The sequence below is a fragment of the Acomys minous genome (genome assembly GCF_964271855.1).
Source record: "Acomys minous genome assembly, chromosome: 14".
Lineage (NCBI taxonomy): Eukaryota > Metazoa > Chordata > Mammalia > Rodentia > Muridae > Acomys > Acomys minous.
Window position 1 is genome coordinate 41026256 of NC_140496.1, and position 142766 is coordinate 41169021.

General features: G+C 47.7%; 1 protein-coding gene and 2 long non-coding RNA genes across 9 annotated transcripts; 1 reads left to right on the forward strand and 2 right to left on the reverse strand.

Moving 5' to 3' along the window:
* Positions 1 to 3849: 3849 nt before the first annotated feature.
* ABCC12 (ATP binding cassette subfamily C member 12) lies at positions 3850 to 69880 on the forward strand. 3 transcript variants are annotated; one of them, XM_084757002.1, is made up of 31 exons: positions 3850 to 3937; positions 9064 to 9227; positions 11051 to 11206; positions 14135 to 14282; positions 14564 to 14800; positions 16582 to 16755; positions 17209 to 17356; positions 21161 to 21309; positions 23779 to 23886; positions 25725 to 26003; positions 29617 to 29688; positions 32035 to 32159; positions 34509 to 34581; positions 36006 to 36209; positions 39591 to 39725; positions 39835 to 39910; positions 40001 to 40069; positions 43066 to 43155; positions 44171 to 44274; positions 46808 to 47005; positions 47697 to 47923; positions 50296 to 50433; positions 57024 to 57083; positions 57171 to 57210; positions 62238 to 62327; positions 64470 to 64659; positions 65105 to 65264; positions 66486 to 66564; positions 67500 to 67613; positions 68878 to 69042; positions 69163 to 69880. In XM_084757002.1, the coding sequence occupies exons 1-31, from the start codon at positions 3893 to 3895 to the stop codon at positions 69247 to 69249; spliced, it is 4104 nt and encodes a 1367-aa protein (XP_084613128.1). In that variant the 5' UTR covers positions 3850 to 3892; the 3' UTR covers positions 69250 to 69880. The 3 variants fall into 3 exon arrangements, with proteins under 3 accessions (XP_084613128.1, XP_084613129.1, XP_084613130.1); XM_084757003.1 differs by lacking the exons at positions 3850 to 3937; positions 9064 to 9227; positions 11051 to 11206; ... (12 more) ...; positions 39835 to 39910; positions 40001 to 40069 and having other exon boundaries at positions 43082 to 43160; positions 57024 to 57210; XM_084757004.1 differs by lacking the exons at positions 3850 to 3937; positions 9064 to 9227; positions 11051 to 11206; ... (17 more) ...; positions 47697 to 47923; positions 50296 to 50433 and adding an exon at positions 53419 to 53582 and having other exon boundaries at positions 57024 to 57210.
* Positions 14811 to 25503, reverse strand: LOC311583426. The gene is made up of 3 exons (XR_014774507.1): positions 25056 to 25503; positions 16239 to 16379; positions 14811 to 15704 (listed from the first exon to the last, which is right to left on the reverse strand). It is a non-coding gene; the product is annotated as an uncharacterized lncRNA (long non-coding RNA).
* On the reverse strand, positions 50274 to 85874 carry LOC311583425. Of its 5 annotated transcripts, none has more exons than XR_014774502.1 (8): positions 85706 to 85874; positions 85334 to 85560; positions 80652 to 80781; positions 77499 to 77611; positions 62604 to 62649; positions 62222 to 62306; positions 53819 to 53907; positions 50274 to 50403 (listed from the first exon to the last, which is right to left on the reverse strand). It is a non-coding gene; the product is annotated as an uncharacterized lncRNA (long non-coding RNA). The 5 variants fall into 5 exon arrangements; XR_014774503.1 differs by having other exon boundaries at positions 80652 to 80794; XR_014774504.1 differs by having other exon boundaries at positions 62222 to 62309; positions 80652 to 80794.
* Between the last annotated feature and the right edge of the window lie 56892 nt (positions 85875 to 142766).

Here is a 142766-nt window from a genome sequence, read left to right on the forward strand (position 1 = left end):
GCTGCTTCCCCTCTACCTACACATGGTAAAACTAACTGCGGGCGTTAGACACAGTAAGAGAATAACCATAATAAATTACAATAATAAAATGGAACAATTCATACACTGTAATAAAACGGCCAGCATCACAGCTCTTGCATTTTGAGTCATGATTAAGCAAAATAAGGACCACTGGAACGGAAGCCCTGTGATTCTGTTGACAATTGATCTGATAACCGAACCAGTTACTAAGTGACTGACAGGGCGATGTGTAGAGAGTCAGGGTGGCCCAAGCTCTGTCACACTCCTCTGAATGAGTTCCAATTCAATAAAGCTCGAAATGTTTGCTTCAAGAGTCTTCCATCCAATACTTTCAGTTGACTGTAGGTGACAGAATCCCAGGAAAGACAAACCACCATAGCAAAGGGTATCCTATAGGCCGGGTATGCTCAGCAGAAGTCTCGTGTGATGTCCAACCAGTGCCTTGAAGCTACCCAAGGTTTGCTGTTCCTGAGGTCAAAGGCTCTGGTCCTTCTGAACCCACTCGTGGTCATGTTGGTGTCCTTCTAAGACTTTGTGATTGGTCAGCTGCTCTGGGCAAGGGACAGAAGCCACCAAGGAATTAGCCAAGCCCTGTGCCCCCAGGTTAATGTAGGACTCTATACTGAGGAATTCTGTGCACAAGAGTGAGCTGCTAGCTATAGTTTCAGCCTTAGTATTTGTTTAGGGAAATGGGAAAAGGAGAGAACTCAGTGGGCCCCTTGATTTCCGTTAAATGAATAACTGAACAAATGAGATTTTCTGTTTTGAAGGTTGGTTTCTTACTTGCTTAGGCCCCTACAGTTGTCTCTTCAGCAGGAACACGGGTGGGGGGGGGGCAGAAATGGACAGGGCCCAGAGTGGGCCAGTCAGGAGCTGTAGGCATTTACCTCAGCTGTGAGGACCTGTGCAGGAGCCAGCTGTGGGAGGCCTCCAAACTTCAGATTCATCACCCACTGGGATGAAGCGAGGCCACCAGCAGGCTCCGTGAGCTCTCCAGCTCAAGGCAGGAGCCTGGCATCCTACAGATCAGACCTGGGATGGGGCAGTGCCCTTTAATGTGGGCCTGAGGGAATGTTGGCTCCCTCAGAGTTCCCTCCCCAGGTGTGGTGGGAGTGGCAGTTGAATGGGGCAGTTGGAGAGGAGGGCTCTCAGCACACAGGACAAGGGACACTAACCCTGAGCTCCACAGAGGAGGAAGGTAGGTAAGAAGGGGCCACAGGCCATGGCTTCTGGCCACTCTTCCTCTTCCTCTCATCCCAGGAACTTGCTCTCTCTCTGCCCAGGTAAAGCTCATCTCTGTTGTAATCAGTAGGCCCTCTTTAGGTCAGGCTGCAAGCGGTGACGTGTATGGCCTTGTCTGCTCCTGGAAGAGGAAGGAAGCTCTGGCTTGGGGTTCCCAGAGAGGAAGGAGGCTTGGGGCAGTTCTAGGTTTGCAGCCTTGTGGTACGTGAAAGAAAAATAGAAACAAGACAGGATTTGAACACCTGTGATATACACAGAAGCCTACACCGAGTAAGTTAGGTCTTTCAGTCACGTGCGTGCCCAATGTCTTAGGGTTTCACTGCTGTGAAGAGACCACCCAGGACCATGGCAACTCTTATAAAGGAAAACACTTCACTGGGGTTGGCTTACAGTGTCAGAGGTTTAGTTTATTATTGTCATGGTAGCATGACATGGCAGCATCCAGGCAGGCATGGTGCTGGAGAAGGAGGTGAGAGTTCTACATCTTGGTCCATACGTAGGCAGCAGAAGGGGACTGTGTGCCCCACTGAGTATAGTTTGAACATAGGAGAACTCAAATCCCGCCCCCACAGTGACACACTTCCTCCAACAAGGCCACACCTCCTAATAGTGCTAACTTCCTATAGGCCAAGCATTCAAATGCATGAGTCTATGGGAGCCATACCTATTCAAACCACTACACACAGGCACACATGTGTGCTTACAGAGTGCTGTTCACAATTTAACTAAAATATTATTTTTTTTTGAAAAAAAAAAAACGGTTTTGAATTCACAGAGCATTACTGTGTGGTTCTCATTGGTTTAAAATGGGAGTTCTTATCTTTCTTGAGTCATGGTAGACCATCCCTGTACTAAATGGGTGACCTCATTCGGAGACACCACCAGAAGATACCATTTTAGGCCCTTTAGTGGTGAGAGGACTTGAACAGCCTTCCCTTGGGTCTGGCCTTCTGCCCCCCCCAGCCCCCAGCTCTGATGCCAGCTCCTTATCCCTCACGATTAATGTTTTGGGGCTGGCTGATCATAGGGTTCTGGGGACAGACACTATGGCTGAGCAGTAGAAGCAAGGGGCCAAAACCCGAGGAAATCTGCCTAAAGCTTCTCCTCTGAACTGCAGGTAGCTCAAGTCTTGAAGGAAGTGTGTATGTGTTTGTGTGTGTAGGATATGAGGCATCAGATACTTTATATTAATAATGGATTTACTGGGCTGAGATGTAGTTCAGTACCATGGATGAAGCCTTGGATTCGATCCCTGGTACCAGAAGATGAGGAGGGTGGGGGAGGGGAGAGGCATGGAGGGAGAAAGGGAGAGAGGGAGATGAAGATGGAGGGAGGAGAGAGAGAATTTATGGGGAGATGGAGACCATAGCATCTCATCTGGAAGAGTTTTCTGGTGAAAGATGCAGCTGCAAAGATTGTTGGAGCCCTGGGAAAGGGCGGCCATTGTAGACATTAAGCAACATTAGACGTCTCATCTGCAATGTGTCCTTGCAAGTGTTCTGCGTTAGAGAGGCCGGGTGGAGGGTAGGAGAGCACAGGAGTAGCCATAGAAGAAGTCTCTTATAAAGCTCCCCTCTGGACAGCTTTTCTCCTCCCACTTTTAACAGAGCCAGGGACCGAGGAAAACAAATCTACTATGACGCGAACAATAGTGCTCATGTGACTGAAAAAAAAAAAAGTTAAGCGACCTAGAACCTCAGGGCCTGCGGTCAGCAATGGTGCTGCAGGCTGTGGCTCAGAGGAGCATGGGTACCTGCTTCTTGCGTGTCTGATTATTGCCATGATGCTGTTGAGATTTTTTTTTGGCAAAGCAAGAAGTCTTAAAACAAAACAAGAGCACTGTCTGCTCTTCCAAAGGTCCTGAGTTCAATTCCCAGCAACCACACGGTGGCTCGCAACCATCTATAATGCGATCTGGTGCCCTCTTCTGGCATGCAGGCACACATGGGGGCAGAGTGCTGTATAAATAATAAATAAATAAAATCTTAAAACAAAAACCAAAACAAAACACCCAAAACAATCGCAGTACTCTTAATACATGTTTTCTACAAACTGAAAAAAAAAAAAGCTATGCAGACCATATAAAATAGACTTTCTAAATTGTATATGTCTGTGCTCTTTGCTCTAAGGAGAGCCCTCTCTGCTTCTGCCTGCCCAGTATGTTGAAGTTAGGTTGGGAACTCCCAGCTGGAAGCAGCAAGGGGCCCCACGGATGTTCCACAATCTTCTGCCAGTCCTCAGGTACTCCAACATGAGTGAATAGCTGCAGGGTCCCTAACCTAGCAAGCCACCTACTCCCCCAGTTCTATCAGCTGCTCCTGCTTCTCCAGGACTGCTGGCAAGCAGATTCCTCACTCTAGGCAGCGGCTTGCTTCTGGCAAAGGATCCTGCGCCAGACGGGAGAAGGGGGGGGGGGGGGGGAAGAGACGTTAGCCAGAGCACACTTCCTGATTTAAAGAGTCTCACTTCCCCTACCCCCCTGGGCCTGCCAATTTTAGTAAAATACGCTCCAGCTGCAGAGCTGCCTCCAGGCTGTCTTAGGAACCCAGAGCTCGGCCGCGCCAAAGAAATGGCCTTGCAGCACCGATTTCCTATATATGACCTTCTGTGTTGGGCATCGCTCTTGAGAATGTTTGACCCCTCAGACAAGCTGCTGACCAGGATGCTTCCCCAGGTAAAAGGTGAAGAAGAAACCGGAAGTCACGCGTAAGGCAGGACCAGGCTCGTCAGAACGGAGGAGCCAGAAGCTGAGCATGGATAGGAGAGGACTAGAGGTTGAGTGTGAGGTGAAAACAGAACAAAACAAATTGTCTTCAACTGGCAGGGCCACGTGTGTGGTTGGCCTGGTCCCTGAGACTCTGGGGGGGGGGGCGGGGAGGAGTTCACAGGGAGGTGGCAATCAATTTCACAGAAGGAAAACAATGCATCCCCACCCCCCACCCAGGATTATTTCTTCTTAAAGCGTTTAACTTTTCACTTTTAAATGATTTCAAATTCACAGGAAGGTGACAAGAATAACGATAAGGAATTTCAGCTAGACAGCAGACAAAATAACAAGCCGCCAGGATGGCTTTAATATTTTCTGCATGCATTATTTATTAGCGCTGTCTGTGACCTCTGCACGCCCCCCACCCCCCATGCCTGTGCTCTGTGCCAAAAACGGCAGGGTGTGTGTCCCCATGCTTGGCTTTTACTGTTATTATTGACACATTTGAAAGTCTCACATAATTTTCTACATTCCCTCTGAATGCTTATTTCTCAAAAATATGGATTCTTATACAACTGGAATTATCAAAAATGATAAGTATCTTCAATCATTCAACAATCAATCAGGACATTGGACTTGACCCTAACATTACTGAACAATCGATACCCCATATTCAAACTTCTTCGGTTGTCCCATTCATGTCTTTTTTTTTTTTTTCTTGCTCAGCATGCCCTACAGGACTCTGTTCTGCTTTTAGCTGCCCTGTCTTTGGTTTCCTCTAAGCAGGAGCCTTTCTTTGCTTCCTTTATCTTTTCTGATGCTAAGTGCTCTCAAGAGCTGAAGCTAATTTTGTCAAGGGCTCCTGTGGGTGTGCCCGGGCTTCCCTTTCGATATGATTATGTATTCCCTACATAAACACAATGTGAGAGCTATCTTGAGTGATGGCTGGTGTCTGTTGCCAAGCTGGCTGAAGCCTGTTTTCTTGGCCAGGGGGAGATTCTTACGTAAGAGGCTCTTTGCTGTGCCCCGTCTCTTCTGGGTTCTTTCAGTTCCTAGATTCTGTAATTCTCTATCTTGAAATGATTGGCGCTGGCTTTCAGGACTCCTGAGCTTTTTTTTTTTTGTCCTATTTACCTAACAATAAGTTCTCCTCCCTCTGATCAGGCCGCAGTGAGCAGTGAAAACATAGGGCGTGGTGAACGGCCTGCAGCCAGGGAGAAGGTATGGAGGGAGCTAGCTGGCCAGGCCCAGAGCTTGTCTTCGCTCTATGGTCACAGCTGGATCACATTTCGTTGAGGAGACCCGGAGTGAGAGGTTGCAGTGAACGCAGAAAACCCAGGAGAGGCCTACAGAGGAGGAGCTCTGGGTAGACAAGACTGTGAAAGCCGGGCGTGGTGGCGCACGCCTATAATCCGAGCACTTGGGAGGCAGAGGCAGGCGGATCGCTGTGAGTTCGAGGCCAGCCTGGTCTACAAAGTGAGGCCAGGACAGCCAAGGCTACACAGAGAAACCCTGTCTCGAAAAACAACAACAACAACAACAACAACAACAACAAGACTGTGAAGGGCTTTCTGATAAGCACAAGGGAAGCCTTGTGGGAATGCTTTTCATGGCCATTTGCTCAAGGAACCTGACACTGTCAATTGTCTACAGAGTGGGAGCAAGCCTCAAGCCTTTAGCATCGGTCAGCTTGCTAACTTGCTTGCTCAGACTGTCCCGTTTTCCTTTGTCTTTGTTTCTCTCTGTGTGCTAGTCAATAGATTGATAGGTGGGCCTAGTTTAGTTGCCTTTAGCTTTAAGTGGTAATGCGCCGTGTTTGTAGTATGCAGTTTGTCAAGCCATTTTTTTTTAAATCTGCGCATGTTGAATATGGCAAACAGCTGCTACAAACATTCTTGGAGAGGCCAGGAAGGTTTTCTTTTCTTTTCGTGAGATTCCATCCTCTGTGGGTAGTTTGCTTGTGTGTGTTTTATATTGCATTTCGGCATTGACACCAAGAGGCATGAGAGAAGAAAGGTTAATAGAGTCAGGAGAGAATTTGAGAGGAGAGTAAAAGAGAGCTTGCCAAATTTAGGATACTCTGTATACAACTGCTTAATTAGTGAGACTGTGTCATTTGCCATATGCATGCCTGGTTATTGGCTATGTTGATAAGATAATCTTGAACTTGCCCAGATAATGCCAACTTGACTTATAAATTATTGGCACAATTTACATCCTAACAAGCATAGATGTTCTTTACCTATGCCAAGACCTACAATTTTAGGCATTATAATATTGCCTATTTGAAGCCTCTGACACAGCTATTATTGTGCAACTTACAGACTGAGCAGGTTTCCCCGTGTGTTTTAAAAAAGAGTTTGCTGTTGTTGTTTTCTTGTTTTGAGACAGGCTCTTCCTATGTAGCACAGACTGACCTCAAACTCACTCGTGATTTGTCCTCTCAGTGGAGGGACTGCAGCTGCGTGCCACCACAGCCGGCCTCGTGTGTCTGTCAATCACATAGCCCCATCGTTGGTTTGCCTTCCTGAGTATTTATTCATTAAAGGTCCATTGAAATCTTTTTATAAATTGCATGTACCAATTCTTTACAGTTAAAGGCTCGTGTTTACATCGGCACATTGCTTCTCTTTTTCTTAACTTTTATCACATGATGACTTCTGATTGACAAGTTTGTGATTTCAGCATAGTGGTCATAGTGAGACTTTAATTTTAAATTTGCTTTAAGAAACACTTCCCTCTCTGAAGGCCACTAATGTTTTTCTCTATATTTATGTCTTACTATTGGAGCTTTTCTTTCTAGCCACCTTGCCTATGTATTTATTTATCTCAGTGGTACTTTGGACTGACTCTAAGTCATGCTGGGTACAAGCTCTAGCACTGAGTGGCATCTCCTTTGTTGATGTTGTTCCTTTTATTCTGAGGTAGGGTTGTGCTAAGTTAGGCAGGACTTGAATCTGTGATCCTTCTGCTCCAGCCTTCAGAACAGCTGAGATTACAGGGACTGACCACCAAAACTAGCTATACCTTCATATTAAAGTGTGCCTGATAGAGGCAGAATATCACAGGATCTTGTTTTACTACGGTCTGAAAATCTCTGTTTTTAAGAATTGAAACTCTTAGTTCATGCTTATCTAATATAATTACTGATATAACTTGTTTAAATCTATTGACTTGCTTTTTGTATCCGTTTATCATTTATAATTGTTTTGTTTTGTTTTTTAATATCTCCATTCCAAATTGCCAGCTTTTAAGGTGTTTGTGTTATAGTCAACTTATTTACTGTTTAGTATCTCTCTTTCTGGTTTCTTAGCTTCACCATCATCCTTACATTGGAGTCTTTTTCTAGAGCTTATGCTATCCTGTGATTTGCAGTGCAACGGTGCCATTTTGTGCTCATTTCTTCTTTCTTCAAGGAGAGCATTTCTGTTTTAGACTTCTCAGATACCTGCCACTATCGATCCTAACTGACACGTATGCACCAGACAGATAGCGTACATACAGGGTCGGGGTGAGGCGTTAAAGTACGGCTGTCAACGAGAAGCCACGAAGCCCACGGTCTGTTTAGTTAGAAAATTTCTCAGCAAATGAAAGCTGCGGTTTGAGCCCTTGCATCTGAGCAAGAATTGGTCAAGTGAAGGAGGGACCAGATTGCTTCAGGTGTGCACACAGCAACCCGGCAGCAGGAGGAGGGATTGGAATTTTGCTCAGGGGACATTTTTTTTTCTGGCTGGAATGGAGTGAGAAAGTGAGGGGGCAGGGCTCATATTAGCAAAAGGTTTAGCATCTTTGGAAAGTTCTGATTTCTGACTGAATTAAGATTCTGGAGCTGTGTCTGTGGTGGTATTCCGCTCGTTAATATTCATTAGCCGAATGAAGAGGTTTTGGGCAGACCTACCACACAAAAGCACGTGCCTCTCCCATCTGATTTCGTGTTGGTTTCTACTTGGAAAGATTTTTTCCTGTTTCAATAAAAGAGTTTTTGTTTTCAGTTTTTTTTTTTTTAAGAGAAGAAAAGGGCATATCATTTCAGAGGCATGCCTCTTGTAATATAGGACAAATTAAAATTTCCAAAGTTCCTGGGTCTGGGAAACTGTGCCACTCATTCTCAGAGTAAGGAAGTTGTTCCCTTTTCCTAGCCTCAGCTTCCTCTTTGAGGTAGCACAGAGTTTATCTGAGGGACACCTCCGGCTTGGGCCCTCCCATGGTTTATCAGTCATTCATGGGTCACTAACACCCTCATGAGAATTGCTTTCTAAACATGAGACCTTCCAAGGAGAACTCACAGGAAACTGAGCCCTGTGTATATGCAACAGTATGGACATGGCCTCTGCTGCTTAAGAGGGACAGAAACCAGGTCAACACAGGTTGGCAATAAAGGGGCATGTATTTCTTATATCTGGGGAGAGAGGGTTGTTGTGGGAACTTCAGGACAAGCACAGAGCTAGGGCTCAGAAAAAGGCTAGACCTTAAAGTATGAAGAGCCTGCTGTGGGGTCCCCACAAATGGGATGGCTGCTCTGTAGGCCGGGCAGACACAGAACACGTCCTCTCCACCTGGGTTATGGGGTTTTACTGGAGACTTTGGCCCCAGAATCAATGGGAACACAGACTTGTCCTGATGTGGCTCCTGAGGCGTGGGTGGCCTTGTTGAAGCTCTTATTGCCTACTGGGTATCCAGGTGGAGGGGACACGGATGCATATGCTCCTGGAAGGATCTGAACAAATAAAGTTGTAGATATTTGACGGAATTCTTCCACACCCAGAAATCAAACTTAGTTTTCCTGAGGCTGTCTTGCTGGGTTGAGAACCAGTCTCGCCCATGGGTTGATCTTCAGTGAAATCTCCCAGGAGGATTTGTGGCTCCTAGCCAACTCAGGAACAGAAGAGGAATGAGATATGATTACTCAAAGGGGAGGGGTGTCTCATAATATAGGTTAAGGGATGTTGGTGACGTCTGGCCATAGTCCTTCTGAGTTGCCGATACTAAAACAGGGTCTGAGGGCTCAAAGCGAGTGAAGGGGACTGGTGGCTACAGCAGCTTTTGGCTCTGCTCCTAGTGTCCTCCTTTTTCAGTGAGCCACCTTCATCTAGGTTTTGCAGAGTGAAAGTGTCCCGAAGCTCCAGAACAGCATCAGGATGGTGGGTGAAGGCCCGTACCTTATCTCAGACCTGGACCAGAGAGGCCATCGGAGATCCTTTACCGAGAGATATGACCCCAGCCTGAAAACCATGATCCCAGTGCGACCCAGTGCAAGGTGAGCCAGGAGGAGGAGGACTGAGGTGGGCCGGGCAGGGCTCCCAGGGATGGTTCACAGTCTGCTCTCCATATGGCACCCCATATGTCTGTCCTTTTACCCACCCATCCACTCCTTTATGGACCACTAGCTTCTCGGCTCCTCACATGGTAGGTGAGACAACAGCTCATGTTACAGAAGACTTTCCTGTGCTTGGGCTGCTCATGACAATGATAAATGTTTTATTTAGTTTTTTTTGTTTGTTTGGTTTTGGCTGTTGGTTTTGTTTTGAGACAGAGTCTGGCGTTGTAGGCCAGGGTGGCCCAGAACTCAAGTTCTTCCTGCCTCAGTCACCCAGGTGCTACGATGACAGGTGTGTCATCACATCCAGCTTCTTTATCCTTCACAATCACTCGAGAGGTTCTGTCACCATCTTTAGCTGATGGTGAGGCACTTGGGGAGAGGTCTAGTCACTGGCCTGCAGTTCAGCAGGCAGCCTTTGTTTGTTTGTTTGTTTTTTTAAAAACAAACCTCTTCAGCATATATGAGCTGAGAGTAATGACTTTTTTTTTTTTTTTAAATGGGTAACACAGGAAATAAAGCAACCTAGGCTTTGGGTGGTTCATCTGGTCTTGACCGGTTTACTCAGGCATCTGCTGTGCCTGGTGCATGTGCTTCAGAGGGTTGGCCAACAGTTGACTGGGACAACAGCGACAACTGGGCCATGTGCTCCTTGGGCCCGCAGCAGGCTTCCAGGAGACTGGGTGGTGGCACCCAGGCCACTTTGTGACTCATACTCACGCTGGCACACTACTTCCGCTGCACGCTGTCCACCAGAGTTAGCTGCAGAGCACCCCAGATTCTGGGTGAAGGACACAGACTCCACCTTTTGCTGGCGTGAGCTGCAAGACCGCACCCAAGGGGCCGGGATTCAGAGCTAGAGAGCGGGTCACTTTTAGACTCCAGGATAGTGTTTCAGACAGCCTGGCTCCCAAGCACCTATGCTCAGCAGTTCAGTATATTTATTATTTTATATATCATTGACCACGACACCAGAAAAATGCTCTTTTCTGAGTAACAAGAGAACCAAGTGGCATCTCTGGGGCTTATAGCATATCTCAAATTTTATTTTATTTTATTTTTATTTTTGACACTTTCTCTGTCTCAGTCTCTCTCACACACACTCATCTTGGCCATATCCAGTCTACTTTCCATAGTTTTCAGTTTTTAAGATGTAATTCCCAAGCCCTCGCTACCAACATGACATCCCTGAACGTGAAGCTGGAGAGGTGTACGGATGTTCCTCACTCCTGGGCATTCCCACCACCACGATGGTAAATCAATGTGAGGGACTCCTGAGGGGACAGAAACTATGATGCAAACACTCCCTTCACCAGTATGTTTGTTAAAAATTGGGACAATCAGTGTGAACCCCATGTAGGCTAACACACAAACTCATGCAACACTCTGTGTTTTTTGAAATATAGTATTTTTTGAAATACAGTATTTTTTTTAAATAAAAGGACTTTTAAAATTATAACCAGAAATAGCAAAATAATTAGGACATGCTAAGTTTTGGATAGGATAATATGGTTAGATGTGTGTTGCTCAGTTTTGAATATTGGCTGTGTTTAACAGCTGACTGACCTGTGTATTTTCTGAACACTCACCATCTGCCTTCCTGAGCTGGGGTAAGCTGGATCAAGAGCTACCCAAAGGGCTAATGAACGCAAGTCTGAGGTTCCGCACGTGGCTGCAACTATAACTGCGATTGCAGACTCAAGCCAGGGGGTCAGGGCAGTGGGCCCCAACATCTGGGAACCCGAGAATATAATTTGCGGTAGGTTGGCGCCCAACCCGGTGGACGACGCGGGGCTGCTGAACTTTGCCACGTTTTCCTGGCTCACGCCTGTGATGATTCAAAGTTACAAGCACACGCTGACTGTGGACACCCTGCCCCCGCTATCGCCTTATGACTCCTCTGACATCAACGCCAAGAGGTACCGGGGTCACCAAGGGGGCGGCGTTGTAAGCACGGGGTCCCGAGAGTCCTTTCGCTTGCTTCAGCTTCCCCTGTGGGCGGGTCTCTGAGGGGAGGTGATGACTGCATAGAAAGGACATAGGGGGCTAGAGTGTGAGGCTAGGGGTGGCAGTAGCAGCACTGTGCATAGGTGGTTGGGGTCTTGTTTTACCCTATGCTGTTTGGGCCTCACCTGTGCTGCCGCATGAAGCCCTAGGCATACATTATTATTATTATTTTTTAAATATAAAAATGTACCATTGGCTCCAACTGATTGACTGAGTTTTGCAATGTTTAAGCAGTAGAACTATTTCCCACTATGCTTCTGTTCCTCGACAAGAGAGAGAGGTAGATGCCATTAATGCGTTGGTGACGCTATCCCGAGGCAACAACCATAAGCTGTGCCATTGTTTGCAGAAAAATGCCTCATCTGCTTTCCCACTCACAGGCCATGGTTTTGTTGTCATTGTTGTTGTCGTTGTCGTTGTTATTGTTGTGAGACAGGCTCTTACTGTGTAGTCTTGGCTGGCCTAGGACTCACTGTGTAGACCAGGCTGGCCATGCTTTTATGTTGAAGTTAAAACACAGAGCATGGGGCTACAGAGATGGCTCAGTGGTTAAGAACCCTGGGTGCTCTCCCAGAGGTCCAGAGTTCAATTCCCAGCACCCACACGGTGGCTCACAAGTGTCTAGAACTGTATGGGATCTGATTCTCTCTTCCGGTGTGCAGTTCTACCTGCAAACTGAACATTCATATACACAAAATAGATGAATCATTCTTTAAAAATTTTGAACACACCGTGTAACAGACACCTTGTTCTTTTCAGTTGAAAAAAATTTTTTTTCAAGACAGGGTTTCTCTGTGTAGCCTTGGCTGCCCTGGAATTCATCATGTAGACCAGGCTGTCCTTGAACTCACAGAGATCTGCCTGGCTCTGTCTCCTTATTACTGGCATTAAAGGCTTGCGCCACCACTGCCCAGCTTCAGTTGAGGATGCATAGACTTGTTCACTTCTGCAGGAAGATATCACTTCCTTCAGCCTTTGCTTTAGTGCTTTGCCTGCACATGTGTACGAGCGTCAGGCTTGTGCTTGCTGCTGGGCGAGGTCAGAAGAGGGTGTCCAGTCCCCTGGAAATGGAGTCACAAACGGTTGTGAGCTGCCCCATGGTCACTGAGGATCAAACCCGAGTCCTCTGCAGGAGAAACAAGTTACCTTAAATGCAACCATCTCTCCAGTCCCAAACTTTATTCTTTCTAACGATTGCACTGAAATGGATTCTAAGGACCTGTAATGTCTTGACTGAGGGAAGGTCCTCAAAGCTGCCGCCTTTCTTTGACCTCGAGGTTAACGCCCTAACTTGGGCCACATGGTCCAAAGTATGACACGTCCTGGAATACACGCTGGAGAGGCCGAGTGCAAGCTATGGTCTTGCAGTTACTTCCGGCGAAAGAATCGCCCTGCCTCTTATCCCTGCCCTGAAGAAACCTCAGCTATTGTTAATTTGCCTTCAGTCTTGAGAAGGTTTCCAGGGAGCTTTGAGGGGTTAGACCAGGATCTTGCTAGTGTTTCCCATTGGGATTTTATTTTAAAAATTGGTTCCGTCCCAACATCTGTTTAGGCTTTCTTCTCTCCTGCTGCCTTTGTTCCCATATGAGTTAAGTCACTCAGGCCAGGAGATTAAGCACACAATAAACGCTGGCTGTTCAATGGCGTACCCAGCCCCACCCGCATCTGCCTGCTGGAATGACTCCCACAGGCCCAGCATCAGCAGCACCTTGGATGCCGCACAAGTTCCTGCATCCAGAGTGCAGGGTGTCTCGGTTGGGCTTGGATGAATGTAGGATTCGCTTTTCCTTTGCTTGTGTGTTGACTCCATAGCCTCACACACACTCGAGGGAAGGGGTTAAAGTCACATTCTTGACCCTCAGCCGGAACCTCATGACGCTCTTTTCAGTTTTCCTAGGTCTCTGCTAACTCTATTCTCACAGCTGCTAAGGCTGGGGACCTGGGCCCTAGCCTTGGTCTCCGTTTTTCTTTCCTCCCTCATCTAACCCTTCAACAAGTCCTGTTGTCACCCGCCTGGCTGCCTGTCCTTGAATCTCCTCTTAACTTGCCAGCACTGTGCCTCTGGCCTGATGCCTCTTAGTCCCGTGTGGTCCTTTGCTTTTGCCTTGACTGCCCACAACCAACCACGCTCACAGCCACCAAGTAATCTTTCAGTTATGCAAATTATCTCATGACATTGACCTAACGACCTGCAGTTGTTCTCCCTGCACTTAGAACATGGCACCGTCACAGCGCCTTCCCGGGGTCCTTGAAGCCCCCTGAGAGTCTGCTCAGCTTTACCCCCCACACCCTTTGCTTCGTGGGCCATACACCTGCTTTGCTGGACTCCCTTTCAAATCTTTGCAATGGACGACCTTTTCTGGTTTCCTTGAGGTGAAATCTTGCTATACAGCCTCATCCGGTTTAAAACTTGAAATTCTCCTGCCTCAGGACTTGGATTATAGGCATGTACCACCAGACCTTGGTAAAAGGACAGGCCGTTTTCCCCAAGGAGGACTTTTAACTCTGCATTGTTCCTGTCTGCTTATGATTATGGATAGTGTAGCCAGAGGCCGAGGAGGCAAGAACTTGGGACGTGCCTAGCGCAGACATTATCAACAGCTCTGGCTGGGGACCACCCAGTTTCCCTCCTCCCCTCCTCCTCCCATCCCCACCCCTACCCCCCCACCCCCACCCCCGCGGAAGAAGAAAGAGAATGAACGTTGCCTGCCCAAACGCTCCACTTACCCGGACAAGGGCAGTGCCATGCACCTTTGCAAGAGTTTGCCCACCAAAACAGCTCCAGATGACAGATGACACGGACTGTCTGTCCTTTTCCCCTTCCCTCTCTTTCATTGCAGATTTCAGATCCTTTGGGATGAAGAAATCAAAAGGATGGGGCCTGAGCGGGCCTCTCTGGGCCGCGTGGTCTGGAAATTCCAGAGGACCCGTGTTCTGATGGATGTTGTAGCCAACATCCTGTGCATCATCATGGCAGCCTTAGGGCCGGTGAGTGGGGCTGGCTCTTCCCAAGCGTCTCCTGGGTCCCCAGCTGGGCAAACTATGTCGCTAGGCACTTTGTCTACGAGCTTGTGGTTTTTACTGCGTTGTCCTTATCTCTGCGTTCCTTGGGGGCGAGCTTCCGTAAAGCCAATCCTTGTCAAGCACAGCCACCACGGCTGACGTTAACAAAATGGTCTGCCTGGAAAGTCAGCTTGGTGTTACTGGAGGCCTCCTGTGCGGCGCTCCGCCCAGCGGCCCTCCCTCCTTTCTGCCGCACTATTTTACAGACCGTTCTCATTCACCAAATCCTCCAGCACATCACCAGCATCTCCGGCGGACACGTCGGGATTGGCATCTGCCTGTGTCTTGCGCTTTTTGCTACCGAGTTTACCAAAGTCCTCTTTTGGGCCCTTGCCTGGGCCATAAATTACCGCACAGCGATCCGGTTGAAGGTGGCCCTCTCCACGCTAGTTTTCGAAAACCTGCTGTCCTTCAAGACACTGACTCACATCTCTGCAGGCGAGGTAGGCGGGCCTGGAAGGAGGGTACCCTTAAAAAGCTGGTCCCCGTTTCTGTGAGTGTGTGGTGGTGGGCTGCGCTTCCTAGATGGAGTGCCCGCCTCCTCGTTTGTTCATATCCTGCCCATCAATGCTTGGCTCCCTGTTCAGTGAGGTGATGGAGTCTCAAAAACAGGAAGTCAGGCAGAAGAGGGTTCACATCGGAGCTGCAGAATTTGAAAAGCTGGCACAGGGGCCGAGCGTGGTATAATTCGATCCCTTTGATTACCAGTGAGGACAATAAAACAGTATAGAGCACGTTGTAGGTGTTTGGTAAAAATGACAGAAAAACAGAGTGTAGTACATGCCTGTAATCCCAGTGCTCATGAGACGGAGGAAGAAACATTGGGAAAATTGAGGCTAGCCTGGGCTACATAGTGAGAACTTGTTCCCTTCTGGAAAAACAATTCCCGTTCTCTAAGATTCCGGTAGAATGCAACCACGTGCTTTGCATTTCAGAGTTGACATTTTCTTAAACCCTTAATCTTTAGTAATAAAATCTTTGCTGCTTATTCAAACAGACAGACAAAACCTCCCTAGCCAAGGAAATCCCACACGGTATTTGGTGAAAGGACTTGTTTCTCTTTCCCAGTTGCTCCTTCAACTGTATTCAAATCACATTATGTCAATTATGAATAGATTGTGTGTGGCGTGAAACAAAGGCTGGCGACAGAGCACAGTTAGTAGAGGGCTTGCCTGGCCTGCACAGAGCCCTGGGTTCCATCCCCAGCACCCCAGGAACCAGCTGTGGCGGTTCACGCCTGCAGTTCCAGCAGTTAGGGTGCAGAGGCAGGAGGATCAGAAATTCCAGGTCATCCTTTGGCCTCACTTGGGATCTGAGGTCAGCCCGGCATACACAAGACACTGTTCTCTTAAAAAATAAATAAATAGCAAAGTTAAAGAATTTACCTCAGTTTATCTAAAAGGAGTTTGGAAGCTGGCAATTCAGCGTTTGGGGGAGGGTGGCTTCGAGAGCCTTCCATTCCTTCATCATCTCCCTAGCACGCACGTCTCCTCATGACTCAGGATGGTCTCAGGAAAGTCAGTAAGAAGGAGAGAAAACCAGAAATAATGTGTTTTCCTAGAGTTGGGCTCAGCTCTGTTTAGATGTTTTCCCCAGACCTCGTTCTGTACTTTGGCTTACATGTCACTTTCAATCACGGAGACACGGCCACATTCTTTGTACAAAAGAGGCTGATAGCTCTCCTCCCCCTCCTCCCCCTCCCTCCTCCCCCTCCTCCGGCCCCTCCTCCCCTTCTTTCCCTCTTCTTCCTCTTCCTCCTCCTCCCCTTCCTCCTCTTCCTCTTCCTCCTCCTTTTCTACCTCTTCTCTTCCTCCTCCTCCTGCTCCTCTTCTGTCAGCTCTCTTCCTTTCCTTCTTTCATGATTCGGGGACAGGATCTCACAGTGGCACCCAAGCTGGTCCGGAACTCAAGATCTTCAGGTTGCATCCTCCCAGGTGCTGGGGTCACAGGCGTGTCCCGCCATGCCCATCAGAGGAGTAGTCTCCTGGCTGGGTATGTTGCTGCCTTGATTAAGACAGAACGCTGCAAATAAAGACACAAACCGTGTCTCAGCATGCTTCCAAAACACACCAATTGTCTTTGTGGCTCTCATCTCTGGAATCTTCAGTTCTAAGACACTAGCCCTGCTACGTCATGCCAGAGATCCCTTGATGTGCCCCACCTCCTGCCAACCAGAAAGCTTTGAGAAGGCTCCCAAACCTGAACCTGTGTGCTTTCTTTCCAGGTGCTCAATATACTATCAAGCGATAGCTATTCCTTGTTTGAGGCTGCCTTGTTTTGTCCCTTGCCAGCCACCATCCCGATCCTAATGGTCGTTTGTGCGGTGTACGCCTTTTTCATTCTGGGGTCCACAGCTCTTGTCGGGATATGTGTGTATATTATATTCATCCCTGTCCAGGTAAGCCAGGGGCTGTGCAGTGGCAAATGGTGGACGTTGCAATTGGCACACGCACGTTCTCTGGACTGAGTGGAGGCCTTCATTCCTGGGGCTTGCACCTAAAAGCCCTTACCTCTCTTTATGAACACAGCTGTTCTATCATCAGTTGACTCAGGGCCATTTTCTAAGGACACGAATTTGAGCACCCTAGGGGAGGAGGGATGCTTGTGCAGTCTGCCAAAGTTCCTACTTCGCTGCCCTGCATCTTGGCACGTCATCCTATCACCTGACAGATTCCCAGTGGTTTCCTCCGGGCCAAGTCAGCTGCCACAGTGCAGAGGAAGGACCCAGGACCTCAGCCAAGTTCCCTTAGAGCTTTGCTTGGCACTTAGGTTCCCATCCCTGGGTTTTTAGGCCAAGCGCAATTCAGTAATTATCCCTGAACGTAGTCGCCTGCTTGTAACTCGATTTCAGATATTTATGGCCAAACTCAATTCAGCTTTTCGAAGATCAGCAATTTCAGTGACAGACAAGCGAGTCCAGACAATGAATGAGTTTCTGACCTGCATCAAGCTGATTAAAATGTACGCCTGGGAGAAATCTTTTATAAACACCATTCACGGTAAGACGAGCAGCCGCTTTGCTAAGCACTTACGTGGGTAGAATGTGCTCTTTTAAAGGGCTCTTCAAGTTCTGCTGGGCCAGGCATAGCGGCAGGGGCAGGGTGGGGTGCTGAGTGGGGGCCTCCTAAGGTGTTCTGTAGGTCAAAAATATTTTCCAAGGATTGTAGAGATTTTGTAATAGACCGAGGCATATGTTCTAATGAACCTGAGGGTGAGCAGCATATGGTTTCTCCCTTTCTGGGGCACAGGGAGCCTGGCGCTGGCCAGTTACCCTTTACAAAAATAATCCACAAACATATTGGAGCTGTAAAAAAGCTGTGTCAGACTGTTTCCTTGACTTAGAAGATGCTTGCGTGTGTTTGTGTGTGTGTGTGTGTGTGTGTGTGTGTGTGTGTGTGTGTGTGTACACTCACTCCTTCACTGATGAGCCTCCAGCAGCTCAGTAAGACTTCTTTAAGAATATGGCAATAGGCCTGGAGAGATGCCTCAGAGGTTAAAAGCACCGTCTGTTTCCCCAAAGGTCCTGAGTTCAAATCCCAGCAACCACATGGTGGCTCACAACCATCTACAATGAGATCTGGTGCCCTCTTTTGGTGTGCAGGCTCACATGCAGGCAGAATACTGTATAAAAAAAATTAGTAAATAAATCTTTAAAAAAAAGAAGACTATAGAAATATTTTCTTCACACTCAGAACTTAATTCAACATCATTTTATTTCATTATGACTCCATGGGACTTAATTCAACATAACCCAATTCACTGTAGCTCAAGTCAGTTTGGTTCAACGACGGTTGATCAGATTCCTACTGTTTGCAGATTGTGGGAGCCACACAAGTGGCTCGGAAAGGGTTTCCAATGTAAAGGTTAGGGAGGACAGTCGGTCTAAGCTCAGAAGCAGCCCTGTGTTTGTTGGCTCCAGACATCAAGAACCCGTCTACTTCTCTCTCCGTTGCACTGTGACTCTGGCCGAAGCCCGTCTTCTCTCAGAGACGATGCCAGAGCAGGAGCAGGCAGCCTCTCGCCCTGGCCGCCCCCGGCAGCCACCCATCTTTCCCACCTCTCTCCCCCGCAGAAGCCCAAAGTACCCCTCTCCCCTGCCAGAAATCCCTCAGTGGTTTCTTGACTCACCTAGATTATTCAGATTTAGATCTTTCTAGTGAAACCCAAACTCCCTCATTTGGCTCAGTAGCTCTGGCCTCTGGTGACCTCATTTTTCTGTAACCCTTGGCGGCTGTTCTCCAGCGTGAGGCTCTACTTCGCTCCTCTCGAGAGCGTCATCATCCCAGGCTTCTTCGTGCTCCAGGCACCCTGTACTGCCCTTTCCTCTGTTCCATGTTCATTTCGGACTTTGTGTTGACCTTGGGTCTCCTCCCAGTTACTGACTTCCGGGGGCCACCTGGACGGGAGCTCCAAATGTGTTCACACCCCACCAGTGGCTCCTTATCACTTAGCTCTGATTTTTTTTTCTTTCTGATCACCCAACACAATTTGAAATTATCTTACTCAGTTTTTATTATTATTGTTGGAGGCTTGTTTGTTTGGTTGTTGTTGTAATGGTGTTTTAGGCTAGCCTCACACTATCTGTGGAGCCCATGTTGGCCTCCAAGCCAAGATCCTTTCGTCTCAGCCTCCCAAGTGAAGTGGTGGATTGAAGGCATGTATTTCTACTTTTCCTTATTGCCTATCTTCCTCACTGGGAGAGGGCTGGGACCCTGCTTACCCTGTGTCCTCAGCTCCAGGCACAGCATCTGTCATATATTAAACACCGAACTATACTCCTGAATGAGTGGACATATGCCTGACATTTCTGTAAGATAAAGTTGTGAGAGTGCCACAGAGGACCTGAGAGAAGCCCAGGGGTGAGGGCTTAAGGGGAAAACTCCCTGGTAGAAGCGAAGGTATGGACGCTACTATGGGTTCTTGAGGTGGAAGGCACATGGATCTGACACTTAAAGTGACAACAAGTCCTGCATAGCATGTCCTGTTCTGTTCAGAGGGCACTGTACTGACTTCTTGTCACAGGAGTTAGAAGAATGTGGTACCTAGTGAGGTAAGAACACTGCACTGCCACATTGCTGATGTAAAAATGCCTTTGCATAAGAGGCTGGGGTTAGGTTTATGCCTATAAACATCCAGGGGAGCAGTGCAGAGTTCTGGGCATTTTGCAGACTTACGAAGAGGAGGCGTTCTCTTAAGGTTTTGTTTCTGTTCCTGGGATACATGGCAGGGGCCCCACTTTGCCTGTCTCTAGGCTACCATATGTGCCCGTGGCTCTGCGATGTTTACAGATGTTCCTTTCAATGTCTTCCCTGTGTCTAGAGTTAGGGAGCTAGCATACAAAAGTTCAACCACGGAGTCTGGGCAGTTGAAGGTCCAGTCACGTGCGGCTCCCTGCGCCAGGTGGGCCTTTCTGTTTTGTTATGCTCCACACTCTTGCTCTGGTCTTCCCTGTGCTTGCTCCTGTCATGGACAGTCTTTGTCTGACCCCTTTCGGCATCTGGTTTAGGACTCTAAAATATTAGAGTATCCAGGGTGGGAGAGACCCTGGAGACCACCAACTTGGAGGAGTGCTGAGATCTTAGTGCCGTTGGCTTTGTTTCCTTGGGGTTTTGATGTTTTTCACCTTTCCCTCATTTGGTGGGTGGGGGCAGGATCAGGCAGAAGTAGTTCATATCTTTTCATTTGTATTAATTAGTAACTACTTTATTGCTGTGAGCAGAGATCCTGACCGAGGCAACTCTTGGGAGACATAGTTTAGTTAGGAAACTTGCTTACAGTTTCGAAAGGCTAGTCCATGATTGCTGTGGCAGGGGGCGTGGTGGTGGCAGGCAGGTGTGGTGCTGGCACAGTAGCTGAGGGTTTACATCCTGGTCTTCAGGCAGCGGGGGGGGGGGGGGGGGGAGGCAAGACTGGGCCTTGAAACCTTAAAGCCCGCCCCCAGTAACACCCCTTCTCCAATAAGGACACATCTGCTCCAACAAGGCCACGCCTCCTAGTCCTTCTCAAACAGTCCCACTAACTAGGGACCAAGCATTCAAACTTATGAGCCTGTGGGGGCCAGTCTCATTCACACCAGCACATCTTCCTTTCTCTTTGTGTGTGTGTGTGTGTGTGTGTGTGTGTGTGTGTGTGTGTGGTGTGCAGTAGGTATACATGCTTGTATATGTACGGGTGCATGAGTGCGGAGGCCTGAAGCTCACATTTGGCGGTGCCTTCCTTGACCACTCTTCACCATGTCCATTGAGGTAGGCTCTCTCACTGAACCTGGAACTTGCTGGTTCTGGCTGGTCTAGCTAAACCAGCTTGCTTGCCCCCAGAGATTTCCTGCTCTGCCTTCTGAGTGCTGGGATTACAGTCAGTGACCCTTCCTGCCCAGCTTTTATGTGGGTCTTAGGGGCCAAACTCTGGTAGTTTACACTTGTGTAGAAAACATTTTACCTGCTGAGACTTTTTCCCCCAGCCTGGGAGTAAAACATTTTTCTTTCTTTCTTTCTTTCTTTCTTTCTTTCTTTCTTTCTTTCTTTCTTTTTTTAAAATATTTTTAAAAATTATTATGTATATAACACTCTGCCTGCATGTACACCTGCAGGCCAGAAGAGGGCATCAGATTACACTATATATAGATGGTTGTGAACCACCATGTGGTTGCTGGGGATTGAACTCATGACCTCTGGAAGAGCAGTCAGTGCTCTTAACCGCTGAGCCATCTCTCCAGCCCATGAGTAATATATTTCTTAATGCTAAGATTTGGCATGCAAAATAAGATACTGCCCCCCCTCCCATCACTGCCTTCTCCTTTGCAGATATAAGAAAGAGAGAGAGAAAATTACTGGAGAAGGCTGGATATGTCCAAAGTGGAAACTCAGCCCTGGCTCCTATTGTGTCCACCATAGCCATTGTGTCAACTTTCACCTGCCACATCTTCCTGAAACGCAAGCTCACTGCCCCTGTGGTAAGACCTAGCTCTGCATCAGGGCACTTTTGCACCCTCTCCTTGGCAAGCCCCAGGTGAGAAGCCCCTTTCTGTCTTTGTTGAGCCTAGCATCAGAATCCTCAGCTGCAATATGCCAAATGATGCTAGGATAGTTCATTGGATTAATTAATTAAATGTAGTTTTCAGTGCTAGGTGTTTTGAGCCCAGGGCCTTGGCACATTCTAGATAGGTGCTGGACCACTGAGTTATATCTCACACTCTGAGCTGACTTGTGTGTGAGTGCTCGGGCTGGCAATGAGCTCAGGAGAACCTGCCCAGATTCTTACTCCATCCATGCAGGGTAGGAGCACAAGTTTGTGGCGGGAGGGGGTGCTGGGGTGGGGGAGGGGAGAGGGACAAGGAAACTTAGAGAGTGTCTGGCTGCTTGGCTGTTTTTCCTTCTGTGTGCTACAAACAGGGGATCTTTAGACTGTTCTCTGGTAGGGAGAATTCAAGGGATTAGGCCTGGGGTCGGAGTCAGGGTTCCTCCGAGCTCGAGAGCTGGGTCTGTCCTGTTTAAGTCCTGACTCTTCCTACTTCCCATGTATGACTTGGGACAGGCCGTTGGCCGTTCCTGGCTGTTCATTCATTATTAGTACACAGCCTGGGTAGTAAGTAGTTCCTGTCAGTGTAGCTGGGAGGAGAGGAGATGGGTGAATAGTTTTGCATAAAGTCTGGGAAATCGTGTGTGTGTGTGTGTCTGTGTGTGTGTGTGTGTCTCTGTGTGTGTGTGTGTGTGTGTGTATGTGTGTGTGTTGGGCTTACCTGCTCTACGTTACCTGCCCTCCCCAGGTCACGTGGGTGTGGGCTGGAGCCTCTGAGGGGAAGTGGGATGAAGGCAGAGCATCAGGGCTTTTGACAAGCGAACGGAACATCCAAAGATAAAAGAAATGCTGAGCTAGAGGGAAAATAGCTCTAGGATTTAAATGAAGAAAAACACAGCTAAGATAGTAAAACAAAGTGTCTGCAGGACACGTGGCTGGAGGAAAGCCAGCAAAAAGCGAGGAGAAGTCTGTGTGCCGTGGGTGTGGGATGGCAGAGGAAGGGAGGGATCAGGAACAGCTAAGTCCACAGAGGAAACCCAGCACCCAGAGCAGGCGCGTCAGGGTTGGGTGGGCATCCTGGAGAGAAGAGGAGCTTCAGCTTGGCCATCTTCTGCCAATTCCACTAACACTCACATCATTTGTATATATGAGAGGGATGACTTCATTTTCAGGCTCTTTGTGCTACTTTACTCTCACTGTAAAGCTTTAGACCTAGTCACAAAGCCAAAGCCAGACTGAGTGGTCACAGTGTCCTGGCTGAGCAGAACACTGCCAAATTATTGTGAGTGCTTTTGATATTCCCCAAACTCTCTCTCTCTCTCTCTCTCTCTCTCTCTCTCTCTCTCTCTCTCTCTCTCTCTCTCTCTCATGTGTGTGTGTGTATTTGTGTGTCAGTGTGTACACACACATACATAATTTTCTCCTCTAGTTCTATTATATCAAAGAAAGGAAATTGAAACCTAATGATGTTGATTTTTCTGACACGACAGTTTAGAAGAAAGCAAGACCTAAAATAGGTCTCCAGATTCAGAATTTTCTCATTCCATTCCTCTGCTAGGGCCATGGCATCCTGCGGTTGGCTTCCAGGTCCACCAGGTAGCCTGTGTACTGTCTGCCGGTATCTGGTTGTTTTATTTGTTTGCGCCAAGGTGGCACTTTTGCGTTTGGAGAGTTAGGACCAGATGTGATTGGGAGCATTCCTTGTTATCCTCTTAGCGATGTACGGTTAGCTCAAACCTGGGCCGTGTCCACAGGGCCTGTTCAGCATCAGACAGCATCACTTGGGATTTGCTGAAGGAAGCTGTGCTATTAATTTCTTATGTGGGGTAGAAATAGGCTGATAGTGAGAAGATGGTGGCTGAGAGATGAAATCATGCACCCCAGGGTGCTGGCAGATAAAGAAAGCTTGTCTTTGCTGAGGCTATCCCATATCCAGAGATACTGTATAGGGCTCAGTGAGAAGACCCCTACAGCTCTGGAGGAAGATGCTGTGGTGCTAGAGGGTCAGATGCCTCTGAGTGACCTAGAGCAGAAAGTGAGTTAGGTGAATCTGCACAGGGCTTGGAAGAGCAGTCTTGATCTGAATAAAGACACTGCATGGATGGACATGTATGAAGCTGTTCAGTTGAGGCGGAAAGTCTCCCTTCTGGATGGCAAGCAAGGGTATATGGTTTCCCGTCACTTCTGTGAAAATTCCCAAAGCAAACTAGAGTGCAAAGCCACTGCCCCCCACTTGGCCAACCCATGGTTTCTGAGCCATGAAATGAAAAAGCACTCCTCTGTGAATCCCCAGCCGTGCCGCTGTTTCTTCTGTTAGTAAGTATAACACCCCCACGGATAGAGCAGCCTGGAGCTAACGGGACCCGCAGTTCCTAAACCCTCGATCCTTTCTTTCCTTCTTCAGGCGTTTAGTGTGATCGCCATGTTTAATGTAATGAAGTTTTCGATCGCAATCTTGCCTTTCTCCGTCAAAGCAGTGGCCGAAGCCTGTGTCTCTCTAAGGAGAATGAAGGTATAGCTAACGCTGGGTGAGTAGGGAAGAGATCTCATTTCTTGCGGGGTGAACGATGCTTGGGAATAGGGATGGTGTTCAGGTCAACCGGGCAGGGGTGGGGTGAGAGGGTGGGGCTGGGTCATGTCTGTGGCTGTGCAGAGGTTTTTCAGGAGATGTTCTCGAAGGAAAACAAGAGAGCGTCTCTGTCCTCAGAGGGAGCGCTCCTAACCCCCGCAGCGCATGCAAGGCAGGATTCTAATTTTCTCCAGCAGTACAACTGGCCCTGCACTGACTTGGCCCCTGGTTTGTCCTGTCACGAGTGTGGTGACCAGCACCACCTCGGAGTTGTCATTTACCCACACAGTTTATCCAGAAAAGCCAATGGGAGGCAGGTAGGAAACGAAAAAGAGAAAGGAGACTCCTTGTCTTAGCAGCTCTCCTTCTGGCATTGAGTCACACGCCCTAGTGAGTTGTGTCTATGGTTAAGATGTCAGTGAGCTGCAAGAATGGGGTTTTATGGGTTTGAGGTTAGGACAGGAAATGGAGAAGGGTTCCCCCCCCGCCCCCCCCCCCCCCCGCCGCCACCCATCACCAGGGAATGGCAGCTCAGTTATCTGTGAACTCTGGGGTCACTTCAAGCATCCCGGGTTCCTGCACCCATTTTATTGCTTCCAAGTAGTCTAGGGCCCCAATGGAGACTCCAGCCACCGTCCCCTCAGTGAGGAGAGGCACTCTTGTAACACCGCACTGGAAAACGCACTGTTGCCACTTATAGGTACACAAACCAGCAGTCCCCCATTGGCTCTGTCTGTCCTTGCACTGGAAAACAAGTATGAGCGTTTTGGATTCAAGAGAGTCCTCAACCTCCTCACTGTTCCATCACCTTCACTGAGACCTTCATCATTTGTCCTCTGAGCTTAGAGTGACTAATAGACCAGTCCTCCTTTCCCAAAGCTGTCCTCCTGAAGTAACCACTACACTCAATCCCCAAAGGGCTGTTGAGTGATTGGCATGCCCACCAACACTGTGCACTCTGGTCTCTTCTGGCACTGCACGTGAGCCCTTACCGCTGTCTCCTTACTCTCTGCATCTTTCTTTCCCAGCCTATTTCTTTCTGCCTTTGAGCTCTGTGGTCCAGCAATCCTTGATGGCCCATGTCATGCCACACCTCACCCACTAGACCACACCTTGCATGCTCTCTTGTCTGCCATGTTGTGGCCTTGACTCACATTTTCTTGCTCTTTCATCCCACTCTTCTTTGCCTGTGCGGTACCTGTACAGACATGTACCTCCAGGAAGGGGAATCATTTGTCCCTTCTCTGGCCATTAGAGCGCTGTGTGCTTGTCACACTTCACTGCACTGACCTGTGCACTGCCTCCTCACAGACACACTTTTAAAGGTCAGGAGCTATGCCTTATTTCTACTATTTACCCCCATAGTCTGACACATGCACCATTTAGTAACTTGTAAATGTTCTGTTGACCTGAGGGGCCAAGAGGACAAAGAGACTGAGCAAGGGGACCCTGGTTTCACACATATCTGTCATACAGTGAAGGCCATCCCCTACGGGCAGAGGCTCGCTGTCTTGGAGATAACGATGAAATGCAGCTGGCTCAGCATTCTCCAATGTGGGTGACCCACATAGGCCTGAGGGTTAAAAGACGCCAATCCCAGATAGTTTGAATCAGTGGAGTATTTCTGTTGCATCACTCCTTGGGGGAATAACTTCTGGTCAGTCCTGGATGTCTTAGGTAGAAATGCCAAGATTCTAATTTGGGGTCATTAGAAGCTATATTGGGAGGATTCTTGCCAATGGATGACATCCGCCCACTTACTGTTATCTCTTTAATCTTAGAAAATTCTCATAGCTAAAAGTCCCCCATCCTACATCACCCAACCAGAAGACCCAGATACTATCTTGCTTTTAGCAAATGCCACCCTGACCTGGGAACACGAAGTCAACAGGAAAAGTGACCCACCGAAGGCGCAAGACCAGAGAAGGCACATTTTCAGGAAACAGCGGCCAGAGCTATACAGTGAGCGAAGTCTGTCAGCTCAGAGAGCTCCTAGCCCAGAGAGGCAAAGTGGCAGCTCCAAGTCAGTTCTACACAACATCAGCTTTGTGGTAAGAAAGGTGAGTGTGGCGATCAGCTTTGTATTATGATAAGGAAATATTGGAGGTGATTAATCTCTAAAGAGCTAAGGTGTGGGAGTCTGAGGAGAGGGCTCATTGTCGAAGTGCTTGCCATGCAAAGCTTAGGGCTTGAGTTTAGAGCCTCAGGACCTCCATACACAGACAGGTACAGCCATGCATACCTGTAATTCCAATACTGGGGAGGCAGAGACGTAAGATCCTTGGGGCTTGCTCAATATAGCCAAACCAGGCTCGGTGAGAGACTCTATATTAAAAAAAAAATGACGAATGATTGAAGAAAAATTCTACTCTGGCTTTTTCAGGGCTGGGAGCACTAGAGGGAGAGAGAAAGGGAGATGGGGAGAGGGAGAGAGGGATGGAGAGGAAATTGAGATTATTTTGACTCAGTTTTGGATATTACAGCTCAAGGTCAGACCGTGGGCCTCTGGCAAAGGCTGTCCATCATGGCTTGGGGTGGGTGGGTGGGTAGTGAGACAAAGGCATGCCCACAATGACCCAAACATTCCAGTAGCATATCTGCTCCTAAAAGTCAACGTTACCTGGCAACATAAGAACTGGATGCCCTTTTGAGAGGGATTCAGCTCCCAAACTGCCTCCACCCTGCCCCCTGGTATTTTGTAGCTATGGCTTGCTCTTAACCTCTGAGCCATCTCTCCAGCCCCGGCTATGGCTTTCTCTAGCTGGAAGTGATGGTGGGATGTCTCTGATCAGGTCCTCTGGCGTCCCTGTCCAACTTCATGATAACGTGCCTGAATGTTTCAGCACCTTCCCCAAGCTTACAGAAGATGGTTTCCATTACTACTGATTTTTGATGCCTCCTTTAGAACCACTGTATCTTTGTTTTGCTTTGTTTTTGAGATGGGATTTTACTAGGTAACCTAAGCTGGCCTTGACCTAGTCACAGGTCACCACACCGGCTGCTCTAGTTACAATTTTGTTTTCGGAAAGTGCCACATGCTCCCTGGAAATGGTATCCAATGTGTCCTGTGGGCCGAGCGACACCGAGCTCAAGTCTCTTTTGTGTCCCTGCTCAGTGAAGTCACTTCTTGACGCTCTCCCCTCCCCCTGGGACTGCACCCTAATTTCTTCAGACAGGCTTAGGAAACTGATATCATATAAGGAAACTGCCTTTTTTTGCCCTCTAATTGGTTTGCTCCATACTATCTTCAGAATATGGTAATGTCTGGATTTGTGCGTCAAAGGCACAGGCAGCCTTTTGTGAGCTAGTTCCCTGTCCAGGCCCAAGCCACTTAGCAGCTCCTTATGGGTTAAGGCACATGGCCTTATCTCCCGAAGAGCCTGTCTCTTTGCCTGCTGCCTGGGTTTTTATAATAGCATCCACTTCACAAGGCGCTTGTGAGAGCAGAGAGAGCGCATAGGAAATGCTTAGCTCGTGGTAAGCTTCAACCGCCGTTAGCAACCGTTGTCCTCTTTCCCCTTTAATGATCACGGCTAGCTTGAGTGTTGCCCTTAAAAGTTCTGAATTCAGGCCATCCAAGCTTAGCCCCGTGATTCCATTAGACGCTGTCCTCCAGGATGAGATCAGGGCATGCCGTTCAGCGTTATGCCCTTAGCCCCAAGCCTATGCCCAGTGCAAGGCTCTTAATGGTTCTTGATAAGTGAGCAAATACTGAACCACCCAGAAGATGCAGGGATTAAAAAAAAAAAGATTTATTTATTATGTATACAGTGTTTTTCCTGCATGTGAACCAGATCTCATTATAGATGGTTGTGAGCCACCATGTGGTTGCTGGGAATTGAACTCAGGACCTCTGGAAGAGCAGTCAGTGCTCTTAACCACTGAGCCATCTCTCTAGCCCAAGATGCAGGGATTTATTCTGAAAAAAAAAAAAATGGTCCTAGGAGTCTCTTACCTGGCTCCAAGGAATGGCTAGGACTCCAGGGTAGCTTACAGGGAACCTTTATGGAGCAGATGGGTCCTGGCTCCGTAACTGACCTCACCATCTTGAAGTGCTATTGTGATTTGAAGGGTCAGCTCTGCCCACATACTCGCGGCTTCGTCGGCGCTGTGGGATCCATAGGGCAGTGACTCCTTCCGTCCTGATCGTGGTTTTTTCCCAGTGCCTAACATGGTATGTGGCATGCTACAAAGACCAGTCAAAGTAGATATTGATGACAGACAGCCACCCTCATGCTAGGTACGGCAGGTGATAAGCTTATCTACTCTAGCTTGGGGTGGGAAAGGAGCCATATTTGGGCCCATACTGAATGCATCTTTGTTCTAAAGGGTTGCACTGGGAATTATTTGAAAACGCTCTGGAATGTTCCACGTGTAACTTCTGCTCAAACACAGAAGCAGACAAGCTTTTGGTTGCCCATGTACCTCTAGGGTTACCCCAGAGGCCTCTGTGACCCCTGCCTTGCCTCTTTCAGGTCTTATTCAATGTCACTTGTGACAAGTGCTGTCCATGGGCCCATGGGGCTGGGACCTTCAAGTGTACTCATCCGTCTTGCGCAGAGTGCTAGACTTTGATAGCAGCCCGCAGGTAGTGGAGGGGTGTCAAGGTATCATACACATCTGCGCTCACGCTGTCAGAAGTCGCTTGAGTTTCCCTGGCAGCCCGGAGCTTCGTTTGGCTTTGGTGACCTAACAGAGCATGCTTTATGGGTGCTGTTCTTTACCCGGACCATCCTCCTCGCTCCTGGTGCTGCCTGTGCCTCACCTTGAACAAGCTGCTTTCGTTCAGATTCCCACTCAGCACGTGTCTCAGGGCCAGCACAAGCAAATGCACCCACTTTCTGAGTAGCTTACCCATGTACCTCCACTTCCACCCTCTCCTCGCCCTTTCCACACATTTGACAAATATTTCAGTTGCTCCCCGTCTGGCCATCTCCAACTAAAACACAAGCGATGTGTGTGTGTGTGTGTGTGTGTGTGTGTGTGTGTGTGTGTGTGTAGCAACACAGGGTCTGTCTGTTGTGCTCATCTCTGTGTGACTGGGATTGCACTGGGATCTAGAATGTGCCTCCACGTGACCCTGGAGTCAGGGTGAGGTGACTGCTGGCGCTCAGAACAATGCCTGATACATCGCAAGTACTCCTCAGTGACAACTTGATGGCTGAGTTGACACACGCACGGCTTTAAAGTCATTCTGTGGAGATAGCGGAATGACTCGGTGTTCTAAATTGAGGTTTTATGATGACAGATATCATTAAAGTATGTCTTCTAAAATCACACAGCTCTCTAGATTTCAAGTAGGCTCCGTGTCCCTTTGGGTCATATTTTCCTTCACCTGCCGTCAGGCTCACTTCCTAGTCTCTGGGCACAGGACAACTGTCTCTTAAGCTTGCTCAAGGCTATTTGACATGAATCTGTGAGCAGGACTTCCAGGTTTCCAAAGGCCCTCTGGGTACTCTGCTGGCTGCATGGAGGGAGGGTGCCTGATTAAAACTCACCTCTCTGCATCCTTTCAAGCTGTGTGTACTAGCCTTGGGGGGCCCGAGGCTGCAGCTGCCACCTTGTAGAGGTGACAGTAGCTTCTTGGTCCTGCCTGGCCTGGTCAGCATAGCGTCCAAGTGCCCCCCTGAGAATGTGGAGGGAGTAACTGTCTTGTCTCTACTTCTCTGACAGGGGAAAGTCTTGGGAATATGCGGGAATGTTGGAAGTGGAAAAAGCTCCCTCATTTCAGCTCTCCTAGGACAGGTAAGCGTGTGGTGGGAGCTGGGAGGACACATGGACGGGACAGTGGCAGGGTTTCCTTGCTGTAGACTTTGGGGGGGCTTTAGCAGCCTGTAGAAGAGTGATCAGCTTTGGCTGCCCATAGCTAGTGCGAAGCTCGTTGATGATTCCCTTGGGTTGAGGCATTTGGCAGCTCCACGCCTGGCTAGACTCGGTTCAAGATTCTCACACATCTTAGGTTTATCTCCCGAGGACAGGTAACAGTGGTTGCTTCCTTGGCTGCAGCTCCATGTTAGTCTAAAGAAGCGACAGATGATTAAATCTGTGGCTTCTCCCATGGCTGCCTTGGGTTTATAAAGTCCAACAAAGCCGCTTGGTGGAGAAGGAAGGGAGTGGGACTCATGGCATCTTCTGATGAATTTTTGATTGTTTGTTTCCTAAACCCCAACACCTGCCTGAAAGCCTCAGGGAGAAGGTGACCGAATGAATGCACAGAGGCGGCTGCTCTGAACACCTTGTATAGGAAGAGGGCGGTTCCTAGGTCTTGTCCCATCTCTGCCATGGCTACCTGTGAGACCCGAAGTAGGTGCTAAGGCTGCTCACTATGTCCACAGGTGGCCTTCGTGTCGCCACATTTCACAAGCTTCACCCTAAATGAATAAAATGCGTTTGAGGAGTTGGGGACCTAGCTCCTCCTCCTGCTGTTCCTAAAGGGAAGATTGGTTGAGCTGGGGTTGCCCCTTCGGCCCCCCCCCCCCCGTTGTTGAAAGAATTTGAGGGAACCTCTGAAGGAATAAAGATACAAGCCTCAGCAGGGCCCACTAGAACGGACGGGGTCAAGAGTCTTGTAAGCGCCAATGAGATCTACTTCTTTGGCCTCCCTTGACTCTCTGCGGCAGGGAGAGTGGCTGCTTCTCTCCTTCCTGGTGGGGAGGTAGGACCTGGGTTGTGTGGGCTCTGGGACCTAAGTATGTACACTTCTGTGAGGACCCAGGAGTCAGTGGCACATTGGGAAGCGGCCCCAGTCTCCACCTATCAGCACAACGTCTCTCAACAAAGCAAGAGACGACCCAGCCTATGCTCAGACTTCCTGGCACTGGGGAAGCTCACTTGTTCACAGCCAGTTCCTTTTTGCGCTGTGTTGATCTAAAATGGATGGAAGCTTGCCTCTCTTTAACTTCTGATTTATTCCTCGGGAACCTCTCAGAGAAACTAGAACCCATCTTCCATGAAACAGGAAGGGAAACGTCTCCATGACTAGGGGAGGGGTCGAGTGGCACAGGGGCTAAGCCAGTGGCTTCTAGATTGTGGGGGTTCACCCACTTTGTCCCAGTCACATGTTCACCATTTTGCCTCGGACAAAGAAACTGATTTAACTGGAACTTGTTCTATTCATCTACGAAATGGCAAGGGCAAGAGAAGGGGGTGTGCCCAGTAGTCAGGCCTGAGTCCTCAAGGCCCATCACAGCGACAGCTGGCTCAGCACAGTGCCTGGAAGCCACCTACTATTTCTAGAACCGCCCTTGTTAATATTATCATCTCTTTTCCAAGTCTAACTCGAGGGCCCTTCCACCATTCCCAAAGGTTTAAAAATAGTAGGGCATCATGGGACACTTTCCCTGCACAGCCACACTGCCACCATCCCGCGATCATCAGCCCTACAAATCCCCTCTCTTGATAATGTTGGATCCTCATGTCACCACTACCATCTACCATTATTGACCAGAAACACACATTGTGTGGCATCAGCTTAAATGCCTGTAGAGACTCAGTGCCACAAACTCTAATTGGATTGCTCAACGCTATCACAGTCCCAAAGTTCCATGTGAAAGTAGAATTTCCACTCTTTGTGGTAAAAAAAAAAAAGGAGTTCTGTCCTCATAAAGCCTGAATTCTTGCATGGTTATAATCATGTGACTGAGTCACGGCTACTTCTTTAAAGTGGGGTTATACCAGGGCCTCCACCCCAGGGGCCTAGGGTTACTCTGCTCCCAGGGACTGACTAAGGAGATATGGACCCATTTGGCACACCTAGTGGAAGGGGGCCTCTTGTTGTTCACCCATTCTTCAGGCACCTTGCTGTAGTTGACTGCGGGGGGGCAGTGGGGGGGGCGTGAGGCAAGTGTAGCCTGTACCCTCCAGTTCTCAGCAGGACTCACTACTACGTGTTCCCTAAATGTCCTGCCTCGCCCTTGAGCAAGTGTCCCACCTAGAGACCCTCAACTGCACGTGTGGGCTTACAGGGTGTGTACAAGACATCTGTCGACCCCTTGTCCCCATGTGGACTAAGGCTCAGGCAGTAAGAGGGTGGCATTTGGGAGAGGCCCTGGAGTGTGGCTTCTAATGGTCCTCTGGTTATTTTTGTTCCAGATGCAGCTGCAGAAGGGGGTCGTGGCGGTCAATGGACCTTTGGCTTACGTTTCTCAGCAAGCATGGATCTTCCACGGCAACGTGAGGGAGAACATACTATTTGGAGAGAAGTACGACCCCCAAAGGTATTACTAGCTTGGGGCACACCCAGCTCGTCCGTTGCCAGTTGGTCCACCCTGTTCCAGCTCGGGTGCCGCCGGGAATCGTTACTAAGCAGGAAGATTTCTTTAATGAGTTTTGATGAAACATTCATGGGTCCGCCCAGGGGCTGGCATTTCTTTTTCTGACCCAGGAGTCCAGTCGAGGCACGTTCTGTAGACATGTGACCACATGGCATGCTGAGAAGAGGGCGTGGTCGTCGTCAACCGCTTTCTTCCCAGGGCAGAGTGCCATCTGCTCTGAGGTTCCCTGTAACAGGGCACATGTCGTCCTGACTGGTGAAAAATGAGTCTTGCCATTTTTGATGTAGGCTACATAATTAAAACTTTGCTTGAGACCACGAGCAGAAGGCACGCAATTAGTCAGTCCTGACACTATGAATTCGTGTGGCCACTGTCAGGATATATTGTTGTTAGTGTCCTCAAATGATCTAAGCTAACTCCCGGTTGTAAATCTTCGCTATGTGTTGGGTCATTATCTTCAAGCTCTGGAAAGCCATGACGTCTTGTTAGGTGAGTCCCATCACTGCTCCTTTAGGGAGACCCAGGTGTTATGTCCCCTTTCACTGATGAAGTAGCTGAAACTCAGAGGGATGAGCTAGCTGCCCACAAGGCTTGAGTCTGAGAGCTGTTGCCCTGGTCTCGAGCATCACTTGTTTCCACTGGGGCTGTCTAACAGCAGGGTCACCCCAAACCAGTTGCAGTTTAGACTTCTTTTGTTATCTGACCCCACAGACTCTGTATCCTATGGGCTGGTGTTGACCAGCAAATATATTCCTAGCAGGAAGTCTGTGGCCTTCCCTCTTCTTTCCCTGGCTGTGATGTCCTTAGCAGAAGGCTTACGTGTGACAGGAAGTTCTGATTGGTGGTGGGAGGAGTCCTTGGCATGAGCCAAACTGCTTTGCTCAGCATCTCGTGGCCACAGCCCCCTTTTGCCTACGTCTACGCCATCCCTGCCCGGAGTGACTTTTCTTTTCCACAGAAGCAGGCTGGAAGGACAGCTACTTAATTTACCCATAAGGAGGTGAGGGTAGCAAATATTAACCAAGTGCATGCCATCTGCAGGGCACCATGAGGAACGCGGATATTGCTCCCAGTGTGCTTGCACTAGTTACTTTAGCACCGTGTGACAGATTGACTGACGGAAGCAATGTAACGGAGGAATGACTGGCTTTGGCTCAGGGTTTCAGAGAGTTTCGGTCCACCATGGCAAGGAAGGCCTTGTGGAACAGCTCTGTTCGTGGCTGTGGGAATATACGGCAAAGGCTGTTATGAGTTAATACTGTAGCTACCAACCCATCCTTAGTGGCATGCAGCTTGCCAAGTGGAGCAAAAGTGTCCGGCTCAGTGTTGGGGTACAGTAGCTGCTTGGATGGGCCACAGATGAGAGTGCCATTAGGAAAATCAGCTGTTCAGACCAGTGGCCAGATTCTGAGGCTATGTACGGGTCACTGTGGTGCCTCGGGGACAGTTCTGTCCACTGTGACTATGTCTGGGGTTGAGATACAGAGGAAGTGGAGACAGTGGAATGTCAGCTTCTCTCTTCCTATGCCCACCAGATTGTGTGGTGCCAGAGTCCCCATGGAATGGGCTTCCACGTGGGGGGGGTGGCAGGGGGAGGCGGGGGCAGGTGAAGTTGTGCCCAGTAAGACAAGGGATTTGCCCGGCAGCTTGGCTGGGCAGAGCTAGCTAAGTCCTCACAAGTCTGAACTCCAAGGCTTGAGAATGGTAAAATCAAGGAACAAAACATCCCAGAAACCCCAGAGCTAGGGTCCGTTTCCCACTTCCCTCTTTCCCCTGCAGTGACATTGTCGGGGCCTGTCTTATTTTCTCTAGGACTGTCAGGATGATGGACCGACAGAGTAGCTTATGGCGCAGGAGTTTAGCAGAGGTCGCGGTACACATTTGTAATCATGTAGCTGTCCATCACATACAGCCTCTCAACACACTCGTGGCCTTCGTTCAGCCCTGTGTCCCCCTAGACACCATCTTCAATAGCTTCAGCCCGCATCTCAATTCCCTTCCCTGACTCAGAGCAACAAGAGCAGTTGACACCCCCAGGATTTCGTAGTCACTGGTGGTTTTTTTTTTCCCCCTGCATGACAGGAAAAAGGGGAGGGACTAACTCTGAGTCAAGGACTGACACCAGAGGTCAAGGAGACATTGCCTTTGGGACGAGGCAACATGCCTGGGAGCCTTGAGCTTGGCAGCAGCAAGATCCTTGCTTTGTCCCAGCAACGACAATGCTTCCTTCGGGAACAGCCTGGGCAGCAGTGCCATTTACTGGTCTTACTATTCTGACCTCTATGCCCACAGGTACCAACACACAGTTCACGTCTGTGGTCTCCAGAAGGACTTGAACAGCCTGCCTTACGGAGACCTGACTGAGGTGAGCAGAGCTGAGCCCCATTTCCCCAGCTTGACCCTCGATCTACACCCATGTGTTTCAGAGGCAGAAAGTCCCAAGGAAATTCGGGCAGAATCCAGCTTTCGGCTATCATATATTCTTCTTTGGGGTCCCCCAAGTGGAGGTGGGCCCAAGCCTGTTTGCGTTTGACTCATGGTTGCTTCCACAGCCCGCTCCCAACCGTTTCATCCTCTCAAGAAGGGTTACTGAACAACCGTTCCCTAACCTCAAGACCCAGTTCTACCCTCCAAACAGTGCTCCAGAGTACTCTATCTGGTTGGGAGTCCCAGGGCTTCTCTGTGTTCCCTGGCTCCGTGCAGTTCAGGAATGTTGAGTCACCTTCAGACCTGGCCCCTGGGCTGCTTGTCTAAAGTGCTGGCTTGGCCCTGGGTTGAGCTCAATGACCCAGAACCGTTGTGCCGCCCTCCTCTCTCTCTCCCCAGCACACCATGCCTCTTGGCTAAGCTTTCCCACCGTGCCAGCTCAGAGAAACAGGTCCTTTAGTTCCTTACTCTGCCTATTAGGAGCGGCTGGCCTGTCTGAATGCACAGGTGGCTCTGGCTTTTTCCCTTCCAACTTGTATCTCTGCACCCCGGCCAGCCAGCCAAGGTGTCCAGCCACCTCCTAGACTTTTAGGAGCTAGCCCAGCTCCACCGAGGAAGACTTTGGAGTCCCACGGTCAGCAGCACTTTGTCACCAAGTGCTGCAATTAATGCTTCGTGGTTAGCACTCGGCCAGTGTGTCAAGGAGGACTGTTTTTGCTTCTCTGGTGGCCCCTGCTAAACTGAGAGCCTGATTCACATGCCATGTCTCTTGCTCAGCTCCCAGATTCCAGCACCCGGCTCATGGTAGCTGGGCGCCTGAGTACAGCGGGAGTCACTCTGTGCTTAGGAGGATGGGATTCTCAGCGAACCATAACCTAGGCGTTTGCATCTTTCAGCGAATGTTTACTGAGCATCTAATCCTTGCCTCAAATCTGGGTCTTTGGGATTTGATGGTGAGCAAGAGGGCAGGTGCCTTGTCTTCATGGTACACACACAGTTGTATACAAGGAAGTGAACAGAGGGGTCCCTGATACACCTCCCAGGCACTTCCCCTGCCTTCTCATTTTCTATTCTTCCAAAGTTCCCTGCTACAAACAAACCAACCCCCAACCAACCAACCAACCAAAAATAACCTTTGTGCTATCAGTCAATATATCCTGTGCTTTGGTGAAGTGAGGAAGATGGAGTTCTCCCAGTCAGCACTCTAGTGTGAGTGATGGAGGAGCTCGTATGCAGCGAGAACCAGCCTGTGTGTGTCCTCCCAAGTCCTGAGGAGCATTAGGAAGGAAGCTCCTGGTATGCAGAAACTATGGGATAGCGGGTGGACTTAATGATGGGCAGTGCCCTTATCCCTGCCTGCAGATTGGGGAGCGTGGTGTCAACCTCTCCGGGGGACAGAGGCAGAGGATCAGCCTGGCCCGTGCCGTGTACGCCAACCGTCAACTGTACCTGCTGGACGACCCACTCTCGGCTGTGGACGCCCACGTGGGGAAGCACGTCTTTGAGGAGTGCATCAAGAAAACACTCAAGGGGAAGACTGTTGTCCTGGTTACCCACCAGTTGCAGGTGACGGGGACATAGGCATGATCTGTGAGGTCTTAGGATGAGTGCAGCACCTGATGTTCAGAGAGAACTCCTATTCTGCCTAAATCCGCCTTCCCCACTCGAAGCTGGCTTTACCTGGACAGGGGTATTACCTGGATGGCTTCCTGGTATTGCTACCCGCTTCTCCCTGTGTATGGCTTCCATTGGCTTGGTCTTTGGGGTCAGTGGGGACACGGCATCCCCCTCTTCCCTGCCCCACCACAGAAGATTCTCCAGGATCAGTTGGCTCTGAGATCTGGGCCATCGGTGCCAAGGAAATGGGGAGCCAGGCAATGACAATTCAGGTTGTACCCTTCTCCAATGGGGACTTGATGGGCCTAAGGCCAAGGGCTCCTTGTCTGAGGATCGTGGAAGCTCTGCTCTCTTTCCTCACCCAGAAAGTAATGGACACCTGTGATGAGGGGTCCAGTCTCCCCAGTCTTAGCCCAATCCAGGAAAGGCTCTGGAAACCAGGACTAGTGGTCAGCGCTGAGGCTTCCAGGCCCTTCTGCCATCTTAGCTCCTGTTCCCAATTGAGGAATAGTTTCCTTCTGGCTTAGAAGGATGAATCTGGCTGAAGAAAGGGGTGGGCTTATGCTAAAACCGGAGAGTTTGGCTGCATGGTCACAGACTTTGTTGCTTCTGTCCCTCATACAGGTTATAACTACTTGGTGACAATCTAGGACCCTTTCTCTACCCAGGATAATCCAAGGTTCCCCTCTCATGCTGTCTCTCTCAAGATATACTGTGGTGTGTGTGTGTGTGTGTGTGTGTGTGTGTGTGTGTGTGTGTGTGTGGTGTGTGTATATATATGTGTGTGTTTGTGTGCACGTGTGTATATGTGTGAGTATGTGTATGTGTGTGTACACACACTTCAATGCAGAAAGCATCCCACAGGCATTGGGAAGTGGCCCATTGGGACAGCGGTGCAGAAAGCCCTGTCTCCTTGTCTAGCTGCCTGATCTTGAGGCAGGAGGCAGATCTCATTGCTTTTCGGTGACAGGGAAGTTGAGCTGGAGAAGATGGCAGGGTTGACGCAGCAAGTAAGGTCGCCATAGCTATAGAACTGCACAGCCAGCATGCCGGGAACCTTCTGGCTGAGGCCCGGAGGACCACTCCAAAGAGAGAAGGCCTTTCCAACGACTCAGGAATCCCGGCTTCCCCTGGGCCTCCCAAGAATAAGCTTGAAGCACTCAAATTTTTTGCACGTGTGGGTGTCTGGTTTCTTCATCAGGTGTATCAGCGCTCCAGAAGTAATGACTCAGGCTAGTTGGACAGAAACTCCTAGGCCCTCTGCAGACCAGGGCTGAGGTAGAGGAGAAGACTGTCTGGGTTCAGTCTGGAATCCCATGTTTTGCCTAGAAATGGTCTGTGGCCTAGCCAGAGTCCCAAGGGCGGTGACCGTAGCTCTGGCCTGTGAGAGCCTGGCAAGAGCCTTCCCTGGGCAGGTTGTCTTCCTGAAGGGTCCTGGGTCCTAGAGAATGATGCCTTGGTCCTGACAGGTGTGAGACCTATCCCTCCAGGATGCCTCATGCAGGATAAATCCTAAGCCACACTCCAGGCCCATCTTTGGTCCTCACTAGTCAGTAGTATGACCTTAGGGCAAGCTGGTGCTTTCCCAGGTTTTTCAGCAGTATACTTTCCCAAGGTCATTTTGCTCCTTGGGAAAATGAAGAAAGCCACCAGGTGGCACCATAATCTTGATGCACTTTTCATCCCGTCCTTTGTGGGGGAGGGGAGGACTCAGCCTCAAATTGCAGCCAGGGGCTTTCCAGAACATTGCTTAGCTGCTTTGACCCCAGATGCTTTGCAGTGGATGGTCCAGTCACTCTTCTGTTTACTCACGGAAACAAAGCAAAGCCGGCATTCAGCTGCTGGATCGACCCAGGGCTCAGTTTCCTAAGTGTTTGCAGAGCGAGGCTACACAAAGCTGCCCTGGTGTCACTGGGGTGAACCAAGACCTTTGCTGGCCAGAGGGGTCTTTTACTTGGGCCCTTTCATGTCTCGGCTGTGGACCCACACACTGGCAGAAACGCCTGTAGATGGAAGTGAGCCCCCTGTGCTTTCCCTCCTCATGTGGAAAAAGAATGGCTTAACCGAGCTGCCAGCTTTCTTGAGCTGGCAGCTGCAGGAGGCCGAGAGGTAAGATGTGAGATCAGGCTGAGAAACATTAGAGGATGACGCGTGAGGTCCACGTTTGCCTTTTGGAGGGAAAGGTTCTGTCGGAAGGTGTCTCCACTGTGCACTAAGAGCCAGGCTCCTGCTAGGGCTACCTGGGAGAATCCCAGCAAAGGTCCCTCTGGCCAGCAAGCCCCCCCAGTGACACCCAGTAGCTTTGTGTAGCCTCATGGCAAACACTTGCAAAGCTGAGCCCTTGGCTGCTGGCCTCATTTTGTCATGGATAGGGGAGACAAAGGGGATAGAACTACCCAAGCTGCTAGAACTGTGCCAGGCTGAAGCATTTGGGCCCCACCTACCCCATCGGGTGGACAACCATCAGTGGCAGCCACTGCTTTCAGGATTCAAATCAAGTTTAGCCAAGTGGGATTTGGCCTTGAACAGAGTGGAAGTGCAACACGGGGACTCTGGCTTTTTTTAGGTAGAGCTGTTCCCAGTCTTAGGGCATCTCGCCTGCCTGTAGGAGGGGACCATCTGCCCTTTGATGGGTGGACCTAACTGAGGAGAGCTCTTTCTTCTTCCAAAATAAAAGCGAGTCCCTCTTAGAATTCTTTAATCACAGGATTGACGTGGACTTGAAGGAGTCAGAAAAGCAGGAGTGCTCTGAGTAAAGTGGGGCTTGTCATATTGCTTACCTACTTATTATAATGCTAAGGCTGGTGAGGATGGGGCCCCCGTGATTTGGTTTCTACCCCCTGGGCTCAACGGGAGTAGGCCTTCTGACAGGCAGGACTGAACCATGGCCTTAATAATAGTCAATCAGATTTCTTAGTAGGGTAACTCATTCATAGGGAAGAAGCAAAGGAGCTTTCGATTGCTTCACTGTGGCAGCCAGACTCCAGCCTCTATACTCAAGAGGCTGGGGACAAGCTCAGTGTCTCTCAACTGGGGTCCCCCTGAGGCACTTGGCATCACTTGCCAACATTTTTGCTTAGCACAACTAGGGAAAGGAATTCTACTGGTGATGGAGACCAGAGAGACTGGGAAATAGCTTACAATGCATAGCACAGGCCCTGAAGATGTGCAACCATCTGCCCCCTAATGCTAACAGTGCCAGGCCTGAAAACCCTAGTAAGCCTGCACTTGGGACCGGAGGCTAGGAGTTTGGCAGATGGGATTTGGGTGTGCGGCCTTTCTGTTCTCACTGAGGCAGTGTCATCGTGGGTCACTGTACTGTCTCTGCAGTTCCTGGAGTCCTGTGATGAGGTCATTTTGTTAGAAGACGGAGAGATTTGTGAAAAGGGCACCCACAAGGAGTTGATGGAAGAGAGGGGGCGCTATGCAAAGCTGATTCACAACCTCCGAGGGCTGCAATTCAAGGTAACCCTGAGCCTGCCGGGTGAGTGGGCTTAAGAGCCTTGCCACGCGGCTTTCCGCCTGGGAGAAGGAAGTCGGCTCGCTTTCAGAAGTAATTTCCTTTTATCTCCAGGATCCAGAGCGCATTTACAATGTGGCCATGGTGGAGACCCTGAAGGAGAGCCCAGCTCACAGGGATGAAGATGCTGGTACAGTCAGATGATCGTCCCCTCCCTCACTGCCCCTGGATCCCGAGTGGACATGGACCTTTTTGTTTATTATACAATTTCTCATCCTAGTCTTGGCTTCGGGAGATGAGAAAGATGAAGGAAAAGAACCTGAAGCAGAAGACTTTGTAGACACAAAAGGTATTTACCAATTTCTCCCTTGGTTGTATAACCCTGGAGTGCATGCTGGGCATCCGTTGCCCAGATAGAAAAGTGGGAATACAACGGAGCTGGGGTTGTGGTATGTTGTAGCGTGCTCTTGTGTTGGGTGCTGCCAGCTGTCAACTTGATCAGGTTGGGGAGCCCCTTGAAGATCAGTAAGCCTCACCTGGGTTCTCTCTGAGGACGTTTCCAGAGACAGTTGCCTACAAGGAAGATCCACCCTAAGTGAGGGCAGCCACCACCCCCCTAGGCTGAGGACCCAGATGGGATAAAAGGGCGAAAAGCAAGCATGAATTAGTGCATTCATTCTTGCTTTCTGTTTCAAGGCCACGATGAGCAAGAAATTGTCTGCTCTTTTATTTAATTAATTGATTGATATTATAATACAATTACATCATTTCCCGCTTCCCTTTCCTCCTTTCAAAGCTCCTAAGTACCCCCACCCTTGCTCTCTTTCAAATTCATGACTTCTTTTTCTTTACTTGTTGTTGTTGTGCTTATGTGAGCATTCCTAAATATAAAAATACAATCTGCTCAACCCATATAATGTTACTTGTGTGCCCGTATTTTCAGGGCCATTTGGTATGGGACTAACCAACTGGTGTGTTCTTGCCTGGGAAGACTATTTCTCCTGCTGTCAGGGTCAGGAGTCCTTCATTGCCTGTGGCGCTTTGTGTAGAGTTGAGGTCCAGTGAGCTTCCCCTGCCATGTTGGTGTCATCCTTGTTCGGGTCATAAAACTGGACACTCATAACCTTAGTCTACAAAGCGGGGAAAGAATAGAATCAACTTCAGAGTCTCGCAAAGGTTAAGTGTGGAAATTGTCCACGAGCTGATTAGCAAAAGTGCCTGAAACATAGTGACTTTTGGAAGTCGGGTGTGGATGATTTCCATGTGCCACTTTGATCTCTTCCCTCCTGAGAGGTCAAAGCAGCCTGTGGACTTGACGTAGAGGCGAGGGAGAGCCCGGGCACCCCCACTCTGCAGAGAGAGCACTGGGAAAATGTAACGAGGCAGCAGAGGGACCAAGGCTGGATCAAGTTATGTATCCATTCGACAAATAAGCTCTAAACCTTGTGTTGGGTACCAAGTCCTGAGACAGGCTGGAAGAGAAGAGATGCTGTGTTCCCAGCTCTGATTGTCTAGGCTGGGAGAGGTCACAGACAAATAGGTAGCTGTGATAAACTGGGATAAAGGTAATGGGGAGTTGGCATCGGAGTAACAGATAGGCTATGTGTGTGGGCTACACAGTGGGGCAATCTCTGCCAGCCAGTCCTTCAGGGATGGGTAGGAGTTTCCTGGGGGTAACACGGTGAGATGGGAAAGGGTGGAGGGCTTGAGGGGGAAGTTATGAGAACATTCCGGGGAAGAGGAAGGAGAGATGAGACTGGCCAGGGCCAGCTGTCGAGGCTACCTCTTTTCCTTAGGCCGTTGCTGCCCATTCCTTGACCCAAGGACACAAACTCTGTCCCTCAGCCTGTTTAGGGAACCCAAGTCCTCAAAGTGCCCACAGTGGGGTAGCTTTCTGCTAGAGTTCTGCTCCTCACTAATATGTGGCAAGAAACACACATGCACGCACAAACACACACACACACACACACACACACACACACACACATGCACACACACACACACACAAATACACACACACATTTTGGCTAGGTGTGGTGGAACTAGCCTGTAATCCCAGAATGAGGGAGACAGAGGCACTAAGATCATGAGTGTGTGGTTTGCCAGGGCGGCCGTAGCATGTACCGTTCTGGAAACAAAGCAAGAAAACGAATAACCAAAAGCCAAGAGTACACAGCTGTACCCTGAAGCCGCCATTCGTCTTTCAAGCTCTCCATCATTTTGTATACCAGTAGAGAGAGAGAGAGAGAGAGAGAGAGAGAGAGAGAGAGAGAGAGGAAAAAAACAAGCCCCTGCCAACCACACAGTAGCGCTTATCAAGTGGGATGCACATCTGGATTTTAGAATGTTGAAATGTGAAGAAAAAAAAGTCTTGAGTCACCAGAATCTGGCACTGCTGCTATCGCTTGTGACATAAGCACATTTGGAAAGCCAACTTATCTTTATGGCCTGTAAGTCTTCCTGGGCCAAAGAGAAACACACCAAGATGCCTCTTGCATGCTTTGAGTGTGTGTGTGTGTGTGTGTGTGTGTGTGTGTGTGTGTGTGTGTACACTCCAGACTGCTCAGCATCCGACATCCTATGAGGGAGAGAGAGAACACTATTCCTTATGTGCTCAACACCCGCCCATCTGTGGACAAGAAAGTGGACTGTGAAACGTCACTGGAGACAGACCCTGACTCAAGGATAGCTGCCGGGCTAAGGAGCATTCTGCATGGTGCTGCAAGGGCAGAGCATGCACTGAAGGCTGTGCTACCCTCCTCGCTGGTCACTCTCCTGGATCGGCTGGCTGGCAGGGTGAAGGGATTGTTGCCGTTTGTGTCCTGGGTTCCTTTCATAGGCTGCCTTTCCCTCGTTTTGCAGCCTGAGGAGGGAATGGAACATTCCAAAGACACTTGCAGGCTCCCAGGCAGAGCGTGATAGGGCTTTGTCCATCAGGCGTCTGTGAGGTACAAAAGAGACCATGCACAAAGTTCCCCCATCCACCTGTCCCCTCACAGCAGTGCATCAGCCCAACTTGAGGATGTGAATGCTCAATGTATTGTCACTTGTGTCTGTCTCCTGCTTGACGTTCAGTTCTGGGAGCCAACACAACCCCAAATCCCAGGCTAGGCACTCAGCGAACACTGTAGAGTCCTCGAAAGACTCCAAGCCACGTGCCTCACGGGGCTGTCAGGAGCACCAACTACTATAAACTGAGCAAGGCATATTAGAAAATTGGAAGCATGTGGAAAACAGGATAAGTGCCCTTAGCAGTGGAGGGGAGGGCACAAAGGGGGACATGCTGGCCTCACTGTATGCCCACATTTAGCCATAAGGCTCATGGCCTTGCATTTGTCTCCGTAGCTCCTGAGCACCAGCTTGTCCAGATTGAATCTCCCCAAGAAGGAATCGTGACCTGGAAAACATATCACACGTATATTAAGGCTTCTGGAGGTTTGGTATAAAACATCAGGTTTCTTGATTTAATTTGCATTTAAAAAATCTGTTTTTAAACTGTTGGGTTCACATTTTTATGATTCCTTCACCAATTACTCCTTTTATGCTTATGCTAGGCTGCTTATCGGTGCTTTTATTTTCCCCTAAAACCTAGAGTCTGATAATACAGCCCTTTAAATGGAGGCATTTTTTATCTCCATTAAAGCTGCCAGGTTCTGTTTTATTGGAGCTGAGTGGGCAGCAGCCAGACACCATTGATGGTTCTTACACACACACACACACACACACACACACACACACACACACACACACACAGACACACACACACACACACACACACACACACACACTGATTGCTGAGCATAGTTGCAGTCAGCTCATCTGCGTGTACAAGTCTCTTCAATAAGATTGGGGATTTAGATTCTTTTTTTTAGAGATATGTGTAGCCTAGGCTGGCCTCAAACTCACCATCTGCCTACCCACGCATTCCCAGGCCTGGAACAGCCCACTTGTCCTATCACACTGGATTCTCGCCTCCCTTTTAGTAGGTACCGAGTTGCTTCTATTAAATAGAGCACTGAACATGCACAGCAACACATATCTGCAACCCCAGCCTTGGGGGAAGCTGAGGCAGGAGGACCATGATTTTAAAGGCGATCTCAGATATATAGTTTGAGGTTAGCCTGGGCTATATAACAAGACCCTGTCTCAAACAGACAAACAAACATGTTTTGCTCTTTTTTTTTTTTTTGAATTTTCATTTTGTTTGGTTTTAAGATAGTGAGGTTTTTTCTAACATGCTGACCTTTTGTTTCTACTTACAACAAAATGGAGCAGGTGTCCTTACTGGGATGCAGGGGCTCAATGTCAAGACACCTTGAGTCAACCTAGCGCATGAATCCTTTGGATAGGGATCTTTTCTCCTCGGGCTTTGACTTTTCCCCACATCCCAAGGGTGAGGCCCAGGGTAGCCCCTGGCTCTCACATCTGCACGATGTTGTTTCTCTGGCAGGGTACCTGGTGTCCTTCCTGGTGCTGTGTCTCTTCTTCCTAATGATGGGCAGCTCTGCCTTCAGCACCTGGTGGCTGGGGCTCTGGTTAGACAGGGGATCCCAGGTGAGTGTCCTTTGACAGTGCCGAGTCAACTGTATCTCAGAACAAAGCTAATCAGAGCTTACTACATAAAGAGTGATACCCAGTGTGTTCCCTTTGTCCCCTTGCTCCTTGTGGAGACATTGAGGCCCGTTTCTTGGCCATATAACTCAAGTTCTTGAGGTCCTTACCTGTTTTTTCAGAATAAACAAAGCAACCAGAAGTTTGAATACACAACTTCAGAGTAAAAAGGGTTTGCTGAAAAATGATGGTTCTAGTGTGTATGGTCACACATGTCCAGGACAGGGTAGTGTAAGTCTGAAGTTCCCTCTGAGGAGGGACAGGGAGGGGCCTGGGAAAATGAACTAAGAGCAATGTATCCAAGACTTTGACAAGCACGTGCTGTCTTGTTGTGGACACTGCTTAGGGCAAGATGGTCCTACACGGCTCTACCCTCCAAACTTGCCTTAGCAAGGGGACCTGAAATAGATGCTTTGGAAGTGCTCCAAGGCCACCAGGGGCCTTCCTTCCATTTATCTCGGGGTTTCCATCTTGGCCAGGGTCCCTCCTGGGCAGGCCCAACACACCCCTTTTCCTTTAGCTTGCTAGAATCTTTCCCAGTTGTTGGCCATTGCTTTCAAAGCTTTTCCTGGAGCTCCAGGGAAGGCTGTGTGTGTGTGTGTGTGTGTGTGTGTGTGTGTGTGTGTGTGTGTGTGTGTGTGTGTTCCCTCCTGCTCATCTTCCTTACCGCCTTGTTGCTATGACATCAAAGTAAGGATGCATGGGTGTCGGGAATGGGAGAGGCTGTTTGACACAGTGTCCTGAGGCTGTGTTCTCACATGCACAGGGCAGTGAGACGCCTGCTCTGTGCAAATAAATCGAGATCCATTTTCGAATATGTATATTCTAAGTTGTTACACCCCTGTACCCCCCTCAACCCCCCTCCCCCCCACCCCCGCTCATGAAGATTCTGTCCATTTCTAGGAGAACCTCAGCGGTAGGGCCAGTGGAGTCATCCTCTAGACTCCAGGCTTCCTCAATAGGCCACTGACCCTGCAGCCACAGCAGCATGCCCCTGTGATTACTCCCGACCTTTGATGGGCACCAGCCCTAGCATAGCAAGGCCTCCACTGTGAGCTGAGCCCTTCATCAGCTAACCCCATCCCTCCCCCACAGGGATGCTTTTTGCCTCTACAGAAGCTCATCCATCAGCCACCTTGGGTTTACATTTCCCCCATCACTGTAATCAGCAGCGTGGCATTTAGAAGAAACATGTTTGTTTGCTCCCCAAAGGCATCCTTGACTTTTAGCACACAGCCTAGAGAAAAATGAAACTGTCAGTCTCTCGGCAACAGGGGGAGAAGGCCCCTCTCCAGAAATGCTGCTGAAGCTGTGGGCTCTCTCTGGGAGGGATGAAGCCATAGTTTGCTGGGATCCCTCTGAGAGCCCCTTGGGTTTTTTAGGCTCCTTCTTTCTTGCCCTGGGACTTCAGGGCAGGGCAGCAGCATCCCCATAGCTGGTCCTTGGAGACAGGCCAGGTGGGAGGATTGAGGAACTGGACCACTCTATGTAGAGACTTCTGAGCCTCACTAGATGGTGGGCTGCTGCCAGGCAGTTTGGCAGTGGGGAGGACGGTCCCTGATTCTCTATCCTGTCTGGGTTGCCCAAGGGGAGCCAGGCCAGCGTCTTAGAATCCAGAGGCCCCAATTGCTCTTGGATCTTCTTGGCCTAGCATCACTGCTGGTCTCCTGAGGCACACGTAGCTTCCCAGGCAGCTGTCCTATACCTGTTTATCTGTTGTGTTGTCCCCACCATGAGGTGCCTCTCTGTGGAAGAGGCACGAGAAGCTCAGGCTGCCCCTGAGGGGACCTGACTTGATTCTACCTACATGTCATTCTTTTTTGTTTTGTTTTGCTTTTTTCGAGACAGGGTTTCTCTGTGCAGCATTGGCTGTCCTAGACTCACTTTGTAGACCAAGCTGGCCTCAAACTCACAGCGATCCGCCTGCCTCTGCCTTCTGAGTGCTGGGATTAAAGGCGTGCGCCACCACGCCCGGCCTCTACATGAGTCATTCTTGATTTGAATTTAAATATGATTGTGTTACAATTTGTTTGTTCCTATGTATGTATGTATGTATGTATGTACCCATGTGTGAGTGTGTAAAGACTGGAGGTTGAATTTTTTAGTGTCTTCCCTTACTACCCTCTATCTTAATTTTTGAGGTAGTATTTCTCACCGAATCTAGAACTTATTGTTTTGTGCAGGGTGGTCAGCCACCAAGCCCCAGAGATCTGACCTGTCTTTCTCCAAATCCTGATACTGGGGTTACAGGCCTGTGCCTTGCTTTTACGTGGCAGTTAGGGGTCTGAACTCATGTCCTCACGCTTGTGTGACAAATACTTTGTCCACTGAGCCATCTCCAGCCCCATCTGACTCATTTTAAACAGCCACGCGCCTCTGTTTTAGTTTCTGCTCTTTAGGAAGATTATCTGAAATACCCCTCCTCCTCCCGATAGCACATCAGGTCCTTGATACTTTTTTTTTTCGTGTGCTGCAGTCCACCTGTGCATCCCAGAGCAATAAGACGGCCTGCACTGTGGACCAGACCCTGCGAGACACCGAGCACCACATGTACCAGTTGGTTTACATAGCAAGCATGGTGTCCGTGCTGGCATTTGGCATCATCAAAGGCTTTACCTTCACCAAAACTACACTGATGGCATCCTCCTCGCTCCACAACAGAGTGTTCAACAAGGTGGGGTACCTCAGTGGGCTGCAGGCTGGTCCACAGCAGCAAGCAGGCCCCTCCACTGTGCCGAACGTTATGCTGGGCTCTGGGGGACAGACCAGTTCTCCTGGAGTCTGCCATCTAGTTTCTGAGGCGTCTGCCGCTTGTTGGAGTGCCATATAAGAAGGGCAATTTCAGAGAGCAATAGGGGTACATCGTGGACTCTGGGGTCACAGGGATGGCTAGGAAGATGTATGTCTGGGGTCTAAGAGCCCCAGCTAAGCGGCAGCCTGGAGAGAGCCTGTTGCTTTCTATTGCGGAGGTGGGCAGCAGTGGTTGGCTGTGAGGGACCTTACCAGAACACACAGGTATGCTCCACACTTCGTGGAGTAGACAGACAAGTAGACTTGACATTTTACTGCTGTGGCTCAAAATCCCTCCCTCCCTCTGAGAATACCAGGCTCCCCTGTTCCAGGAGGCACCTGAGATTTGCAGAGGAGGCCCCCCCCTCCCCATACACATAGGCGGGACCTCTCCCGCGTTCACTCGTGGTGGTGGTCTAAGAATGGGGTGAACCACACTCATTTTCCAAAGATCCCCTGATCCCCTGGCCTAAGCTTTGGACAAATTGCTCTGGTCCCCAGCTCTCACCTTCCTGCCCTGCAGGGAGTGCAGCGGAACACCCACTGACTGAGGCTCATTGTGTCTCTATCCTCAGATCGTCAGGGGCCCAATGAGCTTCTTTGACACAACCCCCACAGGCCGGCTAATGAACCGTTTTTCGAAAGATATGGATGAGCTGGACGTGCGGCTGCCGTTCCACGCCGAGAACTTTCTGCAGCAGTTTTTTATGGTGGTGTTTATTCTGGTGATTATGGCTGCCGTGTTTCCTGTTGTCCTTCTGGTTCTGGCTGGCCTGGCTGTAATCTTCCTCATTCTTTTACGGTAGGACTACACACAACTTAAAAGGAGGGGAATTCCCAACTCTCACACCCCCAGACACACCCCAGAAAGACACACACACACACACACACACACAGACATACACACATACATACACGCACGTACACATACACACACTGAGACACACACATACACACACACTGAGACACACATATACACACACTGAGACACACACACATACACACACTGAGACACATACATACACATACACACACACACTGAGACACACACACACTGAGACACACACACACTGAGACACACACACTGAGACACACACACACACACACACACACACACACACACACACACACACAGAGTCGGGTGGGGAGAGACTAGGAATGAACGTGTGGAACAGCTGGGAGGCAGGTGATGTTGAGTGCCTGCTTTCTTCTCTGCTGGGAGAAGCCTAGATTGTTGGCACTTGTTACACACCAGGTGCTGTGGTAAAAGCCTTGTGTACGTCTGGCTTTTTGGCCCCAGAACAACGCTGGGAGGTGGGTAAGTTGTTAGGATGTTCTGGAAACTCGTAAGCTGGGTTGCCATCTGTTTGTTGCTGCACTCCTAACCACTGGGCCCCGAGGACACCCATCTTCAGTCACTTTGAATTTTGAGGAAACAGCTTATTGATGTGTAGAGGAGGGGACGGGGACAGCTCCTGCATTTGTACACACCCCTCGTGAGGGACCCTGGAAGCTACAAGCCTCCCATCTTCCAGGGGACTGGGTCACCCTGCTTTGTGGCGGGGGCTGTGGGGCAGCAGGATTTCTCATCAGGCACTGTGGGGAGTACTGAGGGGACAAAGAGCTGCGAGTCAGAAAGGTTTGTGCCAGAACTCCAGCTTTGCCGGGAAGCTGGGAAGCTAGTTGGAGGACCTTGAAATGCTGCAAACCTGTTCCTTCTCCCCAAAAGTTCTGAGCCATTGAAATGTATGCCTTGTCTGCGTCAGAGGAGCAGGGAAGATGATTAAGGCGATTAAGTCCTCACCAACTAACGGCAGAATGAAATGGTTGGTAGGCAAACTTGAGAGATTTAGAGTTTGGGTAAGGGCTGATGAGGGACAGACATGAGTGGCCACAGTGAGGACAGGAAAGGGGGTGGATTTGAGGAGCATCTACAAGGCAGTGTCATCAGGGTTTTACAAGGGGGAGACTTTTGGGTGTCGGGGAGATTGGTACAACCAAGGACAACCTAAGGGGGGTTAGGAACCGAGGAGCAGATGTGTCGAGGAAGCTGGTCTGAGAGAATTGGCAGTTGAGCAACCGTAGCTGCAATTTGGTTTCGGGTTCAGACCCATGCACAAAGCCTGAGGCCGAGATAATGGCAGATGTGTGAGGGGTGAGCTGTGGCTGGAGACTGGCACGGACACCCAAAGGGAGTAGGAACTAAGCCTAGTGCCCCGGGACTCAGCAGAGCCAGGCTCTCACAGCTCCTGGAGCCACTGAGACAAGCACGCATTTCCACACTTGCGGGTGTATTGTGATAACGAGTCATAACATTTTTCTGAAAGTCCATCACAAAGATAAAGCACGCCGCAGATGTCAGAACTTGTACTGCATCCCTGGCGCTTCTGTTTGCTTCTGTTACTCCTTTGTTTGGCCATTTGTTGCTGTCTACTCTACTGCTATCGATTGACATAGTAAAAGCTTAGAAGCAATCTGCCTGGCACACCCAATCCTTTGCTATAAAGACAGGAGAGACCAAAGAGCGACCCCTGACCTAATTATCTGTATGTTTACAATGAATTCACTGAGCTCCGAGCTACCGAGCTTTCCTCATTCAGCGTGTTAATTTTAGTTGAGTGTCTGGAGGCGGCTGAATTCCCTCACGATAACCAGCAAACGTGTATGCTCGAGGCCGTAGGGCTCCCATCAGCAGGGCTTTTGGAGCTTCCATGTAAGATGCAAGACAGCACTGTGAGAGGTCAGTTTGGAACTCCGTTCCCGAGGCTGGCAGGATGTTTGTACAAAATTACCCGCACATCGGCAACCAGATCAGATCCCTCTTTCTCTGATGGGTCATCAAAAACCTGGTCGACTTGTGTTCAGGGGCGGCACCCTGTGAAATCATCTGGTCTTCAAGGACTAGAACTGCGTCCTGTGCCTCATGTCATTTTTGCGGCAGGAAGCACTCGGGTCTGAAGGCAAATGAAGCAATGGTGTACTCACACTTCCCAGTAGCCCGCGCCTCACACAGCCAGACAGGGTGTCCTAGAGGGGAAAGGCAGGCTCCTCTCTTCCAGTTATAACGCTAACTTCGACTTCACTGCCACATGGCACGTGTGGTTGGGTTGTCCATGCTGAGGGAGAGTCCTCTGAGACGAGGCTTAGGGACCGACCCTCTCGTTCTTCCTGCAGCATTTTCCACCGAGGAGTCCAGGAACTCAAACAGGTGGAGAGCATCAGCCGGTCCCCTTGGTTCTCTCACATTACCTCGTCCATGCAGGGTCTGGGTGTCATCCACGCCTACAACAAAAAGGATGACTGCATCAGCAAGTGAGTTGATGGGTGGCGCCTGCTCCAGGGTCTCCTCACCTCATGCCCCGGCTTGAACGGGAGGTCCCGGGTTGCTTTGGCACTGAGAGGGGGGAAATGCTGGAGACAGGTAAAGGGCGGGCAGAATCAGGAGCTCTATTTTAAGTATTTGGGGCCCCAAAAGATACATTACTGTGTGACAGAGAGACAGAGGGAGGGAGGGAAGGATGGAGGGAGGGAGGGAGAGAGAGACAGACGGAGGGAGGGAGGGAGGGACGGATGGACGGACAGACGGACAGACAGACACAGAGACAGAGACAGAGACAGAGAGGGAAGGAGGGAGGGAAGGATGAAGAAAGAGAGACAGAGACAAGACAGAGACATAGATACAGAGAAAGGGGAGGAGAGGGAAGAGAAGAAACACACACACCGTGTGCCCTGTGCCGCATGCTCTGTGCTGTGTGCCCTGTGCCATGTGCTATGTGCCCTGTGGCTGTGTGCCCTGTGCCCTGTGCCATGTGCCCTGTGGCTGTGTGCCCTGTGCCCTGTGCCATGGGCCCTGTGCCGTGTGCCCTGTGCCCTGTGCCGTGTGCCCTGTGCCGTGTGCCCTGTGCCCTGTGCCATGTGCCCTGTGCCGTGTGCCCTGTGCCCTGTGCCATGTGCCCTGTGGCTGTGTGCCCTGTGCCGTGTGCCCTGTGCCCTGTGCCGTGTGCCCTGTGCCCTGTGCCCTGTGCTGTGTGCCCTGTGCCCTGTGCCCTGTGCCCTGTGCTGTGTGCCCTGTGCCCTGTGCCATGTGCCCTGTGGCTGTGTGCCCTGTGCCCTGTGCCATGTGCCGTGTGCCCTGTGCCATGTGCCCTGTGCCGTGTGCCCTGTGCCCTGTGCCATGTGCCCTGTGGCTGTGTGCCCTGTGCCCTGTGGCTGTGTGCCCTGTGCCCTGTGCCATGTGCCCTGTGCCGTGTGCCCTGTGCCCTGTGCCATGTGCCCTGTGCCGTGTGCCCTGTGCCCTGTGCCCTGTGCTGTGTGCCATGTGCCCTGTGCCATGTGCCCTGTGCCATGTGCCCTGTGGCTGTGTGCCCTGTGCCCTGTGCCATGTGCCCTGTGGCTGTGTGCCCTGTGCCCTGTGCCATGTGCCCTGTGGCTGTGTGCCCTGTGCCATGTGCCCTGTGGCTGTGTGCCCTGTGCCATGTGCCCTGTGGCTGTGTGCCCTGTGCCCTGTGCCATGTGCCCTGTGGCTGTGTGCCCTGTGCCCTGTGCCGTGTGCCCTGTGGCTGTGTGCCCTGTGCCATGTGCCCTGTGGCTGTGTGCCCTGTGCTGTGTGCCCTGTGCCATGCTGGGTGAACACTTTATTTTGAGCTACACCTCCAGCTCTGTATGATTTGATATGTTTTATTCCTTGCCCAGATATGTTCAACTTATCTGGAAAACAGTGAAAAACACAGAGTATACAAAAATCACTCCTAGGCCTCAAATCGTAGTCTTGCTCATATTTTCATGTACACATGACATGCATAATCATAAACTGAAAACCCAAAAGCTGCAAAACTCCGAAATCCCAAATCTTTTGAACACTGTTGCTGTACGGCGAAGGGGGAACATCTCAACACTTGACCTCCTGTGACAGACTGTAGCCAAGACACAAGCAGAGTGGAAATATGTGTGAAGATTATCAGCAGCCGCCCACCCTGGTGGCACAGGTCTGTGGTCCCAGCTACTAAGGAGGCTGAAGCAGGAGGATCCAGCCTTGGCTACTGAGTGAATTCAAATCCAGCCTGTCTATCTTGATGAGACCTTGGTGAGACTTAGTGCCTTATGGAGTTAAGACAAAGACCTAGGGGTGCAGCTCAGCGTTGCCTAGGCTGTGCAAGGCCTGGATCTGAAGCCGCAGGGCACCTCAGCATTGCCTAGGCTGTGCAAGGCCCCCCCCCCCCCCCGAAGCCCCAGTGCTGTGAGATAAAAGCAAGCAAACAAACGAGTAACCTGTAGGCGACGGTGTGTGAGAGGCAGAAGAAGCACAAGCCAGTTCTGTGGCTAGAGTCCTGTTCCTCACTTCTAAGCTGTCTCATTATGCATATACAAACATTCCAGAATAAATAAATAAATAAATAAATAAATAAATAAATAAGAATTCCTACTGGGGCTGGAGAGATGGCTCTAGGGCATCGGCTGCTCTTCCAGAGGACCCATCTGATTCTGGTTTTCAGCACAAGGTAACCCACAAGCATCTGCAACTGCAGTGCCAGAGGACCTGATTCTCTCCTCTGGTCTCCACAGATCCTGTGCATGCATGTGGTGCCAGCCATAAAATCAGGCAAAGCGTCCATACATATAAAATAACTAGGTTAATTAATTAATTAGTGAGATTAAAAAAAAAAAACCCAAGCTAGAAACATTTCTGGTTCTAAGCATTTCAGATAGGACACTTATATTTCTTCCTATTCTTTTATTTTTCAACTCACAATGTTTTCTTTTTGAAAGTTATATAGTGAATGTTACTTTCATAGAATTGAATGTTCTTTCACAATAAACACATTTTAAAAAGAAGAGTTTATTAATTCTTTGAGAGTTTTATACAATGTATTTTTATCGTATTCAATCCTCCCATCTCCAGCCTCCTCTTCCTACCAACCCAGCTTTGAGGTTCTTTCCCCTGTCTTTTATTTTTTTAAAGCTCACAAAGTTCAGCTTATGGTGTTCACCTAGTCTGAGGCGTGGGGCCTGTCTCTGAGTGTAGTGGCCCTGCCCCAGGTCACCTCCTTTATAAAAACCGACTCCTTCTCTCTCAGCACCTATCAGGTGCCAATAGCCTTTCAGTTGGTGGTGGCATTTCCCGCCCACCTTGCTCGCCTCCTCTCCACGCTGGGACTTTTGCCTGGCTCGAGCATATGCAGGTCTTGCGCACGATGCCACAATTGCTGTGAGTTCATAGTGCACCTGGCCTGCTGTGTCCGGACAACACCTTCTTTGATGATCTCCAGCACCTCTGGCTCTTAAAATCTTTCTACACTCTCTTCCATGAAGATCCTTGAGTCTTGTGTGGAGGGGTGTGACAACGTACACCCCATCTAGGGCTGAGCGCCCCACAGTCCCTTATTCTCTGACCGTTGGCCCGGTGAGGGTGTCTGCCTGTGATAATTGCCATCTACTGCAGTGAGAAGCTTCCCTAATGAGAGGTGAGAGATACACAGGTCTATCGGTACCAGCAAATTACCCCTAAACACGTATCTGACTAATTGAGATAGAGTCTTGCTATGCAGCCCAGGCCAGACTGTAATTTGCAGCCCCACATCCACCTCTCCAAGCTCATAAAATGAATTTTTAAAGCCTAAATTTATTGATTGATTTTTATGTGGATAGGCCGGTTTCCTACTTCTCAAAACTGGAAGCCTAGATTAGTGGAGTCACGTACCTTCAGACTTCCAACAGACCATAAAAAATGTATTAAGTCGCAACTCCCCATTGAGACAGTGGACCAGGAGCTGCCGCTGCTTCGCAACCCTGTGAGACAGGAGGGTTGGAATGAGCACAAGGCCTTGGGCTCTCTGTGACAACAGGAGGTGGGGGAGAGAGGGGAGAGGGAGGGAGGGAGGGAGGGAGGGAGGAAGGGAGGGAGAGAGAGAGAGAGGCTGCAGAAATCCATGATAGTAGGGACAGGATGCCTGGAAAGTACAAAGAAAAGGATGGGCTACTCAAATACAAACCAACTACTGCATAGCTCTCCAGGGCTTGCTAGTGGTGGCGGGGGTCGGGGGGGAGAGATTTCCCTAAGATTGTCACTGGCTGCTGAATTAGGGGGATGGGCACAGGGGAGGCCAGTGAGGGAGGAAAACGAATTATAATGACACGTGTCATCTTCACAGATGCCACTGTACTATTTGGCAATAATAATAATAATAATAACAACAACAATAATAATAAACAATATCAGTTGTTCCATATGAAGATCCACAAATGAAACCAGAAGAGCTATCCAAACTAATAGGTATGCAAATACCACCGCAGAAACATAAGAAGTAAGAAGTCATAACTGGCCACTGCGACATCACAGGCCGGAATTCTTCTGCTGGTGACTCTGAAGATAGAAAAATAGGTAAAAGGCCAGGATGAACCTTTGAAAAGTTTCCCAGTAAAAATAATGTACTGCCTGAAGGAATGCAAACAAACAGATGAAGACACTCTGGGACTTGGAGAGAGAGAGAGAGAGAGAAAGAAAAGGGAGAGAGAAAAGAGAGAGAGAGAGAAATTGCCTGAGAAAAATCAGCAATGTGGGTGTAAAGGTTACTAATATGGAAGAGAAATTCATCAAGAAACAAAATTAGAAGCCAAGCAATCAGTGAACCAAATAAAAACACTGCGGAAAGGATTGCCAACAGATGCAACGAGGCAGGAAAAGGGCTTGAGAGATGGAGGGTAAAGGTGGGGAAATCCTATACTCAAGATCAATAAGGAAAGAAATAGTGGCCGTGCATGACCACAGAGGCAAGAGCTCCCGGATGCTTCAAAAAACCAAACGTAGAGGAAGTCACTGAGGTAAAACTAGGGAATCAATCCATTCAGTGATATCTTAGTAGAAAAGTCCTCTCACCCCTAGATCTAAAAGGAAACAGACATCTGAACTCAAGAGAAACTCAAAACGCCCAGAAGATATGGCCACAGAAGGACTTCTGTGTGGCATTGTAGGATGTCAAAAGTATAAAGCAAAGAAATAGCATTATGACTTGTCAGAGGAAAAGGCCATCTCACCCACAAAGGTCCAAGCATCAGAAAACACCAGATCTCTTGTCACCAACCCTAGCTGGGAACGCGTAGGATGGCACATTTCAAGCCCCCAAAGCAAACAACATCCAACCAACTTCACTATGTCCAGGAAAGCTATCTTTCAAAATTGATGTGTCAGGACAAACACAGACCAAGGTAGCTCGTGACAGACAAGCTGACACTACAGAAGATGCTTAAAAGAGTATGGTATGCAAGGGAAAAAGAAAGCCAGTCTTAGCCATAAAAACCCAAGGGGAAAAATCAGTTGGGCATTGGTGGCTAAGACCTTTAGTCTCAGCACTCAAGAGGCAGAGGCTGTCAGAACTCTGAGTTTTGTCTACAGAGCAAGTTCCAAGACAGCCAGGGCTACACAGAGAAATCCTGTCTCCCTCTCCCCTCATACACACTAGAAAAAGTTTGAGAGCACATATATGAACAAATCCCATTATTAGTAGAGCAGAGAGAACATAACGAATAATCCAAAACAACTAGAAAACAGCTCTATAAAATTACAAGAATTAATAAATATCTCTTAATAATATAATCTTCAATGTAAATGGCCTCAACTCATCAATTAAAATGTTCAGACTGATGGACTGGGATTAAAAAAAATTAGATTCAAATAGACACAGTGGCACAGGTTGTTATCCTGTATTTGGGAGGTAAAGGAAGGAAGATCATGGTTCAAGGTCACGCTTGGTTAGCCTTGGCTACTTGAGACCTCAACTCAAACACAAACAAAATCACCGCCCCCACACACACACCCAAGAAAATTGGATTTAGCTATCTGTTCTCACCCAGAAACACACCTCACTGTTAAGGACACCCAGAGGCTGAAGGTCAAGGGATGGAAACCAATCTATTAAGTGAATGGAAGCAGAAAGGAAGCTGGCATAGTTATTCTCGTAGCTGACGAAGAAGGCTTGAAGTGAAAATTCGTCACAAGGGATGAAGCAGGAGGCACACATGAACAAACTTAAGTTGTCTGTCAAGAGGACATGACAATTATAAACATAAGCTGTGACGGTTTGTACTGACTGATGTCATCCACGTTGGCAATCTGATGGAGGCATTTTCCCGACTGAGCTTCCTCTTTCCAGATGACTGTCGTTTGTGTCAAGTTGACAGAAAAACCAAAAGACGAAAACCAACCAGGACAAAGGGTCATTGTTGTGATAATCCTGACTGTGCAGCTTTTAGGTTTTTGGAACTGTTTTATGGCTAGAATGTGGAAGAGTTTGGGATCTTGCCACGTAGCCCAGGCTAGCCCTGAACTTGCGGTCTTTCTGCCTTACCCTCCCAAGAGCTGGGATCACAAGTGTGCACCACTATGCCAGGCTAAAAATGATGATCTTGGTGAGGGGAGCTGGTTTTTGTCGGGGGGGGGGGGCGGAGGGGCAGGCAAATGCCCCCTCTTTCTACTCTACCACCATCATCATTGGCTACTTCTGTCTCTAAGATCAAAGGAGCCATTTATAGATTCCTCAAGGTCCGTGGATCCTGTGAAGCTAGAATGTGAGGTGTTTTTTGTTTTGTTTTGTTTTGTTTTGTTTTTAAAGCAGTTTTGCTCTTAGCTGTAGGCTGTGGGATAGACAGAGAGCTAACTTTGCACCCTTGCTGACTGCCACATGAAATTTCTCAGAATGTGGAAATCAAAGATGTCCACTGTGGCAGTGAGAGCATGATGGCTACATATGCTTGGTTTTTTTTGTTTTTTGTTTTTTGGGTAACAGTCACCTTATAAGAAGGCATACAAAACGCCTTGTCTTGGTTCTGTTAGGAGAGCCCCGCCCCCAAATCTCCCATCAACAGAAGATACACCTGAGCGCTTATTTCCTCCGATTTTTCAACTTCAGGTTTAAGATACTGAACGACGAAAACTCGAGCCATCTCCTGTACTTCAACTGCGCTCTCAGGTGGTTTGCTCTGAGAATGGATGTCCTCATGAACATCGTCACCTTTGTGGTGGCTTTGTTGGTGACCCTGAGTTTTTCTTCAATCAGTGCTTCATCCAAAGGCTTGTCGCTGTCTTATATCATCCAGGTAAGCTCTGGTGCATGGCCGAGCTTGGCCCACAGTGTATTGGAAGGGATGCAACAGGAAACTCAAGAGTTTTTTGTTTTGTTTTGTTTTTTGTTGTTTTGTTTTCTAAAATAGAGCTTAACCATACAACGTCACTGACGTCTAGGGCAGTTGCGTGGGGCTTGGGCAGAGCTGGGTCTTGGCTCCTGCTCGTGTCCCCTTCTGTGATGCTTCCCTCATAGTTGTGCAGTGAGTGACAAATGGTCTCTGAGATCTATAGGAAGAGGAAACAAAGCGTGGGGAACACTTCTTCCCTTTACTACCCAACAAAAACCCAAGCTTTGCTCTTACTGGGTCGATGTAGGCACCCAAGAACTAGATAGTGGTTTAAAGGGAGTGGGATGATTGGTTCGAGTGAAGGTGTGGCTACACATCCCATCTCACCCCCAAACCACAAAGCCACTTCCCGGTGGGACTAGGAGAGGCCAGCGCAGCTTCCGGCAAATGAGTAGGAAGCGTGTCTTGGCTGCCTGGGAGCTTTTCCTCTTTTAATACTAATGCAAGAAGCGAGTACCCAGCATTTCCGGTCCTTCAGGCACTATAAATGACTCCCTCCACTGCGGTCAACAACACCGCAATGTTTCTGTAAGTCTCACTTTGCAGATGAGGAAACAAAACAAAACAAAAAAAAACAAAAAAACGAGATCCAGAAAGATTCCATCTGCCCTGAGTGGGCCATGGTTTAAGCTAAAGTTGGCCCCTGAGTGTGCTTCAGACTCCCAATGCTGAGGTCACATTGGTGCCTCACCAAGCTTCTCCATGCCCCACAGTGACGGACTCTGGATCCTTTCAGATGAAAGTCAAATCTCTTCTCAGCTCAGAAAATATTCCCCTTCCCTCGTTTAATACGTATTTATTTTTTATGTCACATGTATGGCTGTTTTGCCTGCATGTATGTTTGTGAGCCTCATGCGGCTGAGTACCTGCGAGGGCCAGAAGAGGGCACTGGATCTCCAGAAAACAGGTGGTGGTGGTGAGGTAACATGTGGGTGCTGGGAATGGAACCGAGGTCTTCAAGACGAGCAGCCAGTGCTCTTAGTCGCTGGGCCATCTCTTCGGCTCCAGTGTTGTTCTTTTGTTTCCTCCTTTGGACGGCTTCCTTCTGCTTTGTTTTCCAGGAACTTCCCTCAGCTTTGTGATCCAAACATTTCTTTGGAATTTTCAGCGTGGCAACCATCTATCAAGTTTTCACACGCTCTTATTCTTTCATTCTTTAAAAGATTCATTTTTAAATGGCTAAAATACATTCTTATTTTTTTCCCTAAGGATATTAACACTAATTACCTCCTCCTCCATCCATTTTTTTTCTCTTCTTCATTTTGTATCTATTTTCTCCAGGGTCAGGTTTTCTTCTTGTTCATCCAGTGTTCGCTCTTTGCTGCCGTTGGTTTAGCTATCTTTCAGCTTATTTGTATTTAAGGATGGGAGGATGGTTTGGCTTTTCAGGGTGTGGTTTCCTGTCCCATCCCCACCCTGGCATAGTCTCTGCAGGTGCTAGGGTGGAATTTATTATTATTATTATTATTATTATTATTATTATTATTATTATTAATTGTTATTATTTTAAGTACCCTTGCTTCCCTCTCCCAAAGTAGCCAGAGAGTAGGTGCTGAGCACTAGAACCAAAGTGCTTGGCTTTGTTTTTCTCTGGAGTAATATTCTTAGAGTCCCGTATATCCTCGGGTCATCTCACTTTACAGGAGGAGGCGTGGGCACATACACACATGCTCATGTGCATCCATTTAGGGGAGATGTGTATATACTTCTGGTTGCGAGGAAGATGAAGGAAGGCATAGATGGGTCCACTAAGAGCAGTTGTTTCTAGACAGGCCACCAACCAGCCTGCCTCTCTGAGGCCCCTTTCTCACTCTGTGAGCCTTTGGTTTCCGTTTCAGCAGAGGTTCTCATCCGATGCCCTCTCACGGAAATGTGTGACTCTCATGAGCTGGGATCTCTCTCATCTCCTGGATGGGGAAGGTCTTCTTTCTGAAAACATCCCTGGTATCATTTTAACAGTATGCTTGCATGGAGGCTACAGAGAGTTGTATAAACTGACGACATGACTTCTCCATGGTACGGTTAAGGGGACATTTTTTGTTGCAGATATCAGAGACATGAGCTGGGGGAAGTTTAGGGTCTAAGAGGAGGTGGGAAGGGCTAGACGGCTAGGGTGGACTTCGATAAGTGCAATTGGGTACATGTGATACTGAGGGAGCCTGGAGGCCAGCATGGGCCTTAGTATGCAAATAAGCACCACAGATAGCCATTGTCCCCTCTGCTAGAGGTAGATGTGGAACTAGCGTCACAATTCCCGAGGAATGCTGGCTTTTATCTAACCACCAGAAAGCCTCCTACAGTCTAGGCTGAGCTCATGGCTGCCTATCTGGAGTTTGGGGGTGGGGAGGGGCAGAGTTTCGTTTGGACCTAACAGAGACATCCTCAGTGCTGTGAGGTGGGAAAACGCATCTTCCATGGGTACCCAGTGGTCCCCATTGGATGTCTTCACTGTTGCCTAAATATTAAGCAGATGAAAGATTTGCCCTAATTGATCTAAGTAAAACAGCTTGCCCCAACTAAGGACATGTTTGTAGGCGATACTATCGGACTTCCAGGAGGCAGTTGCCAAACATCCCTGCAGGGCCAGAGCAGACTTTGCATGCACCGAAGTGTGTTACCTCTCACTCTCCAGCTGGCTATGGGTCCCTTTGACATTAGCCCTTTCCAGAGAACACAGAATCAACTGTGACAGAGCTTCCCTTGAGAATAAAAGACAACCCACCCCCCACCCCTTGCACGCCCCCAGAAGGATAAGAAATTGGTGTGCAACACCACAGGGCAGAAGACGAATGATGGGTGACATCACACAGTGCAATGGACAACTCATGTTTTCTTGGGTCTGCACTGTGCCCACGTGGGAATGAATTCTAGACCTGGGTGGGCCTGCCAGGCAGTTAGGAGCTGGTACTCTTTGTACTTAGTAGAGGGCACCTGTGCTCTTCCCAGCGAGCACCGTGAATTCTCGTTCTGAGCATCTGACACCAGGCAGGGTCTGTGCTGGCTGCTGTAGTTTTGTAGTCAACTGTCCGGGTGCGTTGGGTTCTAGCCACTGGGCCTTGGGTTCTAGCACTCAGCTCAAACAATTTTCCCCGAGGGAGGGGACAGAGCCAAAATCACTCAGGTTGAGGCCCGTTGCTCCAAAAGAAACGTGGAGCCCTGGTCTGTGTTAAGCAGGGAAGGTGTCAAGGGCATGCTGAGAGGAGCTCTCTGAGTTCCTGGCGGGGCCTCCTTGCCCATTTTACTCCCCCCCACCCCCCGCAACCCCTGCCGTTCTGGCTGCACTGCCTTCCTGTCCTGCGAAAGCTTAGTTGCTTAACAGAATTTTCTTAGGTTCTGTGCAAGCACGATGTCACTTCATACTCATGTGGAGCATCTGTAGAGTTGGTTCTTGGCAATGGTGGTGCCAAGTATCATGGGTCCTACTCCCTAAGATACCAAGGGGTGACCATGAAAACCCCAGTCTCCTTGCCCTGGCATGGCACGCCTGTATCGTCTCTCAGAAGTCCCTGTCTAGCCTGGTCTCAGCGGCTTCCGGTGCACACCTGAGCAGCCTTCTCTTTCCTCATTTCTCCTTCTACCTGCTCCCTCACTTCGTGGGCTAGCAGGCTGCAGTCATTTGCTCAGCTCCTGCAACAATCCCCAGGAGCTTGGTGTCTTAAAACAAGAGGAAGCTACCCTCTCACAGTGATGGAGACCCAGAGTCTACACAGGGCTTGTTGTCAAGGGCCGCGTCTCTCTGTAGGTTCCAGGGAACGATTTTGTTTTGCTCAGAGACCAAGAGGTTGGTGGCGTTTCCTGGCCTAGAACCACTCTCCTCTAACTCCTGTTTCTGTCTTCCTTTCCCCTTCTCCTTTGGATCTTTCCCTTGTCTTTTATCAGGGCTGTTAGCATACAAGCAGCTCCACTAGCCTGCCTCTAGGTTGCTTAGCAACCTATGACATCATCACCTGCCCCCCCCCCCGCAAGGTGTGTGCCAGATGCCCTTCAGTTGCAAAGCAGGTATAAAAGGGCCAACCTGCCACTCTGTCTCTCTATTGTACTTTCACTTCCTTGGCGTCCCCCTCTCTGTCTCCGTAAGGGGCCACCCCCTTTCGTCTCTGTCTCTGTCTCTGTCAGTCTCTGTCTCTCTGTCTCTGTCTCTCTTTCTCTGAGTATCTCTCTGTCTCTGTCTGTCTGTCTGTCTCATATCTTATCTGTTGCGTGGCATCTCATACTAGTTACTGGTCTTAGGACCCACCCAGGTACACAGGGTGGTTTCATCACAGCTGCGAAGGCCCTTTCCCAACCAGGCTCACATTCTTGGCTTCAAGACATTCTGGATACAGACATGTCCTTTGTAGACAGGGAGAAGGCTTACTACAGCCTGCCCCGGTTGTGACTTGCACTCAGCTTTTGGAGTTAAATTCTTGAGGGAGGGATCCTGGCCTAAAGCAGGTTCCCTTGGCAAACCATCTCTGCTGGTCTGGATCCCTGTCTTACGTCTGGAGTCTGGAGTGTGTGTGTAGCGGGTCCTTGGCTTCTGCCGGAGGTTGTCAGTTGCCTCTCTTTCCCAGATGTGGTGGATTTAGGAAGTGGGAGTGGGATGCAGGGCCCCACCAGGTGGCAGCAAGGAGCCAACCCGCTAGCAATTCGTCTCTCAGGATGGGACCGGCTCACAGGAGTGATCAAGGTGGTGGGTTGATGCTCACCATCTGGAGTGAGAGGGAAAACGTAAATACCATTTGTTTCTAAATACAAAGGAAATGTTTAAACGCAAACCATCCCAACAGGAAATGTGGCCTTCTGTGTGCCTGGCTGGGACTGCGAGCCTCTTCTGCGTGTTGCCTGAGCCCAGTAGTAATTTGAAGTGGCAGATGCCAGAAGGGTGAAACAGCAGGGGCCAAGAGAGGAAAGGGCACTCTAAGCTGCTACCTACCCGTTTCTCCCAACAGCTCAGTGGACTGCTTCAAGTGTGTGTGCGAACAGGGACCGAGACCCAAGCCAAGTTCACCTCTGCAGAGCTGCTGAGAGAGTACATTTCGGTAAGGAATGAGTAAACAGCGGGAGACCGGAATGTTTTGATTTTTTTTCTTTAAGGATTCATCTACTGTGTGTGTGTGTGTGTGTGTGTGTGTGTGTGTGTGTGTGTGTGTGTGTGTGATTGCATGCATTCCCGTGGAGGCCAGATGTGTTGGGAGCTGGAGTGAGCCACCCAGGGTGGGTGCTAGGAATCAATCTCTGGTCCTCTGGAAGAGCACTAACCACTGGGCAATCATCTCTCCAGCCCCCATTTTGCTCTTTTCCTCATTGTTCGTTACCTGAATGGAATCTTCTTAATAACTGGAATCTTATCTGTCATCCATCCTGTTAAAAAAAAACCTGTATTCACAATCCAATCCAAAATTCAGTGGCTTGCTTTGGTTTCTGGAAATTAATATTTGATTAAAGTTATAGAAAAGAAGATCTGCTCACCTCTTCTTTGAAAGCTTTTTGGTGCAAGGTAGAAATGAACTGTTTTGAGAACGGAAGTCTACCTAAGCCCAGGAATCTCTTTTGTGGGCTGTGGGCAGTGTTTGGTCCCACTCACAAGCTTAAGTCAGCACCCTAAAACACTTTAGAATCTAGCACATTGTTTCCCTCTGAAAATGGCCCCATGATCTGCTTTGGCACAGGGACCTTCCTGGTGTGTGTAAGTCCAACTGAGCCCGTGAATGTAGGAGGCTTGAAATCCCCACAACAGGTATATATATATAGCGCTTTTCACTTAAAAATCACATTTAAACTAAATATTTGACTACACATTTTAAGTTAGAATCTCAAGCCTGACTTCGTAAATACTAAAACTATTTCAAGCATAAAATAAGCAGATCCTTTAACCTAAAAACGTTGCTAGTGTAATACTGGTTCTTTTAAAATATCTTTATTTTAAATTCCAATTCTTCTAAGGGCTCAAAAGTACCCTCTAAGAAAGCAAATGTTTTCTCAGCTAATTGAGAGTCACTTATTGACTAGAGGCTTGGACTGGTCAGTCACCCTGGGGGAGCATTAGGGCTCCGCATTGCTGAGCGAGCCTGTGAGAAGAAGGCCTGGTCTCCTAATGAAGCCCGTTTTATATCCATTAGATTGTGAGGTTTTAGGAACGCCTATGAAGAAAAGTCCAAACATTTTTTTTCTTCTTTTTTTCTGCTGACGTCTAATGACCTTTGTGGCATTTCTATTCTTTTGTCATCTTCCTGTTCCTAACATCAAGATGACTTTTTCAGACACTGAAATTAGATTGACTTCCGCTCATCTCAAGGTTTACACTGGGTTCCCACCACAGCTTCAAGGTCATTGTGTCCATCCGAGCCTAGGCCCACGAGGCCCAGGGTGAGCTGCCATTTGCTTATTCCCCTAAGACATCCGTCCTTTCTTCATTAAGCTCCAGCCCTAAGCAACTTTTTTTTTTATTCCTGGACTTACTCAAGGTTGTTCTGGCTGCCAGGCCTTTGCAATATCTGTCTCCTCTGTCTGGAAGGTTCTGGAAAGAAATCCTTGTAGCTGTCATCCTTTTGGTGTTCCAGGTCTAGTGTCTTAGAGATGCCTTATTCAACTCTAAGATAATTTTATTCTTTTGGCCGCTACCAGTCATATAAGCCACCTTTAGTGTTTCATTATTATATATATATATATATATATATATATATATATATATATATATATATATATATATATATATTGGTTTTTTGAGATAGGGTTTCTCTGTGTATTTCTAGCTGTGCAGGACTTCACTCTGTAGACCAGGCTGGTCTCAAACTCAGATCTGCCTGCCCATGCTTCGCGAGTGCTGGGATTAAAGGCGTGTGACACCACGCTCAGTCCACAATACCCTTTTTTTTTTATTACCTAAAGTACCCCCATTGAAAAGCGACCTGTTTTTATTTTGCGAGGAATATCTCATGAAGTCCTGGAACATTCCCATTCCTCCCGTATCAGCTTCCTGAATATTATAATTACAGGCTCATAGCACCAGACTGGGCAGAAGAAGGTGAGGGTATTATTTATTTTTTATTTTTTTTTTGAGTACAAGGTTATGGCTCTCTTCCCCGCCATAGGCGCCGGCATTGACAGCTGTGAAATGAATGAGCTTAAGTCAGTGGAAACCAGTGGCTATCAAGATGGCCAATGGCTATTCTGCTTTTCAGACCTGTGTTCCTGAGCACACTCACCGCTTCAAAGTGGGGACCTGTCCCAAAGACTGGCCGAGCCGTGGGGAGATAACTTTCAAGGAGTACCGGATGAGATACAGGGACAACACCCCTCTCGTTCTCGATGGGCTGAACTTGAACATCCAAAGCGGGCAGACAGTTGGGATTGTGGGAAGAACGGGTTCCGGTGAGGACAAACTGCCGTTTGTTTCTTTGGGGTTGTTGGTTTGAATTTGCACCGCATGTGCTGGCGAAGCCACCTCAGAGAGATGTGAACCAGTGCTGGATTCTTGTTTCCCCTCAAATCTCTTTACTGTAAATTAGTGTTTCAGGTTGAATGGCTGTGGAGAGTTGGAAGCAAATACACCGTAGTTTTTGAATTAATTAAATGAAAATAATTCTGGGGAAACGAGGCCCAGAAGATGAGTTATGAGCTAAAGACCTCTGCAGGGGCTGTCAGGTTAATGGTGTCAGGGCAGCCTGGTCCCCCCAGAGTAAGGGATGTCTGCCTTGCAAAGTCATCCGCACGGAGCCAGTTTCATTGCAATCAAAACTCCCTTAATTAAATGTTTGGACATGATGGAAGCAAAAACTGGTGTCGGATTCATTGTTCCTGCTCTTATTGTCCCCAGGAAAATCATCACTGGGCGTGGCCCTGTTTCGTCTGGTGGAGCCAGCCTCTGGCACCATCTTCATTGATGAGGTGGATGTCTGCACCGTGGGTCTGGAAGACCTCCGAACCAAGCTGACCATGATCCCCCAGGATCCTGTCCTGTTTGTAGGTACAGTAAGGTAGCTGTTTTCAATCATCCTGCATTCCTGTTTAGAGACAGTGAAAGCGGGCCAACCAGTAGCTGAGAAATTGCTGGGCCGCGGCTGCTCTTGGCAGTCTTAGCTCAGGGAACTGGCCTGCACAGGCACTCGTAGAAGCCTTACTGGTGTCTGGGTTTTTTTTTTTTTCTGTTCTTTTTTTTTTTTTAAGTAAAAACTTTGGAAGGAGCTGGGGAACAATGTCCTGAGTCTCGCTGATTTTTCAGAAACTATATTATTAAAATATTATATCACTATTAATATATCATCACTAATATTGCATTGGTAACACCAACACATAATTAGTAGTGATATTAATAGTTTTAATAATGTTAGCAATACTATTATTAGTGATTTTATTATACACAGAGTGAGCAGATGCCACAGTAGTCCCAAACAACCCTGTTTTATGGTTGTGTGTTCCAGCAGTAGATTGAGCTTAGCAATGGCTACTCTTCAGAAGTGCCCCAGAGCGCGCAGTGGACTAAGTGGTTCCCTGGCCCGCGCGGGCAGCAGGCTTTTGGCAATTGCATCAATTGGTTCCCACTACAGAAGAGAGGCTGATTAAGTATAGGGAGATCAAGGCTGCAACTTACACAGGCTCAAGATCTGATGTCTAAGCACAGGGGGATGCGGCTGTCTCAGCCGGTCCAGGGAAAGGGTAACGTCCTCCTATTGGGCACTGGATGAAGTAAGGAGACTGTCTACTTAAAGCTGGTCATATCAGTGATGCCACATGCACCCCAAAACACTCGACTCACTTCCTTCTTCGGGGCCTGCTATCTGCGGCTGCGCTTCTTGACACTGAGGCAGAAAAGGGGTGCTGGGCCTTTCTTTTTGTCTTTTCTTCCGCCAAGAACTTGGATAAGGTCCCAGTGCCTTGCTGTACATTGATGCCATGGACCCTGGTATGCTTGTGTTTGCTCTGCCTCCTGGTGGGGCTCCTCACTCCTGCCTGTCTCCAAGGTCTCTGCTCCACCACAGAGTTGTAGGTCCTTGGTCTTGGGGCCTGGCCTGAGCAGGCTCCTCCCATCCCACCTCTTCTTGTCTCCCTCCCCCAACATTCGATGGGGAAGAGAATGTGTCCTTACCCCGTGGGCAGCACATCTCCCTCCCCTCCCCCCAACACACTTCTCCTGTTCTCCATGTCCTCTACTGTGTCGTCCTTGAAACTCCAGCTTGCTTTCCCTTGACTCATTGCAGGTACAACTTGGATCCCTTGGGGACTCACACGGACGAGATGCTATGGCATGTTCTGGAGAGAACATTCATGAGAGACACAGTAGGTCCCCGGGGCTGCCCAGCGTGAGTCTACTCCCCACACCAACTCTCCCAGACACCTTTCCCCGGGGCCGGCATGCGGCCAGGTTCACTTGCGGGAGCGACGGAACCTCGACGAAGTTCAACCCTTCCTTGCTCCTGGTTATCAAAACCAGCCACGGTGCTGTTTGTTAGGTCTCTGGCTGATGCAGTCAACAGCCCTATGAGCGTCATCAGTCTTGGTCCTCTGCGCAGCCCCCTGAGGCTTTAGTGCTCTTACCCTTCATTTTCAGGATGACAAAGTTAAAGCTCAGAGAAGTAGCATGCCCGTGCCAGCGAGTAGCAGGATGGAGACTTGAACCCCTGTCCATCTGGGTCCAGAGTGAGGGAGGGCCCAGTCACTTGGTCCTCAGCCTCACTGGCTTTATCAGAGTGGATGAGCCTCAGAATGATGAATGGTTGTACTTTGCTCTGGCATTGCAAGTGTAGCTGGTAAGAGATGTCTGGGACAGAAGGCCTTGTCCCGTTAAGCGCTGCAGCCCCTCTGTTGAAGTCAGTAGCCCCAGGGCGCCAAAGCAAACATCTCCCAGAGCCACTTTGGTTTGTTGTTATAGTCCCAGCCTTCTGGAAGTCTCTCCCAGGCCATCTTTGTTTTACCCATGAAAATTGCAACCCCGAAGGCCATTTCCATTTGCTTAAATATTCTCTAGAAGTCTTTGCACGATTTGTCCCTTATGGTGAGTCACACTGGCTGTACATTATTAGTGCCTCCCTTGCCCCAGCCCTCCTGATGCCTTTTTGCAGTATTGAAATGATTGCTTTTTTTTTTTTAAACTTTCTTTCCCATTGCAAAATAAAGCAAGCCGATGAATGCAAGAGGAGGGGGCAATCAATAAAATGATACAGGACGATTTTATAGATCATCAGCATAAATGTGTCGTTTTCTGTGTTTTATAGATAATGAAACTCCCAGAGAAATTACAGGCAGAAGTCACAGAAAATGGGGAAAACTTCTCAGTAGGGGAACGCCAGCTGCTTTGTATGGCCCGAGCACTTCTCCGTAATTCAAAAGTAAGGAAACAGCATGGAAAATGGATCGGTCAAATTTTGGATATTCCCTGCGGTGCCAGTCAATCCAGGAGGCAGAGACGCCAAGTTAGTCTTTCAGCAAAGACAGAGCAGCACAGTAATTTAAAAACCGATCGCTTTCACCTAAGATGAAGTTGTGAGGGGTAAAAATTGAAAAATAACAGCCATTTTTCAGGTGCCTTGCCTTCCTTCTCGGGGCTTCTCCTTGGGAGGCCTTGCTTACGTATTCTTCCCACTTCTAGGAAGGAGGCTTGAGTTTGAAAAATATGTTCTCAACTTTTTCCCTTTGTCCCTGAATAATTTTGAGTCCTCAGGCACTGTACCTAGGACACCCAAAAACGCCACCAGAATGCTAGTATATAAGATCTGGAACATTTATATATACTTTCCCAAGTGACTTAACCAGCCTTACTGATTCTGAGAAAGAAAATACCCATTTTTTCTACTTTCCTTCTTTCCTTCCTCCCTCCCTCCCTTCCTTCTTTTTTTTTTCCCCCAAAACAAATCCTATTTTCTGGAGGCTGGAAAGAGGCCTCAGGTTTTTTTTTGCTGCTTTTGCAGAGGACCTGGGTTTGATTCCCAGTACTCACATTATTTGGTTAATGATAGCCTGTAACTCCAGCTCCAGGGCATCTGATACCCTCTTCTGGACTCTGCCTGCACTTGTACGTACATACGTGTGTACGTAACCACACACACACACACACATACATGTACACACAACAATTAAGAAAAAGAAAAATCCTATTAGCCGAGTGTTCCTCACAGCAAATCCCCTGTGTGTTTTTAAGAGGTGTCCACAGAACTATTAGCCAAGTGTTCACTGTGTGTGAAAGGGCTTGGGAGGAGGAATTCAGGCAGCCTGCAGATGCTAGAAAAGGCAGAAGGAATGCAGCCCTCAGTCTTGGTTGCAGGATTCCCAGGTTCTGGAAATGAAAGATGTAAATTTGTGAGGCTCTGCGTCTCTAAGGTCATGGTAATTTTTCCATGAGCTGTAGCTAAGGAAACCAAGTGCTGTTACCATGCCCACACTGGCTCCCACTGTACCACAGAAGCCCCAGAGGCGTTTCTTCCACCCTAGACAATGTTTGAATAAACTGTCTTAAGAGAGGAGCAAATGTAAGTTTTTCAAGATGGGTGCTTATTTTGTTATATTTATGGTCTCCTTGTCTTTGAGGTTAGATCCAAGGCTATACACTTCCCTCTTTGCACAGCTTTGGATTTTACAGAGCTTCTCCCTTAACAGATCATTCTCCTTGATGAAGCCACTGCCTCCATGGACTCCAAGACGGACAGCCTTGTTCAGAGCACCATAAAAGAAGCCTTCAAAAGCTGTACAGTGTTGACCATCGCCCATCGCCTTAACACGGTCCTCAACTGTGACCTTGTCCTGGTCATGGAAAATGGGAAGGTGCAGGAAGTTCTGCTTGGCATCACCCTCTCAAAGGCTTCCCGGGTTAGGGCTGCTTGGTGTGTACATTTTTCTTTTTTCTTTTTTTCCTGAAAACGTCCGTTCTTCTCTGATTTTCAGGTGATTGAGTTTGACAAGCCTGAAGTCCTTGCCGAGAAGCCCGACTCTGCGTTTGCGATGTTGCTAGCCGCAGAAGTTGGGCTGTAAAGTTCCCTTAGTTGATTGGAGAGGCGGCAATGGATGTGGGAGAGCAGAAGCCTGGAGGCGGAGCCATGCCGACTGGGCCACAGCCCCTCCCACCCATGGAGGGCGGGCTGAGCTGGGGCTGAGACCCGTCCCTTGCTCTTCCAGTCACCTCCCTTGGCTCGCTCAGGGCTGGTTCTGGATGGTGAAGAGTGCAGACAAAGCTGAAGGTTTGCAAGCTGCCTCTCACCTCTGAAAACCCCAAAGGTCCCTGGTGTGTCCCCACCACACTACATAACGCCTGAGAATTGGAACATTCTAACTTTCTGTCAAAAACCAGTTAAAGCAAACAACATGAGAAAATGCCCAAAGCTGTAGGCAACCGGACTCCTCGCTCCTGTTACCAGACAAGGAGAGAGAAGGGTTTTCTTTCTGTTTAATTTCATTTCGCTTTTAGCTGACGATGTGACAAGCAGTAACCGCACAGATCTACAGCATGCAAGGCTGATGATAGTGTTTGGCATGAGATTTTTTTTTTCTAAAGAAATCATATTGTATGTTGCAGTTGATCTGTTAAAAGACCCAGAAAGCAAAACACTGGGGTTTCTGAATAAATGACATTTTTGTATCTTCTTTATCGGTCATTAAAATGCAATAAGAAACTAAATGACCCTGAAATGCTGCCTTGCAATTATTTTCCTGACGATGTCTGTCTTTGAACTATTCCTTCTCACGGACCCCCACTGCCGTCTCCTTTGGCTCAATAATGAATCTATACAGTTGTTCACCAACCTCAAGGTTTTCTATGAGGTTCATAGGAAGGGCCTACCCGGCAGCCCCAGTGTGGGTACTGCTAACTCAGAGTGGCATTTGCCACTCATGGGGATTGAAGGCCCTCTTTATATTTCTGGTGAGGACGACAGATTCTTGTGATGTGTCATGAGGTCCCCTGCACCTTCTCTCTAGCCCTAAGCCACACGTTAGGTCCAGCATGCAGCAGTGTGCTCAACAATGCTCCTTCAGAGTGTTGGCTACACACTACCCAGTTCCTTGCAAAGGTGGAGAAAGACGCTGTCTGGAGCTCAGGAGTAGTCAGGAAACGCTTGACTGGGGCGAGAGAAACCCTACAATACTGTAAGCAGCGTTTTAACGGGACTTCCTGACGGGAGTTTGGAAGACCAGAATGCCAACAGAAATGAGGACAGTAGAGGCTCAGCTTATGAAAGTTCAGAGGAGAACTAGGCTAGAGGCCGTTCATGTGGCTTTAGCAAATTATGTTGCTGAATTCTACCTGTGCCCTGAGAACTCAGGTGAGGCTAGATCAGGAAGTAATGGCTGCCTTGTTTAGTGGAAGCGAGTTGAAGAAAGTGTAGCATCAGGCTGTGGCATGGCTACTGGTCACTGCTCTGAGAAAGAGCAACAAAAATGGAGCAGAAAGGCATGAAAAAAACAAAATCGTGCAGGTTGGTGGGAGAAAGGAGTGAGTTCAAACGTGGAGACAAGGCAACTGAGAAAGCAGATGAATTATTAAGGAAATGGCACCAGGAAACACAAGTCTATGCTCTGCATGGATACGCTTAAAAACGAGAAAGTAAAAAATAAGAAAAGAATGAAAGACAAAAAGAAAGGAAGGGAGGAAAGAAAGGAAAGATGCCCCAAGAGCAAGGTCCAACCGTCAAAAGCTCAGCCTTGGAAAAACAAAATTCATCTGAAAGGGGAGGGCATGAATTGAAAAGGGTGTTGAAAGGGTTCCCTGCTCAAAAGCAACTGCCCAGGGAAGTGTTTCCCTAGGATCAAGACACGGAGGCCACTGAAACCGTGGCCCAAAGGGGCCAGGCTGTATCTAGAGCAGGCAGCAGAGCTTGGCAAGGTTGTCCACCTGGTACGGTTTTCTATCACTGAAGGGAGTCAGGAAGAAACGCGAGGAGGAACACTGTCATTGACTTGTCCTCTGTGTTGCTTTCTGTAGCTTTCTTATATAGCCCAGGCCGCCTGCCTAGGCAAGGTGCTGCCCACAGAGAGTTGGGCTCTTCTGTATCAATCATCCATCAAGAACATCCCTCACAGACCGGGCCTCTGGCCAATCTGATCAAGGCAATTCCATAACCGAGGTCCCCTCCCCCTCTCCAGATGGCTCTAAGTTGTGTCGAGTTGACAGTAAAAACTAGCCAGCACAGCACTGTATATTTAGTGAAGCTATGCAACTTTATTTTATTTTATAGGAGCTCAGAGTTAAGGGAGTGCCTTGAATCTCTGAAAAGTTGGACTTTGAACTTTGAAGCAGTGTTGTAATTGTTAAAATGTATGGGGCCTTTGGAAGCGGAAGTGAATGCGTTCCGCATAATGAAATGACAGGGGGCCTGTGGGGACCAAGGATCAAAGGAGCATCAAGCCGGCAGGACAGATTTGTGATGGTTAATGTCATCAGCTTCACAGGGTATCTAGGAGGCGAACCTCTGGGTGTGACAGCGAAGGGGTCCCTAGGTCGAGTTAATTGAGGAAGAAAGACCTTAAATGCAGGTGGCACCGACCCATGGGTTGGGATCCTGGGCTGAACAGAAAGCGGAAATGCTCTGCACTGTAGTTTACCATCTCTCTGCGCTCTGGCTTCTCCGACTGGTGCTTTCTGCTTCCATGTGTCTCCCATCCACCCTTACGTACCATATCCCTCTTAAGTTACTTCTTGTTAAGGTGTTTTGGCAACTAATACCCAATCCAACGGCCAGTGTGGCAAAGGCTGGGCTGGTATGGTTTACCTACCATTCTGCATCCTGTGTGCAGACAGGCCTCAGGCTAGCCTAGAGAGGAGGCCCATGCGGTTGGCCCCAGATGGAGGTCTTGGTCTAGTGTGTTAAAAGCCCTTTTCCAGGCATTTCCAGCTAATCCTGCCGTCAGCAGTTTGGGGTACCCTCAAAAGGATGTGGCTGAAAAACACACAAGTGAGATGAGTCCTTTCGTGGGCAGCTGTATGGCCACTGCAGCCCTCCTGTGAAGGGACATTTTGTTTTTGTTTTTTCAGTTTTTCTTTTTGGTTTTTTTTTTGAGGCAGGGTTTCCCTGTGTAGCCTTGATTGTCCTGGACTCACTTTGTAGACCAGGCTGGCCTCGAACTCACATCGATCCGCCTGCCTCTGCCTCCCGAGTGCTGGGATTAAAGGCATGTGCCACCACCGCCGGGCATTGAAGGGACATTTATATCATCAAACATAGCCACAGGGCTCTGGGACAGGTTGCAGTTTCTTGATTGACAATCTGACTTGGCTATCCCTGGTGGCCATGGGAATCCCTGCCAGTCATCCATGTAACGCGGAGGAAGGATGCTTGAGTTTCCTCTAGCCCTGTCAGAGTCAGTCTGACAATCTGTCTGTGACTTCAAGGAAGGCTTGTCACAAGGACCAGGGCAGGCTGCTCACTCAGACTTTGTGAGCGATGACTCACCTTCAGCTGCTCCTTCCCGCCCGTGCACTTCCGGTTGTGCCGGCAGGAGAGAATACTGATATTGATCCTGATGTTTACCCCTGCAGTGTGCCAGACACCATGAGAAGCAGTTTCTCACGACTCATTTCATCTCAGCCTTAGCTCACCCCGTGAAATGCAAGGCGAGGCTTCCTGAGGAGAGGAGCTTGACTCCAGGCACACAGGGAGCAAGGGACAGGGAGGTAGCATTTGAACCTTGGCCAAACTCACTCCGGGGGGAGGGGGCTTTTGTTCCTAAGCCCTCTTGCTCATTCTCCTGGGCCTGCTCAGAGACAGTGACGATTGTCAGCATCACATTGTTTGTGGGGATGGGGTGGGGGGGAGCGGGGAACGTCTAATAATGTAGTTGTTGGCGTATAGAGCATGGGATAGTTTCCACGAAAGCGCTTGACCTCTGTCACTATCACTGAAATGTCATCCAGGGTTGGATTATGTTGAGCAGCCTGTGGTCTTCAGAGTCGGAAAGGTCTACTGAATCCTTACTTTTCTCTGAGGGCCATCTACCTGCCATGGTCAGGCGTTTATGTCTCTTGTGTGTTGAAACCTAAGCAGAAGCACAGTGATATGAAGCTCCCTGGCTTGTAGGGAGATTGGACTATAAGGGCAGAGACCTCCTCACGTGTGGGAGTAGTGACTATACGAGAAAAGGTTGACAGAGCTGGCCCACCACTCTCACCATGGAGGACACAGGAAAGTCAACATCCATGAAGTAGATGGTCCTACCAGGGACTATTTTCCAGTCCCAGAACTAGGAGAGATCAGTCTATGGTGTTTTGTTATAACAGCACGAGCAGTACTAGCACTGTAGTCCTGATGGGGAAACTGAGGCAGTAACCAAGATCGCCCTACCACTGGAACTTGAATACCAAGCCAGCTGATCCTAAAACCTACTTTAGTCCTTACCTCTCTTATTGCTGTTTTGAAATACATGGCAGAAATAGTTAAGGGAGGAAAGACTTAGTTGGGGTCCCAGCCTGTCACTGTGTGGGAGGCATAGCGGAGCATCTTAGTTCACCCCCCAGCAGGCCAGGGAACAGAGGACAGGAAAGGGGAAGAAATTAATTGGCAGGGATAACATGTCCCTGAAGACCAGTCCTAGTGACCTACTTCCTGTGGCTTTGTCCCTTTCTGGGTTCCTAGAACCTCCTAAAATAATTGCTGCACCACCTGAGAGGGCAAAGCAATCAAACCCTGAGCCCCCTGGGGGATGTTATAGCCACACTGTAGCATCTGCACTGTCAAATCTTATCTGTTATTGCTGCCAGCTTGAGACCTTTAGGTGACAAAACCCACAGCACTCAGGGATGGAAAGCCTATGTATTGGTCAGGCTCAGTATTGCTGCAGTAACAAATGACCCCCCATATCCCGATGGCCTATTTCTTGTTCATCTGACGTGTCTATGAGAGGCCAGAGATGTTTGTCCTTTACCCTCTTCACTGTTAAGGGTCAGGTTGACCGAGCAGCTTCTGCCCAGAATATTGCCAGTCTTGCAGCAGAGGACAGGTGGGTGTGGGGATCAGAAGCCGTATCTGTCACTTTAGCCCACATTTCATGGGCAACACAAGTCACATGGCCACTCCTGAGCCACTTCAACATATGGTGCATGCTCCGTCTGCAGGAGGGAGCGCCATGGGTTTCGGAAGCCTAGCACGCAGGAGGTTGTACAAGCGGTCCTCTTCTTTGGAGTGGTAGCAAAGGGTCCAGGCAGTATCACTGCCTACCTCAGGCTGGGTTTGGGTCTTGGTTCTGCTACTGTGTGACTCTCCTCTGGGCTTCCTTTCTCTGAGCCGAGGAAAAGGGAGGTTTAGCTGTGCGGTTATATCTTTTCAGCCTTGACTTTCAATTTAGGAGAAACGAGGACACTTTTCTAGAGCATTAACAATGTAGACATTCAGAGGGCTCAGGGTCCCCTCTCACCATGATCTATTGGTTTCTCAGATGTTAGCTGTATAACGTGGAGCGAAGTTGAGCCAAGTTCCTTCTTTGCCATCTACTTGGATGCTCATTAAGAAATAAGAAGTTCGGTGAGATTTTGTTCTCATTTATCTTGGTGTTTTGGCTTTATAACGCTACGATCCATCTGCCCACTGGGTGATCGTATGCCCAGCGTCATGAATTAAAACCTCTTGCATGTCCTCCATGGATGCCAGCAGAGAGTGGAGGAAGCCACTTACACTGTCATCATAAATCAGTAACAACTGCTCACGATGTGGTTAGTGGTCAGTTATATCCTGTATTTGGGGATAGCTTAGATATAACAGGGCTGCACTGCACAGTGACAGCCACAGGCCAAGTCTAGCCAGTCACATTTTTATAGAAATAAACATTTGTTGGAAAGGATCCAAACTTGTTTTTAGATGCAATCTCTACAGCTGCTTTCCATTCTTTTTTATTATTATTATTAATTTCTTTGTTTTTTCCAGACTCAGTTTCTCTGTGTAGCCCTGGCTTGTCCTGGCACTCACTTTGTAGACCAGGCTGGCCTCAAACTCACAGAGATCCACTTGCCTCTGCCTCTGGAAAGATTTACTTATTTATGTTATGTATACAGTGCTCTATCTGCATGTACACCTGCAGGCCAGAGGAGGGCATCAGATCATATTACAGAAGGTTGTGAGCCACCATGTGGTTGCTAGGAATTGAACTCAGGACCTCTGGAAGAGCAATCAGGCAAAGAGGCCCTTAACCTCTGAGCCATCTCTCCAGGCCCCAATTTGGCTTTTTGTGAAGCCAGTTCACTGACTATTGGTTTGGGCGTGTCAGAGGAAAATGTGCAGGTTGTTGGGGAGGGCTATGGGAGGCTCACGCTCCCTCACCTGGCCTGCCTGGGGTTTTTGAAGCTGGTTCAGCTACCTTGTGAACATGGAGCAATCCAACAGGCCCTTGCTTGTGACACTGATGAGCTGATCACCAACCACACAGTCACCCTACATCCAGCCTTGTTATGAGAACACGTTCTCCCTTGCTCAGTCCATCTCGGGTTAGACTTTGTGGAACCTGCAGCCCCAAGTAGCATAAACAACGCAGCAGGCTCAGGCTGTCTCTTCTTGGACTTGGCTGCTCTTGACCAGAGGAAAAGAGATCCATAGCCCCTAATCTGTAGTTAAATCTGACTCCCTCCAACTTAGATGTGGCCTAAAGGGGCATAAATTTAACATCCACTCACAGCTCACCTGGCATTTCCATATTGCCCATCTCCTGCTGGGCCCTCCCTCGCTGCCCCGGGTCTGAGAGACTGAGCTCAGTGTGTCCCGTGTTCAAGTGTACAATTCTGATGTTGGCCCAGGATCACTGGTAAAGCTGTGAGGAGTCTGTCATTCTTTGCTAGGAGCTGGGATCACATGGGCCAGTACAGCATGATTTAAAGTGAATTGAAAAATGCAAGAGGCCAGTTTCGGGTCAGATGGACGATCAAAGAAATCACTTTTCTTTTGGCTCTGTGCGGAAGGTCACCTCTGGGCGAGGCTTAAATGGAGCACTAAGATCTTCAAATAAATGCTGCTCTCCACAGAGCGGGCCAGCATGATGTCACTGCGTGCAGCTCATGGCTCCTGATGAAGAGCTGTAGTGGGAGCAGGACGAAAGGGCCAAGCCAAGCCAGCTCTCGGCATTTTAGCACAAGACACGGCCAGGCTGGGCCCGACCCTCTGCTATTTGGGGCATCTGGATCTTCCAGCCTCCCTCACCTGGCTAGAAATACGCCCACAGAAACCTAAGCTTAGGCCGTGGCAGATTTCTTGAATAGCTTCTACGTTTTTCTTGTGAAATACATAGAGCATTGAATCAATCGTTTTTAGGTATGCAGCAACACTAAGTTTATTTCGCTGTGCAGACATGTTCAGAACCTTTCAATCTTCGCGCACTGAAACCCTGCCCCCATTAAACGTCCCCTTTGGGCTGTGCCTTGAAGGCTCGAATCAGATGGCGGGGAGTGCTGGAATTGGATCCCATGCTTTCGTTTTGAGAGGTGGGCCCCTTTAGAAGTGAGGGGGCCAGCAGGTGACACCAAGGTCTTCCCCAACAAGGAAGCCTCTAGTGGATGTGCTCTTTGACCTGGGACATCCTGTCCGAATTATGAGCTGAATAAACATTTATTCTTTGTAAAATGCTCATTTTCTGGCATTTAGTTATAGCTATAGAAAAAAACTTGGCTGTTTTATACTTCTGTCCCCATGAACTTGAAGTCTAGTTGCTCATAAAAGCTGAATCCTTTTACACCTGGCTTATTTCAGTTAGCAGAGTCTCTTTAAGGTTCCCTTAACTGGGCATGTGTCAGAACGTCTTCTCTTTCCCAGGCTATCCTGACCATTGGTTAGTGAAGCTGTGAGTTTTGACTTGTATTTCCTTGATGACTAGCAGCAATACACATGGTTCCCAGCCCCCATGCCGCCTCGCAGGTTTGTTGACTTTGCATTTCTTTTAAAGAGAAATTGCAGGCGGCATCCCTGAATAAGCGTTTTCATGGTGTCAATTCGAGGGAGGCCTATTATTAGGTTTTTAAAAAAACAGCTCATGCACAGCGGGCATGCTGGTCCAGGCATCCAGGAGGCAGAGGAAGTGGGACCACAACTTTGGGCTATGCTGGGATACAGAATGATAGATATGTTGCCTCCAAGAGGAAAAACAAAACAAAACAAAAAGCCCAAACAAACCAACAACTAACCAGCATGAAAAACAGCCTCACGGAGGAACCAGTGACTCTTGGCTTTACTTGAAGAGATGATTTGCCAGCCCCCTCGACACCCAGCTGATAAGTGGAGGAACTTGAATTCTTAGCATGGAGACGGCTCTCTAACCTGGAAACTGGGCCTCAGAAAGCCAAAAACAGTCCCAAGATCATCCAAAGGCTGGCAGGGAGGGGGGATTCCTAGCTTCCAGTTTAGGAGCTTCCTCTGTCTCAGACTGCTCCCTAAAAGGGAAAAACAAAAACAAAAACAAAAAACTATAAACCCCTCACAATTCTTCTCTTAAGGCAACCTATCCTATTAAATAAATGACTTTTAGCTGTCAAAGCGCATATAGTAAAATGCCAGGGGATGGCTAAAGCTATTCCTTTATTCCAAGCATTCATTATTTATTCACTCATGCAGTATTTTGCTTGATCGTTTGCTTTCCTGATCCTGCCTTGTGCCTTCATTTTTAAAAGGAGCTACGAGGCAGGAGACGGAGCCCTGTGGCAGAGTGCTGGCCTAGTGTACACAAGGTCCTGTGTTTGATTCCTGGCGCTGCTAAATAAATAAGCAATCAGATAGATAAGTGAGGGCTAGAAGACACAGGATTCTGGAAAGGAGTGGCATCTTTGTGGCTGAGGAGGTCTGGGAAAGCCTGCTCCTGCTTGAGAGAAGCACTGAAGAAGACTGGGAAGCCTGGTGGAAGGAGACAGCGAGAGACTATCTGAGAAGGGCTGAGGACTTCCTGGAAAAGCTTCAGCCATTCCTCTGTCTCCAAACACAGTTGTTAGCCAACGACTTAGGTACAGGCTGTGGTGGGAGGGCAGTTTGTTGGGGCCCAGTTAACGCAGTAGATTACAAGAGCCCATTAGCAATAAAGAAAATCTGGCCAAGGTAAAGCCCAGATAATTCCCCTGTCCCCTTCCGCACCCCCCCCCCCCCACTATCCCCCCTCAGATCCAGCAAAGGTCCAGGAGAGGCAATCAAGACCAGTCACACATCTCAGGACATTTTGTGCAGTCACACACTAGAATTGTATTTGCCAATCCTTAATGGTGCATGCCACCCCTGTGGAGCAAGAAACTCTTTTCTAGCTTGCGGTAGAAAGACTGGCGAGCCAAATCCCCTCTGGGCCCTGCAGCCATTTAAACCATTTTCTGCTTTGACTCAGCAATGACTGAATCAAAGATCATCTGCATAGCAGGATCAGTTAGGAAACATTGGGCGGCTCTAGGCAGAGAGCGCATTTGGCTTGGTAACCAAATGGATTGTTTGAAGTGGTCATAATGGGGACTACAGTCCTCATTAAATCCCTCGGTTTTCTCTGATGTAAGGATTTTAGAGCCAAGTGTCCTCATTCTAAGCAAAGCCGACACTATCTCTGTCTGGACTGGTGCACTGGAGCCTGGGAAGCCTGGAACCGGACAGAAGGCGTGGACTTGACCATTCCAGCAAACACTACGAGGGGCCCGCTGCTCCACTCTGCTCTAGAGTGCTTCAGTGTACGCCTGCTCTCGGCAGCTGGGGATCTTTAATTCTTCCCAGTGGCCTGCTGGATTGCCTGTAGCTAAGGGGAGGCAGCAGTCCTAAACACTCCATTTCCTGCAGGACACCCTGGGCAGAATGTTTTCGTTCCTGAATTTGGGAATAATTGCGTAGTGTGATTTTTCACTTCAGACTCCTCTGTGGGTTCAGGCTAATTAGCCCTAGAACACTACACTGAAACTATTCTCCTCCTAGAATTTTCATCTTCCTCTTCCTTGTCCTGCAGTGCCCCTGATCCTTCCAATTTTATATTCCGAGAATACCTCCTTGATAAATTATGAGCATATAAATATCAAGTATATTTCTGGGAACTCTGTCATGTCATGGAGGTGGGGAGGGAGTCAAAGAAATCCACTCTCCAGCTCACACCCACCATTTTCAAGTTTCTAGGACCTTGAGGACTAACTACCAACTCTCTGCCCTCACGCTTGAAGCTGGACTGCTGACGCTACCAACTTTCCCCAGAGTGGGCCTGGGGTCTAAACCAGGCCAAGGGGGAAATGTCTCATCTCTGTGGCATCATGAAAAGGTTTGGGATGGACCTATGACCCAAGCTGTGCTGTCTGTCAAAAACAGATCTTAGCTGGCACTAAGCAGGGGAGATGAATCACCCCTTTTGGATAGTGGGTAAATTAGACTCTTTTAGAAGCTTTAAGATTCTAGATGCCTCTTTTAATGTCACAGGGTTGCAGTCCGTTTAAGAATGAGGCCAACACAGGAGAAAGCACGGCGGAGAAAAATGGGACGTTGTCACTGTGTACCTTGGGCTTCCTTCCTCTCTCAAAAGATAGTGCCCTTGTTATTGTAGATGTGATAGCGTGCTTTCCATCACTATAACAAAATGCCGGAGGCGATCAACTAGCAAAAGGAAAATGTTTACTTTGGCTTATCACCTTGAAGCTTCTGGTCCGTGATTGGTTGGTTGTGTTGCTTTGGGCTGGGGAGGTATGACCGAACAGAATTGTTCACTTAATGGTTTGGAAACCACAACAGAAAAAGGTAGACAGAGAGAGACCACACATCTATAGGCTCCTTCAAAGACACACCCTCAATGACCTAAAGACCCCCACTGGGCCCTGCCTCTAAAGGGTCGTTCACTCTCAACACTGTCACTCTATTAACTAAACCTTTTACATACTCCTTTAAATATGTAAAGCTCCTTTAAGACACTCAAGAGCCAGACTGCAGATTTGCTGCTGTTGGTCTGTCCAAGGATGCTCACTCATGGTGACCCTCAGAGCTTGCTGGCTCCATCCCCGCATAGCAAATCCCCTTACAGTGGCAGAGCATGTGGTTTTGTACCCTGAATGAAGAAAGGGACCCTCCCTGGATGCTCAGGCTAGCTCATGGGGCCAGGATGCAGTCTCAGGGTCAAGCTTCCCTCTGCATCCTTGTTTATATATAGTTCAGTCCCAGAGGCGTTGCGTAAGCTGCTAGAGTGTCCCCAAAGTCTTGCCATTATCAGACACTGTTTTAAAAATCTTATTCGGATTTTCCCATTGATTCTCAGAGCAGTGCAGTGAGTGTGTGGGCTTTGCTGATGGGTGAGGGTGCTGTGCTGGCATCTGAAGTCGGGTTCAAGAGACACTTACGGAATAAATAGTTAAGGTTCGAGTATGAAATGTCCCCCATGGGCTCAGACAGTCAGCACTTGTTCCCCCGTAGGTGAAGCTATTTTGGGTGATGGTGGTAAATTCAGGAGGTAGGTAGGGCGTAGCTGGAGGAAGGTTGTACCCGGTCTCTAGTCTCATTCTCTCTGCTCCCTGGACATATGAGGTGATTTACTCTGCTCCTCTGTACTCTTCACTCGGAGATGCTTACGTGGTCCAGACACAATAGAGTTCGACGTAATGGGTTGAAGCCCCTGAAACAATGAGCTGAAACAAATCGGCCCTCGAGCTATGTAAGGTGAGGTATTTTTTTTTTATCGCTACAGCACAAAAGTAACTCACACAATTACCCCTGAATGGAAGCTTGTTTGCCTCTCTCCACGTGAGGGCTGGAGGGCAGCACCACGTATGAGGAAGAATCCTTACCAGACAGTAGGCCTGACTTATCTTGATCCAGACTCTGGATGCAGGAACAATACATTTCTATTTTTCATGAATTATTTATTTATTTTAACAGGCCTGGGCAGAGAAGCACAAAGGCACAGGCAGGTTCAGTAATGCAGCAAAGAAGCTCACATTTTAAAAAACACCATGGACTGTTTTCTGTGCTTTTACATCTCTGTTTTTCTCCCGTACCACAACAATTACTTGAACTGGGGCTTATCATCCTTCATTTAGTGTTTATAAACGTAAATCAGAAGAAGTTAAAATAAGTTGCCCGTAGCCAAACATCTCCAAGTCAGCCTTCGCTCATGGAGCAGCAAAGGCTTGGAAGTGAAAGGAGCTTGGAAAGCATGTGGCTCCCACAGCATCTTTTAACTACAGAGACATTTGTATAAAAGGAAGCTGAGCGGCTTGGGGTCTAACTGATCCCCCCCCTTTTTCCCCTTCCCATACCCATGCATTCTCGACTCCCTCCTGAAAACGACTTTCGCCTGAATCCGTAGGCACAGAGGACCCTTGATAGCCACAGTCACCTCTGATGAGTTGGACAGACGCCGGCGTGTAATGGTTAACATTCCCTGTTAATTTCCCTGGGCCCAGCATCACCTAGAAGATCCTCTGTGTGCGTCTAAGGGCGTGTCTAGAGAGGGTTAACCTAGGAAGACCCACTCTGAGTGTGGACAGCACCATCCCATGCGCTGTGGGCTCACACAGAATAAAAGAGGGAAAAGAGAAAGACAGTACAGAACTCTCTCTGTCTCTCCCTCTCTCTTCCCTCTCTCCTTCTCTCCCTCCTTCCCTCCTTCCCTCCTTCTCTCCCTCCCTCCCTTGTTCTGTCTCAGTCTCTCCCAGCCCTCTCTTCTTTCCCTGTCTCCCTCCCTCCTCCCCTCTCTCTGCTTCCTGGACTACCATGATGTGAGCTTCTCTGCTCTGCCACCTCCTCCCAATCATGGTGGACTGAATCTTCTGAAACCGTGAGCCGAAACAAACACTTCCCATCTTGAGGAGTTTTGTCACGTATTTTTGGTTATAATGCCAGCGAGTACATAACACACAGCTCACCCTGAAATGTCAAAAGGATTTTAAAGTTTTCCTGGCATTTTAAGGAACAGAAGGCCAAGGAGAGAGGCGGGGGCGCTATCGTGAGATCAACATCTCCAGGGGACCACAATAAGGGCTCCGACAGCACAGAGCAGATGACTCCCGTCTTCCTCTGCCCGGTATAGACTAGGAGACCCCATGAGAGAGTTGAGTGGAGTATCCCATCAGTCAGACAGACCCCGCCCCCATTGTTAGCAAGCAGGATCATAGAGACTGTAGCCAAGGTGAGTGGGTAAGAAAAGGTCAGAGAGAAACAATGTAACTGAAGCTTAATGCGCAGTAGATCCGGAGAAAGGAGAGGAAGCCACCAGAAGCAGCGGGAAGCCCAGCATCCAAGGCAGTTGCCACTCTCTCTCTCCCCTCTGAAAAGTGAACATATGTGGGTGGACAGACATCTCCCGAGTCAGTCTGTAGCGCACGTTAGAATTCATGAAGGCAGTAGCATTGAAATTCATTGCATTAATAAGCCCAAGCAGAAAAATGAGCTAAATTGACTTTCAAAAATGAGTCCAAGCTAGGGCAGAAAGAAGCTGCCTAGGATGATAGGTGGGCGGGAAGAGGTGACAGGGAGAAGGTGGGAGACACTGGGAAAGGATGACCCAAAGCCCTTCCTCTGAAGCCCGCGGGGGGACAGCAATCTTAGAGACTCGCTAGCTGATTAAGTGGAAGCACGGAACGTGGCAGTAATGCAAAGAATTGGCACCAGGGAGAATAAGACTGAAAACAAAAGAAAATGTGAGCAGGAACTGAGTGAGGCGCCACATCATCATGCTTTCCAGCTCATCTCGGAGGAAGAGTCCCTGAGGTCAGATCTCCTCTGAGGGTAGGGAGGCACTGCCCAGCCACCGTGGCACCTGTGCTACTGATGCTGACTATACTGTACTAGGGGATGAGTGCCAGGACCGGCCAGGCTGGCCCTAAAACATTTCCTTGGAGAAACAAATGGATCACTAGGGCTTCCGGTCCTCCAGGTCTCTCACAGTTTCCTGTCAGTTCATTGAAGCCAGAGCCATCGATCCCAGGCCAGACAGTATGGTTTGGTGGCTCCCATTCACCACCAGATAAGGGAGGAGATTGCTATTCCTACCTGTCAAGTCCACAGGCCACCAGACACTCCAGCTACCTCTCCATCACCACCCCTACCCCTGGCTGGAAAGTGAGGGACTTTTGCAACTCCCTTGTAGCTTTTTGTAAGGCGTAAATGAGTGACATATCAACGTGGAAGAAGCCTTCTGAACCCTTCTAGATGATTCCTTCACTCCGGCCACAGATGACATCTTAAAGTGGCAGAGTCCCAACCCCCTAGGCTTATGAGTAGGCACATGAAGAATTCTCTCTTCTCCTTCTTCCTCCTACTGATGACTGACAAGACGCATGACTAAGAAACACATTTTTGGCAGGTGAATTCCCAACTTGCAAAGAGTGATCTCTGTTGGGTTGAGACTTGGTATGAGTAGCTTGGCCCAACATATTCTGGTCAAAAGCATTGCCTAGCAAGCGCCAGCCGCTAGCCACGCTGGCGCCCCAAAAAACAATCATGACATCAGGAAACCCTCAAGACTTGATTATTTAAATCCAATAGGTATCTACGGGGATGCTACTAAGTTCTGAGCATTGTGGTTCACTGGGTCACTGAGATGATGGAGATCCAGAACTTTCCTTATCATCTGGACAGCAGGTTTACAGAAAACACACTAATGATGCTGTGTGAGAAGGTTTTATATAAGCTCTAGAGAGCGTCATGTCAGAAGCCTGAGGGTGTGGAAGGGTCAAGAAGACCTGTGCAGAAGTAGCATCCTTTGAGTCGTCTTTGGAGGCAACATACTAAGTGAAGCAGGCTTGGGGGACATTCAAGACTAGGATTGCAGAGGATTGGAGCCTCTTCTCTATGCCTTTCCTACATCAACACCCCCCTTACAGACTCTTGAAAATCACCTCTGCCATCTTCCTTCTTGGAAGCCTTTCCCACCTCTGTGCTCCCCCTCCCCCTCCCCCTCCTTTCTGCCTCTGGGAACACCTGAGTGCCTGTCCTAATAGCATTTTCTCATTATTCCCCATCTTCCCTGCTGTACTGGGGCAGACGCTGTCACTGCATTTCCAGAGCCCAGCAGCAACACTGTCCTATAATAGCGTCTAACGTATATCTGAAAAGCTAAGTAAGAAGGGGAGCAAACCAGCTAAAAGCAACTGAAAATTTCATCCCAGATCTAAAGGATTCTGGGTTACGTGGCTTCAGTCTCTAGAAATAACAAAGAGGTAAGGAAGGGCTACCCAGGCAGCAGCCAGGGATGTAGCCCATTTGGGAGAGCTCAACTGAGCCAGGAAAGGACCTTTAAAGTTCAAAGAGGAGCAGACGTTCACTATGGTCATGCGGGTCCCACAGCCTATTGACTGTGTCAAACTGTCAGTGTGTTGGCTGTTGACCAGAAAACTATTTCCTGTCATTTCTAATTTATCTAAGAGTCTCTCTGGATTTCTGGAATTTCTGCTAACCCATTTCAGCTTCTGGGTGGTAAGTTCCAAATGTCACAGTAGTTCCTATTGACACTTCCCCAGCCTGAGACCCAAAACTGATCCCCCTGTCCAGGAATCCACAGCTAATGGATGAGCCCTTGCTGTAGAGCGCGGAGGAGGACCACTGCAAAGTCAAGAGCCAGGAAACACTGGTGCTGAGGTTGCCGGTAAGGAGTGAGGACAGCAGGAAGACAATCTGAAACAGGTTGCTGCTGGAAGTCCCCTGGCCATTAGCGCTGGCTGTTAGCCCCACAGCGTGTCGTGTGGGTGGGTAGAGTGCCTTACGGTCCAAGAGTCTGGATGTACCTCTCTCTGAGTGTAGCTTTAAAAGTTCTGATCCTCAAAAGCCAGCCCCAAGGTGAGTTGGAGGCAGAGAGAATGAAAACCATTTCAAGGTTATCACGCCTGCTTGTGGCTTATGTTTTCCCAAACACAAGGAGCACCAACATAGACCTCACGCACTCTAGCATGTTCCTCTTTTTTTCTCATCCATTTTTCTTAGTTTCTGAAGCATCCTTGCCTCATTTCCCCCCAGCATTCTAAGCCTTGCCCTCTAACTTCTTTTATTTCTCTCACCTGCTCTTTTCTCTAGGTTTTGAGTTTAAAGAGCATGTCTGCCATGCACTTCCCCCTTGGAGGAGCAGAGTGTAGGCTTAGGTGTTTTAAAACCTACTTTATTTAGAATCCTCAAACACTTCTACCTTACTTCTAACCCACTGACCAGAAAAAAAGGGAGAGAGAATGTACCAGGGGCTGTGGACCTGTTTAGATGTAGCTCCTTGTGACAATTCCACTTTGTGTTGTCAGGATATACCAGCAGTCTAGTCCAATGGCAAACACCAAACAGCAGCATCAATCTGTAGTGCTGACACAATCCAGCGGAAACAGCAAGGCTCCACAGAATCAGCACGAGTCAGCAGAAGTGGCCAGAACTAGCCAGGAGTACCATGAACAGTTTTCTGGAACATTTCTCCCTGCGAAGCGAAGACCAGTGAAGCGTTGCATGGCATAATCATGCAAAAGCATCATCTAACTGTCTGTGGGGTTCTATTTACATTCTTTCTAAACATCGTGTGCCCTCTCACAAGACGGTTTCCACAAAAATATCACATGACCCACCTGAGTTTTCTAAGAAACCAGAAACTTCCACTTCAGCAGGGGCCAGCCCAGCTCAGTACCAGGGAGGAAACCAGAAAAGGTTAGGGGCATTCTCCTTAGGAATCTCATATCCTGTCACATAAAATGGTGTGACACAAAGGCCTAGGGAGGCTCAAACATGTGTCTGGTATGTCCATACAGAATTCTCTGAACCTGCTATGGACCATCATAGAGGTTGCCTACGACAACTCATCACAGTGTTCCAGAAACCCTTTCCATGTCCTAGGGGCAAAGATCCCCCCCCCACCAGCCTACATTGAAATTCAGAGGGTTCCATATGCTGCTGGGGAGGAGAAGCCAAATGTAGCTTTGGCCCACTGTTTCATAGTTAATTTCCCCCCTCATGTCCTCAACCAACTTTATTAATTGCCTGTGACTTGACAGTAGGGCAAATTTTAAGTTTTCCCACTACAAAAATCATCCTGTTTTGAAATATTGCAGGCATTAGTGCATCGCTTGAATACTTACTTCCCAGGCCTGGAATCAATCCTGCTTTAACCAAGTGGTTACGCAAAGGTCCCCCTCCACCTTCGGTTCCTCTCAGATGTTGACTCCTCCAACAGAATTAATTGCTCAGGTATAAAGCATCGTTTTGTTTTTTGTTTTTTGTCAGTCTAGCAGCGGTAGGGGGTTGGTACCACTTCCTCAAAGCAGATGCAAAGCAGGAGGGTTAATTCTGTCACAGCAGCTCAAGTTGTGTGTGAAGTGTGGATTCACAGGGCGTTAGTCTAATTCCCACACCACAACTGAAGTAGGAGGAGTAGAATTCAAAGCAGAAATCACAACAGCAAATAAATCTGTTAGCTGCCCACGCCAGGCCCGTCTCAGCAGGCTGAAACTGAGAGGAAAGTCCCAACTCCACATATTTCCAGAAAGTCCAGTGTTTACCAGCAGATATCTCTCCACATTGATGTCCCAATCCTCTTTTCCATCCTTGGCTTCTTCCCTTTCAGGAACGCTATGACAGGCATCGAGCCATGGTGCCTGGCTGGGCCTGGTGTACATACCTGTAAAGCAAGCTGGCGTAGTTGAAGCAAGAGACTAGGCTACACAGTAGGACCTGATCTCAGGAGACAAAGGGCCAGAGGTGTAGCTCAGGGGTATCACGTTTTCCTAGCATGGCTCTGGGCTCAGTTCATAGTCCTGTGAAATAAAAAAAAAAAAATGGGGGCTGGAGAGATGGTTCAGAGATTAAGAGCACTGACTGCTCTTCCAGAGGTCCTGAGTTCAATTCCCAGCAACCACATGGTGGCTCACAACCATCTACAATGTGATATGGCGCCCTCTTCTGGCCTGCAGGTGTACATGCAGGCACAATGCTGTATACATAATAATAAACAAATCTTTAAAAAAATGTCCTCAAAGCATTCTCTGGAACCTTAGTCCCTCAAGATGGACTGTGAGAACAGTGTTCCCCAGTTAAATACATTTGGCAAAGGAGAGAGTTTTGGAGAATTTTACACCACAAACTGACGGAGTCTGACTCATTTGAATTGCCCAAGAACACTGACCAGGGCAGGAATTTCCATATCCTGACAGGCAAAGGGGATTGAGATAGGAAAGGAAAACAGCCAGTCTGGGCTTCCTACAGAGCAGAAACTCAGTCCCGCCAGGGGAGCTATGTGCGTGCTGCGTTGCCACCCCACCAAAAGGACAATTACAGAGGGCACAGAGATTCCACACTAGTCACTCTCCTCCTGGTGAGGAGCTGTCCCCAGGGGATGGTGGCTTCTTGTCTGCGTGGCTGGCTTCTGATAAGGAAATGTAACTGCTGACAGCCACACGCAGTAGGGGTGCAGATGGACACTGAGACCAAGATGTTCAAAACCGTTTGATCACAGGATAATTTTTCTCCCGTTTTCAAAGAATAGTAATTGCTGCACAGTGTGGAAGTTTTAATAAGAGTGACTTCCATAGGCTCATATGTTTGACTACCTGGTCCCCAGTTGGTAGGACTGTTCGAGAAAGATTGGGAAACATGGTCTTATTGGAGGAGGTGTGTCCCTGGGAGCAGGCTTTGAGGTTTCCAAAGACAAGTGTCACTTCCCATGTCTCTCTCTGCCCCATGGCTGTGGATTAAGAGGTGAGCTCTCAGCTACTGCTCTCAGTGCCATGCCCGCCTGCCTGCTGCCGTGCTGCTGCCTGTCATGGTGGTCATTGACTCTAACCCTAGGAAACTGTAAGCACCAAATAAACACTTTCTTTTATGAATTAATTGCCTTGGTCATGTTGCCAAAAGTAACAAGACACATAGTGACAAAAGTTGGATCAACCTGGTTCAGAGCAGAACTTAAAGCTGTTGATTTTTAGGCAGGAGGGATAAAAGTGAGATGGTCCGTGAGAGACGGCATAACATCTGGGAAGTGTTGTCAGGCAAGTGAGCAGCCCGAGTCTTGGGCTTTATTTGATTAGAACTCTGTAAAGGGAGGCTGGAGCCAGCGAAGAGGGGTGTGATGGGTGACCTGGGCGACAGTGGGGAAGTCTGTAATGGGTGTCCCAAGGGACACTGGAGAGATACACAATGATTGGGCTGGGGGACCTTTCGGTGTGTCGTACGGGCAGGCTTGCTGGATCAAGAACTCTCTGAGTGAGCAGGAAGGTGAATCCGATATGGTTAGAAAGTCTTCAGCTTGGTTCTTCCTCCAAATGTAGACGGCAGACAGTACGAGAAGCCATGGCCTTTCACTCTTGCTTTCCTGTCGTTTCTAGTGATGACTGTGTCTGGAGAGCACAGCTTCTGGATTTTGGGTAAAAGGTGGAAGATTGAAGAAGAGTTAGTGAGAAAAACGTAAAAGGCTGAAGCTAGGAAGAAGGAGGCAAAGTGATGTGTTCTGGCCACTGCAACCACAAACTCAGAGGCTCCGCAGTTCACCGTAATGGCTCGTACTAGACTAAGACTGTCAACAGACAGCCCCAGATGTGGGAGGGGGTCACGAGGGCTTACCCCTTCCTGGTGAATTATTGACCCCTGATAAAATCCTGGCAAGGGGAGAAAGTCTCACTAGGCCCCATTGCATAGTTCCACCCCCACCGTCATTTAGATGGTCCTGGTTAAACTAAACCAAGCTACACGGGTATGGGAAGAGGTCTGGAGTGGGGAGGAGATTTGAAAGCTGTGGAAGAGAGATAAGGGACGTGGGAAGAATGAGAATGCATTACATACAGACAGGTATGAAATTGCCAAAGAACAAATTCAATTTATGAAAACATCTGAAATTTGCCTGAAGGTAATCTGGGTGAGCGAGGGAAAAGTTAGTGAGTATAAGAAACAAACAAAGAAACAAAGAGTATTTCTTCCTTTGCCACCTCATGAGAGATCCCAGGAGAAATAGCCTGTCCCTAAACCTGTTCAAGCCTCCAGAGTGCTAAGGAGACGACCACGGAAAGACGGCCTTTCCTCACACAGCGCCTTGGATTGGCCATGCTGATTTGCAAACAAATTTTTCTTTGTTCAGAAAGTCAGAAAAATGAATTAGCCCCCCTGGGAACGTGCAGATTTGGTTTCCTCAATCTTCTAATGATGTTTTAAGAACGTGAAGAAAGCAAAACAAAGGAAAAAAAATCCAGATTAATAATACAAGGAACTGGGGCACTTGCCAGGAAACTATAACAAAAGCCAAACTGACTCTGCCAAAGCAGCAGGGCTTTGCCCCCTGCTCCATATTGAAGGCACTGCAGACGTAGGACCTTGGGTCTTAGTTTACCCACTGTCTTTGGACACTACACCCTTCCTTATTCTGAATTCTTTTATTAGTGTATTGTTTTCACAAGCAGGTTGTCCTTTGATCCGAACAACGAACGAAGGGCAGTGGTCTCTCTGTGGGAGCGGAAACCGTGGTCCACGCACATGGTGCTTGGGGCTGAATAGGGCAGGAAAGGACACTGTGGGGAAGGGAAGGTTCTATTTGCAAGTCTGTTCCTCTGCAGTCTTATAGCTGTTAATGCCAATGGGAGGCCGGGGTATTGATTTTTTGTATCGGAAGCTTCCTGGTTCTAATAACCTGCGGATGTAGTTATCAGTGACTTTGCCATGCTTTCGGTCCAGAGCTTCTCAGCTTTACCTGTGCTTTTCAGGTCACTAGATCCTGAGAGCATATGTCTTCATTACAGCTTTATTGATGTGATGAGGCACCATGACCACGCCAACATTGATAAAGGAAAACATTTAATTGGGGCTGTCTTATAGTTCCAGAGGTCAGCCCATTGTCATGCCGTGGAAAGCATGGCAGTGGGCAGGCAGACACGGTGCTGGAGAAGAAGCTGGAAGGTCTACGTCTTAATCCTCAGGCAGCAGCAGGAGATGGTGTACCACGCTGGTCGTAGTTTGAGCATAGGAGAGCTCAAAGCCTTCCCCCACAGTGACACACTTCCAAAGATGTATAAGTAGTGACAATTGCCAGGGAGAGGAGACTCTCCAACTGGCTGATTTCCCTGCAGGGAACTCCAGGAATTTCAGCTTTTGTGAGTTTTGCTGATGTTGGTGTGGTCTTTTGGGTCATGCAATTGCCTCTATGTCATCCATGTTTCTTTAAGTAATTTCCCACTAATAATCCTGTAAGGAATCTCGATAAACTTACAGGTTTACTATCTCAGGCTTTGGTGGAAATCCCTCTTTGATGTGCTGTTTGGTACCCTGTCTGAGGTGAACAGATGTTTGCCCTTTTCCAGGATGTGTACGACACACAACTGCATTGTGTAGCTTACACAGTTGCACAGGGAGCTACACTTCCAAGCCTGCCTTGTTCCTGCGGTGGGATGGGAAGAGAAAAAAATGCTGGTGGATTCCTTCCCATTCCTGCTCGCCCCCTTCCTGCCTTCTGCTCCTAGTGGAACGTCTTCCCTCCGTTGTCCCAGGTCCTCCCTTCTCAGCAGTCCTCGGTGTGTTCCCACCCAGGGCCTGACTTCTCCTATGTGTCGTAGCGTGTCCTCCATCTTTCTTCCGTCCCTTGGTGCTGCTGGTTTCTGTCTCTTTACCACCCCGTGCTGGACTTCTTGGCTGTTGCGTTGTTTGTGCTATCACTCCCCATATTACATTGCTTCAGATTGACAGACCTGGGGGAGTTTTTTGCTTTGTTTGTTTTTGTTTTTCTGATTATATCCTGTTGAACATGATAAAGTGGGGACAAAAAAAAATCCCTTTCTTTCTCAATGGGCCGATATAGTGAAAAACCAATTCCCCCGAATTAGTGTCAGTGTTATTATCACAAAGAGCCACAGACGACACCCAATGCCACAGGTCCAACAATTACCTTATGTTTTGATCTAGAACATTCAAGAATTTTCACTAGACCCAAAGCCCAGAGATTTACCAACTGGCCAATGTTCATATAAGACTCAAACTTACACATGTGCCCTGGACTATGTCAGTGCTCTGAAGCCACATCTTGTTCTCTTCCTGGTCCCCACAGCTGAGCAGGCCCCTCTCTGCTGAGTCTCTCAGATGCTCTGTTCTGCTTTATTCTGGCTTTAAGTAGAAATTGGGATAGAAAAAAAGAAAGAAAGAAAGAAAGAAAGAAAGAAAGAAAGAAAAACCTCAGATTTTGCATTTCAAATCTCATTTGGCTTCTAAGGTAAGTCCTAAGTCAGATCTGCTATAAAATGGCAGGCACAATGTTAGGCTGTAACTATGGGGATGCTTCCCTGGGTAAAGATGTCCTCTACAAGCCTTTAACCCTCTTCCTACTAGTGGGAGTATCCCGAGGGCATTTGTGAGATGCCTACAGGGTAAGGAGCAGCCCCACTCACAGATGAAGCATGGTTTGTTGTTCTAATACAGGAGAAGCCAGGACTCATTATTAAATGTCTTCACATAATTAGTGACAGCCATTGACGTAAACTCTCTTCCGAGAAGGTTTCAGGACACAGACTAAAACTGTATGTCCCTATCTATTCCCTGGAGCCAAACCTCATTAAGGAAAGAACTTAATTGTGTCCAGAAGTTCTTCAGAATGACAAAGTAACTAAGCTTTCTATAAATGGTGGCCGTGGAGGTGAGGAGGAGCCGGGCTATTCCCAGCGAGTCCGCTCCATTGATGCAGGAAGCCTGCTGTCTTGCAAAGAACCCTATGTGGGGTGGCTAGAAAGGCACAGGTCCCCATTAGGAGAGAAAAGAAAAGAACGGCGAGATAGAAAGAACTGGCGTTGACCTGATTTCTCACTGGCTAACTCTCGCATTGCTTTGAGAGAAGCAGTACAAGAAACGGCGTGTTTTAGGGTTTGTGTGCATGTATATATGCTTGTGTTCATGTTTGTGTGTGCATGTGCAGGTGTGTGTGTGTGTGTCCACATGTGCATGTGGAGACAAGGGGCTGACATCAGGCACGCCCAAACCTCCATCCTCAATCATGTCTTCCCTTAATTTGGAGGAAGCTCACTAGTTCAGTCAGGCTGGCCAGCCAGCTCTTGGGAGTCTTTTGTCATTGCTCCCCTGGGGCTGTACCACTGTACCTGTCTTTCACATGAGTGATGTGCATCCTCCTGATTGCACAGCCACCGATTCATTGACTCAGCCAGCTCCCCAGTCCTGATTCACTTTCCCATCATCACTGCCACCGTTGCCATCACCAGCATCTTCATTGGCAGTTCCACACAAATATGTATTCAGTCAGCCAAGTTAGGTGTCGTGTTAGGATAACCAAGTGGAACAATTAATTATGGACACTGTATCCATGCTGAGGCACAAGTCAGTCAATCAAATACCCACCAGCCATTTGCTGGTTTTCTATGAGGTGCTAACCCACCAATTCCCAGCATCACTATATATTAGAAGCACTGGGAGTGCTTGAAATGTTCAGTCTGGGCTTCATGTGGGATCAATTAATTAGGGCCTGGCACAGAGTAATAGTATATAACTATTAGCATACAATAGTATATATAGCATATAACACACATATAGTATGTAAGACTATATAACTAAACATAGAACATGTTTAGTGGGCTGTAGGTTACGTGTGACCTAGGTTTCACATATGTTAGGCTTACAAGACACTTTGGATGAAGTGTCTAACAGCAAATCAACATAGTGGCTCGCACCTGAAATCCTCGCACAGGACCCAAAGGCAGGAGGATTACTGTGAATATGAAGCTATCCCCAGCGAGTTCCAGGCCAGCCTGGACCACAGAGCAACACTTGTCTGAATAATCAATCAATCAATCAATCAATCAGCAATCAATCAAACAAACAAATAAACATGCATAGCTAGACAGATGGTTCATTGGGTCAAGGCACCTGCCATGCAAGGCTGATGACATGAGTTCAATTCCTGGATCCCATGGCTGAAGGAAAGAACTGACTTCTGAAAGTTGTCTTCTGACCTCCTTACGTATGCACTGTGGCATGTGCACACTGCATTTACATGTTCACACACACACACACACACACACACACACACTCACTCAGTAGTGAATAAGAATTAAAGAAAAAATCTAGGATCAATAGGAAACAGGGCTTGGCACAGAGCTAGAACCCAAAATAAATAAATAAAGACATGAGAATCATCTGCCTAAAGGAGACAGAAAAATTGGGAGGAGATTGCTGGGGTAAAAAGAAAACAGGTTCAAGAACAAGTTCACTTTATTTTGTTTTGGGGGTAGTGTATCAGACAGAGCTCTGGCTACTAATGACTGAATCCCAAGTCAGCTGCTGGAGAATGCTGGGGGTGGTGGTACACAACCTTAGTCCTAGCACTGGGAGGCAGAGGCAGGTGGATCTCTGTGAGTTTGGGGCCAGCCTGGTTTACATAGTGAGCTCCAGGCCAGCCAGTGCTGAGCAGTGAGAACCTATCTCAATAATATGAAAAAAAAAAAGTGGAAGGAAAGCTTATGAACTAGAATAACCAAAAACATAAAGTGGGCATGGGTGGCCTCACATGTGGTCACACAGCTGAGTCCAGCTGCTTAAAAGGTGTCACAATGACAGGAGGCTCCACCCTCCTGTGGCTTTACTGTCATGCATACACTGTGGCCATGGTGGCTTTTAGCTTCTTCCTATCCACTTAGAAATCACAGCAGAAAAAGTACATATCTTTCCAGCAGACCAGATCTTTCCTCTCCCACAATCTACTTTCTATATGTATACACACACACACACACACACACACACACACACACACAGAATACACACACAGACACACAATATACACACACACACATTCAGAGACAGACAGACACACACACAGAATATACACACACACACATACAGAGACAGACAGACAGACACACACACACAGAGAATACACATATAGACACACAATACACACACACACACAGATAGACAGACAGACAGACAGGCAGACAGACAGACAGACAGACACACACACACACACACACACACACACACACATGCCCACTTGTTTTTGCACTGCTTTAGGCTTATTTGAGTTCCAGTCACCGAGCTATAGTTACGGTGACCATATGGCTTGCACAGACTACAATATTTACTCTCTGGGCCTTTACAGAGAAAGTCTGCCAAACTCAGTGCTAGGAGTTAAATTCCTAAGAGCAGGGCTCTTTATCTGTCAGTTTCATGCTGGACCTGAAGGCCAGGAGCCCCTAGGGTGGCAGAAGGAGGAGCATAGATACCTCAGTTTGAGGATTTTCTAGTTCCCCCAGCATTAATTTTCTATTCCTCTTAAATGTAGATCTTTCTTTTCTCAAGGGGTGGGCCTCTTTACCTGTTTTACCACAAAGAGTAGAGGGGAGGGAGTTGGTGTGCCCAGCCAATCGATGATTACAGAAACAGAGAGCCAAGCCCTGCTACAGAAGGGGCCCACAGACACCATTAGACCAACAGAAAAAGGGAGGAAGGGGACCCACCGGATAGGACACCTCATGTGAAAATCCTGGTCGCCTTAGAGCTGGTGGTCTCTCCAGCTCTGGGATTCCTTGTGTCCGGAGAAGTCTGAAACGCTTGCCCAATAAGCCGTGCCTCCACTTTGCTGTCTTCTTGTTTACTTTTTAACTGATAGAAAAAGAAGAAGAGCCCAAGTGGTAGTTGGTACCACACCCCTCGTACCTGGTGAATAGAAGCCTTTCACTGAGTGTGCCTAGAATGAATGAAAAGGGGCGGGGTTTAAAGGGGGTTGCGTGGGATGTGGGCACTACTTCGCTGTAAAGACTAGAGCGGACCATTGACAGAATTATCTCGAGGGACTCATGGGAGAAGAGAGGAGGGACTCTAGAAGGGCACATGTCACAGAGAGGTACAAGCTACAGCCAGAAGCCCAAGGCAACATTACTGAGCTTCCCAAAAGCAGGGGGTGTGATGTGCTTAAAGACGAGGCAGTGGAAACAGTTGACGTGTGCTTCACTCTGTGTCTCAAGAGAGGCAAATGTCCTGCAGTTAAAAGTCCAGCCGGAAGGGATAAGTCTTTTCTCATATCCGGATTAGCAAGCGAGGGAAGGGGCAGCTAGCGGAGGCTCGGCTTTTAAAAAGCGTGGACCTATTGTGTGCTTCACTTAGAAAGGAGGCCCTGAGAGTCTGTGTAGTTCGGTCTGGCATCTGTCCTTCAAGTGGCTGAGACGCATCAGGGTCCAAGATCATACGTTGCTGCAAGGATCCGTTGCTCCTTTATTGGGCAGCTCACATTTCTCTCCCAGATCCTGAGCTTTGGGCTTTCCTTGGTGGGTGATTATCTGAGCGGCTGTAACGAGCCCAGTGGAGCTGGCCTGTTTGTTGGGTGTCATAATAGCTCAGCATCCTCTTCTGCCAACTTTATCGGAGTGTATTAACGGATGCCGAACTCACCTAGTTTACTTTCATTTGTGCCCGAGTCAACTGAAACACTTGCCAAGCCTTTTAGAGGTTGACTTTCTTCCACAGGGTTACGGTTTACCTAAGAAAAGTTTATTCAGCTGCTGCCCAATCAGCGAGGCTGAGGTTTTAAGTCATTCCCTGGGAAGAGAAAAATTCCTCTGCTTGGTCAAGGATGCGCTCTTACTTTGGTTGCCAGCAGCTATGTGTGAGGGCGTGAGGCGGTGAATCAGGGACAGCGATTCTTCTGGATATTGCCCAACTCAGTGTCTGGCTGCGGTTTCCTGCATCGGGACCCATGGCTGCGAAGCTACGATTCTCTCTTCAGCTTACCCCCTACTCAGCATCCCCGCTCCCTGGGTATTACAGTAGCTGACTCCTCTCCATTCTCACGATGTTGGCACAAATAAACCTGCCTAACGCATATCGATGCACACAGACCCTAGCGAAATCTCCTCCTGAGCTCCCTTGCTGTCCTGTGTGTTCCAGCTTGCTGCCACTAGGGGCTGCTGTGGTCAGGGCATAGAGGCCAAAGCAGAGCTGTTTACAAAGAAGGAAAGAGAGATAGACAAAGCAAAGATTATTTCGTGACTAATTTTGTGATTTAGGACTTGGGTAATGCACTTGGCCCCTGCCCTCACTCGGCAGTCTGTGGCTCCCTTTCTTCCACAGTGGCCCCGCCACAGCTGCTCCATCAGAAGGTCTCCTCAGTCTGACCCGCAGGTACAGACAACTGTGTGGTGGCTGATGCAAGCTGTCCTTGGCACTTAGTCTTCAAGCCAAGACTGGGGGGGAGAAACAGCTCTTCCCTTTGGGTGACTCTTCCAAGGATGCAGACGGAAAACTGATTCTTAGTGATGAAATTTGGGAGAACAAATGAGAAAGCAGAGGCGAGGTGTGTTCAGCGTGCTCCTGATTCGGTAGCTCTCCCTTAGGCTAAGATGAAGATAAGGGTCTTGGTTAGCCTACCGGAGCATCTATTCAGCTCCTACTGTGTGCAGGATGTGTTATTCAAGTTTAATAGTACTCCGTGAGCTCCCCTTGGAAAAGCAGGATTGGACATTTGGATAGAAGACTAGGGAAAGAGTTGGGGGCGGGGTTGAAAGCTTGTAAACTGAGGCTATTTAATGTACCAGGAAATAGAAGTGGGATGGGAGCAAGAGTGGGTTAAGGGGTGAGGTGCAATGCTTTCTTTATTTTCTGTGGTTTAAAGACATGAAAGTGGGCTATGGAAGCAGGCTGAAGTCTGATGTCAACTGTCCCTCCCCCCCGTGTTGCTAAAAGGCCACAATGGTGTTATTATTTTTGACATTCTTATCTTGAGTAGTGCTTGCTTAGGGTGAGCAATCAGTGCTTATCAAGTTAGGCCTTTGCCATCTGAAAAAAACAAACAAATGAAAAACAAAGCACCCCCAAAGCAAAACAGAAAAACACCCCAAAACCAAAAACAGCAAAACAAAATAAAAATCATCTTTGCTGGTTGAAAAATAGATTCACAAGCAGCAACATTAACTACAGGGTCCCTATGCCATAGTTTTCACTATAGACTTGGGCACACCTGCAATTTAGCCCTTTAGGGTCCTACAGCGGGTCTGTAATTTATGGGAGGTAAAATCCAGGTACGATTTTACCCCCATACTGTCCTTATCTTTCCCTGGGACCAGGAAACTCTACAGGAGAATAAAAATGACTTGGAACCACACTTGAAAAGTCCTTGTGAAGTCAGGAAGCCTTTGGCTTGCCCCCTTCCCCTTCCCTCTACCCTGCCCCAGGATTTCAAGACACAGGGTAAAAGTCAACACATTATAATGTGATAAGGGATGAGCAGTGTGGGGGAAAGACTTTCTGTTCTCTATTGCCCAAGTGTTTGAAGGTTTTTGAGCTCTACTGTTCGGTGTTCTCTATTGTCATAGGGAGCAAGGGGCTGGCCTACTATTTGGCATTTAGGAGATGCTCAGGTAATACTGTGCCCCCTCCCCTCGTTCTTGTGAACAGATAGATATCTTTACTATCCAGAGCTATTGACCCATCAGTCTGTGGCACGGAAGGGCTTCATCCTATCTCAGGGCTGTGGCCCGAGGTTAGGGAAGGATAGTGTGACCAGCTTCTAATAGGCCTGGTAGAAATGAAGGTATTGTAAAGAGACACTTGTGTCTTCAACTTGCCTGATTATGGAAAGAACGGCCCCTTCCCCTCGAAATGGGTATTTCCCCAGCAATCTCTTAGACGGGAGCAGGCAAAGGTGCTAGGTAGAGGGGAACTTGTCTCCCAGAAAGAGATTCCATGCAGTTGTAAACACTTGCCAGACCATCTTATAAAATGAAGCTGAAGCCTAGACAGGGCAGATCAGTGGTGGGCAGGAGCACACGTCGACAGGACACACAGCTGTGCGTGTCCTCAGCCCTCTACTTAAACTTTAATCTCACATCAGGATCTCAGAAGACAGATCTTGAAGGCCTTGCCGGATCTCTTCGTCCCCATTCCCAATGTAGACACATTGGATAAATTCTTTCTTTCTTTCTTTCTTTCTTTCTTTCTTTCTTTCTTTCTTTCTTTGTTTTCTTTTCTTTTCTTTTTCTTTTTTTTTTCCTCTCCATTATTAGTTTGGCTCTTTTAATTGGTTTATAGAGGTCGAGTGGCCAGACCTGGCTTGGGGGCACAAGTTGTAACCTTCAAGTTTATTATTTGGCTCTCTTGGGGCCAAAATGCATTTTCCTGGGCTCTCCAGGAATACAACCAGGGTGAGTGTGCAAGTGGAAGACCCCAGGAAACGGGCTGAATGGAGACCGGTGGGCAGACGGAAGACTGAATTCCACTGAGAATCATGTCAGGGCTTTAAGGGTTGTGGATCCTGCACGAGTTATGTATTTTCTGCTTGAAAAGCATCTGACAGATTTTAAATGCATCAACCTGAGCAAGTTTGTTGTGGAGAACACACACACACACACACACACACACACACACTGAAGCTTTCAGTAGGATCACAGCCACCAGGGACGCTGCTCTTCTGGTATGAAATCAAACATGCACTTCCTCTTTCTTTGATCACAGTTCCTAGCACAGAAAAGCTCTGGATTTACGTAAATATAAAGATGAATTTGTATGTCTGGAAATCACACTGTCAGATTTCTCAATTCTCTGTCTCTGTCTCTGTCTCTGTCTCTCTGTCTCTCTCTGTCTCTCTCTGTCTCTCTCTGTCTCTCTCTCTCTGTCTCTCTCTCTCTCTCTCTGTCTCTCTCTCTCTCTCTCTCTCTCTCTGTGTGTGTGTGTGTGTGTGTGTAAGGTTCAGCACTCAGAACTCTTAGATGGACATGACCCAAAGTGACAATTGACTCCAACCTCTTCAACTTTTCACATAAACACTCTGAGAGAGCTGGGGGTTGGATGGGGTGGGGAGGACTGGGAGAAAGAATGGAAATCATCGGGGCCATATATAGGACAGGAGAGGCTCCTGGAAGTCTGTGGGGGTGACCCTAGCTGAAGACTCCTGGAAGTGGGGGGGGGGGTTAAGGAGCCTGAACTTGTCACCTGCTGTAGCTAAGTAAGACTTCTAGTGGAGGGAGGGTGACACCAACCTACCCATAAAACCTTCGACCCAAAATTTGTCTTGCCTACAAGATGGGCAGGGATAAAGATGGAACAGAGATTCAGGGAATGGCCAACCAATGACTAGCCCAACTTGAGACCTACTCCATGGGATAGAACCAACCCCCAACACTAATAATGATACTCTGCTATGTTTCCAGACAGGAGACTAGCATAACTGTCTTCTGAGAGGCTTAATCCAGCAGCTGATGGAAACAGATGCAGAGACCAATAGGCTGAGCTCAGGGAGTTTTACGGAAGAGTGGGAGGAAGGATAGAGGGAGCTGGTGGGGTTAAGGAGACCCCAATAAGACCTACAGAGTAAACTAAATTGCACCCATCGGGGCTCACAGAGACTGAACCACCAACCAAAGAGCATGCATTGGCCGGACCTAGGCCCCCTACACATATGTAGCAGATGTGCAGCTTGGTCATCATGTGGGTCCCCTAGCAATGGGAGCAGGTCTCTGACGCTGTTGCCTGCTTTTGGTTCTGTTTCCCCTAGCTGGATGGCCTTGTCAGGCCTCTGTGGGAGAGGATATCTGCTGTGACTTGAGATGTCAGGGTGGGTTGGTACCCTTTGAGGGATCCCCTTCTCTGAGAAGGAGAGGAAGGGAGGGGGCATGAGGGTTGGCCTGGGGGTTGTGATTAGGCTGTAAAGGGATTAAATAAGAAATAAAGAAAACAAACAAACAAACACCCTGCCCAAAACGTGCCCATGGCAACCAGTACCAGTGGGAGCGCACAGACAGCACAACTGTCAGCTCTCCCCAAAGCACCAGTGGTAAACCCAATGCCCCATAGAGCAGTATAAGAAGACAGGCAGAGTGATTCATATTTAGGCCACAGGGGACATAAAAGAGCCTGGGACTGGATCTGACTTTGTATGTTCTCTTGTCCACGTGATGGCTTCTTCCACTTTACAATGTGGCTAGAAGGGCCTCACCAGACATCAGACACCCTCTAAATCTTGGATTTCCTGCTTTCCAGAAACTTACATGTATGTATGTATGTATGTATGTATGTATGTATGTATATGTATATGTATATATATATATTCATTCATTTATTTGTTTTATAAATTGCGCAGCCTATGGTATTTTGTTATAGCAAACCAAAATGGATTAGAGCACCAAATGAATTGAAATCTACCTTTTACTCAGACCTCCACATGGTCAATGCTGTCTGGGTGTGTAATAGCACAGGTTTAAAATCCCAGCACTCAAGAGCCCGAGGCAGAGGGATTGTGGAAGTTCCAGGGCATGGCAGCCTGGATTATATAGCAAAACCGTATCCCAATAAGATAAAATACACAATTTCAAATAGACTCATAGGCATTGTCCTTTGTTCTCACAGACACTCCCCCAAAAGCCAGCCTTAGACTTTGCAGCGGGCGTCATAGCCATTGCTGAGCATCTGACACAGTGTGCTGTGGGAAGTCAGCCCCTAATCTCTCAGCACAATGATTAATTCCTTTATGCAACAAATATTTATGAGGGTGAAGACAGAGTTCTGTGTCCCCTTGCCACCTTCCTCCATGCTGCCACAAATGCAGACCGTTCACAAACTGCTATGCCTCCCAGAGCCCTTTCTCTTGTTTTTTAAATTTTTTTTCATCTAGTTGTTGGCTAGTCCGAGTTGTCAAAGCAGCTCCTAGTGCTGACTCAAGCACAAACTATTTCTTGAACATTTTTAAAAAGCAGGTGCTTAAGCAAGAGTGTCTGTGTCTAAAGCAGCCTCACAAATTACTAGTTTAGGGGGAGTTTACCTCTGTCGTTTGGGCGTAATAGTCTAGAACTCTCTACTGCAAGTCCGACTCTGGACTAACTAGCAAAGCATCCTGGCAGTGGAAGTCTTCAGCATGACGTGAGGCCATTGGCATACATTAGCAAGAGCCCTCAGCTTCCTCGTTTTATCAGATGCTATGAAAGGCAGGAGAGGCAGTGCCTCCTCCCTCTGCCGCCCCGCCCCCCACCTCCGCTTCAGCAGCAACCAGAGCTAACACTGCTCTGTTCGACTACACCCCCCCCCCACCCCCTGGCCCCACGCTGTGACCTTGTCCACTGTGTCTTTCTCAGCTCTGTTTTGCAAGGAAATTCTTCTTAAAAGGAGAGAGAAGGAAGGAAGGAAAAGAAACACTTTGTTTTCTGGCAAACGCACTCCTTTAACACCAACCTCCACACCAGGCAACTGTTTTCTTTTTCTCTTATAACAAGTGAGGAAACAGAGAGAAAAAAGAAACCCCACAGCCCAGGAAGGCAACCCTGCCTCAATCCCTAGGGTGAGTCAGACTCAGCGATAGGATGTAAGCTGAGGAGCAGTGAGCTCCAAGGTGTAATTTAAGAGGCTGAACGCCAGGCCCGCTCCTGGAGTGCTCTGCAGGAGACAAGGAGCCCGGGGGCTGGATGCTCCGCGCAGACGCAGAGGTTAGCTGTGGTCCTGATGCTCAGACAAGCTCTCTTAAGCATCACTTTGCTACAAACAGGATGCCAAACACGTGGTTGGTGAGGGGATGTTTAACGGAAGAAGATGATACCGTGGACCAGGTGGAGAGGTTGTCTGAGACTCCCTTTGTAGTCTTATGCCTTTCTCCCCCCAGGAAACCCCAGTTTAATGGAGTCTTTAGACCAGAGACCCCTTGGGATGGGAGCTCTCCTCCTTCATCATTATCTCAACATGGTCCTACTGCTTTAACAAAACACCTCGAACTGGGTAATTTATAAAGAACGGGATTTCTCACAGTTCTGGAAGATGGCAAACCCAAGACAATAGCACTAGCAAATTAGGTGTCTGGTGAGGGTTCCCTGCCTGTTTCCAAGATGGTGTCTTTGTGTGTATGTGTGTCCTTCTAGGGGAATAAAAGCCATGTCCTCACATAGGAGAAGGAATGAAGTTTCCAGGCAGCTTTGCATTCATTCATGAGGATGGGACCCTCCTGGCCTAATTAGCTCCCAAAGGCCCATCTCTTAGTAGTAACACCTGGAATCATAGGCTGACAAGCACATTTAAACTGTAGCAGCCACAGGTCTTCCTGGAGGGGCAGGGCCTTTCCCTGAGGTTTAGTTGTAAGTGTTGAACATCTGGGAATCAGGATCAGCTCACGTACAGCTGCATGGCCCAGGTGAGTAAGAGGCTGGCGGCTTTGCACACAGGTTGTAAAGCCTCCCAAGGGTGCATCAGTCAGGACTCCCATTGCATGCTGCAGAAACCACCGTTGGCCTCTATACAAATGGAGGCATATGAGCAAGGTGGAAGAGGCAGCTGTCCTGCCTCTCCAGTGCGCCACTGTCACCTCTGTCACCTCTGTTGTTGGCGCAACGAATGGCTACCAACCTTTTGCACTTTTCCCTGAAGTACTTGGTCAACATCCAAAGTCTAGAAACAAAGCACCCCTTTCTGGGGTCCGTGGTGACTTCTCTGAAGCAAAAGGGGGCATTTAAAGTTATTTTGCGTTAAGACTACCCCAGCGGAGCAGGCAGGAAACAACTGGAAAACAGTGGGTTCCAGGTAACTTAGGACAAGGGATGCCCACCCACTAAATCATGGCCTCAGCTCCCATCTTGCAAAGAACAACCAACAAAAAAACAAATAGCTAAACTGGTTTGTCTATATTCTTTGTCTTTTTTTTTTTGTATTGTCTTTTAAATGTGGCAGAGGCAGCATCTCATAGAAAATGCCCCTGTGCGAGCACCCGCCAGCAGGCACCTGCCATCTTCAAGCTTGATGCCTTCTGTGAAGTGGGGGAGGTCCTGCCAGCCCTGCAGGGGTGGCTGTGAGGAGTGGGTGAGGGATGGTGCGAGGGTTCTTGAAGAGCAAAGCACGTCCTGTGATTGAGAGAGATTAAGCCACTCTGAATGGACCAGCTGTGCAGCCGCTGCTCCTCCCTTCTTCCTGGCTTACAGTCCCTTTCCACAAACTCTTACTCTGCTGTTTTGTTTTGTTTTGTTTTGTTTTCAGTCAGTTCTTTTGCCTGCTTCGTTCCTGGGAGGGTTTGGCTTCAGGTAAGCAGTGGTGTCATCCTGGGTGTCCTGTCTGGCCGGTGTTCGTTCACATCCTGGCTCCTAGAACAGCTGCACTTGATATCCTGAGGACAGAGGCTCTGGTAAAAATCACCGCTCCAAGTCTCTCACTCTCTGCACGTTGCCCACTTGTGGACCGCAGCGTTAGTTCTTTGTCTACTGCAAGAAGAAGCCTCTCTGATGATGGCTGAGCAAGGCCCTGATCTCTACCAATAGCAGCATGTCGTTAGGACTCATTTTATTCCTGGGTCCTTTCAGCAGAGTAATAGTATTAGGTTGTGCGATAGGTCCGTGACCTATTTAGTCTTGGGTTCTTTGCCACGTTAGCAATGCCAGGTCTGGAGCAGGCCCTAAATACAAGCAGAAAATGGTTGATTAATACTATACATGGTTTTGTCACTATTTCACCAGTCTATCTTGCAGACAAGTCACAGTTGTAGGTCTCAGGGTCTGTAGCTGGGGGCTAATAAAGTTTAGCCTGTCTCCTCCAGTTGCATGCAGAATACCACTCAGGACCATGAATGCTAGTCAATAGGGTTGAAACTTCTAATTAGGCACTCACTCAAATTTCTCAGTGTCAGATAAGACCTTTATTTGTTGTCATCAGAAACATGGCCCTAGAATCAGGTAGTCGGGAGTAACTAACAGCCTCGGCAATAGCCTGTGATCTTCGGGGCTATTCATGGGGTCTCTTTGGCCAATGGTTCCACCATCCTGGCACTGGAGGTTTCACTCAGATGTCTTGTTGAGAGATTGCCTCTCCTATTATTTGGTGACTTTGTTTAGATTCCTTTTATGTGTGTATACGTTTCAGGGAGCTTACTCTGCAGCGGGTTTTCGTATGGGACCTCAAATGGCTTTTAGTGTTAGCTATCCCTTCCCAGATTCCCTCCTGTACCCCACTTTCCACCACTCCAGTCTCCCCTCTCTCTCCATGACCATATTTTCCACCACCACCCTCCTTCCTCGGGAGAGCCTCTCCTCCTAGGCACTTACCTAACCTCTGTGGTTACACAAATTGTACTATGCATATCGAAGGCTTAAAAGCAAACAACCACATATAAGAGAAAATATAACAATACTTGCCTTCTTAGGACTGGGTTATCTCACTCAGGTTGATTTTATTCTAGCTTCATCCATTTACCTACAATTTTCATAGTTTCATTTTTAATAGCTGAATAATATTCCATTCCATTGTTCAAATGTACTGCATTTTCATTATCCATCCATCCTTGGTGGATAATATCTAGGAGGTTTCCCATTTCCGGCTATTATGAACATGGTTGAGCAAGTGTCTCTGTAGTAGGGTGTAGAGACGTTTGGGTATACGCCCCAGATGGCTACAGCTGGATCTTGAGGTAGATCTATTTCAAGCTTCCCGCGGAACGGCCACACTGGTTCCCATAGAGACTGTACAAGTGCGCATTCCTACAAGCAATGGGTGAGTGTTTCCGTTTCCCCATTTCCTTGCTAGCATGGGCTGTCATTTGTTTTTATTGGTTTTGGCCATTTTGACTTCGGTAAGATGAAGCCTCACTGAAGGAGAGAAACCTGTTCTTTAGGATCCCAAGTGTGGGATCGAATGGTCTAGTAAGAGAACAGGTGATGTTAACTCACTAAAAGAGCAACCACCTCGAGCAGGAGCTTAATTGCTACCAGATGAAAAAGATCCTGTGAACAGACTCTGGGAGGAGATATATAAATGAGCCCAGAATTGGTGGTGGGGCAGATTGGAGACTCAGGATATATTTGGCTGTTCATCGCTGCCCTTCAAGATGCTCCTAGAGAAATCCGCTTGAGGGAAGGCTTCAGAGCTCCGGCTCCTGCTGAGGCTCTGGGGTCTTATTACCCCCGGTTCCAGTGGAAGAAATCTTGCAGCTCCCAATCGGAGAATTGTTCCTCGGGGCTGATATCCTTAAGGTTTTGATGTTGTGTCAATTAATCTTCATTTCCTGTTTTGGTTAATCAGGTTATAATTGACGTAGGCTCGGTCAATAAGTTGTTAATAAAATATTTTGGTTAAGAAAACTGAGTCTACACCTCAAAATAGTTTTCTCTGAGAATTTTCATTTCTCTGATGGCCAAAGATGTTGAATATTTCTTCCAGATAACTTCTTTTTAGCTATTTGTGTTACGTATTTTAGGCATCCTCTGTTTATTTCTGTACCTCATTTTTAAACTGAGTTATTTGTGGTTTTGATGTTTAGGTTTTTTAGTTCTTCATATATTTTAGATACTAATCTTCTACCAGATGTGTAGTTTGGTAAAACTATTTTTCCATTCCATAGCCTGCCATTTTGCCTAAATGATGGTGTCCTTTGCTTTTCAGTTTCATGAGGTCCTATATGTTTAGTGTTGGCTTAGTGACTGCACTATTGGTATTCTGTTCAGAAAGTCCTTTCCTATGCTCAAGCATGTTCCCTAATTTCTCTTCTATTATAGATCCAGGTATGTGGGTGAATGTTGAGGTCATTGATCCACTTGGAGTTGATTTCATACAGGGCAGTAAGCATGGATCTTTTTGTATTTTTCTACACGCAGTCATCCAATTTGATCATCACCGTTTGTTGTAGATGCTCCACTGTGTATCATTGGCTTCTTCATCAAAAGTGAGTTGCCTGTAGATGTGTGGATCTATATCTGGGTCTTCTATTCAATTCCGTTGATCAACGTGTCTGTTTTTATGCCAGTGCCACGAAGATTTTATTACTGTAGCTCTGTACTACAACTTGAAATTGGGGTTTGTGATACTGCCAGCAGTTCTTCTATTATTCATTTTAAAAAATTTAAATTCATTTTGTGTTTCTAGATAAAGTTGAGTGTTATTTTTCAATTTCTGTGAAGAATTGTGATGGAATTGGGTAGGATGGCCATTTTCACAGTATTAATCCCACTGACCCCCAAGCATGGAAGATTTTCCAATCTTCTGGTGTCTTTGTTTTCTTTCTTTCAAATCTTAAAGTTGTTATTATACAGGTCTTTCACTTGTTTAGTTAGGGTTACTTCAAGATTTTTAAAAAATATGCTATTGTGAAAAGTACTGCCTCTCTGATTTATTTCTCATTCTGCTTGTCATTTGTATATAGGAGGGCTACTGATTTTTGTGTGTTTTTTTTTTAATTGTATCTTGCTACTTTTTACCAGTTGTAAAAAGTTTTCTGGTGGAGTTCTTAATGTCCCCTATATATAAAATCATCTAATCTGAAAATAAAGACATTTTGACCTCTTCATTTCCTATCTGTACCCCCTTGGTCTCCTTCAGTTGTCTTATTGCTCTAGCTAAGACTTGAAGTACCATATCAAACAGGTGCACAGAGGGAGGACATCCTTGTCTTATTCCTCATTTTAGTGGAAGTGCTTTGACTTTCTTTCTGTTTATGTTGATGTTGGCTGTGGGATTGCTATAGATGGCCTTTATTATGTTGAGGTATGTCCCTTATATCTCTAATCTCTCAGGACTAGAGGGATGTTGTATTTTGTCAAAGGCCTTTTCAGCATCTAAAGAGAGAAACAGTCTTTCAGTCTGTTTATGTGGTAGATTATGTTTATTGATTTACATATGATAAACTATCCTTACATCTCTGGGCTGAAGCCAACTTGATCATAGTGGTTAATCTTTTCAGTGTGTTCTTTAAGCCAGTTTGCAAGACCTTTATTGAGAATTTTTGCATCTATGTTCATAGGGAATATTGGTCTATAGTTTTCTTTTTTGGGGGGGTCTTTGTGTAGTTTAGGTATCAGGGCAATTGCAGCCTCATAAAAATAATTAGGCAATGTTTATACAGTTCTATTATTCAAAATAATTTGAAGAATATTAACACTAATTTTTCCTTGAAGGTCTGGTAGAATTCTGTACTGAGTTCATTTGGCCTTGGATATTTTTTTTTTTTTTTGAGAGAAACTTTTAATTGCTGATTTTATTTTGTTAGGGGTTATTAGTTTGTTTACGTTGCTTATTGGTTTCGATTTAACTTTGGTGAGTCAAATATATAAACAAATTAATCTATTTCATTTATGTTTTCCAGTTTGGCACTGATTTTTAAATTATGTCCTTATAATTCTCTGGATTTCCTAAGCGTCTGTTGTGATGTCCCTCTATTCATTTTTATAGCAGAACTTTCTTGGACCCATGAACAATATGAATAATGACACAGAGGCTTTTAAATACTTTAAAGCTAGGGGGGGGGTGGAGAGATGGCTCAGCGGTTGAGAGCGCTGTCTGCTCTTCTAGAGGTCCTGAATTCAATTCCCAGCAACCACGTGGTTGTTCACAATCATCTATAATGTGATCTGATGCCCTCTCTCGGCATATTAGGTGTACATACAGAGAGAGCACTCATATACATACAATAAAGTAATAAATCTTTAAATACTTTAAAGCTTAGGCCTTTTAGCTTGGGCAGTCTCCCAGCTACTCTAAACTTATCCCAGCTATCTTGACACGGCCCTCCGCGTGGCCCTTTAACTTTCTCTGCTTCACTGCCATGCTTCCTGTTCTATCCGTGTTTGCCCCCCCCCCCATCTCCTACATTTTCTTCTTATCCCAGCATTCCTCTCTTCGGTTGGAAATTCTGCACCCCATTTCCTGCCCAGATATTGGCCAGTGTCCTGCTTGCTCACAGTTTGGATGGCATGCTGTCAGCAGCTGAGGTAAGGAGCAGCTTTTCGCCCAGTGGCCAGCTTTGACACATTTGAAGCAAGCTCCATGTAGAGGCTTTTCAGTGCCCCTCATCTTCTTTGGCATAGAAATGGGGTGCTGCCAAGAGCTGATGTGTCTCTGCCAGGAAAATCTTCTATTATTAAAAACATCTTAAATGCCATATTCTACAGATCACTGAAGTGTTTGAGGCCCATCTTCCTATCCAAAGTACATCTAAATAGACAAATGTAGCTTGTTTCCAGCTACTTGCTTTCTGCTTAACTTTGAAAATAAATACAGGAGGCTAAATAAAGCTACGTCTGCATTGAACTAAACCAGTCCCTAGCATGACTACGTACTTTAACTTTCCAAACTCTCAAAATGAAACATACAAGCTATAGTATGACAATGCTTTAAGGTGGCATCATTAAACATAATCTGCATCCTTAATTCTGCATATTGGTCTTTACATAGCAACTGGTCCTTGACAATTTCAATGTCTCCAGTCCTACTATGTTGCTCCATAACTGAAGCCTCATCTTTCCACCGTGTCAGCCACTGTGGTTGAGGACCAGGTTCTTAAGATGACCAATATCAAATCTCTCCAATCTTTTGGAATTACGTGATTTCGTGTGGCCCACTTGTTAAGTGCCTTATTCACGTAAGGCAAATGCATGCCATAAGTCATGATTGCTTCTTTAAGTCTTTTTAGATCTAGCATCTTCATGGGCTGCCACCCAAATTCTTCATGACCTGTGGATCTCTCTCTTTTGGAGCTACTTCCTTTAATGTAACTGGAAAAATCATTGAGGGTTTTCTAATGGGCCTGCACTGCTATCCTGCAATCCCATCATAAGGTGGTGCCATAGGCTCTGGATCGGATTCCTTTAAAATTTCTTTATTCTGATGGAAAGGATACCCTAATCTCTCTTCTACCGCTTTTAATCTAGCATTCCATCTCTCAGTCCTCTCCTTATCTAAGTCTGCTTTATTTTGATCTTTTTTAAAGAGGACATAGAAATTGCTTATAATTATTTCTGTACTGTTAATCAAAACAAAATTATATGGGGTCCAAATGGCCTCTCTGCCATAATGTTTTTCTTCTTCTTTTTCTAATACAGAAAATATTTTCTTTTTTAATCTCTCAAACTCCTTTGACTGTTTAATCTCTCTGACTCCTTCCTTTGGAGTCTTCACTTTATTATTTAAACTTAATATTTCTTTTTATGACTGTTTATATTCAGGTTTTTTTTTCACTTTCTTCAGCACCTTGGCACCTTTCTTTCTTTCCTTTCTTTCTTTCTTTCTTTCTTTTCTTTTCTTTTTTTTTTTTGAGACAGGGTTTCTCTGTGTAGCCTTGGCTGTCCTGGACTCCCTTTGTAGACCAGGCTGGCTTCGAACTCACAGCGATCGCCTGCCTCTGCCTCCTGAGTGCTAGGATTAAAGGCGTGCGCCACCACCGCCCGGCCTTGGCACCTTTCAAAACATTTGTTTATCTTTTACTTCTTCCAAACATAATACTTATCTCTGTATCCACGTTTCTCTAAATTCTTTCTGTGGGTGTTGCCCCTAAGTATACATAAGCGTCTCAGAGGTTTGGAACTTGAGTTTCTCAGTCACATGCTTCTACTGCCTGCAGCTGACTTCAGGTTCCAGCCAACCCGCCCCAGCTCTGGGAAGGTGCTGGGCCCGCATGGCAGTAGGGCATTTCTCAGGCTGGTGTATGCTCCAGTGTGGGTTTTCTTTTCAGGTGCCATTAAGCTGCCAGCTCTGCCACAGCTGCCCACTGCTGCCCATTGGCTTCACCACAGCCTGCCAGCTCCACCACAGCCAGCTCTCAGCTTCTCAGCACACGGTTTGCTTGGCTCATTTGGCTAGATGGACTTTTGCCGCTGAGCTCATAGAGCAGTGCGCTGCTGCTGCTACAGAGGAGCTTGTGGTTGGTGGGAAACCCTGTCTGGCTCCTGTGTCAGAAACTTTTCTGCTCCATGTTGATATGCCAATTATAGCAGGACTTTCTCGGACTCATGACTGGTATAAATAATGACACAGAGGCTTTTCAATACTTTAAAGCTTAGGCCTTTTAGCTTGGGCAGTCTCCCAGCTACTCTAAGCTTATCCCAGCTATCTTGCCCACGACCAGCCAAATGGCTAGCTCTGTACCTCTCTCTGCTCCTCTGCAGTCTATCCTGTTCCCTTCGTGTCTGCTCCCCGAATCTATCATAGTGCCTCTCTCTGTCAGGAAGTTGTCCCCTCACTTCCTGCCAAGATATTGGCTGTCAGATAAGCCAATAGGCAAGTGAGGAAAGATAAAAATAAAAATAACAATATCAAGATGCCTGATTAGCAATCAACAATTGAATACATAGACACACCTTCACACAATGTACCCCAAAACATCTCTAATTTTATTAATTTGGGTCTTCTCTCTCCATCTTTTAATTATTTTGGATAAGGGTTTGTCAATGTCGTTGATTTTCCCAAAGAACCAACTCTTCACTTCATTTATTCTTTATATATGTATTGTGTGTGTGTGTTATATTTCTATTTCATAGACTTTTAGCCCTGTGTTTAATTTTTTCTTTCCCTATACCCATTTTGAATTTTATTTTTTCTTGTTATTCTAGAGATTTCGTGTGTGCTGCTATGTTATTAAGGTGCGAGCTCCCCAGTTTTTTGATGTAGACATTTAGTGCTATGAACTTGCCCCTTAGAACCACCTTCATTGTGTCCCATAGGTTTGGATATTTGTGCTTTTATTTTCATTCAGTTCTAATTTTTTTTCAAAATTTCCTTCTTGATCTCTGTATTGACCCATTTAAAAAAATTCTTTTTGAATATGAGAAGCACCATGAGAAAGTTTGTATGCTTTCTATTGTTATTGATATCTGGCTTTAATCCATGGAGATCCAATAGGATGCAGGGTGTTATTTTAAATTTTTTCTATCTGTTGAGACTTGCTTTTGATCCTAATACATGATCAGTTTTAGAGAAAGTTCCATGGGCTGCTGAGAAGAAAATGTATATTTTTTTTGTGTGTGTTTTAGTGGAATGTTCTATAAATGTCTGCCAGGTCCATTTGATTTATGATTTTATTTAACTTCAAAAATTTTTTTTGTTTAATTTTCTGCTGACAGCCTGTCTATGTGTGAGAGTGAGGTAGTGAGGTCCCCCACTGTTTTGTTAAAATGAACTTTAGTGAATTCGTTTGTCCTCCTATTTGTATGTGTAAAAAAGAGAAAGGCTATTCAGAACGATTGTCTTCAAGCTTCTAAAATAGTTGCATTATTTTAATAATAAGTATTGGGTGATTAGATTTTGGGTAATTTATTTATTTTTTAACTTTCTTCTTTATGGATTTGATACCACTTAAGTTTTAATAAATACAGCCTCTTAAAAAATACAACCATAGCCAGGTGTGCTGGCACAACCCTGTATCCTGGCACTCAGAAGGCTGAAGCAGGTAATGCTTCAGGCTATGCCAAGACCCTATCTTTAAAAAAGAATTATACTGCTCACTCCTCAAATAGAATTTTGAGACATTTAGAAAATCTGCCCTGGAAATGAACCATTTAACATGGACTCTAAGAATAACATAAGAATCATTTGTGTTTCTAGACTGAATGACTGTGTCTGTAAACCCTGATAATTTAAGGCGTTAGTTAAATTTCTATTGTTATGGCTACAACATCATGACCAAGATAACTTACAGAAGAGTTTGTACCAGCTCACAGTTCAGGAGGCTTGAAATCCCTAACAGTAGAACAAAAGAAGCAAACAGGGCTTACATCTTGAACTGCAAGCATAGGGTAGAGACAGTGAACTAGACAGAGTCTTTGCACAACCCAAGCCCACCTCTGCTGACACACTTTCCCCCAACAAAGCCACACCCACTAAACCTCCCGAACAGTTCCACCAGCTGGGGACCAAGCACTTAAGTGCCCAGGGCTGTGGGGGACATTCCTCATTCAAACCGCTGGAGACACACACTCTTGTCGATTCAAAAGCTTCCAGTTTGGGAACTTCTCTGTATGTCATCGGAAGGCCATGTCATCACTGAGACATAGCCAGGATGTGTTGATCCAAACTGTCGTGCAGGTCTGCTGATAAGGCCGGGCAGAGGATGAGGCATGGCCTCTGGGCTCCTGGCATATGCATTTATTACGATGGGGACCTCCAGGTGCAAAGCAGAGGATTCCCAGTGAGTGAATGATGCAACTGAAGGGCCTAAGGGAAGGCTCTAACTCCTGCTGTAGCATCAGCAAGCTTAACGTTGTGACTTAAGACCCAGTTTAATGCCTCCACCACCACCAGTCTGGGCATGATATAGGGGCAGCTCTACGCTTTAAGGTGCTCTCTTGTTCATGTTATTTTTCCCTGGGTGGCAATTTTTTCTGCTCTCAATTCAGGGACAGTGAACTAAGAGCAAATGTGTGTTTGGGAAAGGCCAGGCTGTAGAATTCCTCACTCCCAGCTAAGTAAAAAAAAAAAAAAAAAAAAAAAAGCACTGGTGAAACAGAGAACGTAGGACCTCTGCGAAGCAGGCAGTTTAAATTTTAATTGATCTAGCAAATTACAGCTCCCCGCATTCATACAGAATTCATGCAAACCCAAGTCCACTCTGACAACAAAGCACTGATGCTAGCCTAGGGACTTGAACTTGATGCCAAAAAGCAAGGAACACATGGCCTGCCACTGAAATCTTTGAGCATTTTCTTTTCTTTTCTTTTTTTCTTTCTTTCTGCCATAAAAATAAGAGTATTTGTGCATATGTATGTCTGTAGAGAAACACATAATTTTTAAAATTTATTTTCATGTAAATTATATCATGTTGTATATATACATATAAATGCACTTGAAAATCTCCATTTGTGGTAACGGTGGCTTTGTGGAGAAAGGATAGGGGACCAAGGTTAGGAATGGAGGTAAAAGAGACCTCAGCCAAGGGAGAGTGATGTTATTTCTCTTCTTCCCTCCATTTTGTTCTCATTTAAAGAAATAGAGTCATACTTTACCTTCACAACTAGATATTACTTCTAAATGTCGAGGAATACTACTCTCTAGAAAGATAAATCTAAACGAAGAAATGTGCATGACAATTGCTTCCTTGAGCGGGTCTACGAGCTGGAGTTTGCACAGTAAGCCTGTCTGGGATGCAGCAGATTCCATGTGGTCAGGGGGAAGAATGAATGTTTCACATAGAATGTTTCTCGTTGTTCTGAATGTTTTGTCTAAATAAATACTGCCTGTGGCTAAGGAGGGGTTCATGAATGGCTCACGGTAGCCATGCAACCAAACGCTAAATGAACGGAATGGATGAAAGGATGCGTTACTGGGTGAACAGGTGGGTGGGATGGATAAATGCATACATACACCCATGAGTAAGTCAGAGATGAATGGCTGTATAGACTAATCTAATGTGAGAAACAATTGTTTGTTACCTGAAGTGACTCTGAGCACAGGTTACATAAAATTTGAAAAAAAAAAAAACCACCAAGGGAAATAAAAGCACATTCTTAATTGATGTCAACTGATTTGATAAAAATAGTAGTTCTTTCCTCAAATAATAATCGAAATGGGATCTGGAGAGATAACTCTGTGGTTAAAAGCATTGGCTGCTCTTCCAGAAGACCCAGGCTCAATTCCCAGCACTTATATGACAGCTCACAACTGTCGGTAATGCCAGTTCCAGGGGACCTGACGCCCTCTTCTGGACTCCGTGGGTACCAGACCCTCACACAGTACACAGGCATACACACAGACAAAACACATACAATTAAAAAAAAAAAAAAACCCATCAAAACGAAGAGCCTCACCAGACAGTATTAGTTATACAGCAAGCTGAAAGGTGAGACTTGGTAGAAACTAGGGGACAAAGAGAGGTTTCTTCTTTCAAAGAAACAAGGGGGAGACATGCAATTTAGCAGTGACATCATTTGGAAGTGCAGTGGAGCTTAGCAGTTACCCAAGTCACAGGGAGAACGATGCTACCCGGAAGGCTTAGGGCAATGGGATGGGAAGGACCAGAGCAGAGATGATCACCTCCTCCCTGCCCGCAGTCTCCACTCCCAAGCTGGGGTCAATGCTCTTTCCTCTCTGCCTGGCTCTTTGTATTTCCGCACCGTCAGGTGCCGTGACTGGATGAGATGCATGATGCTTTTGTCTGATTGTCACAGCAGCAGCCCGTCCATCTGTAGGCCCTGAACCAGAGGCGGGAGTAGGCGGTGTGTGGGGGGGTAACACCAAACCCTTTATCCCCCCAGTGAATTATAGAAAGCTTTCTTCAGCCATCTTGCTAAAAACACGTCTTGGTTTATGGCACAAAGAGTTTTAGGGGCTCTACATTGCACAATGCCCTGCCTGGGGTCCCCAGCTTTCCAGAGCTGCCAGGCATTGTTAAGCACGGGGTTTGCCTACTTCCTACAGCTGTCTGACCAGGCAGAGGGGAGCTTCGGGCGGAAAGAAGAGAGGAGGAAGTTGTCCCCCACTTCCTGTTCCCACTCCACACAAAAGCTGCCAGTGATTGACTTTGGAAGAGCCACATACCCATCTCTGCTTAAAACACATGCTGTCAAACTTGTTTTTCTGTTCCTTGAGCAATTCTGTCAAATGCCGTAAGTCATGCTGTCAAGAGAGCTCCGTTTTTAACCACAGCACCTGTGCCCTGGTTCCGGTCTCCAACACACTAACGTTAGGGGCTGGCCAAACAGGGTGGGAGGAAGTGATGCTCCACCCCCCCCTTCCCAATCGATGACCTGGCTGAGCGTCAGGGAGCTGGTGATGAGCTAAACAAAAACAAACAAACAAATAAACAAAAATAAAACCTCAGACTTAAGTGTCCACAGGGGCCAGGCAGTAACACAAACAGGCAAAGTGAACCACACTTGTTCCACGTGCATGGATCAACTCCTTAGCTCGGTATTCCCAGACAAATGGATCTGACCTTCTGTTGCTTCCAGAAGGCAGCCAGAGGGAATGGAGACGACAGGACAGCACAGTGCTCCTGTGGTGCGGACAGTTCAGTTCTGAGAACAGGTCCCTCCCAGGCATATGGAAGAAATTCCTTTGTACCCGGCATTTTGAAGGAAGCCCTTCCCGACTTCAGAAACCCCACCAGGCAGCTAGACTGGGACTTCCACTCACTATGACTTACCATCTGCTAAATGTAGCATCCGGAGGACATCTTCAAACATTTGCCTCAGTTTCCTCACCTGTACAGTGGGAACAACCACAGCACCCACTAACAGGGATATTGTGAAGATTACGAGTCCGTTGTGAAGGTTAAAAGAGTCCATGTATATAAACTACATAAAACTTGAGTGTTGTTGTCTGAGTGAGTAGAGAGCAGAGGAAACGGTAAAAAAAAAAAATTTAAACATCTCAGAGGGAGACTGGAGAGATAGCTCAGCAGTTAAGAACACAGACTGTTCTTGCAGAGGACCTGGGTTCAATTCCCAGCACCCACATGCGGCCTCCAACCCCTCTATAACTCCAGTTCCAGGGCACATGATGCCCTCTTCTGGCTTCCATGAGCCCCAAGCCCCAAGACTTAAATACAGACAAAAATACATAAAAATAAAATACGTAAATGTCTCGGGGGCAGAACCAATCCATTGTGACTAACCCGCTACTCCTGCCCAACACACCGTGACATCTAGAAGACGTCTTCTCTTGCTCTCCACTCTCTCTCTCCCCTTGCAAAGAATGTTAAGTGTAAGAAAGGTATTTCTCCTTTTCTTTCCCAGAGAGAGAAAAAAAAACAAACAAAAAACAAAAACAAAAATTTACACAATCAAATTCATGTTCCATCAAGAAATTAGAAGAGGAGCTAAGCAAGAATTCTAGAACAAAGCGGAATTCATTAAAATTCTGGGAGGGATGGAAAGTTGAAGAGATAGTGGAATCGTTATAAGACATTTAAACACCCACCGCAGAAGAGAGGAACTCCTAATGGGTGAGTGTAGGTATAATTTAATGCTTGCATTTATGAGAAAAGCCAGGAAATGACAGCTCTGTAATTTTGACTTCGTGAAGGGGAGGTAATGGAAGTGCTGTTCAGACTCCCACCAGCGGAGTGCTGTGAAAGTTATTATTTAATTAGAGGCTGTAAGCACAGATTCAAATGAGGGAAGAACTCTCTCGCTTTGCAAGCAGGAGGTTCATTGTCATCCCAAAGAAACGAAGAGGCAGCAGACAGTGAGTGGCCAGTTGCCATACGAGATCTTACCCGGAACCCATCTTTGAGGACCTGAGCCCAAAGAACCTCACGCTGCCTCCTGCCTTTGTCTCTGAGAACTGTTGGGGTCCACGATGGAAGAGAATCAGTGATGTCTTCATGAACAGGAAGGTGATAAAAAAAAAAAGCTGGCCAGTTCTGATGATTGAACCGGGAGGAAAAGATGAAGTGAATGCCAAAACGGTTGAGTTAGGACAGGAGAACCAGAACCTAGTGACAAGACAGATGGATGCTTTGTAGTCTGGGCCCCAGCGTTTTCCATCACATCCACGAGGGGGGTGTGATACCACCCAGGAGGCAACGCCAGAGGTGGGCGTGATACAGGTCGTCGAGGGCTGGCTTTACAGTCTTGTACATTCCCCTGCCTCTGCGAGATCACGGTGTACACTCCCACAGCCCCCCTGCCTCTGCGAGATCACGGCGAGTTACACTGAGGTTGACAGAGCTGAGAGGCTTCTGAACCAAATTTCTTTAAAGAGGATTGAGGAGCTGGCAGGATGGTTCAGTGGGAAAGGGTAATTGACATCAAATCTGGTGATCTCAAGGAACCCTCATGGCAGAGAGAACTGACTCCAGCAAGTTCTACACACACACACACACACATACACACACACACACACACACACAGAGAGAGAGAGAGAGAGAGAGAGAGAGAGATTAATTATTGAAAAAGAGAAGAATAGAGCAATTTGGAACTGTCTCCTTTTACTGTTGGTGGGGGGTGGGGTGGGGGAGGGGAGGGCAGCAGGCACTTTTCCAAAAAATGGACTTAGAAAGCAAGCCAGAGTCTGACTTGGAGAAACCATGAACTAAGGGTCAGCCACAGGGTCCTCAGCAGCTTGATCTCAGATTCTGGGGCCTCAGCGCAGAAGTGTTGTCATGTTTTCCTTGAGGACACCAGTCTTCATCGATAGGCAGCTGTGTCTGGGTGCCCCGCCTGGCCAGAGGTGTCTGCTCATCTGGATGTTTCGAACCACAGCAGATGCTCAGTGCAGAAGAGCAGAGTTGTTTGAACAAGATGACATGGATTCTTGTCCAAACTGCAGCTCTAATTCCGGCGACCCTGGAAAACAAGCTCCCTCCCATACCTGCCTTTGTGCTGTACACCTACAAGAGAGGCGGGGCTTTCAGCTGTAGTGCGAGGCTTATGAAGGCGATGCGCACTGAGAAGGCTGAGCATTGAGATCAGGCCCAGGGCTACGGGGAGAGCAGGGAGCCGGAACACAGGGGAAGCTTGTGAGGAGTCCTAAAGAGCAACGTGACCAGAGAACTCCTACAGATGGGGAGCAGAGTCAGTGCAGACGGTATGTGGGTTCTAAGCAGGCCCTGTTCAGAGACTGTTCTCTGAAGGCAAGTTCGGGATTTGTTTCTGAAGCTACACCAGCCCCACCTACGGCATCCGGCAGGAGCCATACTTCCATCAGGAACCACTGTGGGCTCCTCAGTCTGGAGAATAAATTACAGAACCCGCGTTCAGTTTCCAAAATTTGTTTTGAGACTTCTTTCTGGCAAGGTCTGAATATTCTTTCTGAATGTTCCTGAACTTTCTTCCACTGTCTGTTCCTTTTGGAAAGCCCTTTAGCTCCCTGCTGCTACTGCGGGGTGATGAAATATTGTCATTTATTAAGGTCAATGGCATTATGTCTGACTCCAAAATTATTGTATTCACTTGGCTCTGCAGGGCTTTCAGGGTGGTCAAGGAGGTAGAAACAGTTAGCTCCAAAACAAACAAACAAACAAACAAATAACCCTGCAAGTCATGTGTGTATGTGTGTGTGTGTGTGTGTGTGTGTGTGTGTGTGTGTTTGTTACTTTTGCATGACTGTCACAAAATTCATGATAGGAAGAACTTGGAGGTGTTGTTGCGGTGTGTATTTTAGCTCATGGATTCACAGAGTTCAATTCATGAATGCTTAAGTTCATGTATTTGGGTAAAACATTATGGTAGTGGGATCCCCTTCATGGCAGACAGAGTCGGTGGGGAGCACAGCCGTGGTAAGATGTAGCTGCAAGGAAATGCCCAGTGACTCATTTCCTTCAACTAGGCCCCAGTTCCTACTTTTTTTTTTAACACCTCCAAATAATGAGATCATACTGTGAAAACATCAAGGGGTCCAACTACTTGCTAGACCAGAGTCCTGGGGCTTTAAGTGTCTCTGAAATACCCTCCCACATACCCTAGGGGTATGCTCTACTACTCTCCTAGGCTTTTTCAACCCAAACAAGTTGACAGAGTTAACCTTCAGGGTCATAAATAATAATTTTGACAGACGCATTTTCTATTTAACATGGGAACTAGATGCATCATACCCCCCCCTGCCCACCTTCGTGTAATTACTGTACGGGGTGGGGTGGAGGTGGGAGTGGGGTGGAGGTGGGGGGTGGAAGTGGCGGGTGGGGGTTGCAGGTGGGGATGGTCTTCAGCAGAGGATGGCCAGGCTTGGCAGGCAAGTGGAGAGGCCTAGGATTAGCCCACTGTGCAAACTGTTCCTCCCACCGCTCTGGTCCAGGACCCTCCTGGTTTATGTCTTCCACACAGGTCCTCTGTCTTCCTTCCTCCCAAGCCCCAATGGGTTTGAGAAGTAAGGATTTGACGTGTATCCACTGAATAAATAAGTAATTATAGGGGTTGGAACTTGCTGTCCTTGCAGTTCACTGTCATAAACAGACCTGGAGTTGTGTAAAGGAGCTTGAGGCTTTTCCTAAGGACACTAGTTTCCCTTGATCAGCAGCCGAGGGAGTAAGGCGCGCCCTGTAGTGTAATCGGATCGCTTCACTGGAAATGATCAGAGCGGTGGCAAATCATGTCTGGATGATGGATCTTCAGCATCATCAAATCTTTCTGTCAGATTTTGTAGGCAAATTATTGTGTTAATTCCAAAATGATGTATCCAACGATTTGTTAATGTGTCAGATGCAATGGAAATTTATAACAAAATGCAAACTAAAAAGCAAGACAAATGTGTAGCAGCTAGTATTTCCATTAAGAAAAGATTTTTTAAAAAAATTGGTCTTCACTCATGAGTTGGAAAAAGTATATCTTTTATGAATCAAAATGATAATAATAATAAGCCAGCTGAAAAGGATGCTACAGAAGGTCAAAAATTGTTGAGAAGTAGAAAAGCTGCGATCGCAAAACTTGCAAGACCAGAAGAGATAAGCCGAGCTGACATTTCAAGTTTGCATCTGAGAGCCAAGCTACAAAGGTCAGGTGTGAGACACATGTTCAAAAACATGCTCTCCCACAGCCTCAGGTGTGAGACAGAAAGTGGTATTTTCGGCAGCATTGCGAGGCTGTGTCAACAGGAGCACCCCAGCTGTCAGTCAGACTGAAAGCAAGTGGAGGGCAGAGTCTGTCCCTCCCTCCAGGGTCTCTCTTCCCTTCCCATCCTCACAGTGTCCCGTGCTTAATTGGCATCTAAATGTGTGAATATTTCACACATAAATGAGCTTGTTTATGCTTAAATGCATGCAACTTATTCATATTAAATTCAAGACCAGGTTGGAGAACAAGTGATGTTGTCTTCTGGGGAAAACAACACAACTGATAGAGTTTTCAAAGCTTGGAGGTGGTGGAGGAGGGTGGGGATGGGGGAGAGGGGGGATGGGGGATGGGGGATGGAACAAGGGAGGGGGACAGGGGAGGGAGGAGGGGAAGGTCTGAGTATCTGCTGGCTCAACCAAGCAGGAGGGTGTTACTTGTTCTGGCTTTGACAGGAAGCCTTGGGAGGTGCTCCCCTGGCCATGGCGTCTATGTGAGTGAGCACACACCTGGGGTTTTGTAAAGGCAGCTACTGACTCCGCTCTACCTGTGTGGAGCCAAAAAAAAAAAAAAAAAGCCAAAAGGTGGAGTATGAATGTGTGAGCAAGGGACTTGGAGATTTACAGCATCTCTGCCATCACACTTTTCAGGGTTGCAGGGAATAGGGGTACATAGAAAAGGGCGTGGTGGCACATTCCTTTAATCCCAGCACTCAGGAGGCGGAGGCAGGCGGATCTCTGTGAGTTCAAGGCCAGCCTGGTCTACAAAGCGACTCCAGGACAGCCAAGGATACACAGAGAAACCCTGTCTCGAAAAACCAAAAACAAACAAACAAACAAAAAAAGAAAAGAAAGAAAGAAAAGGGAAATGCCCTTGGAGACTGCGAAGGGGAATCTTAATTGCCAAGTTGATTAGATTAAGAAACACCTGAGACATTAGTGAAACAGACTTCTGGGTGTTTCTGTGATGGCATCTCCAGGCGGTGATCATGAGAGCTCTGCCTAATGGATGGATTAATTCCTTGATGGCTTCATAGGTTGGCATTAGTAGGAGATGGTGAAAAGTAAGAAGTGGGGCCCAGTTGGGGGAAGTTCATCACTGGGGCATGTTATTGTGGGACCTATCTTGGCCTCTGAGTGCTGACTTAGTGTTTATGGATACACAATATTAATTGCACACCTACTATGTGTCAGAGTCCGACTATTAATCATTTAATGATCAATAAATGAGTTCAGGTCCCTTTACAGTGGAAACTTAGGAAGAGAAGCAATAAAGAAATATGCGTGCTGGTAAAGGCGTGGGGTGGGGATGTGGGTGAAGCACTAGGGGGCACAGTTAGGTTGTAAGTGTGGTCCAGGCACTACCCATTTGTCCCTCCACTCACTCCTCATCTTTCCCCCGCAGCTGATGGTATTGATCGATGCTGGTTTTGCAGTGTTGATCCTCGTGCTGCGGCTGTGTAAGCTGTCAGTCAGGGAAGACTGCATGAACGATAGGGACACTTGACCTTTGTAACCCAGAAGTCTCCGATCATTGTACAATCAGAAGAAAACTAACGTGTTGGTGCTCGCCTTTAATCCTACCCGCCTCGAGAGACTGAAACCTGATGCTTGTGAATTTGAGGCCAGTCTGGGCTACATAATGGTTTCCTGCTTAAAGGCGAGGACAGAAAAAGAGGAGGAAGAGAAGGAGGCTTCAAAACTGCACAACCCGTGATGAAAATCCACGCAACAATGGGAAATTTGCATTTAACCACACTAAATGACTGGGCCATTTTAACAGCATCGTTCACACACAACAGGGCGTGCTGTATAAAACTCAACCTTCCCAGGCAGGCTGCCCTTGCTGCAGATGCCAAGTCAAGTGTCTCCAGAGTCTCTGCCTACTAACACAGAGGCGGGGACTTGGACCTATCGGTGCATGCTGCCCACTGTCTTTATCTCTGTAAGCTGCAGCAGCACATCTTGTGCTGTCTGGCCTCAGTAGTTCCACTGACAAGGAGGAAAGAGGGCGTTGCCGGATGTCAAAGGCCCCATGGGTCTGAGATACCTTACTCCAAGTGCAGATTTGCTGGACATCATAATCAAAGCCACTGGGGCCACATGGAAACAGCTAGAAAGCATTTCCACTTCTTGCACTGGAGGATCATCCTGGTGGCAGGTGGATGCACTATCTGAGAGAATATAACTCGGAGCTCGGGCTGGGTCCGAGTCTATCGACAATGTGAAATCCTGCCCACAACTATCAGGGTCATCCTCCCCATTGTATAGGTGAGAAACTGAGGACCAGAGAGATGAAGGGTGTTGCCCAGGTTCTATCACTCCCAAGAAATGCAACTAGTATGTTAGCCCTTGACTGCTGTTGTATAGTTATTCCTGAAAGTGGAAGCATTCCTTCTGTCGGGGAGAATGGAGGCCAGGAAGATACCAGAAACTACGGACACTGACAAGATTCGCAAGGACCCTTCCCAATGTGACAGGGCAAGACAATGCAGATGTTCCCCCAACTTGTATTTTCACGGGAGCCATTTTAGATTTAACTAGAATTTGATCTTCTTGATGGAGAAGCCTGTGGGGAGTTACCAACTCCATTCTAGGACCCCCCTAGGTCAAGATGCCCCCAGCTAACTTTTAGCTTCTGCTAAACTGAATGCTTGTACAAATCTCCTCCTCCAGCTGCTGATGAAGATACCAGAAAATGGATTCTGCCTTTAAAAGCCCCTTGATCTAACTGCTTGGCACTATATTCAGGTCCTGAATACCTGAGTGTAGTCCTAGCTGGCTGGAATAAAGACTTGCAATTATCTATGAACCATGTCTGAGTGGTCCTCTCTGGTGGGGTCCCAGTAACACCAAGGTTGTGAAAAACTGGTAACAATTGGTTAGGTCTCCAAAAGATACCCCCCCCCCCCGCCACCCAACAACATGGAGAGAGACTTGGGTGGATCTGCCGGCACACTGTGCAGGATGCTTTAGGGACACAGCTTTTGTGAGTTGTCACCTATGTAGGGATCGGGCTTTTAGTGAGGGAGCTGTCTGTAAATCCCCCGAGCCCCTGTAGATAACCCTTCACCTCCCTGGCTCACCAGGAGAGACTTGGGTAGAGTAGTTCCTTTGCTCCATTGTTTGTAGTGAGAATTTTGGCTTATTTTATTTAAAAAAAAACCTAGTTATGGTATGTGAATATGATTTTTTGTTTCAGTCCCAGGTGTGAGATACGAAGCTGCTTCAGATTGCCCACAGCTGCAAACTATGATTTGTCTCGTGCTCTAGGAGGGGTGTGGTTTTGTCCACTGCACATAGTTTCTGCCAGCGTGTGATGTTTAGAGTTCTGGGGACTTTTCAGAGGATATTATAAATGCCAGGGCCCCAAGAGGAGGGGTTGCTTTGTGGCTGTTGTTGTTGGTTCCAGTTTGTTGCAGTTGGTTGTGGCTTGTCAAGTAATTGTAAAGAGACAAGAAGAAGAAATCGAATATCCTGACTTCCAACGTCAAATTTGCCCCAAGGACCCCGACATCCCTGATCAGCAGGAAGCAGTTTAAAGATGTCTACGCCCCTCTACCCTCTAACCTTCTTTCACAACTACCTGGTGTTGCTGCGGTGGCGGGGGGGGGGGGGGGGCAGAGGTTGGAAGGGGTTGGGATGAAAAAGTGTGATAAATATAGGAACCTAATAAAGTAGCCTAAAAGGCCTGGCTACAATCGTCGCTGCGCTTTCTAGAAAGAACAGATGTTTATTCACGTCTCCCCAAGAAAACCCATCGATACAACTACCATGACAACCGAGGAATACAGGCCGTCCTGTGCCTGGGCAGAGTAGGGACGGGAGACTCAACAAGAAGACCACATCTTGGGGTGGGGTGGGGCGGTGTCTCCCTATCAGCTCTGGGAGCCAGGGTCCTGTCTCGGAGTGACCCAGACATACCACCTGGGTTTTGTTTCATTTGTTTCTAGGCCCCAGTCTCAGAGAAAGGTGCACTTGAAACAACTTCACTCAGAGGAAGATGCACTTAAACAGCTTCCAGAAAAAAACAGGTTTTTTTCAGCTGCTTCTCCTGGCCGTTTGGGGGGACCGTCCGTCTGCCAAATGGATTCCCTCCTACCTCCTGAGCCTCTCCTCTCAGCCCCCCTCTTTATGGATGGCCTGTGTTCCAGCGCGCACACACACACAGTGCATTTATTTTGTTTTCTCTATTCTTTTCACAGAAATTGCAAAGTGATAAGTTTTCATTGTAGAAATAATTAAACTAGCACAGAGATTTATGGTGGAGGAGGTGATGGCCTCCCTTTCCCTGCCCCTTTGCTGTAGTTTGCTTTCTATTGTGATAAACACCAGGACCGAAAGGAGTCTGGGGAGGAAAAGTTCATAAGACATGTCTGTCTTGCATACGCTCATATTCCCAGGAGAGGGGTTGGCTTGCTGTGTTTATTGCACGCTGACTGACTAGATGGATGTATGATTTGCTCTGCACACGTTATAGAGATCATGGATGACGCCGCTCCACACTGGACATACAGGCCTGCCTCCAGCTGTAAATCAGATGTACTTAGCGTAAGGGTCTCCTTGTTAACTGGTGCTTGCTGTGTCTTGCAGCACTTCTGCAACAAACAGTACGACGAACGCTTATGTCATTTTCCTCCTTTTATCAGTGTACATTAATTGCACAATGTGAAGGGTTCATCGTGATATTTCCGCACACGCGTGTAATGCGCTTTGACCACGTTCCCTGCCCCTGTTATTTTGCAGCCTCTTCCTTGTTTCCCTGGAGTTTCTCCATCTCTTTCCATGTCCCGGGCTCCCCGTCTTCCCTTCATGTCCTCATTTAAATCCGGTTCCACATGGAAGAGGGCACGTGTGAGACTTGTCTCCGTGACTTACTTTAGTTAACATGACCTCGAGTTCTATCCCCCCACAAAAAAAGATTGCAAAGGGGGGAGGGAAGAGCACTTAACCTCATCACTGAGGAGGCAAAAGCAGGTGGATCCTGGCTTGCTGGCCAGATAGCCGTGACTATCTGGTTTGGTTAGTTCTGGGTTCTAGTGAGAGACCTTGCCTCAAAAAACCAAGGTGGGATGGCTTCTGAGAAACAACAGAAAAGGTTGGCCTCCACAGGCAGGGGTGCAAGGTCTATGTGCATCAGTATACAGGTGGACACACGGGGCACACACACACACACACACACACACACACACACACACACACACACACACACGAATGAAAGTGTTTGCGTCTTGTGATGGTCCATTTCCTTTATCAGCTTGACAGGACTGACAACCGTGATCTCTTAGTGAGGTACACCTTTGGGGGTGTCTGTGAGTGGAGTTCCAGAGGAGGACCTGACCTAAGAGTGGGCAGTCCTCTGTGGGCTGCAGGCCTGGCCCTCGACAACCCCTCTCTCTGCTTCCTAACAGTCAGCGTGTTATAACCAGCTTCCTCACATCTCCTCAGCCGCAGGCTGCTCCTGCCACCAGGCTTCCCTGCCATTATAGTGTCCTCTTGTGAGGCAAGATACATTTCTCTTCTCAAGTTGCCTCTTGTCAGGCATTTGTTATCGGGCCAAACAAAAGCATAACCAATGCAGGTCTTCTCAGCTTAGGGTTTATGACAGTGACAGTGTCACCTCAGGTAAGAAACCACTGTTTGTTTAAAAGAGGTTCACTTTATAAGGGCCGTTTCTCAGTTCAGTTAATCAGTTGGCTCAATTATCCTGATCAGAGGATTTGATGACAAGGATCACCACAAACAACAAAGCCTGATCTGCAACTGCTGTCCTTTGGCAACTGCCTGACTCCTGCATTCAAGAGGCCTAGTAGAATCAATACAATAGTGACTCACAACAGTGAGCATCGAGGGCTTGTGCACTGCTCAGGGCTGCTAAGCTGGAACCTGGTAAGTGTGGAGTGTGCTCTTTGACCCTATGAGGAGAATAAAGACCTGAGGTAGAAAGCAAGCTGAGTGATGGAGGAAGATGGAGCTCCTGACCCATCTGTCATCCATCCTGAAGACGAGCTATGAGACCGTCAGGCTCCTCACTTGTCTAGTTTGGCCTCCATCAGTTAAGGATTACTCATTAAAGATGAGCGTGGTGGCACACACCTTTAGTCCCAGCACTGAGGAGGCAGAGGCAGGCAGGTCTCTATGAGTTTGAGATCAGCCTGGTTTACAAAATGAGTCCAGGACAGCTAACCCAGAGAAACCCTGACTTAATGCTACAGTAGGATATATATTGCCAAGCTGACTACAATAATATATTTTCTACTAATTTAAAATTAGAAGTGTAATTTACACAAGTGGTATTTACAGACCATAAGGGTGCGTTTGACTATTTTTTGACAAACACAGATACACTTTCAGTGAAACTCGTGGGAGCATTTCTCACACACCTTCTTCAGGGGCAACTATGTTAGATTTTCTTTACGAGAGTAGCTTTGTTTGTTCTGGAACTGAGATACCAGAAGAAATAAAATTAGATTTCAGGGTCACCCAGGGCAAAGGTTAAGAAATAGGCCTACAGGAGATAATCTGTCCAGCTTCAGGGAGGAACCAGCCTTTCCACCCACCAGAGATAGAGTTGCTAAGAGACCCAGTTTTATGGCCACACTCCTTCCTGCCCACCAGAGATAGGGTAACTAAGAAACCAGACACTTCCCTGGACAACGTAGTGAACAAAGAGAACAAAGAAAGCTAAGCCATGGGCGATCTTGGCACCTTTTCCTGTAGCCTGTGATCTTTAGACATCAGGCTTCCGTATGTTACTCAACCAACAGATGATTGCCAGGCTGGAGCTCCCCTGCTTTGGGGTACTGGGAAGAGTAGGAACCTATAAATTTACACTCAGCTCAGAGTTTGGGGCTCTTTCTGGATACCACTGTGTTGGTGACCATTAGAGCCTGATTCAAGTTGAAAAATTAAAGGTCCTTGCATGTATTGCATCGGTAACGAGTCCTGGTGGTCTTTTTTGGTGGGCGGCGGGTAGGGATGGTGCTATCTCGTGACCTGGGCACAGCAGAACTTCCTAGCAGCTCAGCCAGAAGGTATGATCTTTGTTGTGTCTTTTTTGTTCTGCCAGGTGTATGGTTTTGTTTGGGTTTTGTGTGTGTGTGAGTGTGTGTGTGTGTATGTGTGTGTGTGTGTGTGTTTTGTTTGTTTTGTTTTAAGGCATGTGTGTGGAGATGCAGGGGGTGGAATAGGAAGGATATGGCTGTGCAGCCCAGGCTCCTGAGTGCTAGAATTACAGGAATGCCGAGGACTCCACATTTCCCCTTCCCATTTCCTTTAACCTGGGCTGAAATTCCGTGTGTGTGTGTGTGTGTGTGTGTGTGTGTGTGTGTGTGTGTGTGTCCCCGTCACCCACCATCCATGCACCTGAGCTTGGGAAGAGTGGAGTGCAGATGGGTGGGACTGATTGTAAGTGTTACAGCTCTGAGGGGAAAGGTATATGACGTCACACAGCACAACAAACCTCACACCAGAGATTTATCCGGAGGGAAAAACCCAGGAGGGTGGCTGCCTCTGCTAGGGCGAGAAGCAGCAGAGAACCAAGCAGAACAAGAGGTTTCTGTAATGTTGCCTGGGGGGTGGGGAGGGGTGGCGGAGCTTTCCAGGGTGGAGATTGGTGGACCAATGCAATACATGCAAGGACCTTTAATTTTTCAACTTGAATCAGGCTCTAATGGTCACCAATCCAGAGCTTGGATTCAGCCCAGGGATTGGTGAAATCTCAAGTTCTGAGCTTGGTCTTTTTACTCTGTAGGTGAGGCTAGGTTCTGCCCTTAGGGCAGTTAGAGTGTTCAGTGGGTGGCACCTGGCAAGTCTTCAGGGGAGGGGCCTGCCCACTCCTGTGCCCCCGAGGGGCTTACACTGGTGACCTTCTGAGCAGTGTTTGTGGGCGAAACCTGACCGAAAACACAGCCACGTTCCCTGGCCTGCCCACCAGAAGAAAGATTACTTAGAGCTATGAAAGGGCAAGGTGAAGTTTAAGACAACACATCAAAAGCCTTGCTTTTGAATTAAAAAAAAAAAAAGTCTTTGCATCTAAGTTGACACCTGATTCAAAATGGAATTTTCTGAAGGGCACAGGAAGCTATTAGTTGTGACTCACGGGTGAGTCCTAGCAGCGCTGCGTGGGCTTCCATCATTACTCAGCAGGCATGAGGAATGGGGCTGCTCCTGCTGTGTAGGAAGCTCTCATTCATGAAGATCAAGCCGTGGTGTTCCTGGACCTGCAAGCTTTCTTCTTTACTCTTACAGAGCCTTCAGCCAAAGCCCTTGAGGTTAAAGCCAAGGGGAAAAAAAATCATTAGGATTCTCTGGGAAGCTGACTCGAGAGGAGAGGGGGGTGGAAAGGAGGGAGGGAGGGAGGAGGGAGGGAGAGGGAGGAAAAGGGAGAGGTAGAGATAGAGGGAGAGGGAGAGAGATGGAGGAAGAGAGAGGGGGAGGGAGAGGCTTGTATGACCTTGAAGACCACTATTTCCGGGCGGTGCGACCATGTACAAACTGTGTGACATGTCTGGGCTTTAGCACAGAGGGATATAGAGGAACAACCGAGTCTGTGTAAATAAGTAGTCGAGCATCTGGTAGCCAACTCTCAGGGCATTCATCATTGTTGGGACTATGCTGCCAGGGACACTGGTTGGCAGACCACCTCCTTCACAGGCGTGAACAACCCCTTGCACTCTGTTTTAATTTTTCTGCCGGTGAATCCGTACGGCCTTTGTCGGTCAGTGCCTTTATTACCACTGAGGCCAAGCCTTCTTGGCTTTCCTTTCACAACTTCCTCAACACCTAACTCTGTGTGATATCAGCCTTGTACCGCAAGATAGATCTGAGGTGGCTAGGTACCCAGGCTAGTTTTGACACAAGCCTGGAGGCATCTGAAAGGCAGGTACCTCAACTGAGAAAATGCCTCCCTAAAAGCTGGCCGTGTAAGGCATTTTCTTAATTAGTTATTGATGGGGGAGGGCCCAGCCCATCGTGCCTGGTAGCATCCCTGGGCTGATGGTCCTGGGTTCTATAAGAAAGCAGGCTGAGCATGTCATGATGAACAAGTCAGTAAACAACATCCCTGCAAGCCTTCTGCATCAGCTTCTGTCCCCAGGTTCCTGCCCTGGATCCCTTCAGTGATGGACTATGATGTGGAAGTGTGAGCCAAATAAACCCTTTCCTCCCCAACTTGCTTTTGGTCATGGTGCTCCATCACAACTATAGTCACCCTAAGGCACTAGGAACGGTTCAGAGCCCTTCCTTTTACCCAGATAGAAAGTGTGTCTGTCCCATGCCTCTGTGCAGACCATGTGCCAACCCACGCTGTCCAAAGCCTTGCTCCACAATGGGCAGGGTCCTTGGCTTTGAGCCGCCTGCTAGCCTCAGTGAGTACAAAGTCTTCTTCTGCAGAGGTGGTGTGAGGGCGGCAGCTACCTCTCACAGCGTGAAGAATAAATGTGTTTCTGCCCTCTAAGAGGCTTGTACCAGGCTGCCTCTTCTATAAGCGGTCAACAAAGGCCAGACATCTTTATATCACTGTGATAATCAGGTGTGGCGGGGGCTATGTCTGTCTTCCAGGCCTGAACTCAGTGTGTATTGTACAAAAATAGGAACGGAGCCCCACCCCCAATCCCCACAGGAGCTGTCTGTCTTTGTTACTCTCAGTGTGGTCAGGTGCTCTCCAGGGTGCATCCACACACACAAACTCCACAGTAATGTCTGTGCCCACCCCTGATGGCTTGGATCCAGGGCACCTGGGCAGTGTGCCTGCTGGGTCAGGGCAGAGGCAGGACTGACATGTGCCTCCTGGTCCTGAACACAGTGATTTGTGAGCCACAGCAAGTTGTCTCTGCGTGTCCTCCTGCCGTTTCAGCTGCTTCCTAAACACAGCTTGGGCCTTGGCGGAGGGTAAACTGTGTGCTCAGACCTGTATTTAAGATCTTCCTTGGACAGAGGCTGGCAGTCAGGGGACCAAGGGTATAATTTAGATTAGTGTATCACCCCAGCTTTCAGGTTTGCCTAGGCCCCGGCAGCCTCTTCTGGAATCTGATTTGTGAGTGGGTGTGCTGTAAAAGGAGTTAGGCACTGGATTTTGTTCAAGGAAGTAAAAATATTGTGCATGTGAGGGTTTCTGATAGCAAATAGCACCCCCTCCATGAGTGCATGCACACACACACACACACACACACACAGGCATGCACAAACACAGACATGCACACATGCACACAATCAGGCATGCACATATCTGTGCACACACACATGCACATAGGCATGAGCACACATATACACAGAAGCATGCGCAAACACAGACATGCACACATGCTCACACATATGCACACAGGCATGAACCCTCTCTCTCTCTCTCTCTCTCTCTCTCTCTCTCTCTCTCTCTCTCTCTCCTGCCCCTGTGATTTCTCTTTCAACTCTCCTTGTCTGGGCTGCCTTGTCTCTTCCTGACTTTTATGAGGGGGTTTTGTTCATTTTCTTTGTGCCTGACTTTCTTTCCACCCTAGGGTCCGCCCTGGAACGCACAGCTGACCACAGTGCAATGCCCATGCCAGCTTCTTTACTCTTGTGCAGCAACAGCTAAGTACAACAGCCACAGCAACCAGCTGCGTGGTAGGCCTAGTGCATTGGGCATGCGCGGACTCCTCAAAGCAGACCTTGGGGGACAGGGTTACACGTACCTTATTCCCGCCATTCAAGCAAGGGACTCAGAGACTCGAGAAGTGAAGAAACCTGCCAGAATTGCCACAGCAGTCCCTGGTCATGCTGGAGTCTGCATGTGGGAGTCTGACCCCCAGAGTCCAGATTCTTTAGCTGGGCCTCCATGTCTTCCGGTGTCACACACGGTCTTTGCAGCATTTTCCAATTTTCTCAAACTCATGAAATCACCTTAGTGGATTACGGTCATCCTTCAAAAGTCCACGCTAGGCCACAGTGCGGGGGCGGGGGCGTGGGTGCCGAGGGCACAGACCTCTGTGGAAGACAGACACAACCTCAGACACGAGTTTCGGGTTGACGTGGCTGTGTGCACGGGCCTGTTTCCAGCGTAACGTGATCTACGAGCTAAGCCACAGAACAAACATCTTGTCTGTGAAGTCGCTTTGGGGGAAATGCTGGTGTGTTGGGGACCTCTCACCTTCCTTCTCGAAATTTTCACAACACGACCAGCAGTGGTGTCTCGTGGCTATGGTAGATCTTAGTCAGCCATGAAATGCAGAACATAAATACATTCCAGGAAGATATTCAAGTTTGTCGGCTGGGTTAGGGTTGTTGCTGTCTTTTCTTCCCTTTCATTTTATGTTTTATAACTAGCCTGTAAAGCCATCTATAGGACAGCCTCCTACACTCTTAGTTTTGTGCACACACACATGCACATAGGCATGAGCACACACAAACATAGAAACATGCGCAAACACAGACATGCGTACATGCGCACCCCCAATGTGTCCAGCCTTCTCTCCATCCCTCACACACCTTCACTGCTTTCCTGTTTCCAGGTCTCTACAAAAATTTTAATTTAAGCAAATAGATCTAAAACTCAGCTGCTCTGATCCACATGTAAGAGGGAGTGTGACATTTGCCACCGGGGTCTGGGTTAACTTGCTCAGTGCAGTTGTTTCCAGTGCTGTTTGTTTTCTTGCAAATTTCATTTTTCTTTAACGGTTGAAGAACATCCCATTGTGTGCGTACCACGTTTACATTATTCACTCCTCCTTGATGGAGACCTGGGCTGGATCTATAGCCAAGCTATTGTGACAAGAACTTCAACAGAGGAGCAAGGGTGGGGTGGGGTGTCTGGGTGGGAGGTGAGTTCAGCCGACCGGGTTTGCATCGTCCCCAGCAGTGTGCTAGACCTCTTCTTTCCCTCGCCCACACCAGCATTTGTTGTCTTGTGCATGATTTGTTGGTGACAGCCGTTCTAGCCGGCGTGGGATGGGATCTTAAAGTACTTTTAATCTACATTTCCTTGATCATTATAGACGACAAATGCTTTTAAAAGTGTTCACTAGCCGGGCATGGTGGCACACGCCTTTAATCCCAGCACTTGGGCTGCAGAGGCAGGTGGATAGCTGTGAGTTCAGAGGCCAGCCTGGCCTACAAAGTGAGTCCAGGAAAGCCAAGATAACCTAGTGAAACCCTGCCTTGAAAAACCAAAATAAAATAAAATAAAATAAAATAAAATAAAAGTGTTTACTAGCCATTTTTATTTCTTCTTTCTGGAACTCTGTTTGGCTCTCTAGCCCATTCATTCTTAAATCAAGTGGTTTTCTTGATGGTTGGCTTCTATTTATTCTAGATATTGATCTTTTGTGCAATTTGTAATTGCTGAGGATATTCTCCTATTGTGCATGCTGAAGGGCCTCGCCTACTCCCGCTAAGAGCTCATGCCTTAGAACAGGGATATGCTCAGCATAAGAGCACTTGCTGCTCTTTCAGAGGACCAGAGTTCAGTTCCCAGCAGCCACATCAGGCAGCTGACAACCTCTGTAACTCCAGCTCGCCAGGGAATCTGACAGCAACGCCCCCTCCCTCTCTCCCTCCCTCCCTCCCTCCCTCCCTCCCTCCACACACACAAATTATAAAGAATAAAGTAAAAAGTTAAAAAAATGACCTAATGCATAGGGGCTAGCTGTTTCTGTAACAGCGATGAAAAGGTGTTGCGCTTTTGTAAAGTGTTTCTAGGATTTAGCTTTGTAGTACCAGTCAGGGCCCAAATTCTGCACCATCAAAGCAGCTTTGGGGTTTCTCAGCCTTTCTTCAAATAAGTTCTCACTAACTTTTGGAGTATTGGGTAGTCTTTCAAGACTGACATATGTAAAGTATGTTTGTCTTGCTAACTTCTCGACACGCATGAAGGTGTGTGTGTGTGTGTGTGTGTGTGTGTGTGTGTGTGTGTGTAGCACTTTGGAAGTTCTAGCCTTAAATCCATGCTTGAGTTGCAGGCTGGGCTTGGCTTTGCCTACAGGTGACTCCCCAAGTCTCTGTCCTGTCTGTAGAGCTACCTACTGAAAGAGCCTTTTCAGACATGTCTCTTCTCCCAGAACACACTAGTTGCCTTCTATCCATTTGCGGCCTACAGAATGTTAGCAGAAGGACATGCTGTGTGTGTACTTACATTCTACACAGATTTCGGTGTTTTAATAATTGTCTCAGTTATGTTGTTGTTGCTATGATAAACACCATGACCAAAAGCAATGTGGGGAGGAAAGGGTTGTGACAGCTTTCACTTTTCATAGTCCATTGCTAAAGTAAATCAGGATAGAAACTCAAGCAGGGTCCAAGCCTGGAGGCAGGCACTGGCGAAGAAGCCATGGAGGAGTCTCACTTACTGGCTTGCTCATCATGGCTTGCTCAGCCTGCTTTCTAGCACAGCTTAGGCCTACCTGACCAAAAGTGGCACTGCTCACAGTGGACTGGGCTGGTATATCGATCTCAATGCCACATAAGTCATCAGTCATGAGAATGTGGCACAAGCTTGCATACGGCTAGTACAATAGGGACATTTTCTTAACCTGGGTTCCCTCTCAGACTACTGTAACTTGTTTCAAATTGACAGCTAGGACAATATACAAAAGTATAGCGCTTCTCAGCTATCACCCTCAAGAATTGCTGTGTGTCCCCCCTTTAGGGATGACTTGGCCCTATTGAGAATATATGCTCCAGAGAGAGGATAGAGGGGATCCAGACTCTTTGTCTGTATACCAATACAGGACAGTAAGTAAACTTGTGACACTTGACACAAATTCAACAATCTTCTTATTGATGAGTGACGGTCACATCACAACATTTATTGGGGACCAGCATGGCGGAGTTTAGAGATGTTCATAAATTTGGTGATAGTTCTTTGTGAAATGGGGACGGCTGTTGTCATTCTCACAGCAGAAAAGAAATCTGAGGCACAGGCAAGTTGGCTTACCACAGCAACGCAGCCAGGAGGTAGCCAGGTCAGAACTTGAGTTCAAGGTGTCGGATGCCTAGGATTATGCCTGTGGCCTTTGCTGCTCTTGTACTAGGGTGTAAAACCTGTGAGATTAGTGTGAACACCAGTATTGACACCGAAGCAAAGGCAGCTTCGGAGGGGTCTTGCCCTCCGTGAACGTTTTAAGACTTTGATGACGCCTTTCTGAGTCTTCCATTGCGGGCACAGAGAGCTGACTGAACTACTGATGAGGGTCAAGTTACTGACTTCTCACCTCCCAGCCTGGGAAATTACTCAGATCTCTCCCAGTAACCATTCCTTCTCTGTGGAAACAAGATGGCACAGACTGTGAGATGCTGCTGTAGGGAGGCATGTTGCCATGGCAGCAGCTCATGCCTCCTTCCCACCCGCTCTGAGGTGCTCCGACACAGGCAGTGGTTCCCATGGTAACAGGAATAATTGAGGGTCTGTGGAGAAAGGACTTGTGTATGTTCTGACATGGGAAGAATTGGAAATGAATTTGGGGGCAGTTGGAGGGCCATCCTACCACATGTCACAGAGAAACAGCCTCGTCACTACAGGGATAATCCCAGAAAGTGGGTCTTAGTGATCTCTGAGATTCTTAGCTTATTCTCCACTAAAAGTTCACCTTTCATCTTTCTATAAGGACAGTTTAAGACTTCATAAAATGAGATGAAGAGGTGGAAAGTATAGGTGAGAGTGAAAGATCAGGAGCGTGTAAATCAATTACTACACGGGTAACTTTTAAACATGGCTCCAGATCTCTTGGAGACCATTTCAAAGGATGAAGGGCCCGATGCTGTGTTCTATTCTATTCAAAGCTGTTCAGTGCTCTTCCTGCTAACTCACAGCAGGGCAATGCAGACTGCCCCGCCCCTTCAGAGCACTTGCCTTGGCTGGTGCCAAGAAGGCTGGGCTGCTCCCCTCCACTCACGGTGCCATGGCTGGCTGCACCTGGGATGCGAGCCTTCATAGAAATGCTACCACTGACCTTTGCAGACTTTTGAGGTAGCAGGAGACAAAGGAAGGCAGGCAATCTGTGTCAGTCCATGATTCTAAGAGCAGGCTGAGTGGTAAAGACCTCTTAGCGCAAGTCCCATGTTATGTCTCTCTTCCTGGGCTACACTTGGGTGTGAGATGCGGTGGTCTTGCTAATACTAGGGAGCTTGGTTTCCAAGGACAGTTGTCATTCAGTGGCTTATACTGACTCTCTGATTTTCCTAACACCCCAAAGAGGTGAAGAAATAGGCACAGAGAGCTTGAGCAACATTTAACACAGAGCTAGGAGTCAGACCACATGCGAAGACCCTGAACCGAGGCCACAGGCATAGGAAGAAGCCAAACTAAAATGCGCAAAGAAGGTTAGACAGACCAATCCCTCAGCGGCAGGAATCTCAGTGCTAAGGAACCAAAGGGATGCAGTAAGTGGAGCTTCAGCCACAGCTGGATCCAGGAAGTCCATCTTTTAGCTTAGCCCAGCCCAGCCCAGCCCAGCCCAGCCCAGCCCAGCCCAGCCCAGCCCAGCCCAGCCCAGCCCCCTCCCTTTGCTAAATTCTCTCGCTCTCCGTAAGTGATGGCAGAGCTATCTGCTGGCAGCTTCTAGGTGACATCCCACTTAGCTCAGCTCCAGAAGCTAAAGAGAATCTTGCCCATCCACACCCATCACCCCAAGCAACACCCGAAGTCAATAATGTTGACATGCCTGGTCCACACGCCAGCTATTTAGTTGATGCCATAGTCTTAGTGGGCAGATTCAGATCAAGTGCCAAACCTTATGGCTGCAGTAGGAAGAAGCTAAGATAAGTGGACTCTTCTGGGAAATTCAGGACAGAAAAGGAGGAAATGGGTGCTGGGTGGGAAGGGTCATCAGCTGCCCTCAACCCTAGCTCTCTGCTATGTGTGGGGAAAATGGTGGGGCTCAGGCACCTACCAGCCAAGGCCTGCATCAATTGCTGCTCTGAGTTCTTCATTGTCTAAGGTACAGTCTCTCCTCTATTCAGTGGGAGCTCTTCAAAGCTGTCCTCTCTGGGTATTTTCCCCTCTGGCACTTCATAGGCCACCCTCCTCTTTTGATATTTGCTCTCTCCCACACCTGCGTGGCGTTGCCTCGTTAGCGTTGCTCAGCGGCTCTCCTCGGCTCTCTCCAGTCACCTCCCTCAGCCTCATTCATTAGCGATGCTTCAAATCTTTCCCCTTCCCCATTCTTGCATTTCCCCCTCTCACTGTCCTTAAAAAAACCAAAGCCCTGCTTCTCCTTAGACTTCTGTGATCTCTTTGTGGTCCAGGCCCGCAGGAGCATGTACGTTTTCCTTGATGGCCTCGGAGCACTCTGAAGCTTGTGCTTTAGAGACCCGAGAGTCAGGAAGCCGAAGCATCTCTTTGGGGGAGCAGGAGGAGAACTGTGTTCAATGCCGAGCTTATCTCTCCCTTCCACACACCAAGAACTTTCCCCAGGCGCTCACCATGCCTTCCCTGTGTGCACTCACTCCATCTCCTGTCTGTGCCTGGTTCTTTGAACCCTCATTCCATCTCATATTTATTTTGATCCCAAGACCATTTTTGCCCTAAAAGCTAACGAGAATTAAAGCCCACTTGTTTGGCCAACAGATTCTTTAGAGATTTTATTGTTCATTGACAGCATTCCTCACACAAAGAGTTAGAGTTTAGGAAGAAAGCTTTAGCCTTGAAAATTCACAGGGTTGTTATGGTCTGTTTGTGTCACCCCACCCATACTTATGCCACAAAACACTAAGGCCTGGTGTGATGGTGTTTGAGGGTGTGGTCTCGGGTGGTGCTTAGGTGCAGAAGAGGTCATGAGGGTGGTGCCCCTTGTGCTGGCATTAGCTTCACTGATTAGTAGAGAAAGACATGAGAGTACCCTTCCATCACAAGCACATGCTGAAGAAAGGGTATGTGCGCACTAATAAAAGGAGTCATCTATGAACCACAAGCATAGCCTTCACCAAATAAATCCACCCACTCTTCCTAAGTGATGGCAAAGATACCTGCCGGCAGCTTCTACGTGACATCTAACTTAGCTCAGCTCAGCTCCGGGGCTGAAGAGGATCTTGCTCACGGCCCATCACCCCAAGCAATGTCTCTGTTTCTGGAGACACTATGTCTTTCATACATGAGACTTGGATCATCTACACCGGATCTGGCATGAGAGCCTCCGCCATAGGTTTTATAGTAACAGAAGGTGCCGTGCAAGCTTCCAAGGGAGGGGAAGCAACCAATAGTCCTACCCAGCTGTGACATCTGTCCTACCAGCATGGCATGGTAACCCTAACGGTGCAGGAGTGGCACTCATATCTTGCAGGAAACCAACAGATGTCTAATTGGAGTGAAGGCCTGTTCAGCAGGCGGGAAGTCATTCCTGGTGCTAGAAACCTGGCTAATGACACCTGAGATAGTGACATCATGGATCTTAGAGGAGAACCTACTGCTATCAATTTGCCAAAGTGGCAAAATTTATGTAACTGCATCTCAAATATTCATCCATATACCCTCACATAAGCATAGCCTTCACCACGAGGAGAGGAGCGAGCAGAGAGGATCGAGCGGCCGGACCAGCACGCTGGACGGAGAAACACCTAAGGGCTCGTCCTGTGAAACGGATACCGGAGGTTCACTCTTCTGTCCCTTTAACCTTTTTTTCCTTCTTGTGTGTGCTAGTTGGGTTGTATAATAAAGTTTAATTGTTAATAAACAGAGCCAACATCTGGCGCCCAACGTGGGGCCCGATGAGTTCCACAGTCCCTAATGATATGAGGGAAGATTCAGTATTCCAAGGGATAGAAATGTTGTTTCAGGGTATTGGCAAAATTGCAACTGCTGTTGCAAAAACTCTTTCCTGCATTATACTTAGAGGGAATTCTTTGTTTTCTCATTGTCCTTTTATTACAATATTTCATGCTTAGAAGGATTAGAAGACAGGCTAATGACGTAGAAAAGCCGGAAGGGTCCGTAAGTTCTATCCTTTTGGAAAAGATTGCAGATTTGACTGGACAGATGGAAAGGCTGAGGAATGAAAACGAAGGGATGGGAAAGCAGATAGAATTTTTGGCATTTGGTAGTGATGAAGGACAGAAAATAGAGAGACCGGAAAGCCAGAAAAACCAGGAAGAGTCAATAAGCTCTATCCTTTTGGAAAGAATTACTGACTTGACTGAACAAATGGGCAAAAGTACCAGCTGGTTTTTACGTCAACCTGACACATGCTAGGGTCATCTGGGAAAAAAGCAATCGTAACTGAGGAAGTGCCTCCATAGAGTTGGCCTGTGAGTAAGTCTGTAGGGGATTTCCTTGACTGATTATTGATGAGGAAAGGCACAGATCACTATGGGCAGATGGTTCTGGATGCTGTAAGAAAGACAAATGGAGCAACCCAGGGGAGCAAACTAGTAAGTAGCACTTCTTCGTGGCCTCTGGACCAACTCCAGCCTTTATGTTCCTACCTTTTTTGAATCCCTGCCCTGACTTCTCTCAGCAATGGAGTGTGACATGGAATAGTAAGTTGAAATAAATCATTTCTTCTGTAAGTCGCTTTTGGTCATGGTGTTTTATCACAGCAATGGAAACACTAAGACATCACTTGTCAAAGGAAAAAAAATGTTTTCAACACATAGAGACCATTACAGGAAACTACAAGTGGCAAAAATGTAGAGAACATCTGACTCTGTGTGTGTGTGTGTGTGTGTGTGTGTGTACAATCCCAATCAATACATTACAACACAACTCGTGCACCTAAGACGTAAGGAACACCATAGAAGAGGAGGTGGGAAGGTTCTAAGAGCCAGAGGACCAGGATGTTTACTGTGAGAACGTGTCTCCTAGAAATGATAGGGGAGCTTTACCCATGATGCCATGCTTGTTATATGCCTCCCTAAATAAGACCCGAAGACATAAACCCCTGACAGGCATGCTTACACGGAAGGGGAAATCTCATAGCACCCCCCGCCCATGGACCAAGAAGTACAGGCATCTAAGGAATACTGAAAAGCCTTCCCCAGCGATGAGCCCTCTAGTCAGTTACCAAATAGCAAGTGGTCATCCCGGGAACCAAGTGCATATGGGTAACATACAAACTAAGCAAGTTGTATTCATACACTTAGGCACATATATATTTCAATGATTTCAAGAGGAATCACGGAGTTGGGATACATACGAGGAATTGGAGGGGAAAGAGGAAGAGAGAAAACGAGGGGAATTTTAACTATCTTTTAAAAAGAGCCATTGGCAGACATGGAATGGCTTGACATCTTGACCTCATTTGTACTCTGCAGCCTCTAGAACTGTGGCAAATTGATAGCTTCTGTTTACACCATGAAGTCAATGCTATATTATAACATAAACATAGCATTGTTATAATAGCCCTTCAAGGCTCGGGTATCGGCAGAAGCTAACCTCCCTTCTTTGTCCAAAGAGCTCAGATAGGCTAAGACCCAGTCTCCTGGAGCTTGATTCTAAACTTTTAAGTCTTAAATTCTTGATTTCATGCACCAGACAGGGATGGCGCAAATTCCTTTCCTGTACGGGGCCATAGTTGGGGCTGTCACTTGGCATGTCCCCCTCTCCAGGTACAACGCAGGATTGCTCTTCACTGTCCTCCGTGGGGTCAGACACACGTGAGGAAGGCTGGCTGAACTCACGTGGGGTGGGCTGTGCTCTTTCTTCTGCTCCTGCCTTCTGCTTCAGGAGCTGGCAGCTGGACTGAGAGGGCGACCGAGGAAACAGAAGCCATCTCTACGCACATCTCATCTTGATCTTCTGTCTGCCGTGCATTTGCTGACACTACAATACATGAACAGACCCTGAAGTCACGATTATTTCAGCATAACTTGGGCTGCACTGATTTTTTTTTCTTAAAGAGACATCTGTGAGTAGATCAAAGCCCAAAGACAAATTTACTCAGTAGACTGTCCTCTCTCCCTTCCTCTCTCCCTCTTTCCCTCTTCTCCCACCCCCTCTCTCCCTTTCTTCCTTTTTGGTTCTTTTTCACATTTATTTCTTTATCTGGGGACAGGGTCTTGCATGTGTTACGGTATATATCTGGAGGTCAGAGTATGCAGTGGGTTAAGTGGAATGGTCTCCATTGTCTTGGCATTTGGATGCTTGGCTGTAGTTGGCAGCATCGTTTGGGGAGGCTTAGATGGTGGACTTTTGCTGGAGGAGGGGTGTGTGTGTGTGTGTGTGTGTGTGTGTGTGTGTGTGTGTGTGTAGGGGGGCAGTTTCGGAGTGGGCTTTGCTGCTCCAGTGCTATCCCTGCCTTTGGCCATATTTCTCAGCCCTGATGCTGACGGACTCCTCCATCTGGTGCCGTAAGTCCAAATAAACCTTTTCTTCTGTAAACTGCCTTAGCCATGTTTTCTCACAGAAATGGAAACCCACACTAAGACAGAGGACAACTGGTGTGAGCTGATTATCCCCTTCCCTCATTGCTTATGGGGATCTACCTTAAGCTCTCAGGCTTGGCAGCAAGCACCTTTATCCCCTGAGTCGGTCCTTAGTAGACCAGGTTTTCTTTTCTACTTCCCACCAACTTCAGACAGCTCATCCCCTGACCGTTTAGGGGTCAGCTCGAGTACTGCGTTTTCTCTCACGGAGCTTAACTTTGATCATCAAGTTGTCAGCTTGATTACATTGAGAGACACCTAGGAGATTTGTGAGCATACTTCCTGGGTGTTTCCGTGAAAGCACTTCCAGAGATAAGCAGGTCCTAGAGCTCTGTCCCAGCGAACGCTTTAATTTGTTGATGGACTTAAACTTTTAGTAGACTATTTGGAGGTGGCAGGTGGAATACAGGCCTGCTTGGAAGAAGTGGGTCACCCGGGGGGAGGGGCGTCCTCCAGGGCTCTCTTGTGTCCTGAGTCCTTCCTATCCCTGCTTTGCTCTGCATCCTGTTTACCTTCCCTGGCATTTGCTGCTTGCCACAGAGGACAAAACCCCCCTGAAACCATGGAGGAAATTGATTTTTTTTTCCTCCCTTGCTTCTGTCAGGTATTTGGTCATACTCACAAACTGATGTATGTCACCGTTCTGGGCCATGTGGCTTAAGATCGGCAAATGGAAATTCTTCTTCCTCCATCAAACTCATTGCTAATAGTATCGACAGCAGCCTTCAGTGTAATTAGAACGCTGCATCTCAATAGCGGTTCAATGCCCCAGATCCTCCCTCAGTAAGTCCGCCCTGACCTCCAGTAAGGCCATTATTTGCTTCATTAGCCAACGATAGATCTCTGCTGCTACAGATGATCACATTGTTTTGTGGCTCTCAGAACACAGCCCCTTAAAGATGCTTTATTAACTGCGTTCTCAGGACTCCCAGTTTAAGGGGTACTTAGGAGGAAATGGACCATCCTTGGCTGTTTATAGTTACTTCCTATGCATGAGGCTGGTCACTTCAGTGGGAATGGAGAAAGGCTACCAGGGGCAGCCGCTTGTTTTGTCCTCTTGTGTCAAACATTGACAATCAGTGGACGTTGGTTTATTTCCTTCTGCACGCACCATGGTTGTCTTCCTCACCGAGGTGCAGAGACGAAGTTGCTCTCTTGCTTGCCGAAAACTCCACAAGAGGGACCTCAGAGCTTCTCAGCGGAAAGAAAGTATATTTGGTATATGAATTATTTTATGTTGGTGCTATAGCATCCTTCCTTATCTCTAAATTTGAAAATATCAAATTATAATACTTTATCAATGAAAATTTATATCATGGTGAAGTGCGTAAGGGAGATTTTGGATTTAAAGTTCAGATGCTCAAAAATGTTATTAAAGTATGTAGATGAATGAATGAATGTCAAAAACTAAGATGTGTGGAAAAGTTAAAAATTTCTATCTCATTGGCATAAAAAAAATCAATTATGCACAGATTTGGATCTCTTCAATTTTCTACCACCCTCCAGATACATCAAAAATATTCAAGTGGAATCTGAAGCAAACTTTTTTTTTTCCTCTCCCATGCTCTGAGATTTGGCTGTGACACTCTCATTAGAATTTGTTTAAGATGACAGAAAGATCGTGGTCACGTCCGTTGTGCTAGTCAAACACTCAGTGCACGTGAGTGTCATTCCATGGACGGGTGCCTGATTGGTCATCTCACTTTAGTGCCTCCTCCGATGGGCTACACAGTACACAGCTGTGGCTACATTGTTCTCCCATCAGGTGTCTCTGAGATACCTTTCTCTGGGAAAGAGAAACATGCCGATAAGCCCTGGTTGTAATGCCTGGTGCTATATGAGAGCAGCGTTATGAGGTCCAGTAGATATCAAAGAGGAAGTGGTCCAAAGTCTGGTAAAGGCAATAATGGTGTTGAAGGGGATTCTTAAACCGAGCTCTGGTTGATGATCAGGGGAGATCACCTCAGGGATGTGAAGCAGCATCTTTCAGGGAGAGAGCAGACAGGTCTCCTGGGAATGGCCCGCTCCTATGCTCCCTTCAGGCTGGATTTCACCATTGTGTATAGTCTTCCCAGCTCGGAACACCATATAGCAGCAGGCACACACCCTTGACACTGCGAGCATACGAAAGCTTGACGGACTTGACCTGAAATAGATTTTACATTCTCATAGTCCCTTAACATAAACATGTCCCCAGGCAAGCCCAGTGTGCCTTTGTTTGGCACCGGAATTCTCTGTGTGTAACCAAAGTAGACCTGGATGTTTATCCAGAAAAATACTGGAAAAAATGATCTTTACACATAGATCCTTCCAAATACTGCCTCTTGTTACATTCACTAACTTGCTATTGTTTGTATCTCTGCTTTACCAAATGATATAACAAGAGCAGCTACAAACCCCAGACCTTCCCAGAAACCTGTAAGCCAGACAGGGCCTGATGCCGTCCTTCTCTCGTGGAACCCGTGACCATAGAAACCATCCAGTCCAGCTTTAACCTTTCCAAGGAATGGATGATTAGGGGTTAGTTTGGATGACAGTTTTATGTTGCATTTCTTTCTTTTTTCCCCCCATATAAAAACAGCCCTGTGAAAGGGTTAGAATTGAAAGCGTCAGCATAATTGTTCATACCAACTTTTCAACTTGACATGATTTAGAGTTGCCATGGGAACAAATCTCCGAGCTTACCTGAGGAGAATTTGTAGATTAAGTTAATATTGATGGGAAGACTTTCCTTATGCGTGGGTATCACCAGTCCCTAGGCTGGGGTCCCAGATGGAATAAAAAAAGAATAGGTATGTTGAGCACCAGAATTCACGTCTCCTCAGCTTCCTGACTGCTGATGTACTGTGACGAGCTGCCTCACACTCCAGCCACTCTGCCTTCCCTGCTGTTATGAGCCGTCTCTCCTCAAACGTTAGGCTGAAACGCACTTGGGCTGTTTCTTGTGGGGTATGTTGACACAGTGCCAAGGAAACAGTCAGTGACGTGTACACACAACATCACAACAGCTTCAGAATTCTTGTCCCTCAGCTGGGGGTTTGTTTGTCTTGAAAACCAGCCAAGCAGGACTCAGTATACTGTGACTAAACCATTGTGGTTTATCATCCTTTAAAGATGGACTCCAGGGCATGGGGTAGCTTAGGAGAAGATGTAGAACTCAAACCATGCATGAGTGAGTCTCAGGGAGCCATTCCTGGGTGTCCTGA

Excerpts from the sequence above, each read along its gene's own strand:
- ABCC12 (XM_084757002.1), top strand. The coding sequence starts at position 3,893 with ATGTTTGACCCCTCAGACAAGCTGCTGACCAGGATGCTTCCCCAG. Across the intron at positions 17,357-21,160 it reads TTTTATAAACACCATTCACG|ATATAAGAAAGAGAGAGAGA; the intron begins GTAAGACGAGCA and ends TCTCCTTTGCAG. Across the intron at positions 43,156-44,170 it reads GTATATTAAGGCTTCTGGAG|GGTACCTGGTGTCCTTCCTG; the intron begins GTTTGGTATAAA and ends TTTCTCTGGCAG.